Here is a 121,715-nt window from a genome sequence, read left to right as displayed (position 1 = left end):
TTTTTTTTCACTGGTTTACACGCATGTAGATACAATTTATATACACAGAACAAAACAAAAGATGATGAAAACATGTCAACATGAGGAAACAATTCCAACTCAGGTATTTACAATACACAAGTATTTGAATACAAGTCAAAGTTAAAGTCGGGTTTAGGAATAGATTCATATTCTAGAATAATCATATTATATATATATATACATGTACTGTAATCGGCAAGAAGTAATGGATCAATTAAGCTGATGCAAAGAATTGTAATAGAGAGTAAACTAGGAAGTGCAATAGTAATAGAGATAAGTGCAAGAGATGTGAGTCTGATTCTAAGAAAAACTCTAATTAATATCAGTGAAAAGTCAAAGTTATATATCGTGATTAATAACGATCAATCAAAAGAGTAGGGCATTAATTAATTACGGGCGAGACACAGGGACTTGAGCGTTAAAGTGATGAATAGCATTGGGGACAAATGATTGTCTCAAATGGGTTTTTATAGTGTACATGGTGTACATATAGACGAAAGTAAACTATCGTAGAGTGGGTGCACTGGGTGGGGTCCTGCATAATCTGATTTAGTTTAGCGTTCTTTAGGTGGAGGTCATCAAGGGAAGGTAAGTCTAACCCTAATGACAAGCGTTGAACAATTTTTCTGGGTTGATTTAGCTTCTTCAAGTACCCGGGGGCCATTTACATTGACGAGTGGATCATACCATGCGCGACCAAAAAACACGTAAAAAGGATGTCTTTTTCAAGATAGGGCACATACGTATGTAACGGAATAAGGGTGTCAAAAACACTAAAATAATGAAAAAGGGTATCTATTTTCGATAGGAAAGCTACGTGTTTAGGGTCGAATTTGCGAGGGTATAAAAATCAAGACGAAAATGTTTTATAAAGGATGTACTTTTTGCCCCAAGAGTCAACACTACGTGTTTAGAGTACGATTTGCGCGAGTGGGGCTGTACTAAACCCATTGATGTAGGTAAAGGTAAAACCGACGACCGACATCCGTGCCATCCGTGATAGCAATTGAAATATCGCTGTACTTGTTTAGGGGTTCAAATCAGGGAATACTTGCCAATAGTATCGTTTTGTTTCCAATAATTGTTAAGGATAGGTTTTCACACGCCAAAACTTGTTAAGGGGTGCATTTTCAGAATATGGAAAATACGTGTTTAGGGTGCTTTTTGAGATCTCATGGTCGCGCATATGGTATCCACTCGTCAATGGAAGTGCCCCCCCCCCCCCGAGTTCAAGTATCATTTTGATGCATTGGCAAAATAACACACAAACACTCTACTTAATTGTAGAAAAGAACAATGATTCTGTCTTCCACATGAAGCTTTTTCAAGGATCTTACAAAATAAAGCCTTTGATTTGCTTTTTTCTGCAGTGTTACACATTATTTGACCAGTTTAGTGTATAATATTATGGTCGTACCCAAGTATTTGTATTCTTTGGCCTGTTCTACTTCTTCTCCATTACTGTAACTTCCTTACGGACAATAGACTTTCGTCTAAAGTCTACAATCAACTCTTTAATTAGTTTTTTATACATTCAAAATAAGGAAATGATCATCACACCATTTGACAAAATTTTCAATTATTGTAGTATATATAAGCTTCAGTATCATCGTCTGAAATGTAACCTGTGATTACGGTATCATCAGCATATTTGATGATGCTACACTGGTTTGAGGAGCATCGACAGTCACTTGTGTATAAAGAAAAGAGTACTGGGTAGCGGCGTAACAGGGGTCGGTGGCCAGGGGGGGGGGGGGCAAGAGCCAAAATTTCCCATTCATATCATGGTATATGAACAGGCGTAATGGTGTTATGAGGCGACGATTTTGAGAAAGCCAGACATTGCGTATCAGGCAACATTCATCTTTAGAAAAAAAAGTTTCGAGCGAGGAGCAAAAATTTTGACATTTTTAATACAAAAATCAAATTTTGTGAAAGATTTTGAGGGGTCCGACAACTTGACCAAAGGCCCGCGAGGCCAAAGGTCCGCGAGACCGAAGGCCTCGTATTTATTTATACGTATTTATTTGTCTATGGGCGAAACACTTAATACTGAGCGCGCCTCCGCGCGAAAGGCGCTCCCTATAGGGGGAGTTTTCCCCCTCCCCGACGTTTTCTTCGAATTGTTCCTTGTCTGCTCCCGCTCCTCTTACATTCTCTGCCTGTTATCGGGGGGGGGGGGGCATTTCCCGGTAACTAAATTTAGAATCAGTGGCGTTGCAAGGATTTCATTTAGGGGGCGGTGGTGAACACGCGAATCGTGCGAAACACTTACTGCGCGCACGAAACGGCTATAGTAGGCGAGCGGCGAGAGGCCAGAATTTGGGACTTTAATCCCCCCGACTGGATCAAAGCAAAAACATGCATCATTTTGAAGGAAATTTTCTGAATTTTTTAGAACTGGGAATTAAAAGTGTCGCAGAGTGTAGCTTCACCATGGAAACCAGCCTTGAATAGGCCACGCCCATTTTTGTGATAAATGCAAAGCAGTAACTTATTATTTATATTTGTTAATGAATTATTGTACATTCAATTCAATTTATTGACCACCATTATTGACCATTAAAAAGACATCAAAATATTACAAAAATAACATGATACAAACAAACTAATTCAAAATATAACAGGTTACAAATTACTTAATGGTCAGGACCCCTAAGAAGCAAGACTGCTTATAGCCGGGGCCCTACAAATATACAAATAACATAAATGGTAAAAAGGTTATAAATAAACACACACACACACTTCCACACATCATCACACAATGCAAAAACACAGGAGATAGAATAGAAGATAAGACAAGATAAAAGAAGAAGATAAAATACTATTACAGGGTGGGATTTGAGTTTTTTAAATAATTGAACAAAAATGACTTTGATAGTAACTTAAATCGTGAGAGAGTTGTGCTGTTTTTGATATCAGAAGTGAGAGAATTCCATTCTTTCACCCCGATATATCTGATGGAATTACGAATAAAATTAATTTTAGAAAAAGGAATACGTAAGTTGTTTTGATGTCTAGTAGAGTAATTATGAATTTGAGAATTCGTTTGAAACATTTGTGAGAAATTATCTGGAAGGGTGCCTTTGTGAAATTTAAACATAAAAATCCATGTATTTAAACGAATTAACTCAAATAAAGGTAACACTTTGTGTTTAACGAAAAGAGGCGCACTTGGACTCATATAATGAGAATTTGTTAACAAACGAACAGCTTTCTTTTGTAAAATAAATAATTTAGATAAATTTGATTTAAATGTGTTACCCCAAATAATATTACAATAGTTAAGATGGGGAAATAATATAGAATAATAAATATTAAGTAATATGCTGAGGGGCAAAAAATCCTTAAGTCTGTACAAAACTCCAATACATTTTAGAACTTTGTTACAAACATGATCAATGTGTTTTTTCCATTCCAAGTTTTCTTGGATAGTGACACCTAAAAAATCAATACAATCTTTCCTTTCAATAGCAATGCCATCAATTTTAACATATTCAATATTACTTACAATTTTTTCATTTTAGAATGGAAGATAACATACTTTGTTTTTTCAAGATTAAGTTGTAGTTTATTACATTTGAACCAGGCATTTAAGTTACATAACTCAGAATTAACTGTAGAAATCAATTTAGGTAAATTAGAGTGAGAACATAAAACAGCAGTGTCGTCTGCAAACAAGGAGAACTTAAATATTTTCGATGAGAAAAGAATATCATTTACATATAAAATAAACAAAAGCGGCCCTAAGACTGAACCTTGTGGAATACCGACATCAATATTCATGTGATTGGATTCGACACCATCGATCACCACATACTGTTTCCGATCGGATAAATAACTGGCAAACCACTGCAGTGGAATACCACGAACCCCATAATAATTCATTTTTTTCAAAAGAATGTGGTGATCGATGGTGTCAAAAGCCTTGGATAAATCCATAAATACTCCACAACAAATATGACCCCTATTCAATTCCTCTAAGATAAAATCTGTAAAATTTAATATACTGAGCGATGTGCTAAAATCTTTACGGAAACCAAATTGGTCATTAATAAGAATCTTGAATCTATTTAAAAAGTCATACAATCTTTTGTGCATCAGCTTTTCTAAAATTTTACTGAATACTGGTAATAAAGCCACAGGCCTATAATTTTCAATATTATCCACATTATTTTTTTTATATATTGGTATAATCTTTGCAAGTTTTATACTGTCTGGCACGGTTCCTCTAATAAATGATTTATTAAACACATCACACAAAGGATGGACAAAATGATGAATACATTGTTTCACAATTTTTGGAGATATACCATCCGGTCCACATGCTTTATTAATTTTAAGAGATGATGATATTTCTATAATTTCGTTTACAGAGACCGGCTTGACAAAGAAGGAGTTGAATTGTTTATTTGGTAAAAAATCATTAAATGATTGGGTTGATACAATTGAATTTGATATCTTTTTTCCTACATTGACGAAAAATGAATTAAAATATTGAGCAATATCAATCTGAGAATCCAATTTCATGTTTCCATGATACATTGTTTTTGGTATATTTTTTTGTTTTTTGTTACCTAATATTGAATTTATTTGTCTCCAAGTTTTTTTCAAATCACCCTTGACATTGTCAAACAAATCTCTGTAGTGTTTTCTTTTAGAAAATCTGATAATGTTGGTTAGATTGTTTTTATACAATAAATATTTTTTCTTATGTTGATCACTTGGTCTCTTTAAGTATGTTTGAAATAATCTATGTTTACGTTTGACTGATTGCAATATTCCTTTTGTGATCCAAGGCTTTTTATATATCTGTTTCTTAACTACATTGTTTACCCTCATGGGAAAACATTTATCATAGACTTTATAAAACTTTTCAAAAAATATATTATAACATTCATTTGCATCTTCACAATTATATCCATCTAACCAATTCACAGAATCTAGTTTTTCTTTAAACATATTTATATTTGCATCATTAATCAATCTATTCTTTTTAAAGTTATTAACATGATGATTATATACTGATTTATGATGAGAAATACAAAATATAGGGAAATGGTCAGAGCAGTCACTATAAAGAATACCAATTTGCTGCTTCCTTTCCTCATTCACAGTATTAGTATAGATATTGTCAATTAAGGAAATTGTGCTATGTGTGACCCTTGTTGGTTTTGTTATTAATGGATACATATTATATGAAAACATAGTATCTAGGAAAAAGTTTGTTTTGTTGTGAATACCATAATTGATCAGATTTATGTTATAATCACCCAATACATATATATCCTTCTTCTCACATTCTAATGTATCAAACATTGTTTTTATTTTCTCAGTAAAGGGTGTGATATTAGTGTCAGGACGACGATAAATACATCCAATTACAACTGATTTATTATTTTGAACAGTTTCAATAAACAAGGTATCAGCATACTCAGTGGATGAAGAAAGATCAGCAAGAACTGTATATTCTATATTACATTTAACATATAGGGCTACACCTCCACCTGTCTGTGTTGGTCTGCACACTTGCACTAATGAATAACCATCTATATTGAACATATCAAAATGAGTAGAAGGTTTGAACCATGTTTCAGATATTGCTATAAAACTAAATTCATGGTCAATAGATGACAAAAGTATTTGAATCTCATAAAAATTCTTAGGCAAGCTTCTGGCATTCAAATGTAACATAGAAATATCTGTTTTTGTATACTTATATTGACTGTTGAAAACATCACAGAAGGTATATTTACAATTGTTTTCATATAAAGCATTGCAATCTTCATCAGATAAGATATTTTCAACATCAAAGTTTTGAAATGGTAAGTTCATATCAAATGGATTAATTTTTAATTTCAACAGCTTATCAATGTCTATACCTTTGTTAAGATTGAAAAAAGTATACATTGACCAAAGAAATTCACAGTCATCATCATAATGATTGAATGGAAAAATCCCAGATAAACAGTTAGAACACAATGAAGTAATGGAAGAGGAAGAACAGTACACACACACAGCCATACACACAACACTCACTCTTTATTTAAAAAAAAAAGGCAGATTAAATGAAGACTTACTACAAATAAGTAACATGAAACACACCACAGACTCAAGGAGCTTTCAAGTCCAATTTATATATATTCAGTTAATCAGTTTACAGTTTGCCAAGTTCATCTTTGCATTTAATCAATTGCTTCATTGGATTCCTATTACTTGGAGATGGATGCTTCACTATGAACACACGACCATCCATGGTCCATGAAGAGTGGACCTTTTCATGTTGCTTCGCTGCCAGTAGAAGTTCATGATTGCGAGCCGTCAGATCTTCATGAATTGTAATCCCACTTCCTTTCAACTTTCTTCGATTTCCTAGAAGTTTCTGTCTTGCGCGATATGAGGTCATCTTGACTATAATGCCGCGGCTCTTCTTGGGATCTGCGGGTTTCTTGCCGACACGATGGCTACGGTCAATGTCACAGGTACCGATGTCAACACTAATTCTCTTAGCTATGTCACAAACTACAATATCAGTGTCTTCATTAGGGCGGTGAGGAACTCCAAAGATCCGAAGACATGTTCTCCGTGAATATTGTTCAAGATCATTTACTGTAGACTGTAGCTTGTTGATCATGTTGCTTTTTAATTCAAGCGATTCTTGAAGTGACCGAACCTTTCGACTTGTGTTGTCTCCATCAACGGTGTGATCCAAAAGAGTGGAATCAAAATTGTCGCATCTAGAAGTAAGACTCTGTACTGAATCATTTACTTGAGACTGTAAGTCATAAAGAAGCTTGTCAGTCTTCTTCGTTGATGTTTTGAATTGTGATAAATCATTTTCTTGTGTATCCAGTCTATTCATGATTTCACTCAGTTTGTTATCAACTGCTTCTGCTATAGCATCCAAAAATTCTGAACTCTCCAACAGTTCTTTCAATACAGCTGCTACCATTTTTTTCGTAGACATTGTGTGATGTGTAACTATATCAATAATAAACTCTAATAGTGCAGTTAAAGAGCGAAAAAGCAAAAAATGTCTTCAGTTGAGCACACACTCACAGACAATCTCGAAGCAAACTAGCATTGGCGTGCAAGTTCAGCTCAGCCAGGCTTAGCTTAGAGCAGAGTGGCAAGACTAAGCAGCAAACCACAACACATAATTCGGTATATGGGACCGAAGTAGTAAAAAGTGTCAAAAATAATTACCAAGATGTGTACAAAGGTCCATTTTCCATCTTCATCATCAAAAAAATGTGCTCCCGAGTGTGGCAATAGTGAAGTTATAAGGCAGGTTACATTATAAAAATAGTATATATATGAAGATAAAAGTCAGTAATCATAGTAATACGATGGATACAACGATTTCCGGTGCCATGTATTGCCATAATAATTTATTTATAAATATAGATTTTACAAGGATAAAATCACTACAGATTGAATGATATGATAACGCCTAGCAACCAAATACATATTTTATACATATTTGATTTCAAAACTGTTGCCTAGCAACATTATTTTCCCTAGCAACCATATTAACTTTTCAATATTCTCTCTTCCCAGGACCAAAATCCAGTTAAAACCAATTGGGGCAAAACCAATTGAAACCAGTTGGCCAACTGGTTTCAATAGGGAAATTGGAACAACTGGTTCCAATTGAAAACCAGTTGCCAATTGGTTCCAGTTAAAAACCAATTGAAAACCAGTTGCCAATTGGTTCCAGTTAAAACCAATTGGGCAACTGGAACCAGTTGGCAATTGTTGTCAATTGGTTCCAGTTGTTCCAATTTCCCTATTAAAACCAATTGAATCCAATTGGAGGCAACTGGTTTCAATTGGTTCCAGTTGAAACCAATTGGAGGCAACTGGTTTCAACTGGAACCAGTTGAAACCAATTGGTTTCCAACTGGATCCAATTGGAACTTCCAGTTGGAACGAACTTAATTAGTTACAAATTAATTAGCATTTGCAGTAACTATTTCTCATGCCAACACAGAAGCAGTGTTATATGTCTATTAATACCAATGTAAAGGGCATTGATAAAATACAGACTTTCATGTATATATATTTATATGGAAGATCTTCAAATATATGTACTTTTATTTGATGTAATTTGGTAACAGTTAGTGGTGTACTAATTATCCTTTAATCTGTTTTAATTATAATCTATAACATTTATGAACATGGTTTTCACTGCTAAGTATTCTAAATACTAATCTTTAAAAAGTGTGGTACTTGAAATTGTAAAGAATTAAATAGATACATTGTTAATGATGATTAATCTCATAAAACATTAATCTGTGCACACTGGCAAATAATATGCAAATTAACTGGTTTCAATTGGATCCAGTTGGGTAACTGGAAAATTTCCAATTGGAAACCAATTGGAAATAATTTCCAGTTACCCAACTGGTTCCAATTAGAATTCATTTCCAGTTACCCATCTTTCCAGTTAGAAGTCATCTCAGTTACCCAATTGGTACCAGTTAGAATTTCCAGTTACACAACTGAATGGTTCAAGTTAGGATTTCCAGTTACCCAACTGGTTCCAGTTAGAAATCATTTCCAGTTGGAAGTCATTTCCAGTTACCCAACTGGTTCCAGTTAGGATTTCCAGTTGCCCAACTGGTTCCAGTTAGAAATCATTTCCAATTGGAAGTCATTTCCAGTTACCCAACTGGTTCCAGTTAGGATTTCCAGTTGCCCAACTGGTTCCAGTTGGGATTTCCAGTTACTCAACTGGTTTCAGTAAGAAATCATTTCCAATTGGAAGTCATTTCCAGTTACCCAACTGGTTCCAGTTAGGATTTCCAGTTGCCCAACTGGTTCCAGTTGGGATTTCCAGTTACTCAACTGGTTCCAGTTAGAAATCATTTCCAGTTGGAAGTCATTTCCAGTTACCCAACTGGTTCCAGTTAGGATTTCCAGTTGCCCAACTGGTTCCAGTTAGAAATCATTTCCAATTGGAAGTCATTTCCAGTTACCCAACTGGTTCCAGTTAGGATTTCCAGTTGCCCAACTGGTTCCAGTTGGGATTTCCAGTTACTCAACTGGTTCCAGTAAGAAATCATTTCCAATTGGAAGTCATTTCCAGTTACCCAACTGGTTCCAGTTAGGATTTCCAGTTGCCCAACTGGTTCCAGTTGGGATTTCCAGTTACTCAACTGGTTCCAGTTAGAAATCATTCCCAATTGGAAGTCATTTCCAGTTACCCAACTGGTTCCAGTTAGGATTTCCAGTTGCCCAACTGGTTTCAATTGGTTTCAACTGGAAATTGTTAAATTCCAGTTAAAACCAATTGAAACCAGTTGAAACCAATTGAAACCAATTGAAACCAGTTGGAAATCCAACTGGTTTCAATTGGATTTTGGTCCTGGGTTTTTTATCAGATTAATTCATTTTATCATTTTTTTTTAGTTTTTAATTTGTAAAAACTAATGAAGAAGGTGAATTTTGATGAAAAAATGAATAAAAGAGGAAGACTATGATGTATAATGCATTTATGATCATGAAAATTACATTATTGCCATGTTTGATTAACCCTGCATGTGACGGATATCACCATGTTTGTGTGTATTTACGACTATACGCAACAGTATGGTCTATTATGGATTTTATAATATTGCTATAAATCTTCCTTAGATACCCTGCTGTGTCATGTTATCTGTTCTAATCTAAATAATTGAGTATTAATAGATTCTTCTGTTACCTATGGAAACCATTATGTTGCCTAGCAATAGCATTTTCCCTAGCAACCATCACTTTTGGGCGATATTTCAAGCCTGTATATAACCTCCCAAAAATTCCCTATTTTGGTCCTCAAAATGCATCTTATACTATTCTAAGCATTTATCGTGGTGATGACAATTAATTTCAGCCATCTGGCCAGGCAGTCGGCATATTGAGAGAGGGCATGGCTGTATGAAGAAAATTTGTCCTTGGGGTGGCAAGACGACTAAATAATCTCCAAGAAACAAAGCAAGGGAGCGAAGCTACTGAGTTTGGCAAGGGGCGCTTTTTCATAGTAAATTGAAGGATATCATGCACACTTTTGGTGAATTTTGTGAAAATTTTCAGTTTTAAAATGTAACTTTTCGCTGCGTACGGAAATGGTATTATTAACAATATCATTTAGTTTGTTATTTGGAACATTTTATCATATACATGTAACATTTTTGGAAGGGTAATACATATCTAAGACCAACCAATAAGTCTTAAAGTGTCTGAAATGGGAAACGAAAATATTTATCAGTATGGCAAATATAATTCCTAACTGTAGTGATTGTGAACTCAAAAGCTATACTGTATAGGGTACCTACTAAAATATGTAAATCACAATGATCTATCAGAATTTTCTATCTGCAATTCTGGCAATTTTCCTGTGTTGTTGCAAGGTTTTTCCCTGTTTTTTTAAATATACCAATGCAAGGGCAATGGGGCAGATACCACAATAGTCTACTTGCAGACCTTCAATCGGAATTGCTCTTTTATCTGGACAACTTGGTGAAAAAAGGCTTTTCAATGATCACCTGCACAGATTAAGAGATCCTCAGTATGTCGTACATATATCAAGTAGACAACAAAAATTACTCTAATCTGAGCCTGTTGCTCACTAGAACCGGTTAGTCCCTGTACATTCTATATGGGCATTACTGATTCCAGCAGTTAATCAGTAGGTCAAATATATGTTTAAGCAGAATTAATTAAGAGTATAGGCCCTATTATTGTCTCATCAAGCTAGAGGACAAAGTCCTAACCATTGAACTTACGAGTATTTCTTTAAGTTCTTTCTATAAACCTCCTAACCAATCTTTCTCCTTTCCTCGAGAAGCCCCCTCCGATCGAGGAAATGTAAATATTGGGGATTACAACAGTCACAGCATTGTCTGGGGGTATGGAGAAACCAACGAGATGGAGAACTTGTGGAGAACTGGTCAGATGCAAATCAGATTGCATCACCCAACAAAATGTGAGAAGGTTGTGCTTGACCCTCTCCCTCACACTCAACACTGACCTAATGGGCTGAAGGTGAATGCAGCCATCACTCCACGCACAGTTCCCTTTCACAGATGTTTCACCCTGAAGAAACCAATCTGGGAGCAGTTTGTCAAAGATCGGGATACCTATCCACAAGATCTTCCAGCACTCCCTACTCATTACGACACATTTGGAAAGCTGTTGAAGAAATCATCACAGAAGAATATTCCACGAGGATGCCGTACAAACTATTCTCCGGGCTTGACGGATGTCGAAGCTACTGTACAATATCTTTGATAATTACCCATTTGGTGCCGATACACTTGAATGTGGGGAAAATTGACAACTACCATTCTGGATAGTAAAAAAGAAAGTGACAGTGATTTAATAAATCAATGGATATGACTCAAAACAGCAGAAAAGCCGAGGAAAGCAATTGGGATCCTTGAAAACGACTATGCGAGTCTCAAACTATACCCTAGTGACCACCGACCAAGTGGCACACTATCGTATTGTGTACAGTCAAGGTAATCCTATTTATTGCCCGCAAACGGCCAACCACCCTAAAAGTGCAGAGACAGCCTCCCAACTAAGAGTCATTTGAATTCACAAGACTATTCAGGATGAACGTCTTGTCTGCTTGTGCTATTCTATCAAAGAGAATAATAAAGAGCAACAGGCACCTGGGTTAGATATGATGTCCTCTGTGAGCAGATAACACTTCTTGGACCTGTTGCAGCCCAAGGGCTGCTGACATGTTAAACCACTGTTTGCATAAAAAAACCAATGGCATGAGGAAATTAAGGGTAGTTGCCTAACTCGAGCCAGGCAAAGACCCAATCATCCCAAAGAGTAACAGAGCAATCTCTCCACTCTGTCACACATACAAGCCCTTTGAAAGGCTCCTGCTTAACCACATTGCTCCCTTTGTGAATGAGTTCCTCATTCCAGTAGGCAAGATTCAGGCCAGGAAAGTCCTTTACTTATCAAGTACTGAATCTGACTCAGTACATCAGATGGTTGAGGAAGGTCTGAAAACTGGAGCAGCCTGTGTTGACTTCTATGCAGCTTATGAAACAGTTAATCATAGGGTAGGCCTACTTACGAGGAAAGTCATTGCGATGACAAAGGACGTCAAGTTGACAAGGCTTTTTCAGAACATGCCCTCAAACCGGTTGTTTGTGAATCTCAGTGGTCCCAGCGGCAAATGGTGGAGGCAGAAAAATGGTCTCCCACAAAGAAGTGTCCTTGCCCAACCCATCTTTAACATCTACACAAACATCCCATTAATCCACCCAAACACCAAGAGCTACCTATGCTGATGAACTGTGCATTGCCTCACAGAAGCAGTCATTTGAAGAGGTGGAAAAAACATTCAGTGATGCTCTGGCATATCTGGCTGTTTACTTTCCAGATAAAACCCAACTTAGCGTCTTCCACCTTAACAATAGAGATGCAGACCGGAAACTGATGGTCAGATGGTGTTGAAAGTGAATGGTACACATGCAAGCCTGCCAACTTGACGTCACTCTTGCGTACAAAGAACATGTTGCCAAGACAAAGGCAAAAGCTGGAGAAAGGAACAACATCAAGAAGAGGCTTGCTAACACATTATGGGGAGCAGATGCCAAACCATCCGTTCAACAGCTCTGCTGTATGCTACAAGTTTAACCCAGTCCTGAATGCTGCTTGCAGAGCAATTTCCGGCTGTCTGCTACCAAAAAAGTAGATGATCTTTACCTATTGTGTTACACAGTCCCCCACACATAGAGGTATCAGCACGGGTGGAAAAACAAGCAAAACAAGGTGTCCTTCTTCTTCTTCCACTCTTTAACTATGAACCTGCCAGAAAGAGACTCGAATCAAGACAGTTTCCTTCACTTGACTGAATCCCTTGATGGCTATGCACACAGTCAAAGGATCGCCCTATGGTCAAACCACGTCCATTCTGTGACGCAAACGCTTTCCATGTGACCTAGCAAATCACGCCCCCAGGTTCAAGTGACGAATGGCCATCCTGGCCATGTCTTAATCGCCTATGGTCTGGAACAGGAAGGTGTAAAGTCCTATTATGCAGTTCGGGGCTACAGCAGGGATGCAGACACTATCTACGACTGAGGGGAGGATCAGACAATGCATCACCTTTTGGTCTGCCCCCCCCCCCCCTCCGTCCTACCAGAGCCTTGCGCTGCCAAAGATCTGGAGTCGTTCAACCCAAAAGCCAGATCTTGCTTGAACCCTCTACTACACAGTCTCTCCAAAAGGTGGCTTTTTAAGGGGGGGGGGTATGTAGATATGGGGTAAGATTGTTAGCATCGAATATCTTTGCTCTTCCACTGGCAAATTGTAATTTTCACCTTAAAACACTAACAATCAGAATATAGGCACCGTTTTCAGCAAAGTTTTAACCTAACCGACAACCCCACGGCAACCCCATCAGGAACCAATTAAGTCCCTGCCCCCTCCCCCATCCAACAACCCATGAGCAAATAATCATTTTTCCCCCAAATGTCAGATTACCGTAAATAGGTGTCTTCTACCAGTCAGATAATCAATGACACACTTCTTCTTATGTCATTAAAGATGGCATGTCATGTTAATGGTACAAAATCTACATGTAGCTTTCCTGTGAAAAGATTCTAGTGCAGTGGCAGTTCATAGCTCTGGTAGGAGGGGGCAGACACAAAAGTGTTGTATACTATGATCATCCTCGCAGTTGCAGGTAGTTTCTTCATTCCTATTGTAGACCCATAGGCGATTCAAACAAGATCAGGTAGTCCATTTTTAACTTGGACCTGGAGAGTGATGTACTAAGTCCATAGGTGAGATTGTGCATCACAGACTGGAGATTGTTAGACCAGAGGGTGACGCTTTCATGCGTGCAGAGTCGTCAAGGGATTATGTTGAGCGGATGAAACTGTGTCTAGATTTGAGTCTCTTGGCAGGTTCATGGTTGACGAGTGGAACATTATCTTGTTTTTTTTTCCTTTCATCTGTGCTGATGACTTCTCTTCTGACGTATGGTGGGGCAATAAAACAGAGTAGGTAAAGATTACTCACATCTGTTAGTCGCAATCAGCCAGTGATGGCTCTGCATGCTCCATTCAAGACTCGGGGTCAATACTTAGCACCAAGGGCTAGTACTCAGCAGTGGGGAAGCATAGAGCAAGAGCTGTGGTACAGATAGAATTGGTGTATGTCAGTTCCCCATCTGTTTCCCAGCTTCTTCCGAATGACATTCCTAGCTCCAAATTTTGCATTTGTTTTGGCAGCATGTTCTTTCTATGAAAAAGAACGGTCTAGAATGACGCCAAGGTAGGTTGGCTTGTTACCATCTGACCCTCAGTTTTTTATTTGCTCTCTGTTCTTGAGGTAGAATACACTACGTTGGGATCTTTCTGGATCAGCACAGAGATGATTTATAGCACAGTAAGGAGTTAGACTTGCCAGATCATCACTTAGTCCGTTTTGGCGCACTGAGGAGTGATTATTACTTTAGAGATTATTGCACAATTCTATGTTTTTCCACTCCATTTAAGCAGTGATACAGAATTATGCCTTTAGATGTTCCAGCCTTATTATTTGAACAAATCATCATTACAAATACAGAGTAGTATGTTTTACCAATACTGTAGGGGTATCATCCCAATAACATCAGTTTTAGATATTTTCTCAGACATATACGGATGTCTTTAAAGATGTACATTGATCTAAATCTCCATGGAACAAACAGTAGCGTTAGTGTAAGCCCTGCAATAGTGGCATGTGTACCTGTTTTCCGAAGCTTTACCTGTGTCAATGTCCTTTACATATGTATGCATGTTGAGAGAAATCCTTGTCTTTTCTTTCAGACATCTTTTCTTAAACTGAGTATTTAAGGCATCCGTTTTTAACAGCCGGAGTCACTGACACTATCGCTGTAGCCGAAAATACCTGAAGGACAACATCAAAGACTATTTAAGCTGATATGCCTCCTCTCCATATTCAGGGACTTTTATTGTATGCCCCTCCCTTGTTGTCTCTATTCAGCAGAAGAGTGCAAACCTCATGACATATTACATGATGACACTTAGACATAGAAAACATCTCCCAATTTAGTAAGCCTTTCTATCCTTTATGGTTTTCTTGTCCTTTTCTTGGCCTAATCAGGAATGATAGATAGCTCAGTCGGTAGAGAGGGGGTTTCGGATTCCGCTGACCTGGATTTGATTCCCACTTGGTGCATTAGTGCTCTTTTGTAAGGCGCATCCTCATTACCATGTTACCAGGTTTTGGAGAGGACATCAAGCTGTCGGTCCTCTGGTTGTTTGCTTACAAGTATTCATGCTTTCTTAGCAATTGGGTAAACAACAATCATATTAAGGCTTAAGATCCCAAGTTTCCATGCTTTCATCCCTCTGATTTCTTGACAGTTATCAGATTGAAAGTGACATCATAAGTTCCCTGTGATTCAACTTCTGACCCTTATTAATAGTATTAAGGATTCAACAGGAACTTGTCGAACTCACAGCTTTGGCATCTTTGGGCTACAGCCTCCACACAGACACAACCTTGGAAGTTGGACATGCATGGGGGATTAGGTATTATTTGACAAGACAGATCCATTTTTTAACCATTCCATATTCACTCAACGAAAGTGATCTGAATATGCAGTAAAAAGCCTCTGCCAATGACTTAATTGAGTATAAGAAGTCCGTGAAATTGAAAAAAGAAAATTATCTGTACAAGCTTTAGGTGAAGACCCACTTTATGATCAAAGTTTTAATAAGGGACTGTACCTGAAGAGTAGTGTTGTCCATTCTATTTTATTTAAAAATGTTGCGTACTAAGCTATGAATCATCCAAACCATATTATTCTCGTTTTATCTGCAACATTTAAATTTCTCTTTATTGTATGATAAAGTTTAAATACCATGCTCATCGTACTGTTTTAAATTGGTAGGCAATATACAAACAAGGATAAATTATTTTTTTTAGAAATAAGAGAAATGAAGTGGTTACCATTGCCAGTATGCATGTATGTATAATATTGAACAAATGTACACTTAAAAGTGGATTATTTCCTCAAGATTTGTTAAGGGGAAAATATGCTAAGGTAAATAGTGTTGCTAGGCAATGAAATTTTGTCAGTAGATAATGGTACAACTCCGGAATGCTGTTTGCCTATCGATAACAAACTATCATATGTTAATTTTCTCAATATTTTTACTCTAAGGCACAACTTCCTCGCTCACATTTGGCCGAGATGAAGAGTGTTAACATAGCCGTTGCTAGGGAATATTGTTTCTAGGCAACACATTTGTCTCCATGGAAGCTATGAAATAGTCAGCTTGTTGAATGATTATTGAAAACGAGATTGTAGGCATCTATATGATAATTGTGTCAGTATTATTGCTCATAATGGACTATTTTCCACAGATTTGTCCAGGGAAAAAAGTGTTAACATAGTCGTTGCTATGGAAAATAGTTGTTGCTAGGCAACAAATTGGTATCCATGGGTAATATGAAATGGTCATTTGTTGTTTTTCTATTGAAGACAAGATACTGCATGTTAATTGATCAGGTATTATGAACTCAAATCAACTTTTTCACCACAAAATAGTGTAAAGTATGTGACTTGTACGTGCGTGTATCAATGTAGTCAAAATGAACAATACCCGGTAATATGGCAATTTGTACGATGTGGAGGGCTATGTCAGGTATAGCTTAGCAAATTTATTTGAGGTTCGCAATAGTTAAAATGGGGGTTTTCAGTTCTTTTTATTATTTTTCAATAATATTTTATATTATTTCATTGGTGTAACTTATTTAGTTTAATTTAACCTAGTTAAAAAGTTAAAAGTTAGGTTTGAAATGGAAAAATAAGTGGTTTACTTAAGGAGCTAAATGGTTGCTAAGGAAAGTTATGTTGCTAGGCAACAATTTCTGAGAAAATGTTCATAAAATTCATGCTAAGTTGTTTTTCAGTAATTCTTCTTACCGTATATAGTGGATCTAACCTTTGAAAGTAAGAAAAAATACCTGATAATTTAAATTAATGAGTAAAAAATCAGAATTCACGATAAATATTCAATAAGTATTCAAAATGGGCGTGGCTTATTCAAGGCTGGTTTCCATGGTGATGCTACACATTACGGCATTTTTAATGCCCAATTCCGAAAAATTCTGAAAATTTCCTTTAATTTGATGTATGATTTTGCTTTGATCCAGCCGGGGGGATTAAAGTCAAGAAATAAGGCACTTTTTGGCTTCTGGCCGCTCACCTATAGGGGGGAGGGTGCAGGGAGGGTGTTTCCACTACTTACAGTATAAACTTACATTGCCTAATTTCACTGACACTACTTAATCATTAAAAATGATGGGGCTTATCAATAGATGAACAAAAGCAGTGTAAAAGAGAAAACGGGTCGTTGTATTTGTAAGATAGAAAGAAAAGAGCACTGAACGCGTTTGTAAAGGGGCATTTCTCATGGGAAAATGGGAATCTTTTGGAGGTTCTTGATATAGTGGGGGTCCTTCTTCTGGGAGGGGTACCCCTCGGCCAGTGAGAGTATAATGGTTTTCGGTTGCAAAGTTCTTAGCACTGGAACATGTAGATTGTATATGATATAGAGTAAAAGTGAAATAAACCTAATATTTGTTTCTATTGTCGTTATTATACACCATTATTATCATCATACGATTATTGATATTTTATTGACATTATTAATTTAGAGGAAGCGTGAAAGAGGAAGGACATAAGATAGAGAGGAAAGAGGAAAAGAGATATCCAGATGAAGAAAAAAATGGTAGATGTGGTAAATTATAATAAAAATGGCCGTAAAAGGGAAGGGAAATAGAAGCGCCGAGTTCACCTATATAGAGCATAGAGAAAAGAAGTAGACTAAAATCACGAAGAAAAAAAGAAGCGAAATTATTTAGGAATAAGATGTTAACATAATTTAAGAGAACAGAAAAGGAGAGAGAGGGGGGAGGTCAAGAGGAACGATAGGAGAAATTGAAAGTAAAAAGAGCTGTGAGAAAAGTACAGAGGAAAAGAACTTGGAAGAATATCCAATTTATTTGAATGTGCTCTGTGTCTATCAGTGTGTGCGTTTCTATGCAAAATATAGTTAGGATATTTCTGGAAAAAAAATCTTGAAACTTGCAACAGCCCACTTCGAATGCGGCGCCACTGTATTTGGGTTCATCAGTCTAATTGTTGTAACATTTTTTGGTTTCACCTCGGTTGTGTAGATTTCTTCAGAGACTATGGTATGATTTCGTTAGACGATGAAGTGAAAGAGGGGATGGGGTGTCCGATTTCGTAGTATTATGAAAAGCATTTTTGCAAACTATTCCCAGTGTAATAATACTCCGGCAGAAGCTGAAATGTTATCTAAAAAAATTGATTTTAAAAAAAGGAATCTATTAATTAATAGTTGAATGAATAAATGAACAATTATATTTATTAATTGATTACACCCTCGTAGCCAAAAAAAAAACCGCCATCCCCCCCCCCCCCAAAAAAAAGGGGGAAACATGAGCGAGAAAATAAAAAGGTAAAGGAGAACGTAAGACGAGCGAGAGCAGACAAGGAATGGTTCAAGGGATCGTCACAGCTTCTCCCTCCATGCACCCCCTCCCCCGGGAACGCGTTTTGCGCGCTCAGTAAGTGTTTCACACGCTTCGCGTGCTGACTACCGCCCCCTTGATAGCTCCGCCACTAATTTTAGACTTAGTTAACGGGAAATTTTTGGCTGTGCCCCTCCCCATTTCAGGCAGAAAACGTAATTAAGAATTAGAGCGGATGCAGACAAGGAACGATCCAAAGAAAATTCGGAGCTTCCGCAATGCGAAATTTTTCTCCCCCCCCCCCTTTCCGTTAACAGGCAGAGAACGTAGAGCAGGAGCGGGCAAGGAACAATTCGAAGAATACGTCGGAGCTTCCGTGCTTCGCGCGGGAGGGAGAAAACTCCCCTTATAATATGGAGCGCCTTTCGCACGCTCACTACCGCCACCTAAAATGAAGTCCTAGCAAAGCCACTGATTCTTGACTTACAGTTACCAGGATTTTTTTTGCTCTGCCCCGGCCCCCCCCCCCCCTCCGAGAACAGGCAGAGGACGTATTGAGATGAGCGAGAGCAGATAAGAAACAATTCAAAGGAACGTCGGACCTTCCGCGCTTCTCGTGGGGGGGGGGTACACTCCCTCCCTGCACCCCCCCCCCCCCCGGAACGCGCTTCTCGTGCTCACTACTGCCCCCTAAACTGAAATTCTAGTTATGCCACTAATTTTCGCGGGCTGTCACCGATTTTGACATGTTATCCAGAGAATAATGTATTTCACTCTTCTCTCTTTCCATTCCTTTTTTTGGGGTCTGTATCTGTATGCCACTGTGAACATGATTTTTTTGTGGCAGTAGCGTGAAGAGTAAAGCGAGCGAGGAAAAACAAATCACCTTTTCATGAGAATCTAACTTTGAGATATTTTTTGACGTTATATTCAATTGCTTTTCTTTCCTCCTTTTTTCTTGGTTGTAGAACTTTTGGGGACCATGCACGGCCCAACCGTTCCAATACGGCAGTGTTATGCGGTTGGGGTCCGGCTGGAGCCCCCAGAACTTCTTTTCAAAACCATTTAGACCTCGCAGATTGCCGCTATTTTTAATCTAATCGCGGGTATATACAGAATATAGCTTTTACACAGCACATTTATTCAACCCAGTTGAACCAAATATTTTGAGGGGGCAAAACATAGCAATGCTTTTTTCTTGAAGAAAAAAATATGAAAAGGAAAGCGGGAAAAGGAACAAAATAACATTTGAGAAAGAACAAATCATTCCGAAATAGGCCTATGTAATGCAATAGCATGATGGGAAATAAATTAAAAGATGACAAAATGGCAAACAATAGCGGGAAATGAAGGTAAGTTCGTTTTCTTTTCCATTTTCCCTTTCCTTTTCCTCTTTTCCTCTGCCCCTTTCTTTCCGTTTTCCCTTTCTTTCTTTCTCCCTCGCTTTTCTTTCCCCCCCCCCCCCCGTTTCTTAAAATTATTTTCCCGGTGAAATCCGCCAGGGGGGGCAGCTTGCCCCCTGCCTGTTACGCCACTGGTACTGGGGACAGCAGTACAGCACACACCCCTGTGGTGCTCCTGTATTCAGGATTTGCACACTAGACTGCACATTACCCATTATCACTTTCTGAAGGAAGTTTTGAATCCATGATCTGAGGGGGCACATTGAAAGAAATGAATTTCTGCGTTAAGAGGTGAGTAACTATACTGTTAAATGCACTAGAGAATTCAGCGAAGGTGGATCTTATACGATATACGATATATATTATTAATAATAATAATGACGATGTTAGATTTATCAAGCGCATAATAATTAATTCTCTATTATGCGCTTTACAATAAAATATAATGAACTAAACTTATACCATCTACAGGGACCATCTATACAACAATAACTAAAGTAAAGAGTTTACCACGTACAGCATTTATAAATCCCGGTATAGGCCTAAATCTAATAACAAAATAGCATACATTAATAAAATCTTACAAATCTAGACTTATAATATTAGGAATTGAAAAGGTGTGTCTTTAAAGTGCTCTTGAACTGAGAAAGGGAAGATATATTTCTTATTGCTAAAGTGCTGGTGCTGAAGATGCAAATGATCTAGTATTATACCATGGAGCTATTTATTTTATTTTATTTTATTTATTTCACATATTTAAAAAGGGTGGCCCAATCAGTACAAACACTGGTTTTCGTTGGGGCCCTTTAATTACAAAGTAAATGTACATAATATATACAGATATAGCAAATTTATAAATACAAACTTATGTTTACAATAGACTCATTTAAAATGTTATACGTTTACAGAATAAGGTACAAATTCAACATTTAAAGTTAACGTAAAAAGGTGATGGTAAACAAAACGAATAGCAATAGCTCCATGATTGTACCATATATGTTTGTAAATTAACCCGTCCACGTGTCACAATACATGGTCTACCTTCTGTCTTATCAACATTTTCATGGACCTGGGAAGCGGGGGTGCTGCGCGTATTGTTTTCCATAGGCAGCACCCCCACGAAATCAGGTTCCCCCTGTATTTTTAAAAGTATGTTATAATGTACATAATAATCACATCCGACAATCACAAATCATTTACTTCTGTCTTTCACATATCCCAATACTAGTAACCAGTGGCGTACCTGGCATATATTTCGTCAGGGGGGGGGGGGGGGGGTAAGCGACAAGGATGAGCAAGGTGGGGGGGGGGGGTAATATAGGCATGGACATAATTATATAGGCAGAATTTTTTTCAGGGGGGGGGGGCTGATAATAATTGCCCAAATATCAACTTCACAGTTTTTAATTTTCGTGAAAGCGAGGCGAGCGAGCATTTTTTTCAATTATTATTTGTACATGATGTGAAACGTGCAAATATTATACATTCGGTCATAAAATTACCAATACACGAGGATATTTGGGCACCTCGCAGTCCTCGTTACCCTGCATTTTGCAGCCCACCCCCCCCCCCCCCATATACGTTTGGATGTGTAGGTCTGGCAGTGGCACTGAAGGTGGGAAAGGTTACCCAGGGGGTGCCCAATAAAACAGTCTGGATCTTGCTACTACTGGTATTTGCTATAGGGCGATTGCACTTTATTGTCGAAATTAATTATTTTTTGTATATCGTTCCAGAAATGAAATGTATTGGATCGTGATCGATTTATTTCTAATCAAGTGGTAATTGCAATGTTTATATTAAAATACTTCTTTTACTCCTCTTTAAAGGTGTTTACATTATGTCCCCAATTCTGCTCATTTGGAGACGTTATAAAAGAGGTATTTGACATTGAAATCAGTTTAAAATGATAAGAGAAAAATAATAATTGCGAGCGCGAAGCGCGAGCTGAATTTTGTCTAAAAATTTAGACCTAAAACGATACATTTTGTGCACTTAAATATGAATAGGATGGGTATCTTCCTGAATAAATTATGCGAGCGCGAAGCGCGAGCTAAAGATTTTGATATTCCTAACTGGACACAAGACATTCTAAGCAGTTACAGGATGGGTTTCTAAACAGTCGTGTGAGCGCGAAGCGCGAGCGAAATATTTTTGATATTCCGACCTAAGAACTTGATATTCTAAGCAATTTTTGTAACCGTGAACAAATTGGTTTTTATTGATATATTTTTGATATTTTTTATTTTTATATTCCGACCTGAAAACCGGACATTCTTAGCACTTCATTTAACTATGAACAGGATGGATATATCTGAAAAGTTATACATGAGCACGAAGCGCGAGCTGAAATTTTTGATATTCCGGCCTAAGAACTGGATATTATAAGCACTTTTTGTAACCGTGAACAAATTGGTTTCTAACTAATCAATTCGTGCGAGCTGAAAATTTTTGATATTTCAACCTGAAAACTAGACATTTATCTTAGGTAACCAACTAAAAAAATGATGCGAGCGCTACGCGCGAAAATTTTATTGTTATAATCATGTTACCTAAAAGTTGTTCTCTAACTTTTTCCTGTCCCTGGTCAGCCCAGTCCGTCCTCACTATCAGTACAGATAGCTCTTAAAGTCACATTGCGTAAAAATCGCAATTTACCGATAAAAGTGTACAGTTTAATTGACATTTACCGACAAGCGTAAAAATCGCAATTTACCGATAAAAGTGTACAGTTTAATTGACATTTACCGACAAAGATGGTGGAACTAAAAAACCGAATCAGTTGGAACAGCCCCGTGTGCCCGACAGTTTATAATTTTTTCCGACAGTCTGCAGTCCAGTTTTTGTTTTCCTCTTTCTCTTCAACTCTTTCTTCTTTGTCCCCTTCCCCCTTTTTTCTCTCTTTCCTTTTTCCTCTTTTCTTTTTTCTTTCCCTTTTTTCGCTTCCTTTTTTTTGTTGCTTGTGACTCGTCAGGGGGCAGTCTGCCCCCTGCCCCCCCTTAGGTACGCTAGTGCTAGTAACATATATAACTCATAACGCGACTCAATCAGACCAATGAGTTACCAGCACAAATTTCACAGTCTTTTTCGCCCTGCCCCATAGCCCTGGGAAGCGGAGGTGAAGCACCCCTAAAATTTTGAGGTGCTGCGTGTGTTATTTTCCATAGGCAGCACCTAAAAATCTGGTAGGTATGATAAATGACAGAAATGTAATGAAAATGAACGACGTTTTGTAGAAACCTCCCCCCCCCCACTTTATAATTTTCTGACACAGTACTTGAAATAGTGTTTAAATTCCCCCTTTTTCAGATCGGAATATCAAACATTTTCTGCTCGGGTTTCGCGCTCGCATTATTGATTTTTATAATTAAAAAAAATGTATTTAGAATGCCCAGATACAAGGTCTAAATCTAAACACGCGCAGGCATGTTTATTCAGATATGCAGCTTGGTTTTTTTTTTTTTTGGGGGGGGGGGGTACTCCGGGCTGAAAATATTTATATCAAATACATTTTATCAAAATAAACAAATTTTATCAAAATCTGATAACAAATATTTCAGTTATTTCATTTTAAAGTTTAGCAATATTTTGTGAAAATGGGGATATGCATGTCGTCATGAATATTTAATAGGTGGGTTGATGATGTCAAATCCTCACTATCCTTTTTCTTATGTTATTACATGGAATCAAACTTCATTTTTTCATACCAGTATGAAAGATATGTCTCCCTTATGATGAAATAGGTTACAGCAAAGAATATCTAATGGACTAAATCAGTTGTCGATTCAACTGTTTTTGGTTCTTGAAGGGAAAATATTGAATAAACCTAATTTTATATAATAAAATACAAAAGAACAAGTGGGGATATGACATCATTAGTTTGCTCATTGAATATTAATGAAGACATGCCTAAAACTGTTTCACCGGAATAATGCTAATATTTAAAATGCAATAACTTTGATACTCCTTGTCTGATTTTGATCAAATATTTATTCTTTTGTTCGTCTGATTTTTCTTTATCTGTTCAAACCATATTACATTCAGTATGGAGTACCCCTTTAAACGTGCTCAAATTATAAAGTTTCAGATCAGAATATCAAAAATTTTCTGCTCGCGCTTCGCGCTCACATTATTAATGTAGGAAGATATCCAATTACCCATCATTTTCTTGATTTACAAAACATGAATAGAATGTCCCGTTTTTAGGTCTGAAATCTCAATTTTGTTTCCGCTCGCGCTTTGCGCTCGCATTATTGTAGGCATATAATAACCTATTCATGATTAAAAAAGTGCTTAAGATGTCCCGTTTTTAGGTCTGAAATCTCATTTTCATTTTCGCTCGCGCTTGCATCAATTGTATAGTTATATACCTATCCTCTTCGCATAGGCGGATCCAGGGGGGCCGAGGGGCCCAGGCCCCCTATTGGCGGAGCAAAAAAATGGGGGGGGGGGAAGAAAGAAAAAAAAAGAAAAGGGGGAAAGAAAGGAGGAAGCAAGAAGAGCAAAATAAGAGGGAGACGAGTGAATAAAAAAAGGTCAGGGGAAGACTTGGAAAATGACTCAGAAATATATATAGAAATATATATTTCATGTCACTTTATTAAATTTTCGCTCACGGTTCGCGCTCGCATAGCCTGTTCGATGAGATACATATCTTGCTCAATAGGCTGATATGTAGCTTTTAAAATATCAAGTTTTGAAGTCAATAAACAAAACACTTCAGCTCGGACATCGAGCTTTTATTATTTTGATTGATTTACAAATAGTTTTTTTTTAAGTGCGTTGTAAAATGTCCGTTATATGGTACGTGTTTATATCATTTGCAGCTTTTTTTCCGCTGTGCGCTCGCATTATTTGATTTGCCAAGTAGGCCTAGTATTGTCTTTGTTTATTCCATAAGATTCTTTATACATTAATTCTATAATAAACTATTTAAAATCCCCCTTTTATGACAGTTTATCAAAAATTTCGTCTCGCGATTTGCGCTCGCATTAATAGTTAAACATATATCAACTCATAAATCCTATTCATGATTACAAAAGTGCTTAAAATATCCAGTTTTCAGGCCTCAAATGTTAACAAATTTCACTCACTCATTAGGCTTATTACATGAATAAATATGATAATAAAATTTTCATGAATTCCTAATAACTAAATTGTCCCTTTTTCAGAAAGGAATATCGACAAGTTTCATATCGCGCTTAGGAAGAGGAAAAAGGAAGATAGTCATCATCTTCATATAATGACAAAATGTCCTTAAGCCTAGAATATCCAGGTCCTAGGTCAAAATAATGATAAAAATATCAGCTCACGCTTCGCACTCGCATCATTTATTAAGTGCAATCCACATACACTTCACAATTTCCCTACACAGTGCTTTAGATATAAATTCACCCTTTTCATACCGGAATATCAAATATTTTCCGCTCGCGCTTCGCGCTCACATTATTGATTTTATTATAAAAATTGAAATGCCTAGATTCTGTCTATCTCTAAAACACGTGCACACATAGTTTATCGAGATACGCAGCTTGATCTTTATTCAAAACATGTTAAAATCGTCCTGTTTTCGCTCGCATTATTAATGTAGGAACTTCCTTTTTCATGATTTACAAAACATGAATAGAGTGTCCCAATTTTAGGTCTGAAATCTCAAATTTTTTCCGCTCGCGCATCGCGCTCGCATCAATTGTTTAGTTTTATACCTATACCGTTTATTTCTAAAAGTGCTTAGAATTTCAATTTTTTAGGTCGGAATGTCAAAAAAAATTCAGCTCACGCTCGCATTATGTATCGTCTTAATGGCTAACTGCAAATCTTCCTTAACAGGTCCCTTTTCGATCAATCCAGAACCAACATTAAAAATTTTTGCTCGCGCTTCGCGCTCGCAGTAATTATCTAGTTACACACGCATCTTGTTCAGGTTCACAAACATTGCCCAGAATATTCAATTTTCTGGACAAAATACATGAAATTCCAAAACTTTTCAGCTCGCGCTCGTACTATTCAAATAGGGCTTATGAGAATACTACATATTTTAAATGTTGTTTTATAAGAGTAAAGCTAACAAATGACTGTTAGGAAATCGGCGTTTTGCCCCCCCCCCCCCCATTTTTACAACCAAGAAAATAGGGAGAAAAGGAAAAAGATAAGTGTGAAATTTTGATTTTTGTAATTAAAATGTCAATTTTTTTGCTCGCTCGTTTCGCTCGCTCGCATCTTATTAATTTTACACGATATGCCGTATCAAGCCCCTTCAAAAATTTTTGCTCATTACGCCACTGAGACAACCCCTTCAAAGAAACAAACAAAAATCAACTATGAGCAGCCGATCGGGGAAAATATTGGTGAAATTTTTTTTCGGGCCCCCCCTATTTGCGGGAGCTGGATCTGCCCCTGTCTTCGTGATTAAAAAAGTGCTTAGAATGTCTCGCTTTTTGGTCTGAAATCTCAATTTTGTTTCCGCTCGCGCTTCGCGCTCGCATCAATTGTATAGTTATACCTATCCTGTTCATGATTACAAAAAGTGCTTAGAATGTCCAGTATTTAGGTCGGAATGTCAAATTTTCAGCTCGCGCTTCGCGCTCGCATTATTTGATTGTTGATATATGCATCGTCTTCATGGGTAACTGCAAACAGTCCTCATAACACGACGTCGTCCCTTTCGATCAGGCCAGAGCGTATATAAAAATATCTGCTCGCGCTCTCAGTTATTACTGTACTTGTTACATAGTCTTGTTCAGGACCGTAAACATTGCTCAAAATGTTCAATTCAGGACAAAATACATGAAATTTCCCCCACGCGCTCGAATCATCTATCTATGTTCTTTTATGAGAATAAGGTAAGAAGTGACAGTCACATATATATATATATATATATATATGTATAAAAGAGCAATGGAAAAATCAATTGTGTCCCATCCCCCCTCCACCTTTGAGGAGAGATTTCAGCACCCCCACTGAAAAAATCGTTCCCAGGTCCCTGCATAGATAGTGGACGAACTGATATGGTAGAACAAAATGATAGTAGACGAGTTGGTGATTGGACGAAATGACATAAGAACTATTGAAAATAAATGTGCACACAAGTAGCTTAGCCTGGAGCGGGGGATATTTATATCATATGCTCGTCATATGATAATACCTTTTGTATTTGTGGGAAGGTGGAAAGAAAAATATTTCTAATTTCAATCACAATGTTGTATTTCCTTTTACCTTCCTTCTCTATTTCGTTAAGGAGGAGGCAATGGCTTTTAGGCTCCAAACGTTCATATCAGGAAGAAAAAAATTCCATATTATGTCTCCCCTTTCATTTCTTCTTCCTCTAGTATCTTTCCTTTATCTTCCCACACACATCTTTTACTGTCCTTTATTCTCTATCTATGTTTTGTCTGTAGGAGGGGAAAGAGGGAGCCAAAAGTGTGGGGATCAGGCAGTTTCAGTCCTGGCTCCTTTTTAAAATTGCTTAAATGTATATTCATTTTCCTCGGGGGAATTGGCAAATGGGCTCTGCAACCACTCCCCCGTGAATTATTTTTTCACAGGGAAGGGGTTGCCGGGACATTTGGCCACTTCCTATTTTTTTGGTCTCACCTGAGACCATGCAACTGACCACTTTTCCTGTTAGTCTGTTACAAAACTTTTAAAGTTTTATTCAACTTGCTCTCATTTCTTTATTTCTGCATCAATTGAGTTCATACTTGGTTCTAGGGGTCAAAAGATACGAGGTCATGTCCATTTAAAAAAAAAGTTTTTGTTCATCTTGGTCTAATTTACTTATTTCTGCATCTAATTTTATCACACTTAGTTAAAATAATCCTTGGATAATACCACATGTGTTGCTGAAGATCATGGTCATCTGATATAGGGGTCAAGAGGTCATGTTTTTATGCAAATTGCTCTTATTTATCTATTTCTGCATCAAGTTCATACTAATGTGAGCCCATGAGGATGATTGGGTCAAAAAGTTAAGGATATGAGGTCATGTCCATCCTTTTTTCTTTTAAGGTTTTGTTCTCCTTGCTCTCATTTCATTATTACTGCATCAATTTTGATCACACAATAGTTCGAATGATCCTTGGGTAATATCACATGTGTGGTGAGGGTGATGGGGTCAAAGGTCATCTAAGGGCCAAAAGGTCAAGTTCTTGTTTTAAATTGCTCTCATTTCTTTGTTTCTGCATCAATTGTGCTTAAACCTGGTAGAAATAATCCTTGGGTAATATAAGTATGTTGAAGATGATAGGGCCAAATGTCATCTAGGGATCAAAAAGTCAAGTTTTTTTTCTTCAAATTGCTCTCATTCCTAACCATTGGGTAAAACCACATGTGTGTTCATGAAGATGATCAGGTCAAAGGTTACTGAGGGGTCAACAGATCATATTGCATATTTTTTCATCACTCTATCAGGCAAAACACATGGTTCGTAAACCACCTCATTTTCTTTATTCCCTTTTCCCTAAATTTCAAAAAGGAAATCACATGTCTAAAAAGTTCAACATCTGTTCTTCAATTTGATACCTCAATCACAGAAAATCGTCAAGAAATAATGAAGTTCTGTTTATTTAGATTTTATGCTTGACTAATTTTGTAAAAAATGATGTTTTACAGGCTAGCTGGCAGACTTATTCAACATGTTTTGTTAAGATCAGCCATGCACAAAGGAGATCTCCTTGCATGCACTAAATCTTTAGTTTTACCTTAATAGCTCCATGGTTTTACTGTGTCAAGGCTACTGTAGAGAATCTGTGAAAACACATTTCTTTAATGAAATTATGGAAATACAAGCATTATTTCAAAAAGACAGAACTTTGTTAACCTTTTGCTTTGACTGAGGTCAAATTGAAGAGCACATAATTGAACTTTTTAGGAGTGATTTTTCTTTTGAAATTCAGATACCATCTGCCAAGTAACTTTTTGATATCCTTTCTTCAAACTCATAAAAAATCTTCAGAGTTATATCAGGTAAATGAGGACACTGTAAGTTTTACAATGATAGTTTATTTGTCAGATGTATTTATGAATAAGTTATGATACTGTAGAAGCTGTTATTTTCGCGTACAGAATTTTTCGCGAATCGCGGGGGTCCCGACATTTTGGCGGGTTGTTAAATTCGCGATCGGAAGATGTAGAAAACATTTCCACAGCATTTAAAAGAAGCAAAACTAGTGCTAATTACGTGCAAATCTTTACTCCTCACAGTCCCATACTGATGTGTCTTTTGTACATAAATATGTCCCTGTAAAAACAGTTACAAACTGTGGAAAAAGGTGGTTTAAATTTCATTTTTTTTACCTTTAGATCTGAAAATTCATCATGCCACAGTTTGATCTGTAATTTATAAGGTTAAGCAATTTTTAGAATTTGTGTTTTGTTCTATTAATTTTTCAAAAAGTTGGTAAAACTGCAAAAATGTGGAATTTTGTGAACAGAATCTTCAACTGTAAAAGCTCTGGTCATGTGACTTATGAATATTAATGAGTATGCAAATAGCTGCCAATACGTGTGTAATAGAGTCAATCAGATGACAATAATATCAAATTATTTCATGGAAAATACATTTTAATATTACAATGAGTGTATAGATATTGATAAAATAATGTTAGAAAATACTTTAGGCTCTGATTTTGTTTGAGAAATTAAAAAAAGTGAAATTCTAGCTAACTTTTTGAATCACTAACTGTACTTTCTAAGCCTTATTTTTTGTACATATAGAGGTGCATATCTCCATTTTCTCACTACACAGTATGTTTTCAATAGCAAAGCTTTGCTGTTGGGGACATTGGCACTGACTAACAAGTGTGTCAATATTTTCGCGTGTTGTTAAATTCGCGGGCGATCGGCAATTCGCGAAATCCGCGAAAATAAAACCCCCGCGAAAATTACAGCTTGTACAGTAAATCATTGATAATTTTCGGTTGCGTCGTTTCTGGGATGCAACAAAAAACCAGTTCCATTTTTAATATTTGAAGGTATGCATGGTTGTACTGAATTCACGGTAGTGGTTTGCAGTTCAGTTTCATTAATAAACTCAGTTCCTGAAGATGGTTCGAGATGAAATTTTGAAAACTTTAATCTCAACATAATCTTCAAAGACTGATTTTACTGATGCCTTATTAATGGGAAACATGTATGAAGTGCCTCACATAATCATAGTATGCACACTGTAGTTAATGAACAGATCAATGGTTTTATCACATGAAGGAATATTCATCCACAGCGTCTGTAAGCAAAACAATACATACACAAAAAAGTACCACATAGATCTTTTTAAACCAGAATTTGAAAAATTTAATTACATTTACAAAATATGCTTCATTATACTGACAATGACTAGCAAATTACAAACTTTCAAGCAAAAATTTTCAAATTTGAATATTACCACACTTTGTGTACAGAGTTTCTCTGAACCAGAAAGAAAGATATATGGAAGGTACTTTGTTTATCCCCCTCCCAAACAGATTGTTTGGGCAATGATGAGCGAATTGATGACGAGTGTCCAAACTTTTCCAACAAGACAGTACACATCCAGGTAGAGGAGGAATGGGCTGATGGAGGCAGTCCCTATCCCCCTAAAAAGAGCAAATAGAGATCATTCCCCTTTTTGTCTGCTAGCAATTGCTTTTTGAACAGTCAAACCAGTCTTTGTGGTCACCTGTCTATGGCAACCCCCTGCCTATAGTGACCACTAAAACTGATTCCCATGGAGGCAGATTGTGTGTATACGAACCTGTCTATAGCAGCCATCTGTCTATAAAGGCCACATTTCATGTTACCCATGGGTGGTCACTACAGACAGATTTCACTGTACATTTGTAATAATCAACAATGATCTTAAATTCACCTGAAAAAGTAAAGGATAAATTTCCCTTTACTTAAACAGCATTCTCAGGTAAGAAATTGTAGACAACAGGTGAAACATCACACGATGTAGTACTTAGCAAAATAACTGTGGTTACGGTCGTTGATGGTCAATATTACAATCAAATAGAGAATACTGTCCTTGCTGGCGCTCCCAGTCAATCGTAAATCAAAACATCACTGCTTCATATCAATAGTCTTTCTATATAAACGCACAGTTCATCAACTCTTTGTTGTCTTTTCATCTTCATCAGAGCGCCGCTAATGTGCTTCCAGCAGCTCCTCTTCACTGATGTTGCTATCAGGTAGCTTGGAATACTGTCCAATCACATTGCTACCGGTGTACCTGACATCATAGAGGCTTGGATCCTTCAGGAACTGTGTCGACCTGTACTGGTTTGGCATAAAACCTGAAACAAGAAATAGACAGAATCATCAACAAATGATCTATGGAAGGCACCAATGTCAATGAGTATGGACCCTGTTACATTAATATACCACTGATGCAAGTGTAGATGGAGTTGCAATAATTAACAAAATATCTGGTCCCAGATTATTTTGCGCGTTTTTGAATTTTGTTTTGCTTTAAATGCACTTCGCAGGCATGGGGTGGGATGAATATTTCAAAATACAATTTTACAGGAATACAGAATAGAAACCACAAATTTAAATCAATGTTACCCTTGCTACATTATTTGTTTTAAACAAGTTTATGCAGGTAGATATTTTTCAAAATATTCTTCATTTTCATGATTTGTTTCCTACAGGAAAGAGAACACAGGCATTACATGAGAATAAATACAGAACAAAACGAAATAAATATACATGTGTAATTCAGTCACAAAAGTAAGTTTTGCTTACAAAAAATAATTGACATAAATGAAAAATACTTTGAATGTGACATTGTGACAATAATACTTTTGAAATGGTAGCTAGATTCTTTGACTTACCCATTTGTATGGCCCTCTTAATAGCTTTGGTAACCCTGTGATGCTGTGCTTCACACAGTTTAGTGATGTGACGACCAAAGATACGACCCGTATTAGGTGATACAAACTGAGAGAGCAGCTGGACATTCTAGAAGAAAAACAAATTTGAAAGACAGGGGCTCCTTTCATTAGGGCATCAGAAGTCAAACTGTTCACGAGGTGTGTCACAACACTAACTTGGCTAAAAGGCAAGAAAAACTTATAAACCATTTTGAATCGTTATAAATGTCCATTATTGTAAATTGCATAAATGTTAAGTTTTAAAACTCTCCACCACAGTTTTTATTATCATAGGTACCATTTATTATTATTATTACTATTATAATGTTATTGACCTGTTTTGATTTGCATTGTCTTATTGTAATTAATGCTATTGCAAGTCCACCCCAACGAAAAGTTGATTTGAATAAAAAGAGGAAAATCCAACGATTTTAACACTGAAAATTTCATCAAAATCGGATGTAAAATAAGAAAGTTATACCATTTTAAAGTTTCGCTTATTTTTCAAAAAATAGTTATATACACAACTCAGTGATATGCAAATGAGACAATCAATGACGTCCCTCATTCACTATTTTCGTTTTTTATTGTTTGAAAGATACAATATTTCATTTTTTACAGATTTGACAATAAGGGCCAACTTAACTAAACCATAATTAAAATAATGCTAATTCCACATGCTCAGGGAGGAAGCAATCTTTGTTTCACTTGACAATGAGGAGAAAATTAGAATATTTCATATTTCATGTAATAAAATACAAAATAAATAGTGAGTGGATGATGTCATCAGTCTCATTTGCATAACGACCAGGATGTGCATATAACTGTTTTGTGAAATTAAGCGAAACTTTAATTGTTTTAACTTTCTTATTTTATATCCGATATTGATGAAATTTTAAGTGTTATGCTCTTCGGATTTTTCTCTTTTTATTCAAATCAACCTTTTGTTGGGATGGACCTGTCCTTCAATAAACAAATATTTTTTTCAACCAGTACACTATAACTTTGTTATTGAACAAGATAATTACCTTATATGACACTGGGACTTGATACTTGCATAAAATGCATTTTTCTGCTTCTACTTTGTATGGATCCTCTTCACAGTTAATGGCCTGTACAAAAGAAAAAATGTTGTTTGTTTGAAGTTTGAATCAAATAATTAAAAAATAATTTTGCAAAAAAATTTAATTTATCTGCAACCTGTACAAAAAAAAATGTTAAAAACATACTTTTTAAGTGTGAATCAAGTAATCAATATAATTTTGCCAACAAAAATTCCTCACAATTAAAGTCAAAATTACCATATTGATCTAGGCCTACATCCTGTAATTCTCACAAAGTTGAATTGCACTTGAAAAGTTTGTTCCATTATGCAGGCAACACCGTTCTTTTGTCTTTATAACAGAATCATTAACCACAGATCTGTGCTCACCATGAAATTTACTGCATGATGGTTATTTCATAATTTGGATTTTCCAAATGAATATTAATTTTCAAGGTTTTATTCTAAGAATGTGAAGTATATGATACATTTTTGTACACTTTATCTTTTTCATCCAGCATCCCATCAACTCTGGGATAATCTACCTCACTGAATAAAACAAGCATACTCAATCAAAAGAAAAGGAAATCTAGGTTAAAAACATATTCCTTCATCTAAAATTTATAGGCCTTGATAGAATATATGCAACTCTCAAATGTTAACTAATCTTATAGCTCCCTATCAAAGCTGCTCCCTTTTCCTTTCCTTGTATACAAAAGAAACATTATTTTTGTAATAAGCGCTATCATTATTGTTCCACTATACCTCAGTCTGTTGCAGTTTTTGTCTGTCATTTTGTGGATACTTCCAGTCAATCGATCTACACAATGATCTTGCCTGCTGTAAAGGTAATGCAGTCAACATAGCTGTAAAAAAATAATCAAGAGAAATAACAGAATTACCTTAAAACCTATGATGATTTTGCTAAATTTTAGTGTGTATAAAATAGGAATCAAGAGTATACACATGGGATGGGGAAAGACTTCCAATGTCCCCTTCACTAATAAAACAGAAAATCTACAACAAAATTCCCTCTTTTGTTCTATGCAAAACTGCATTAGCGCATACCATGCCCATGTCTACGTCAGATATGACTTCGTCTAGTTATAAACCATTTTTTCTCCAATTTTAGTGGAGGGGACATATGGAACTGGAAGTCTTGCAGACACTAATGCACTTTCGCACCGGCTGACTTATACCAAATTTCCCCATCAGAAATTGTTCACAAATGAAATGTCATGTCAAGTCTCTCAGTCACATTTTGAGGTCAAGAAACAATATGCCCACTGCTTTTCAAATAATACGGTCGGGAACGGCTGTTTTTCAACTCCGACCTTGTTATTGTTCAAATTCTCAATGTGACATCGCTTCGCTTGGCTTTTCGCCATAATTTAGATATGGACTGAAGTTAGCAACCAAAAGATGTAGATCTAGCTACCTGCACTGTGGCAGCTCACCCATTTGTCCGCCGCATTTTGGCATCATTTGGTCGCTTAAGTTCAGTCCATATCAAAATTACAGCGAAGCCAAATTGCAAATGAAGGTCGAAGCAATGCCAATGTCTGACTGAGATTGAGAATTCAAACGATGTCGTCATGGTCATTGAGATTGAAGCCGAAAACCGAAATACATTTACAGCCGTTCCCAATATTCAGAAAGCAATAATATGGGCATATTGACCTTTAAATGTGATTCATGAATAATTACTGCATGCTTGGAAATTTGCCCAAAGGTCAACCGGTGCAAAAACTGCCACTCGCTTGCCGACACTAAATAAAGCAGCCAGGATTGCACTTTGCAGTGATCATGGAGCTTGGCGGCGCAGCGAGACTTACCATACCGTAGTCTTACCCTAGGCTGACTGCGCTGACTGCTGATAACAGCTGAGCTGAGCGCGGCCTGAGGCCAAGCAGCCTGCACCGTAGACCAAAAACTTCGGTCTCTGTTCTATTGGTCGTTCCGCTGAACTCCGTTGGCTCCACTCACCAATTACAGAGACCAAAGTTCTAACTCAATCTGTACAGGAAATCAATGGCCATATATGTTTAATTATGTATTAAAAACTATTAAGTTCAGAACTTCAGATAAATCAGGGAAGTGGGAGTTGCGCAACAGGCGAAGTAAGTCACTGTTTTTTTCCCCTTTTAAGTTTATTTTTTCAGGTTTTGGTGTATTTCAGGCCAAACTGGAATAAAAATCGGTCTCTTTATTTGGTCCAGTTCCATAGTTTTTTATGAAATAAAGAAAATCAATGAGCCCCATCGGGGGATTTTGCACTGCTAACCCCCTAATGGCGGCTGCACAATCGCGAGCCGTCTGTGTACGAGGAGAAATAAAGAAAAAATTTAAAATGCTAAAAAAAACACCTCGAAACAGATGGCTGCAGTGCCAGCTGTCTACCTGCACTGTCACAGAAGCTCTGCCTCTGATCTTACTTCAAGACAAAGTTAGACAAGTTCTGGTCTGTGTGGCATTATGTTCACGCATGGGAATAGTGCCTTTTTCAATTTCATTTCAATACAGATTACAGTCATTGGCACAGCACATTCATTGCACAAATAGCACAGACTCAGTTTTCGAACTTATCCAAGCTAGGAAGACAACAAACAAGATAGACCTGGAAACTTGACCATGTTGACTGCAGGAACAACTGTATTTTTCCAGTAGATGCGGTATAAAGATGAGAGAACCTGAGGCACAAACAAGCAACTCAACTCCCATCATTATTTCACCAGTTTTACTCACTGCTTATCGCGCCCGCGCTAGCGCTGACCGCTGTCGCAGAGCCTGCGGCCGGGGGCTGCCTGAGCTGAGCTGCGCCTGCAGCACTGCTGCAGCATGAGCCATGACATCACTTTAATTTCCACAAACACTTAGATCAGATAACACTAATATAAGCAAGCACAGATAAATATAATAATATAATAGTTCAATCAATCTCACGAATTTTATGACGAAGTCGCAATGAAGCTTGTAAAAAACATGTTTTCGTTGCCGATCTAACCAAATTCGATGAGCGAATGTAAGTCGCCATTTTGATTTTAGCCGAGAGATTTTTATTCAAGTGACTTAAAAATTCACATATTTTTTCTTAGATTTCCAAACTGATTTTTTATTTTATTTTTTAAAAATCAATATATTTTTTCAAATATGAAAATACCTTTATTTATACATTATAACCTAGTATTGAACAAAAACAAAACCCACCCATGGAAGGAACCAGTGTCAATAAATAAATAATGGCGACTTCCAATTCCATTGCGAGGCCGAGGTAATGTTAATTATTACAAATTTAGTTCAATATATTCTTGGTGATTCGAACTTAGATTTTAAACAGTTAATTTTAGAGACTTTCCACAGCTGAAGGGCATTTATTATCTGCCATCTTGAAATACGAAATCATCGTTCAATTTTAAGAGCGACACTAATCAATGGGTATGGCGCTAATGCACTTTCGTATACCGCTCGACGAATAAATCAGTTTCAGGTAGTCCAGCCGAGCTGCGGGCACGCTTGTGCTTAGTAACTTAGACCAAAAGCTTCGGTCTCTGTTATGTTGGTTGTTCAGCTGAACTCCGTTGGCTTCACTCACCAAATACAGAGACCGAAGTTCTAGCGCGATCTGTACAGGGGACTCAATGGCCATATGTTTATGTATGGCAGTGTGTCCAAACTTCGCGCGTGTCCATACTTCGCGGACGGTCCTTATCTCAAAAACTAGCCAATATCCTTAAAATCTGACATCATCAACGTGAAAAGCGACCTAAAATTACCGTTTAATGAAAATTTCTTTAGGATGAGTTCAGTATTCATGAAAATATTGGCAAAAGATCGGCAAATTTGTCACCGCTAGCGCCCGTTTTGAAGAAATCACAAGCATCACGATATCACCATTTTGCAAGCAGAAATCATCAAAAATGTGAGTTAAATGTGGTACTAACCGATTCCATAGCATTTTGCCATCAATCTGATTTAATTTTTCACTTTTTGAACTTGAGTTTTTGTTTAAATCTCCACAAAAGCTTTAGTGCGCGAAGTTAGGTCACACTTTTCTGAACGGTTTTCCAGCACAGCCCGCATTCGCCGATCGGAATAGAATTTTGAGATCGCGATACCGGCGAAACCCCTTGACCTACTTTACATTTTCGTCCATGATTTTATAGTTTACGATCTTGCCGTCAATGTGGTAACTATTTCTTGAATTGGTTTTGTATAAATTATGAATATTTTGTGAACAAAATTAAGCCTGATGAATATTTTTGAAAAGTGCGCGAAGTTTGGACACCCCATCATACTTAAGATCGGATAAAACGGGGAAGTGAATTTGCGCGACAGCCGAGGTAAGTCACTGTTTTTGTTCCTTTTAACTTGATTTTTCTCCGTTTTTTGGCAATTGATGCCAAGAGGGAATATTAATTTGCATTTTGGTCGCGTGAATTTTCAAAATTTTTACTCATTAAAGACAAAAATTGAAGAGCCCCGACGGGGGGATTTTGCATTGCAAGTCCCCTAATGGTGGCTGCACGCTAGCTAACCCAGAGAGCTCCCGCCCGCGCAGCGGGCGGGAGCCCAGAAGCTTACCGTGTATTTTACCATTGTCACCAGACTAGGGTGATTTATGGTCTAAATATTTCTCCAAATGAATTGTGAAAACGGAAAGTATACAATTACCACGATTATATAGATGAAGGTCTAACGAGTGGCAGATTCCTGACATCTGGGCACAGTCTGGAACCTCAAAAAAACGAAAAGTTCTCTCCTTCAACCCCGTCTCGATCGGCCATTTTTGTTAAAAATCGTAACAAAATGGCCGATCGAGACTGGGTAGAAGGAGAGAACTTTTCGTTTTTTTGAGGTTCCAGACTGTGCCCAGATGTCAGGAATCTGCCACTCGTTAGACCTTCATCCATATAATCGTGGTAATTGTATACTTTCCGTTTTCACAATTCATTTGGAGAAATATTTAGACCATAAATCACCCTAGTCCGGTGACAATGGTAAAATACACGGTAAGCTTCTGGGCTCCCGCCCGCTACGCGGGCGGGAGCTCTCTGGGTTACACGCTAGCGAGCCGTCTGTGTATGAGGAGAAATTAAAAATAAAAAAAAATGTTAAAAAACTCCTCGAAACAGACGGCTGCCAGCTATCTAGCTTGTGCTTTATTTCGTTGAACACAATACCGGTGCGAAAGTGCACTAGAGCCCTTTTAGTTTCAGTCACGCACACATGAGACAAAGACCTAGCTAAACTAACGTAGTCTTGAGGACTCCATTATGATGTCTTTTTTAAATACTTTGACATATATAGTATTGGTAGTGATCGTATTACCGAACACTTCATGAATTCAATCATATCAAATACATTTAATTCTCATGAAATTCACCAAACTTTCACCATAAATACACAATTAGGCCTAGACAGCTGGCAGCCGTCTGTTTCGAGGAGTTTTTTAACATTTTTTTTTTTTTTAAATTTCTCCTCATACACAGACGGCTCGCTAGCGTGCAGCCACCATTAGGGGACTTGCAATGCAAAATCCCCCCGTCGGGGCTCTTCAATTTTTGTCTTTAATGAGTAAAAATTTTGAAAATTCACGCGACCAAAATGCAAATTAATATTCCCTCTTGGCATAAATGCCAAAAAACAGAGAAAAATCAAGTTAAAAGGAACAAAAACAGTGACTTACCTCGGCTGTCGCGCAAATTCACTTCCCCGTTTTATCCGATCTTAAGTACATAAACATATGGCCATTGAGTCCCCTGTACAGATCGCGCTAGAACTTCGGTCTCTGTATTTGGTGAGTGAAGCCAACGGAGTTCAGCTGAACAACCAACATAACAGAGACCGAAGCTTTTGGTCTAAATTAGGCCCTACCTACAAAATATAAATAGGGTATGTAAAAATTTTGCCAAAATCGTTTTTCCTTTTTACGATATAAGCTTCCAATCAGACCCCTCTTCGCATGTGAAATATTTTGGTCACTTGAAAAAGGTATCGTATAAAACTACAAAATCACTGATGAGCTATTTTGACCATATTATTTTTGGAATATTAAGATTTTGAAAATGTGTTTTTGACCATTTTTCATCTTTCTATTCAAATTCTCTTTGGAAGGATGTCGCAAAACTGAGCGTATTAAATTATTTTCTGATGCGTATGATATATGCACGCATTCGGTAATACAATCACTCACTATACCGTATGGGCACTAGTATTCAACCCTTTTGCTTTTGGAGAGTTTCCTCGAATATATAGAAATATGGAATTTACCTTAATTTCAGACCTGTCTTATTTCCAAGAGCAAATGCGGGTTATTCTTTTTGCTTTTATTTTTTCTTCAACCCTTCGACTGTGTGCACGGGCGATCGAATTATACGGCGATGGTTTTCGGCACTAGTATTCAATCCGTCGGCACTAGTATTCAACCTAGCGATGAAAGATGGCCCTGTCTCTCAATCTGCCCTTGTCCCATCCGACTATTGACTAGACCATTTGAGATGAGACCAAACAGGGAATTAGTCAAAGCCAGAGACTGACATAAGTCACATAGATCTAGTTCTAATTTAGCAATCTAAACCATTTTGAGATTCGCTATCTACAGCAAGACTATAGCTAACGTTACTTAGGCTAGACAGCTGGCAGCCATCTGTTTCGAGAATTTTTTTTTACATTTTTAATTTTTTTATTTTTTTATTTCTATTTTCTCCTTGCAGTCGTACACAGGTCATAGTCACAGATGACTCGTGATTGTGCAGCCTCTATTTGATTAGGGGGTTAACAATATCTCCCAACGGGGCTCATATCGATTTTTGTCTTTATTTCACAAAAATATATAAAAAGAACTGGACCAAAGAAAAGTGAAGATTATTCAGTTTTGGCCTGAAATGTACCAAAACGGGAAAAAATAAACTCAAAAGGAAAGAGTGACTTACTTCGGCTGTTGCGCAACTCCCACTTCCCTGGTTTATACGAACTTAATTCATAAACATTATGGCCACTGAGTCCCTGTACAGATCGAGTTAAAACTTATGTCTCTGTAATTGGTGAGTGGAGTGGAGCCAACGGAGTTCAGCGGAACAACAGTATAACAGTGACCGAAGCTTTTGTTTTGGTCTAACGTTAGGCCTAGTATACCCAGTAATGTTCCGGACAGGTTGTGTGTCGGGATGATCAATTTTAGAAAGTCATTTGGAAAAATTACAAGCGAAGTTTCATCAATTTTTAGTACAAAATGTTAGGAAATATTATAGAGAACAAAATAGAAAGTGATTACAACTATTGAATTCATATTTTTAGTGTAATCCAAAGACAAAAAAGAAGGCTTCAAAAATAAGAAGTGTCTGGACACCTGACCCCCCATCCTACTTGCCAACTTACTACTTATAATATCCCAGGGAGCTCCGGGCCGAAGCTCCCTTGGTTAGGATACTTAGGGAATATACTGAAAAAAGTCATTATGACTGTATTTAATCCAAATTCCTTCTCCTAACTTAGGTTGGCCGGATCATGTCCTGGTGGGTCAGCATACAACTTCACTGGTTCACATCTCCAATACTTGTCCAGTCCATTCTCGAAGCTGTAGACACTGGGTGCATTAACTTATTCATTACCAAACACTTTTCATGAATTCAATCATATCAAACACAATATTCTCATAAAATTCATCAAACTTTCATCATAAATACACAACCTAACGTTACCATTCTACCCACTAACAACTGTTTTCTATGTAAAAATTTTGCCGAAATCCTTTTTCTTTATTACGATATCAGTTTCCAAAATCGCATGTGAAATATTTTGGTCACTTGAAAATTGTATTGTATTTCTGTGTGTTTTCTGTGAGAAAAGTTGAGAAACAAAACAGTGGACTCATGAATAAAATAGCTTAACCATGTCCATGGCAACAGTCAATATGGCGTACTGTGACAAAAGCACGCATCAGTATTGGAAACTTTTCATTATACATAGTAAATTAAGCGTAGTTTATTTAGGAAATCTGCATATGCCTTTGGTTAAACTGATTGTTTTCAAAACCACCTTTGTGAATTCGGGCCATAATGTTTAAAGTTTAGGCTTTTAGTTTTAGCTTAATTTCACAAAACAGTTATATGCACATCCTGTTAATGGGGGACTGATGACATCACCAACTCACTTTTTCTTTTGTATTCCATTATATGAAATATTTTAATTTTCTCCTCATTGCCATATGAAACAATTGTTTGTTCCTTTCCTGAACATGTATAATTACCAGTTGGTCATTATTGTCAAGTCAATGAAAATTTAAAAATTGTATAATGCAAGCAATAAAAAAAAGAAGAAGTAGTGAGTGAGGGACATCATCGACTCTCATTTGCATATCACTAAGTTGTGCATATGACTGTTTTGTGAAAATTAACTGAAACTTAAAAGTGTCATTTATAACTTTTTAATTTTACATCTGATTTTGATGAAAATTTCACTGTTATGCTTGGTTGGTTCTTCTCTTTTGATTCAAATCAACATTTTTCTGTGATGGAATTGATCTATAATTTGTCAACAATATTCATGTACGTACATTATGTGAATTAAATTTGTATATCTACTTTTTTAGCATGGATGTTAGCGGTAACTTTGCACCTCCTGAAATCCACATCTCCGAGCCACCCGAAGAGAAGGATTATGATGATGATTTTAATGACATCATAGCTGAAGATGACACGCCAGAGGCAAAAGGAGATAACTCTGCTTGTGAGGCAGTCAACTACAAGGTTTCTATGGATGAGTTTCAGAAGGTACTAAATAATTCTCACATTCAAGCTATATTACTACATATATATGAAAATATGGAAATGTTCTTCTGAAATAAGTGACATTATCCTGTGTAGAATATCTGACAACTTTTAAAGCTTTATTGACTTGTTTGCCCAATTTTGCTAAACTTTAGAATATTCACAATTCACATGACCAGAGATGCTGGATTTGCGAGATGACAACAAAATCAATCAACGTCACTTATCTTTAAGATTCTTCCCAGTTTTTGTGTGGCACTATTTATAACTCAATCGCACAGGATATAGAATAGAAGCACATTTTTTTTTTATAGTGGCAACCTGTCTCATAAGCTGGTAATATAAAACTTGTCTTTGATAGGGGCATGAATTTAAAAAAAAAATCTGAAAATTGGTGATATCGTTTGGTGATATGATCCTTCCTATCTTTACCTAGGTTGATGTCTTTAAGTCACCTTCTACCCTCACCAAGATGCCTGAACCTCAACCATCTTCTACTTGTGGTATAGAGGATGATGTAGATGGATCCATGCAGAATGAGACTGCTGAGGTTAGTGTTGTCTTTGAACTCTCCTTGTATAATACGGAAAGTCCCTATTCATTGCTGTTTTTGTTGTTCATGTGGTTTTTTTTTTTTTTTGGGGGGGGGGTAGGCTCTCTCCATTCATAGCCCTCTGTCTATTTATTAGTACAAACTTTCAAAATAGGAATTACAAGAATAACCAAGGCCTTGAGTTTCAATGATTTTAAGGCAAGGTCATTTTTCTATAGGTTACATTTTTATATTGCTACACAAGTAGGAGGGAAAACATGCACAATAAAATACCCAAAAGCCTGTAAAAAGACATCAAGGCCAATTGGATTGATTTTCAGCCTGCTGACCCTATTTTGAAATTTCTGAATCTTCAGTCCCTATTTTCTGACTTGCAGTTTTGGCAAGGATATCAGGTGATAGTGGTAGAAAATCTTTGATTTGATTGACTACTAAAGAGATATTTGTATATTGTACCTTAATGGCAGAGATACAATAATAAATTTAATTTACATTCAGGAGAAGGAGAAAAGAGACTTTTTCAACTTGAAGCTTGACTCTCGAAGGCTGTAATTTGTAAATGAGATTCTATACTAAATTAAGTTGCATGCTTGAATTTATTGAATGTGAGGCATCTACCGGTAAATTAACTATTTTTTTTGTTCAGCTTGAGCTTGACATTAAAATTAAGCTGATCTTTCAGTTGCTTTTAAATTTCTTTTACAGAATACTTTCATAAAATTCCAGTTGGCAATATCAGCGTTGCTATTCTTTTGTATGTGAAAGACTTTGTTCATAGATCAAGTCTTCAAGTGTCACTCCCTGTTGTATACCATAATTTCTCAAATGTGCACTTTTATGTATGTATTCCTATATCCATCTCCAGTGCCCTGCTCACTCCTTAAGCTTACCATTTTAATTTCTGACAATTTTACTCTTTTTTTTTTCATTATTATTAGGTTGTGTAATTTCTTCAATATTTTGTTATTCTTGTTAGTTGTCAACAAATAAAGCATTTCATATTCATTATTCTTGCCTTTCATTAGGCGGAAGAACCTGTCCCTGAGGAACCTAGAGAGACTGACCAATCTCAGCCATCCAATCAAAGTTCATTGACCCACAACCAGTCTGTTGAAGGGGATGTCAAGTCTGGTGATCCTCTCTTAGTGAATGGAACCAGTCAAGCCAACAGAGATGAAGGACATAATGGGGTTACCACTCCATCATCAGAGGACATTCTCAAGGTAAATATTGAAATGTATGTTCACAGTATGCAATCAACTAGGTACCCATTCCCCAATGTTATTTGAAGTTTAGTTTTATTATTTTTTTATAATTATTTACATCCTGAAATATGTATCTAAATATAAAGATAGATTTAATATTCAATAATTCATTGTGTTTGGACTCATGTAATCTCATACAAGCTTGTCCAATGATCTTAAGTCCCACTTGTTTGTATGTGTGCAGGCAGAGATGATAAGGACTGCAGCCCCTGAGCCCTCAGAACAGCTTCAGAGAGCCCAAGCCGAGTGGGATGCTGTGGAGACCATTCAACCTGGTACGTAAATATGCAACCATTTTTACAATTCACTGAGTTTACATTTTTGTGTTAGATGCTCAAGCATCAGCTTTTACGAGGGAATTAGAGACCATTATAGTGTTTAAACTGTAACAGGCTTTGTTCCTGACATCACCCAGATTGGAATCGATTTCTACGAAGAATAGATCAGGCAAAATATTAATTTTTCATGTTCGGGGGCAACCGATTCCCTAAATCTACACTGTTAGATAAGCCTTAACGTTGCAAAGAATGGGGAATTTTAGAGGCTCTTGTTATTTTCCAGGGCTATTTTGGGGGTGGGGGGTGAAATTGCCCTGAGCCCTCATGTAAATTTTTTTCCCCCCTGGAATAAAAGATATCCATATGTGGATGGATACAGCTCAACGCTTCCGAGGAATAAAACAAATAATGCCCTGTATATTTGGAGAGAATTGGAATGTAATTCCATTCATGGGACAGTGCTATTAGCTGAGCTGCAAAGAAGCAACCCTTATTACAGGTACATTACATAAACGGGGGGGGGGGGGGGGGGGGCTTCCCAATAATTTTAGCACAGAGTTAGACCATGGTTTATGTTAAACTGGACTTCAGAATTTGTGCAAGAGTGTTGTCCAAAACATGATTCTGTAAAAAAAAAATTCCTATCATGATTGAAGTCTAAATTCATTATTTGGTTCTCATAGGCTATTGCAATTTAAAATATTGGTATGCACACTGATGTTACTATTTTGTTATTGAGCAAAATCTATTTTGTTCTTGCTATTTTGTTGTTAAATGTTAATATTTTGTTATTATTTTGTTGTTTTGGAAAGAGTATTCTTAATCATTTCACTTCACAGAGAACCTTCTTTTCTTTGCATGGCTTTTATGACTTTATTTGTATTTTCTTTTGAAATACTTCAATCATTATAACTGATTTTAAAGATAAAATGGATTAACGTACATAACACTTGATTACTTCATGGTTACTTCTATATTGTTTTTATTAACTACCAATAGGAGCTGTTTCACCAGGTATTGTTTCTTTAGTTTATTTTGCACTTACATGTAGTTTTGCTGACTTATTGTGCTTGCTCTTGGATTAGTTCTTAGCTTTGTGATGCGTGTGTATTATTGCACTTATTTCTTTGTACATGTGTCATATTGTAGCAGAGTGTGTGACTTCCCTCTCTACGCCCCCCCCCAGTCTCTGATTACTGTGAATCAGGGCCCCGTCTTACTAAGAGTTGCAATTGATCTGATCAATCTCAACTATATGGAAATCCATCAATGTAATAATTTTTTCTACAGAAATTTTGCACCATGTCTTTGTAAATCAAGAGGAGCATATCAAATTGTCAAGACAACAATGAATGTATTAGTATACATCATATCTTGAAAAAATTTTGAAACAAACATGCATTTTAGATGTTGACATGGCTGGCTTTCCATAGTTGTGGTTGATTGGATCAATCGCGACTCTTAGTAAGACGAGGCCCTGGTTAAATTCTATAGGAATTTCTTGTCTCTTACCACGAGATGAAATACTTGTCCTATCAATATTGATAGTGATCGCTGTTTTGATTGTATTGAATATTGTATTTGGACATTGTTTTTTAGGTGATATGTATTTTCTATGTACCTGTATGAAAATAAAATTTTTACCATTAGCCATTGTATACAAGCTTCTGTTGTAAGTCCATATTTTGCACAATACACACATTTCAATATTAATAGCTGCATCAAGGGAATGAGTGTAAATACAAATACAGTGATCAAAACTAGACTTTTTATCTAGAGATTCAGAATTGAGATGACTTTGTTATTTTCACAGTGTAATTCATTCAGGGAAATAAATTAATAATATTTTTTTCTGGGGCTACTTACGAGCTCACCAGTCCAATTTTGCTACATTGTATTACAGTTTATATTGGACCCTATGGCAATTTCAGGGACCCTTCTTTATTTTCTAGGGCTCTTTGGTACTTTTCGGGGGCGAATTCGCCCCAAACCCTTGTGTATTTATTTCTTTTTCAGGAAAACGTTTCATCAACAATTTTTGTCCGACAAGTTGTCATCTCTGAAAGTTCCTTTTTTTATAGGCTGAGAAGTGCGGTTTCTATGGTAACTGTCGGATACAACCTACTTTGTTTGATAAATTATCTGACAAGTCCTTTCATAAAATGCTCTCTTGGTAATTCAGATTCAGATTTATTTCCAACAGAAATGACATAAATATTGATACAAATCATTTTCATACATTATAACAAATATTTACAATACAAATCAGTGTCATTACAATTATATTAAAAAACATCAATGATAATTAACATATAAAGATATATACAAAATATGGTGCATTTTGTAGACAAATTATAATATATAATTTAAATAGAAAAATGGTATCTGTGGAAATGGGAGATTCACTCAAAATCATAGCTTGTATAATGTGAACCTGCCTCAAGGAAGAGAAAAGAGGAGAGAAAGAGAGAGAGACGCAATGGTTGCTACTTGCCTACGAAGACTTACTGAATAGATTAAAAAGAACAAGATAAACAACAGAACAAGACAAAACGAAAAAAAGAGTAAAATGAAAAAAAAAAAAAAAAAAAAACAGGACGACAAAAGGAGAATTAAACATAAATAGATAGTACCCATAACCCTGGTACCCATAGCACAAAGCTTAGCAATGATCGTAGAACATTTTTTACGATTGATTACATAGACTACACATAAACGTAGAATCAATCGTGAAAATCAAGCATACGATTAATCACTAACTGCTGTGTTACGGAACCCAGGTGGTACAAAAGCCTTTTCAGTTTTTATAAAATGTTCTGGGCCCAATAACAAAGAGCTTGGTGAGTTACCATGGGACTGATTTTCTCAATTGATCTTTCTTGCATAATTATCAGTGAAATTAATCGTAGAATTCAGCCCTATGATCAATTACTAAGCTTTATATTACAGGGCCCTGTACTTGTCATTGAAACCATGGTACATGTCAAGACCAGCTATAGCTTTTTCCTGTTAGATTTTGAAGTAAAATATAATAGTAGTAATAATATCGTCCCCAGTATTGTTACATACTTACATATATTGTGTCTATCAGTGCATGCCTAATATACACATTCATTGGCGATCGGCAAATGATTAATTTTGTAATATTTGGTTTTCGTTATTTTTCACAGGTAAACACAGCGGAGTAAGGAAGCAACCTCTAGTATCGTTCAATGAAGCGCTGGGATTCTTTCAAACCTGCAATATGGAGAAATATATCGTAAGTAATAGGGTTGAGTCAGAATGTTTTGAGTTCCATTCAAACTACCATTAAAATCATAAATGTTTTCTTATTTCAACAAGTGTTTGTCCATATGAAAAAATGAAGAAAAAAAACTTTCCCCAAAAGTTGCTAAAATTTCACATTTCATCTCTTTACATCTATGAAATGTCGTCCATTTGCAATATTTTCTCGAAATTGTTTTGATTTAGTTGGAAACTATCAAGAAAATGGAGAATATTCCCTTCTTTCTTAACTCTGAAAGATCGTTTTCAGTTGATGTCACACTCAGCTACCAACATGACAATCTACATGTGGGACATCAAGATTGTACATATTGTGATATGTAAAAGGAATATTAGCCTTGCCCTGAGAATATATAAATGAGATGATAATGAATTTAGTCATTCCCTTTGATGTGTCATTTCTAGAGTGGGATAAAACCTTGTATTCAGAGATCAGGGTTTGCCGCCCTCAAACATCTCGTCTTGGGACCACCGAAGATGAACAAAGGTCTGCTCGATGAGAGGAACCTAGTCTTTGCTATTGCACAGTGTGAGTATGGACTAGTATATCGGTTGTAACAGAGGTTAACAGGAACCTCGGAACCTGTGCAGGAATCATGGTTCTTGTATCCATAATCATAGCGAATGATCATACAACTGATTGTCATGATTTTATTTTACATTGTGGCCAATGCAATCAGTTTTTATGAACGATTGCTCTTAAAGACTTGTGTTATGGGCCCGTATTCTGAAGTCGGGTTTAATTTAAACTCTGGTTTAAAGTTGTGGTTTAACTATGGGAAGCCAGTTGTCGTATAATTCTGTAACAGTAGAGGTTGAATGTATCAGCTCATTTTAGTCTCAAATAATTCTTAATTGTCTGGGAAGGATGAATAAGATAGTTGTCTTCACCATAACAAAATTAGGAAAGAGCACAGTGAACATTAGAAGCATTCAATAAAAACATAATTTTGACATATTTGGCTTCCCATAATTTTAGCACAGAGTTAGACCATGGTCTAAGTTAAACCTGACTTCAGAATACGGGCCATGGAGTCCACATTTTGGGACTTCTTGGTTCTATCCTACTGGATTTATGAAAATTATGTTGTTGCCTGGTTTGAGGACTTGCATGTGTTAAAGAATCTGCTCCTTGCATCCAAATGTTGCTCTGTTACAATTCACTATTAGGTATCTTTTCATGAAGATGAAGTCAAATAATGGCCAAAATCAGTTGCCAAACTATTGGTAGACAATAGTGGTAAAATTCATTTTTATATTTGATGCTTTTGTCAATAATAACTACTATCTGAGAGTTCCTGAACCACAAAAGCACAATATAAGTATTCCTGTAAGAAATAAAGAACATGCCAGCCTCGGGAAAGTTGTTTATAATACTATTGGCATAGTTCATGTATAAACAGTATATTTTCTTTTGCACCTATGTGAATATGGGCTAGTGATAGTTTGACAAAATATAATGAATTTGATGTTCATTTGTTGATTAGATCCATTTGACGATGAAGAAGACATTCATAAGCGTGTTCTTCAGACCATCTACAAGCAGCTTACAGGAAGTGCGATAGACTGTCCTAGGTTTGGATCTCATTGGGAACAAATAGGTTTCCAAGGTAACGCTTCATCTCAGATGAAAACAATTCATAATTCTTATTTTTTTGTGCCATCCAGGGCCTTGTTTCTTCACCTGAGCTATGTCAATGACAGGGTTCCATTTCATATACACTTGTCATGATAACAAATGCACAATTTTTGTTTAACAGATTTACTATCAGCCAGTCAGATTGGGGAATTTCAGTAACTTTTAACTGTTATTGAAAATTTGTTATTACAAGTTTTATGAAATGGGCCCCTGGTTGCAAGCTAATAATATGAGCTACTACAATCAAAGTTTAATATTGACCTTTTAGGTGTTGGTGTTTGGACGATTTTTAAACCAGTACAGCACCAAACTTAAAATGAAGCTGGTCTTTGGACAAATCGCACTAGGTGTTGAGTTACTAGTTATATGATTTAGATCATTTTTTTGAAGTTACATTAGATATTGGAGCAAGGGAAGGTTATCAGGGGGCGGTTTCATAAAGCTGTTCGTAAGTTAAGAGTGACTTTAAGAATGACTGGTGAACCTTATTCGCTAAATAATCACCAACGAACATTTAATGGTGAATATCATTTACCACAAGAAAGAATCACCAATCATTCTTAACGTCTCTCTTACCTTACGGACAGCTTTATGAAACACCCCCCTGAAGTGAGCTTGCACCCACATTGAATTTGAAATCCCTCAACAATGTGAGAGCAATTTGTCTTAGAAATTTATTATTTGTCATTGATATCAAGGTTTGTAATAAATTTATTGGCCTGAATTCACCAAAGTGGTTTTGTATGCATTGTCTGATATCAGTGTGTGCAGATTTCATTCATTAAAGAAAAGTTTCATTGCATATATCAAGAAAAACTAACAGGGTGCAAAAATCATGTTTCTTATTCATGTTACAATATTAAAATCAACTGTTTCAAACTAATAAGCCCTCTGATTATGTTAATTAATTACCATAAACAGTGGGTTGTTTGAAACCTAGCTTGACAAAGAAGTGCTTGCTAAAGAAATTTAAAGTCTTAAATAGGATACAGGTTAACCCTCTGATACTATCACCCGCGGTATTTTAAATGTTCATAAAATCAGCTGATTTCTTCTTGATGAACCACAGGAACGGATCCATCAACCGATCTAAGGGCGTGTGGTTTCCTTGGTCTACTCACCTTACTTGATTTTCTCATGGACTCTCAGAAGTTAGCCCTAGCCAAAGATATCTACAGACTATCACAGCATGAAACACAGGTACTTATACTGCATCCCGTATTGGAACAGAGCTTGCACTAGGGGATGCAATTGCACTTGGGGATGATTTCATTAAGATGCTATGTTAACGGTGACTAGTGAGAACTGGTTTAACTTTATGGGAGTGAACATTCTGTGATTCTCATCAAATCTTTCCAGTATCAATCTTTGCATTCAAATGCATGTCAAGAAGTAGAATTTCATTCTTGGAAAAGGGTAACTCTTGCTGCTTGTGAAATTATTTTGGGAATCCAAATGAACTTTGGAATGCCTCACCGTGTGAGATTGTATAGATGATGTGAGGTTAATAATTTATCTCTTATTGTTGTTAATCCAACTTACCACCTTTATTTCAATTTCATTTCCATAAATGATAAACACATGTGCAATACAAAAGAATGACATGTATATAAGCATGTGTAGAGATAAAAAGCAACAAATTATTGGGATTGAGGGTCAACCAAGCCCAGCAAATAGCATTTATCAAACTGTAATATATTATGCAATTATTGATTAACAGTCATTTCTATTTTCTGAATGATGAAATCATTTCTCATAAACTGCTATTTAGCAAATTTATCTTTTCACTTTCATTGATGTAGAATTTTCCTTTCTGTGTGATGTCCATAAATATGACAAGGATAGCATTGCAGACGTTACGAGAAGAATGTTTATCAAGGTACAGTTTTCATCCATTACATCATCAAACTTTAGCCCAAATTCACAATGATGGTCTTAATACATGCCAATTGATTACATTTGAGAAATAACCCAATGGTGAATGCTTGTTTGGGGGGGGGGGGGGCATTCCATAAAGTGTGTTTAATTGATTTTCACTGTTTTCTAGTTCATATGAAGGGTTGTAATGCTCTCAAATGATAATGTTTGCTGCAGTAAAGTAAGAGTAGAAAAAATTTGGTCTTTTTTTCCACTGGGTGCTAAATTCATGCTTGTTACGTTGAAGTGAGAATTTTGTCATAAATTTGGGCATTTTGGGAGCTTACATATGTAAGCCATGATATGGAAAGCATGATGAATGCAAGTACAAATTTACAGTGTCAATAAAAAATAGGCAATGGAATAAGAAGTTTAAGATATCTGATTAGTTATTTTGGTCTTAGAGAATCTACATTTCATTTTTGTCTCACCTGCATAGCAGAGTGAGACTATAGGCGCCGCTTTTCCGACGGCGGCGGCGGCGGCGTCAACACCAAATCTTAACCTGAGGTTAAGTTTTTGAAATGACAGCATAACTTAGAAAGTATATGGACCTAGTTCATGAAACTTGGCCATAAGGTTAATCAAGTATTACTGAACATCCTGCCTGAGTTTCATGTCACATGACCAAGGTCAAAGGTCATTTAGGGTCAATGAACTTAGACCATGTTGGGGGAATCAACATCAAAATCTTAACCTAAGGTTAAGTTTTTGAAATGTCATCATAACTTAGAAAATATATGGACCTAGTTCATGAAACTTATACATAAGGTTAATCAAGTATCACTGAACATCCTGCATGAGTTTCACATCACATGACCAAGGTCAAAGGTCATTTAGGGTCAATGAACTTTGGCCGAATTGGGGGTATCTGTTGAATTACCATCATAACTTTGAAAGTTTATGGATCTGATTCATGAAACTTGGACATAATAGTAATCAAGTATTACTGAACATCCTGTGCAAGTTTCAGGTCACATGATCAAGGTCAAAGGTCATTTAGGGTCAATGAACTTTGGCCAAATTGGGGTATTTGTTGAATTACAGCCATAAATTTGAAAGTGTGTTGGTCTAGTTCATAAAACTTGGACATAATAGTAATCAAGTATCACTGAACATCCTGTGTGAGTTTCAGGTCACATGATCAAGGTCAAAGGTCATGTAAGGTCAAAGAACTTTGGCCACGTTGGGGGTATTTGTTGAATTGCCATCATATCTCTATAAGTGTATTGGTCTAGTTCATAAAACGTGGAAATAAGAGTAACCAAGTATCACTGAACATCTTGTGCGAGTTATAGTAGTTTTCAAAATCAGCACTGCTGCTATATTGAATCGCGTGATGCAGGTGAGATGGCCAGAGGCATTCCACTTGTTACGAATATGCAGAAGCTTTTAAGTTTGAAATCTGTTTTAACTATAGATTGACATAAATTGATATTTCCTTTTCCTAAACCATTCTGTAAAGCATGGATTAGGGTTTATAGAGTAAATGTAATCAATTAGTAAAGCTTTGTGGCATAGGGCTTTGGTGATATAAATAAAAACACATATGTTAGTCCATCCAAACAGAAACATAAGAACTAGTAGAAAAGGAGGGAGAAACCAACTTTGATGAAATGGTGAATTGTGACTTTACACCTATTTTGTCTTTTTTCTGTTTGGTCATTTACTATCTTGACAGATCTTGGATTTAGACCATGTAATGGTTGGACCACATTAATAGTAGACCGTATGGGTTTAGCCCAGGTTTTATTTGACGATTTGAGCTTTGGGCCATCTGCTAGTAGACGAAGTGGATTAAACTGTTGAATGTGGTTGTTATGATAAAAATCATAACCAGTGTGTTGGCTCAGTTGTTAGAGCTTCTGCCTCACAACCGGGAGGTCGAGAGTTCTAGCCCCATCCACGTCGGACCTAAAGACGTTAAAAGCTGGGAGTTGCTGCTACCCTGTTTGGCATTTGGTGATCTAAAGCAACGTCGATCCAGCGCTGCTCAGTGGCTGCCAGGCCCACAATCAATTGGACAAAATGAATTTTCAGATGATTTCCATTTCTGATTTCTATTTCGAACAATAAAATATGGATTTTTTTTTTTTTTTTTTCATTATCATCATGCATTTGTTTTTTTATCTCATCAGAGAATGCAACAGACGGAAGCAAGTCTTTGGTGTTATTAATGATTTTTATGCGAGCTTATTCTTACAACTCTATCAGACGTGGAAACAGCAGAGAAAAACCATCCATGATTCAGGTTTTGTCATCAAAGGTAAATTGATTCGTACTTATTTAATTGTTTCATAATAATGAAGTGAAATTTAAACTGATGGCTGGAGATATGAACTTAAAATAATAATAATAATGTATTTACCCAGGGTAGCCACTTCAGTTTCGAAAACTGTTCTCCCAGCGGGCCCTGCTATTATTATTACCCCTGCTTAGCTAGGCTACCTATTCAGGTGCACACAGCTTTTTGAGGAATTACTTCCAGCCGGGACCCACAACCCTCTGTTTCAAAGTCTGGAGACAATTTCACTGGGCCACGACGCTCCACTTATCTGAATGTTCCTTTCTGTGATAATCAGTAGAACCTCTTTTACATTTGTACTTGGATTTAGGCAAATAAGTCAATTAATATAGAATTTATAGATGTCAGGGATCATTGTGACACATATTTATTGTTCTGATAGATAAATTAGCAAAATTCTTGGTTCAAGGGTGTTTATGCGAGTGATATTCTAATTAGATTATGACAGTTTTTCAAACATGTACGTGTGCAGTACATTATATATCAGATCTTCCATAAGTGAAGGCATGAATTTTGACTGGATGCAGTCAAGAACCAATCTTATTTCATTTTCTTTTTCTTCACTGAATTATCAAAATCTCATTGATTTTTAAGTTTGTTTTACTTTTGTTGTATAATTTTCAGTTGTCCCTCATCTAGATATTATAGAAATATATAGTTGAACTCAGATGATAAACAGTTCATCACTAATATCTTATTCTCGTCTCTATTTAGAATTGGAGGCAAGCTGTAAGAAGAATCCTCGGAATTTGATGCGTAACCTTGAAATCTACCTCGCGGAGAGGTCATCACGAGGGGGTGACATGTCTCCGAGGTCAGGGGTCGCCTCATCACCTGGGAAAGATAAAACAATCATGGACTTTGCTGGTGTGCATGAGCTGGAAGACAAAGATGGCTGAAAGCAGGAACAGGACAATTGAAAGACAATTTTGATGGATTCTTGCAATCATGAGAGCTTTTTATTTGTATGTCCAGCTGCCAAAGTATTCTATTTGTGATGATCATGCTGTGAATGAAGCCTTGGAAGGAAATGTATGTGAGTTGGTACCAGCCAAAGTGAGGTGTCTGATGAGTGGCCTTCTTCAGGATTAGCTGAAGTCTTTGCTGTCTGTCTACATGGAATGAGAGTGGTAAGAGGAGCTCATGACCTTGACAACATGACCTGGTGATGATTGATTGATTGATTTTTACTCTTAATTTCAAAGCCAAAGAAACAATAGCTCAGTCAAGCCTGTATAAAGCATACAATCCCAGAGATCATGAAAAGTTGTCTTTATTTAGAGAGCCTTTTTATTGAGGAGATATACTGTTTGCAGCAGTCATTTGGTAGTATAATAGATCTGTGCTTGGTTATACTGTGAAGAACTTCGCCTGTAAAAAAATCTACGTCAGCATGAGAGTACACAATTACTCATGTGAAAAGCTCTTGAATTTTAAAATGCATGTATCTCCGAACACATGATGGCTTGGGACAGTATTAACAACACACCACTGATTGACTGACTTAAAAGGGAATCCAAACATGATGGCTTTGTAAGAAGGTCACATTTGTATTCAAACATGCATCTCTTGTTCAATTTGTCAAATCTTCATGAATTGCTAGATCATGGGAATCTACCAGGTGAAGAGTATTCACAGGGTTCCCACAGTCATGGAAAATCCTGGAAAAATTTGTGGTCATGGAAAGTCAGGGAATTTGGAAAATTTGTGAAAAGTCATGAAAAAGTCATGGAATTGCATTTATCTCTTGGCTATGGCAGCTTTCCAGTTTGTCGTGTCTCGCAACTCTTATACTCTGTGATCATACTCTGCTATTATAATTGGTGTTCATGATTTCCATTTTTCCCAGTTTTTTGACATCCCAAATTCTACATAACTCCCGGGACATCACGGAAAGTCATGGAAAGCAGCAATTTAGTCATGGAAAATCTTTGAAAAGTCATGGAATTCTGTTTTCAGATTTCTGTGGGAACCCTGATTCATGTTATCCCAGTGGAGACTGATCCTGCTCATATGCTGGCTGGAGTCTATGGAAAACGTGTGTTATACTGAAATCATTCAGTCTCTAATAGGTTAAGATCTGTATTTAAATACACTCAACCATGTCTATAAAGTTGAATCTGTTGAGATTGAAAAAATGTTTTGGCTAATATAGAAAAATCAATGTACAAGGGATAAAAATTGATTGAAAATAACGGAAGAGGACTTTAAAAGAACTTTGACTTAACCGATTATTTGACTTGTGTGAGTTTGAGGAAGGAAAGGGTGAATATATACTGCTAGGAGTTATAAAGAATCATCCATGGGTGCTTGTTTTATTGGAAGATTATGATTGCTTCTTACAATTCATCATTGATTCATGATCATCTATAAAACAGTTAACAGAGTATCCCAGTCGTTCAATGTAATAGAGAGGTATACCAAACAGAATTCATGTGCATCTCCACTCCCTAGGAGGTAATATGGTGATTAGTTTATGTCTATACAATATAGCATTCTCTGTTTGAAAATTGTGAACAAGTGCTTTTTTCTGATACCTCTACTAAATAAGATCAAAATGATTGCATGTTTGGTCTCTGGAGGGTGTTGCATCAATATGTGTTGTGGGACAAATAATTAGCTCAGACAGTTTACCTTGATTCTGATTGGCTAAGAAGCATACTAATGTCTGTTTGTATTTGTGGGTAGGTCTTTATATAAAATGCTCTAGAGATGCCCAAGAATCATGGAAGATAATTATATTATATTGGATGGCTCAGAATGGAATACAAGAAATATTCTAAGAGTTCGGGAAAATATTTCACGAATCGCAGATGAGTGGAATATTGGCTGTAACGAGTGGAATATTTATGGTATTTCATGAAATAACGCCATCCAATATATAATTATTATCATCTATCCCACCCCCCCAAAAAAAGAGGGAGAAATTTGATTTAACAAGTCACTTAATGCCATTATCACTTCATAGGATCAATTTTGGTCGTTGACATGCGACTTGCATGTAGTTCATTATGACGTCATGGAGCGTAGTTGTGCTCTATGCTGCGCATCGCATTGTTGTACGCGTTGTATATTTCACGCATTCGCACACGCGCCCTAAACTGTTGAATAAGCTCTCATATTCAATAGAAAATTTTAAAATTTTAATTTGAAAAATAGAAAAAGGAGTCTATGGGATACTAGTCGGATTTTGGTCCTTTTTAGGGATACGCTCTGATACTGCACGAGCAATTGATGCAGACCAAAATACGCGTTTTTGATACATCGCTAGAACACTCTATATAGATGATAATTGTAAAGATTAAATGACAAAATCAAGACCCTGGGCCCCATTGCATAAAAGTTGCTATTATGGTAACTTTGCCATCCAATGGTAACTACTATGGTAATGATGATCAACAGCCAATCAAAATCAATTATTCCATGAACGATATTATACCATTGGATGGCAAAGTTACCATATTTGTAACTTTTATTCTACGGGGACCAAGGATGGGGATTTTTTTTAGAAGATATGACAGGATATTACACTTTTGTCTCATGATGGATTTTTCTATGGGGGCAATAGCTAGTCAATTTTGGATTCAATGTTAATAATCATTTTTACAATTTACTGTGAATTAGCAATATCAGTGCTGGTTTTCTTCTAGCAATTATTACAATTGATCATTCACTTGCAAATATTTGCAATTGATCTCTGATAATTTTATTGTGTCACCTTGGTAGATATGATATACTCAGTGTGAGGTCACATTTGGATTTGATGCAAAAAACATGCATCAGAACTTTTAAGAGGGTTGTCACCATCTCAATATTAGAGTTAATTTGTAAATTATTGTGATTTTTAAAAATTCTGTGCTTGTGATGCCAACATTGTAGTAACACAAATTCCTCTGTCACATTTGCTCTACGGCAGCCGTACGGCGAGTCGGAAACAGCCGTTTTATTAATTTTTATTCAAACCACCTATATGTAGCTATTACAAAATATGTTAAAACGGCGGTTTTGGACTTGCCGTACGGCCGCCGTAGAGCAAATGTGACTGAGGTATTATGACATTAAGGCCTGGTCCCACTGGCCGGTGGACACAAAGCGTATGCATTAGGGACACAGCAGGCAAGCAAAAGTTTGGGGTTGGCTCCATCCGTTTTCATCCGCTCCAGAAATGGACAAAATATGCTTGATGGATAGAGCGTATGGAACACGTATGCAATGAGTACACAACAGATGCATAGCGTTTTCCAATGGATGGCAAGATTTTTCTACGTTTCACATCCTCTGCATCTGTAATTGCACTGGGACCGGGCCTTTTACCTCTGATGAAAATTGCTAATTTGAATATCTAAACATTTTCAAACATAACTTGACCCTGTTCCTCATCCTTGAATCATTCTAAGACCAGTAACCTAGAGCTTAGTTCTTGATCATGGGACGGATGTCTACAATTGATAACATTCATCATTATGTGCAATCAATCAATCAATCGTACAATCAATTATACAATCGGTTGCTAGTCTTTGTGTGACAGGCCCCAGAACTTATTCTTACCCTACCCCAGTACATCAGAGAATTAAAATAGGAGTAAGTTTCACCAGTACATATGTAGTTGTTTCACTAGTGAAATTACATTTTGCCATGGTATCTCATGCAAGTGGACAATCTTTGACCTTAAGAGAATAAAAATGGTTCATTATCCGTCCTTTTTCTTAAAAGACATTCCTCAGATGTATTGTTTTCAAATTAATCACCTTGATATTATTTCATGCAATGTATTTTAAGTTTTTGATGAAAAGGTTATTCAGAAAAGGCATTTATTCTCCCTGAACCAAGGTTTCTGAAAGGGATCAAATATATTTGACTGAAAGTCATCATTATCCATTCATGAATTCATTATTGAATCAGTAAATTTTAAATAAACTTGTATCCTTTCGTTATTGATGATTAATCTCTTAATTTGTATTCATAAGAAGTCCTTTGGACTTAACCGCAATCATATTGCGTACAATATGATGTTGATCTCTGTACTTCATTTAAAAAAAATTTCATTCATGAATCATGATTCACTGAATTTTTTTTGTATTCAGACAATGAAATATTTCAAATTTGAGGGCATTTGATACTGCAAAAGTGTCCCAAATAATGAATGTTTGAATGTATGATAAGCTGAGATGTATGCTGTATTGTGTAGAAGTAAAAGTTGATTTACAGTACTAGTAACTTTGGGTAGATTGTTTTCTTACAAAACGTAATACTAATGAACAAAGGAATACGTCTGATACCTCAAGATTGAAAACACCCCTTCTTCCCCACCCCCCCCCCAAAAAAAAACATGTCGATGAAATGGTCTTCAGAACAAAAGGATGATTGGAATGAAAATTGATTACAATTCAATCTGAATTCCTTTTCAGGCCTTTTTTTCAGCAATACACTAAAAAAACAACCTGCCATTTGCGAAATTTTCAAAACATTTTAAATACAAATTTATCCCCCCCCCATCAGGAAGTATTGTACAGTGTATTCAAGACTTCCAAGCTCAGTGCAAACAGCCTTTTCTTGGTGAACAAAGGACCAACAAAACTCAATGGGCCATATTCTGCTGAAATCAACCGTGATTGGAAGTTTTGAACATTTGACATTTTTTTTTTAATACAAGGTTTGTTCAGCCCTCTGATAATATAATATTTTCCCCATTTTTTCAACACTTGTCATATCATTGATATTTGAAATATAATTTCATTTTAGGGATGGTGTCCTCTGAAATGATTTTGCAATATAGTAGCATAATTGCATGGCCAATTATTTTGTGAACATGATATTTAAATATTCTGTTAATTTCATTCTTCTTTAGTCTGTCCTAAAGTGTTTTCTGTCAGATATCTACCTGTGTTGTTTACATGTTGCATTTAATATTAAATAAATATGTATTTATTACAAAAGTATCTTGTACTGCTTTTTCATTTCAGTCACAATGGCATTTTTAAATAAGATGAGGAATAAAATTAATTAATGCAAACCAAATCCTTGGTATATACCATTAAAATGGAACAGGAAAATGAGCAATTTTACAGATTTTTTCAAATAAGTTGGAAAATTAAATTTATTTTCAATGCAATCCTCAAATTGACGATGGCAGGCCTTTATATACTCTCCATATTTTGTATAAATATATTTTTTCTTCATTATTGTATAAGATGCAACCTCTCTTAGACTCGAATCTTGCCAATTGTATCATTGCTCTTGGAACTAAGTTGATACTTTCCTACTTTTGTAATTGATATTGATAGAACTTTTTTTATTACTTATTTCAATTACCTTGACACAGACTTTGCACCCCCCTCCCAGATTTGATCTTTTATCTAATGAAGTCCCAAATTATTTTCTAAAAATGACAAAGGATTTTAAATGGCATAATCAATTTCAAAAACCTACAACGAGTTATTTCCAGCTGTGCTTCTTGCTTATACTCCATTTACACCAACGCTACGTAGTTCTCGCTACGTCAAAGAAAAATGGCCATGACGAAGTCGGAACTGCTGCAGCGTACTGAGAGCGTAGCGAGAACTGTTATTGACGTGGCATAGTCTGCATGATCTCCGGAGACAAATTTTCCACTACAAGGACTTTGAACATGTCCAAAGTCCACGTAGCGGGAGCGCCGTCTGAGCAGTGCGTAGTACTGACGCACCAAGGACCTTCTTATCGCGTACTAAAAGCTCCATAGACGTAGCGGACACGGAAAGAACACCATCAACGCACAATGAACGTATCAAGGACGTAGCACAGACGTAGCATGCACGGGACGATTTCATATTTTTCGAAAACAAGGAAGTTATCGCTACGTCCCTGCCATTTTTTTCGGAATTTCAAGGACGAAGCGGGAACTTCCTCCGGTGTAATGGGGGCATAAACGAAGCTGGTGCCACGTTGGTTTGCTTCTGAACTTCAAGAACGTAGCGGAAACTTCATCCGGTGTAAAGGGGGTATCAACAAACGCCCCCAAAAATACTTAACATGCAGGTTTGACTTTTTAAATTGTCTAATAATGAACTGCTTTCATTTTTGTCTCACCTGCATAGCAGAGTGAGACTATAGGCGCCGCTTTTCCGACGGCGACGGCGGCGGCGACGGCGGCGTCAACACCAAATCTTAACCTGAGGTTAAGTTTTTGAAATGACAGCATAACTTAGAAAGTATATGGACCTAGTTCATGAAACTTGGCCATAAGGTTAATCAAGTATTACTGAACATCCTGCCTGAGTTTCATGTCACATGACCAAGGTCAAAGGTCATTTAGGGTCAATGAACTTAGACCATGTTGGGGGAATCAACATCAAAATCTTAACCTAAGGTTAAGTTTTTGAAATGTCATCATAACTTAGAAAATATATGGACCTAGTTCATGAAACTTATACATAAGGTTAATCAAGTATCACTGAACATCCTGCATGAGTTTCACATCACATGACCAAGGTCAAAGGTCATTTAGGGTCAATGAACTTTGGCCGAATTGGGGGTATCTGTTGAATTACCATCATAACTTTGAAAGTTTATGGATCTGATTCATGAAACTTGGACATAATAGTAATCAAGTATTACTGAACATCCTGTGCAAGTTTCAGGTCACATGATCAAGGTCAAAGGTCATTTAGGGTCAATGAACTTTGGCCAAATTGGGGTATTTGTTGAATTACAGCCATAAATTTGAAAGTGTGTTGGTCTAGTTCATAAAACTTGGACATAATAGTAATCAAGTATCACTGAACATCCTGTGCAAGTTTCAGGTCACATGATCAAGGTCAAAGGTCATGTAAGGTCAAAGAACTTTGGCCACGTTGGGGGTATTTGTTGAATTGCCATCATATCTCTATAAGTGTATTGGTCTAGTTCATAAAACGTGGAAATAAGAGTAACCAAGTATCACTGAACATCTTGTGCGAGTTATAGTAGTTTTCAAAATCAGCACTGCTGCTATATTGAATCGCGTGATGCAGGTGAGACGGCCAGAGGCATTCCACTTGTTATTAAAGATTGCTTTATAAGTCTTTTAAGCCACCAAAATCATATTCTGTCCAGAATATATTTTTTTCTTCTAAATTTCATGAAGCTTGTTTTGGCAAGGTACAATCACATAGGTAATGGTACAATATACTGATATATGCTTGTAAAGTGGTATCATTCACCATTCTTTGGCTAAGAACAATTGTAATTAGTAATATGTTTGATATAATTCATTTATATTTGCAAAGTTCTACATAAAAATAATAAAATTTTAAAAATGGGAGGGGGAGGAAGTATAACTATAAAATGCAAAGTATTAATAATCACACCAAAGTAAAGAAAAAATTCAATGAGACATTTCAGGAACGAAATTGGTTTTTTATTATTTTTTTTTATTTTCCATCATCACACGAAGACACAATATTGCAACTATATAAGCAGGGGGGATTCCCCCCTTTTTCACAGACTACTACTTATAACTCACTATATGGCAAATTCCAGAGGGAAAAATAGTGTGTGTGAAATGTATAAAGAGAGGACAAGCACTCGCTAAAAGTAGAGGCTAGGAAAAATTAAATCAAATAAAAACATATTTCATAACCATCAAGATCAATAGAGCAATTAATTCTTTAACATAGGCATCAAATTTGGATTAGTACTTATTAAATGTCAGAAAAAACCCCACTGGTAATTATATTGGAATGCAATACCTTTAAATGACAAGCACTGGCGCAATTTATTTTCTTCTCTCTTTGCTGAAACGTCAACCATGGTTTTGTAACAGAAAAAGACTAATGACTATTCGTGTAGTGGTGTGATTTCCCTTTGATGGTGTGTTTCAGGAATTTTTGTACCGGAAACAGAATATATCTTAAAATATACAATGGGAGGTATCTGTAACCCCTAATGGCATGATATTGGTTTGGAATCTCGCAAAGATAATGACTGGTTGACCTCATTCATAACTGTGTAGGACCAGATACGCAGCAGGGAATACAAAAAAAAACCAAGCAGAATGTCAAAATAAAAACCAAGACAATCTAATAATCACTGCCCTGTCTTAAAAATGTTCATTTTTACATCTGGATTTTGAATTGAAGAAACTTTCAGTCATAATGTACATATACATATCCGCTTCTTCATACCATTAGACACATGTTTTGGTACAAGGTCTCACGTTTTCAAAACATGGATTGAACATGTACACTCTTGTGATAGACAGTAACATACATGTACATATTACAGAATACAGAAGAAAAAAGGTGAGTTCATTTCTATTTAAAAGGCTAAACTACCTTAAATTAAAAAGTAATACAATGAAATCCCTCATAACCATTCCAACTTACTGCATGTGCATCTTTCATTTGGTTTGTGAATAAAAGTTTTATCAGACAAAATACATCTATCAGATGATAGAAATTTGTTATTCATCCTCTAAAAATAAGATTCCATAACCAGCTAACCTAAAAGTCTTCTTGCTGTGGAGAACTAGTCTACTTTTCCTTTGCATAAATAAAATTATGACGTTTGGTAATATTTCTTCCAATCAGGCTTAGTCCAAGACTAAGGCAATACAATATGATTGGTGTTGAATTTAAAATTAAAAAAAAGCTGAGCAAAGAGAAATATGGATTCCTAAGGCTTTAACAATGAAAAGACGCAACGATACAAAAACAAAAATAAAACACAGTGACATTGTACCTAGTACTGTCCTTGTGATGAACATATTGGGCATTTTAATGCCGTAAATGAATACATTCTACAAAATAGTTTACAAAATTCCACTATAGAGGAAGCAAAGTAAAATTAACAAAAAAATTGGCCTCATTCCAAGAAACAAAAGAATGATATTTGAAATATACAGCATTTTAATATCTATCTTGTATCCTATCAAATTGCCAACAATGAAGACAACACGAATACATGACTGTCCAATATCTTAATCTTATTTGTTACCATGACTACATCGATGAATGAAAAATTATCAAATCAATGTTTATACAAGGTAAAAGAGAAAATCGTGACATGACCACAAAAAGTGCTTTGAAGATTATAAAAAATTGAAGCTGATTTCGAGAAATGACTTGAACATGTCCTCTCCAAATGATCACTTTAAAACATGTATAAAAAAATGCAGATTTATCACCCCCATACCCCCCCCCTCTTCATACCTACTGAAATCTATCTAAATTAGGAAACTAAAATAAGTGCAATGATGCATTGTGTTTCATTGTGTGATAAAGTCAAATGTGCTTCTACATAGATAAATGCAGCTACGTATAGTTTGATTGCATATTGCCTAAAGACAGATTTCGGAACATGTATAAGCATACTAATCTATATTAAATGTGTATACAAATACGAAAAGAGCCTCTACTTTTAAATCAGACGGGAGAGGATGGACTACTTTATCATTAAAAAAGATAATAGGAATACAATAGTCATCGCACCATAGGAGAAAAGAAAAATATACAAGTACTATAAGGTACATTTAAATTTGATACGATCCTTTACGTAGATTCTTAGAACACGGTATTTCTTTAAATATGAATAGTAATTGTTTAAAATTCAAATCCACTGAATACGTAATAATTACAGTACACTTAATTATCTTAGCAACATCAACAATGCATATGATTTCCTATTTAAATACAAATCACAGTCACAGACAAAAAGGAACCACACGGTCATTTCCCAGTTTGCCCATTTCTCTTTGTTAATTGAATCAAATACAAGAATATCATAAGCGTTTCACCTCTACAATCTCTTCATCTCTTAAAATGGCTGGCAGTTTATGCATGCTACTTTCTATCTTTGTTTTCTAGTCTATGCCTAACACTACAAATCGTCAGAATTAGATCCTTAACAAAATTAGCATTTCAATAAAACAAGGCTTTTTTTCATGTCTTTCACATCTATAGTCAGAGAAATAAAAAATATAATTTTCTTTTCTTTTTCCTTTTTTTTTTAAATCTTCAAATTCTCCAAAACTGTTTCAATCATCCGTCCAAGATAAGATTGAAAAGTGGACCAACTTTATTTCTTCTTTTTGGTACATGTACCTAGTATCTGGTTTGCATGGACACCACATGACGACAACATGCTGTGCATGTGATATAGGCACGTAGACCATGTGATGATCACATGATCGTCGCTCATTCACTCTAACCTTCATTCCATACCTCTATTTTTACTGTGCTTGCTCTTAAAAGTTGCACTAAACCAACTGAACTTGAAAGAAGAAGCACTTCCACAATCTTAATCATTACCTCTCACAAACACCAGAATCCAGACCAGACACAAAACAAACAGTCAAGATTCAGTTGCCTTAGAGTCTGTATGATAGCATTGCTGAGGTATGATCACATGAAAATTAAAAAAAGTACCACACAGTGCTATACTGATAGTCAATTTTTTATATGCAATGTTCCAAAATACTTAACAAGTTCACTAGCAGATACATCTCCATGTACATTTTAGTATCAAGTGAGGTTGGTTAAGTGCAACTTTATTCAGATGTACATCTAGTACTACCAAGGCACACATGCATCGCAGCCTACACACTTGCCCTAACTCAGCCTGACATATCACCATGTATTCATCAGTTACACACGATCACATGACTTAGGTGTCAACCTAGGTCTAGTTTCATAAACCTAACATCCACTATAATCATTTAGAAATGCTTACAGCTAATGCTCGTTGTTGATGAAATTCATGTCAAGAATCTTTTTTTAAGAAATCTTTTACCTGAATTTCAATTGCCGCCAGATCTACAAAACAGAGTAGATGACGTCATTTCAATTGTCTGTAACTGTATACATGTCGAAAATCTGGGAGGCGTTTCATCCAAAGTTGTGTTCTGACAAGTTGTCGGATCTGATAGCTTTCCTTGGGTTTTGATTGGCTGAGAAGCAAAAGTATCTTGACTGGTAACCGTTTGATAATGACAAATTGTCAGTGCTGAAAACTTTCATGAAACAGTCCCCAGATCTCTTTCCATATCTTGCTCAACAGTTGTCTGAACTGCCCATGCTCGATCTATTCAATCTGCTCTTCTAATGTGAGTATGGAATAGGAAGATTGACAACATAACAAAAAATGACCAATGGGTAAATGAAAAGACAGGAAAAAACCCCAGAGATGACAAAAACATGCGTTTGACAAACTTTCAAAAGATTATTTTCCTTATTGTTCTTGACGCAGCTCATATTTACAGAAAACTGTTGCACAGTAACTCATGTACAGATACGATCAACAAAAAAAAGGGTCATTTTATGCGGTATCCATCACCAATGCCCACAGCAACCTATACCCCCAAAAAAGAAATCTTACGACTTGATTTACTTTGTACAATCGTTTCTAAGCTCTTTGACTGGGCCTATTGCACGCCACACACAAACCTATCCAGTTTTGGAAATGCTAGTCCCATGCCTTTATATTCAAGTCTTGTTTTTACAATTTACAAACCAACTTCCAAGGGTCTCTTGAACCAGTTGAAGGTTTTTCCCAATCATGACTTTAACAAATTTAAGACATCAAATGTTGAAACACCATGTAAGTCCCATAATGAAAAGGGAATGATTCTTTTCATACCTAATTTTTTAACTTAACATTCACTGTGAAAATCACAGATTTTTGTCCACTCTCTCTATACACTACATATAACTACACTTCAACATTTCAGCAAATATAAAAAAATGAATTTTCAGTTAACCACGCAGTTAAGAACATATCTGTTCACCCACATGTTTGAATATGAATACACATGAATACACTCTTTACTTGAATCATAGAAATCAATAGAACGACAGAAGAAGAATTTTTTACACAATGAACTCGCTTGTCCCCACGACACTGCCGTTCTCATGAAACTACTTACAAAAAGACTTCATTTTCGCTTTAAATAACAATTCGCAATGGCATTGATTCTACAATTTTATACACAGTGCTTTTTTAAAATCAATTATAAGTTCACTGTCAGTGCACAGTGCTGTAATTTACACAACGTTTCATCTAGCATGCTACGATCTTTCCTCTTGAAACAATGTGTGTTTTGATGGAAAATTGATGATTACAAATAGCTCTAAACCACTAAAATTCTATCACGCATGCTTTCTTTAATTTTACTTTTATACACAATACACATATTTCATATACTACATAAGAATAAGTCATTTAGCATTATAATCAGTATATATAGCAAGAAAAAAAAACTACTTACAAGTACTTTTGGCAATAAACATGATTATTATACCATTGAAACGTGCTCACCTAATGAAATATTGTGTACCTTCGGGCAATTTCAAGCAAGAGAAAATCCATGGAAAATAAGAAATTTTTATTTCAGAACATCTGATCGTACATTGTTTTTAAGAGTCATTCCCATCTGAAACAATCAATGCATTTTTTTTACATCACTGATGCTTTGATTCAATGCAGCATAAACAGAAAATAAATGCCAATTTCAAATATTTTCCATGGATTACAAACAAAATTTTCAAGAGGTGTCTCACATGTAGGAAAAGAAGAGTCAAGGCAATAAGAATTCTTCCTCTACAGATATAAGAACATGAAATATTTCCAAACAAGAACCAGGCTTTACATCCTATCTACATGAGAACTTGATCATCACACAATCATGACAACAAGATCAGTACTTTTTCATTGAGAAAAAAAGATAATTGAGTATTCCCTACATTATAACCTCATTTTATATTCATCAACTCTAGAATGGCTAAGAAAATGCAAAGGATTGAATTTCTATCAACTATTTTTTTTAAAATTAGGTACACAGCGTAGATCATCGTTCTTAGGAAAACCTCAAGAGACAAGAGACCGTTGTCATTTTGAGTCGTTGCATACACTATATAGATATCATACACATGACAAGCCTTGATTTCTTTTCATCACCGACTCATCAATTTACATATATTCCATGGTATGTCAAAGTTCAACGCCATCACATGGTTTTACTCACAAATTACCCAGACAGATATCTTTGTATTTGATGATTATTTGTTTTCCCTTCAAACAACACATAACCAATCTCATCTGCATTGCATGACTCGACGATAGAGGGCACTATTCTCCTTTCTTCTCCTTCTTCTCTTTCTTTTTCAAGAACGATGGAGTACGGAATTTCTTTGATTTTGATTTCTTGGAGGGCGACATAGGGTCCTTTGTCGGTGATGATCCTGTGCTGTCTATACCAGGCGAGGGCTCCCTATCATCGTCCTCATTCTCGTCCCTACCGTTGATGGTCGTTTTCTCCGATACTCTTGTCTTGACTACCGTGGCAGTGTCGCCCTCTGTGAAATTTAACACAAGAAAAAGTTTTAAAATCCCATTTTACAAGCATTGTTTTACATAAGGGTACGATAGTTTCAGGAATGGCAAGCCGTACCTTTGAAACAGTCCCCTACCTACATTCTCAGATTTCACCACATGTATATATATATATATATATAGAACTGTTCCAAAAGTAACCTGTGTGGGTAATTTATTTGTACGCTTCATCCTGACACAACGGCCCAAATTCACAAAGGTGGTTTTTAATAAAACCATCGGTCAAACCCATGGTGTATGCAGATCTCCTGTATACATTGCAACTAATTTACCGCGTATATTAAAAACTGTCCAATGCTGATGCGCGTTTTTGTCAGATTGACGACCTGTTACCATTTTATTCATGAGACCACCGTTTTGAAGAGTGGACTCATTAATCCAACACAATAGACTCATGAATAAAATAGTTTACTTAACCATGGCAACAGGCATCAATTTGGCGCACTCTGACAAAAGCTCGCATCAGCATTTTAAATTTTTTAATATACATGTCAAATCAAGCATAATCTATACAGGAAATCTGCATAAACAATGGGATCGACTGATGGTTTTCTAAACCACCTTTGTGAATTCGGGCAAAAGTGATCAAACAAGGAATAGGTTTGAGTTATATAACAGGATCCAACTAGCACATCAATGATGTGGAGCTCATCCGGCATCTCGCAACGAAATTTAACACAATTTTAATGTCAGCCCAGTTGACACTGTAGTGAATTATAGTGGTGACATTAATTGAGGATATAGAATTGAAATTGATGAAGAAATGACATAGAAGCATTTTCTGTGATCTATGAATAAATTTCATATAAATTAAGCATAAATAATTTTCTAGTCAAAATTTCTAAACTCTGTGTAGAACCTTGGTGAACCTCATGTAGCTCTCAGATGGAACAAAAATAATCAAAATCAATCAAAAAATAAATAAGTATTTTTTGTGAGTTTGAAAATATATGAATAAATTAGCATATTTAATGAGTTTCAAAATTCTGTGTTGAAATTTTGTATCACCACCTAGAGCTCATATAAAGCAAACAAAATTGAAATTGATTAACAAATGAAGGAGAAAAAACATTTATTTGTGATTTATGAATAAATTTTGCATAAATTAGCATAAATAATTTTCTAGACAAAAATTTCAAAATTTTGTGTACAAGTTTGGTTAACCTCATGCAGCTCTACCAGATGGAAGAAAAAAAATCAAAATCGTTCAACAAATAAAGAAGAAGAGGCATCTTCTGTGATTTATGAATAAATTTTGCATAAATTAGCATAAATAATTTTCTACTGAAAATTTCAAAATTCTGTGTCGAAGTTTGGTGAACCTCATGAAGTTCTACCAGATGGAAGAAAAAAAAATCAAAATCGGTCAACAATTAAAGAAGAAGCATTTTATTAAAAATACACATAAATTAGCATAATTAATGAGTTTCAAAATTCTGTGGAGAAGTTTTGAATCCCCCACCTACTGCTATCATATAAAGCAAACAAAATTGAAATCAGACTTGAAATGGTGAAGAAGAAACATTTTAAAATTGTGGATGGACGACAGACGACGGACGCCACGCCACGGCATAAGCTCATCTGGCCCTTCGGGCCGGATGAGCTAAAAACCAAGAAATATGTATTTGCTGGGTATTTCAAGAGAAAAGGGCTAATAACGGCCCCATTACATTTAACTGGTATAAAAGAATGTCTTTTTGCTACTTACCTCCTGCTACTGTAACTGTTGTAGAGATCTTGGTAGTTGTGACTGTCTTGGTGTCACCCTGAGCATCTACAAGCTTATTATCCTCTTCTTCAGGAGCTTGGAAGATTAATTCAATCTCTTGTACATCTGTAAACAAAACAGCGAAGTAGTGTAAGTGTCAGATAAATTGACACTATGAAACCAAATCACAGAAACCCTCTCATATGTCTCTGAAGGGATCAAATCAGAAATCTTCTAAATTCCAAAGATTTTGTATGTTGAGTATGAATAATTCACATTTCCTGTAATATTTGATATTTTTCACAAAGTCATTCCTGTATTTCATACCCCAAATATGATTGTAAATATTTCATTTGCTCTAAAATCATGATAACTCAAATACTCAATGGTATGTTTAAGGGGATCTGTGACCTGGGAGATAAAATCAATACTTATAATTATTTATAACTTGGCACTAATCACAGTGTTTTTCTTTCTAAGTGATTAAAAACCCATTTAAAGTTAAACACTGCAATTTACCTAGGATCTCACTTCCAGTTCAGTTAAATATTGCTTTAATTTTTTCAATTCTTACTCACAGCCTATGCTATCTTGTATGTCTTAAGAAATAACCTTGGTCGACCCACAAGCCTATCAGGATGATAAAAGTTGGTGTCGCATGCATGCAAGAATTGTACAGTTGATTGTTATGTTAATGTTCTAAGGACAATGAGTTGATCACAAATACCAAGGTAATAAAGAGGATATGCCAATATACAGTTTGCTCATGATAGACTTTGCTTGAATGTACTTTCCCATTTTTCATTAGTATGAGCACTAACACTTTCAATTTAAGATGTTGTGTAAGCTTTCCCGATATAGCATCATGCGTTTTATATTCAAGTTCTAAGAATGAAAAACATGGCATAGACCAGGGATCTTTATCATAAAACTTGTTATAATAACAAATTTGAAATTAAAAGTTAAAAGCTACTGAAATCCTTCAATCTGATTGGCTGATATTAAATTTGTTATATAAATTTTGAATTTGTTATTATAACAAGTCTTTATGAAACGGGATCCATGTGACTAGAAAAGAAAAGTATGTCGGTGATCAAATTCAGAAATCGTTTGTTGTAATGTCCACTTTCCCACACTAATATTTGACCTACTGCCAAATACCAATGAGTATAAACACTTTGTTGGTCTGGATATGATACAAATAATATTTTAAAAGCAATATATGAATAATCATCAAATCACTATTGCTCATAACAGTAAATTTGAAAGATGGTTTATGAACATTTTGCTGGTCTGGATATGATAAAAATAATATTTCAAAAGCAATATATGAATAATCATCAAATCACTAATGCTCATGTCAGTGAATTTGAAAGATGGTTTATCTCCAATGTCTTTTTACTGGTCATGTGCAGAATGCAATTGCGAACTGGGTCCTGTAACACAAAGGTTAGCGAATAATCGTATGCTTGATTTCTATGATTGATTGTACATTGTAGCCAATGCAAACAATCGTAGAAAAATGTTCTAAGATCATTGTTAAGTTTTGTGTTACGGGCTCCTGGTCTATTCATTTCAGTCTTACCTTGGCCTGTTTTCTCAGCGATCTCTCTCTTGTACTCCAGGATATCTTTCTCTGTCATGCTACAGAATGGATTGGGTGAGTAGACGGTATAGACCAAGGCATCGTTCTGATGATCACGCTGGACGATGCCCTTTGACCCCACAGAGAACTGACCAGGCTGTATATTCTGGCCCTGGGGAGGGTTTAAAGAGAAGCAAGATTAACTGATGTAGTCCTTGAATGCCAACCAAGGAAAAGACCGACTGACTATCCATCACTGCAAAAGTTCAGTCCTATGAATCCCAAATGTATATGTGACCGTGTCTTTAATGTCAAATGTCAAAGCTGTTATACAGAAATCAATACTACTCTCTTCATCCTGATCAGCTTAGGTATTTCATGACTGATTTGCCAAACAATATTTAATAATTGGTGATTTAAGAAATCAAAACCTACAGGTTAATAAATAATAGCAAATCATATCATTTGTGTCAAGAAACACTTATTATCCAAAAAGTATTAAACATCCTCTTAACATGATTTGGGAAATTTGGGAAAGCGGTAAGCAAAGAAGATGCCAAAGAAAACTGGCAGTAGCCCCTCCCCCCTACATTTGAAGCTTTGAAATTTTAATTCCAAGATATTTCAAAAACTAAGATAAATTTGACATTTGAAATTTATAGAATTCCTACTGACTGAGATACCTCCTCTGATACACCCATTAGAAAGTCAAACTTGTTAGTGATAAAATTCATGAACGATTAACACGTTAGGAAATAGTTGAATTGAAATGTAATAGCATGCAACAAGCAAACAGGCAAACAAGCTGGATGTTGTCAAACACACGCAGAGGAATGTTAGGCAGCACTGGTGCAAAACTCTCCAAGAAATCATTACATCTGGAAATCAATAATTAGTTTTTTTTCGTATTGGCAGTGTGTAAATACAGCAGATGGTATCAACAAATTGCCTGCAGTCAAGCATATACTTTCAATCAAATATAATTACTGTTTGAATGCAAATGGGGATAAGGTTAGAATTTAATATATCTTTAATTGACTTATACTTCTTCATTATCATACTTGCAATTTTTGAAGCATACCGTTTCATTATTGAAGTAAAATGCTTTCATAATATGGTTTCAAGAGCCATAAAATATATATAATTTTTGTTATAATGAAATTCAATCTTGTGAACACATATTTAATAACTCCTAATATCTTTAGACGATGTATTCAATTTTCATTGACCTTGCAATCCACATTCCATGCTCCCTCTAAATATATCTTTTTATTATCATGATTACAGTTGAAGCATGATCAGTGAACTGATTGCATGGGTTAATATATTAATCGTAAGCTTAGTATGAAGGGTTAATACATAAAAATTGATTAGCAATATGAGGAATTATAATTTTTACGAGGAATGCTTTTACTATAAGACTAAGATATTATTAATGACAAATAGCCTTCCACCAATAATATTAAGAAAACTAGTAAACAATATGAAAATGTGAAATTGCATGAATTAGATAATTTATATGATATTAATTGAATATTTTGAAATATGTGGTATCATGAGGCAAAATCAAAATAAGGTAAACCCATTGCAAAATGGAGAGGGGAGGGGGACATTTTCAATGTAAAAATTAAACGATGTATCAATCAAAAGATGTTAGAATACAACTTATTTTCTAAATAAATTTTTTTTAAATGTATATATGATGAATTGGAAGTGACTTAAAAAAACAAGTGAAATGATTTTGCCCACAGTAATAAGGGAAGTATTTCTGACAGTTACGGGTATTTGATTTTTTCTTCTGCCAGTAGGGATGCAGTACCTATATCATGCAATTTACAATGGGATGATCTAGGTGAAATCTGTAACACATGCTCATTCATTTGTTCATCATGCATTAATGCACAAATCATTCATTCTAGGCCTATCAATCTACTATGGTTCATTCTTAAACCATTGATGACATCCGCAGCAAATCCGCATGATCTGCACATGAACGTTGGTTGACCAAAAGATTGTCTGTAAGTTGAGTCGTCTTCTTCGATACAAAAAAACCAACTCTCATGGGAACCAAAATGATGGTCTCTCTTTATAAACAGGTGTTTGTTAAATCTGGTTTGGTTACTCTATAAAGATATGGTAAACTGATGCATATCACTGTGTTTTCACGATCCAGAAAGTATACTCCATTCGCAATGGCACAGCACATTACCAAAATATACTGGTGTGTGCTGACAGGGCAAATGCGTACAGTAGCATCTGAAAACACAAAGGATAATGCCATGAAATTTGCACATCAGACCCCCTTCCTGAAACGATCTGTATCTGTTTTAGATGAAAAAGTTTGTATGTAATGCCCTTAAAAAATTTTCATAGCTTGGGCAGTTCATGAGGTGAAGTGAAAAGGGGAGAAAAATAGAGGTCGCACGTAACAAAGGCTTATCTTATGGAATTGCCCCAAAGAGTGAAGGGGTACGTCATCCTAGAGCCAATGGGTGTTTGAGGTGATGATACAGAAAGGAAGATACATCAAATACTTCATTCCAATGCACCACAAGCAGGAATCTATCTAAACATAGCACATAACATTCTATTAGCATCGCAACTGTGGGAGTCATCATCATACTGTGCAAGCCTCTTGAAATATCAGATGCATTTTACTCGTCCACGGTCCAATCACATCTTCTATTGTCAGCAGTAACTAACAATCATTCCAGATTTTGTTGGGGAAACACATTTTATTTGAAATAAATAAATCAAACTGCAGCTTACAGACACACAATCATTAAAACTAGCATTCGTCTACATGGATGATGTCATGGCAGAAGCACTCTGGGTAAAAAGCTGTGTGCCCAAGGAAGATCCAAACACACAAGACACACACACATACCTACAAACATGTGTACAAACTAACAACCTTGTAAAACATTCATTAAATCACTACAGAAAACACATGTCCAACCCTTTAATGAATGAAGGTCACTTTCCCCACTCTGTTAATGACCTTGGATATTCAAATTGTAATTTTTTAATTTCAGACAGACTCAATGCACAGTGGAAAAGAGGGATGATAATAAAATGAAATGCAAGCATGCTTTCCTCTGATTTTTTTGTTCTGGTATTTTATATATAACGGGTACTTTTAAAAAATCAATTGTTATTTGATGATAAATGAGCCCTTCACCAAGCTGTCAATGATCTACACCTGACAAGTAAAATATCTTCATTTCTTTATGATTTCATAAATGTTTCAATAAGTCAGAGCACATCCCCCCGTTATGACACATAGCTATTTACTTCTTCTCCAAACAATTGGTGTGAATCTACCTTAGAACCAATATCTAAACATGCTTTCAATTCTGCTCATATCTGGGGGTGTTTCAAATAAAGTTACGTGTGACATAGATTAATGTTTAATTTGAATTCTGATTGATGGATAAGGGTGTTTTGTTTTTAATGAAATAAATCAAACAGTTGATACTGCACTTTTGCCTGAAAAAAAATATTCAGAAATCTAACTAAACCCTCAACAATTCTAGAATGGTTTTCATCATTGAATTACATCAACCACTGGGTGTTTGATACCACTGATATGTTTAGTGCATATCCGATGAATGTGATGAAATTGTGGATCACTCGAACACTACATGAAAGGTTAATGCAAAAAGGTTATTACAAAAACGGATGACCTGAATGCAAAGAACAAATGACAAAATGTTATTGGGTAAATATATGATGGAACAAGCACAATTAATGCAGATGGGGGTTAATACAAAATTCTAATAACATCATCAAATAAATGAGAACTATGATGATGAAGATGATGGTGGAGTGGTGGTTGTGGTGGTAGTAGTAGTTGGTCGAAGGTGATGTACCTGTTTTTCGTTGAGCAACTTCTCTTGGGAATTAGTCAACTGGGCGTCGTTTGCCACGATCTAATAGACGGTGATGATGGTCAAACCGTTGTCATGACGATGTATAGACAAAGGAGGGATAGGAGAGTGATGAAGTGAATGAATGAGGAGGGAGGAAGTGGAGGAGGAGAACAAACAAGTTATGATGCCATGCATGAATGTGAGAACAAGACTCACTTCACTACTGGCTCCGATATAATACTACCAATTTACCAAATTGATTAAAAAACTAAAGGTCTATATTTCATTCCACCATATTATTAGATAAGTGATGATGAGAGTTAAAATGGTATGGAGTTACATTCTGCAGCAGAATGCTACTACATTTAGGTACATGTAGTTTATTTTATATCGAGGAAAATGCATCTGTTAAGGTATGATTTTTGTATTAGAAGCATATAGTCTATGGAAGTTCCTTGTTTAATTGGCATGAATGTCAAGTTTTAGCCAATTTGAAATTATAGATATGCATTATTTAGTAAAACCAATGCCAAACTTCTTATGAAATGTTATTGTATCTTTAACAGTTTGATAAAGTGATATATATTTGTTTAAGTGCCTTACACACAACAACAATTTTTGGGGGTATATCTCAGACTTTTCTCAAATCAACTTTAATATATCTAAGCAATTTCCATTTTCAAAAGAAAATATTTAACATATTTCAAGTGAAAGTTGAACTGCATTCACTGGAGAAGGCTGAAAGATTCAGCCAAATATTTGGATTAAAATATTTTCCCCTTAAATTCTTTGTATTTGGCTAACAAAATAACTAATTGTGATATTCCATGTTTCCTTGTATTTACTGTGCAGCAGGATCATATTTGGTTCACTCATTCTTGTGCATCTACAACAATCAGTGCTTGATGAATCCTTTCTAGCTCTACAAGTCTATCTATTTTTGCCTCTTTTACAATACATCAATCAGGTGTTGTTCAAACTATCTTTGATTGCTTGTTATATTTCACAAGGTTCAGACCTTCATAAATTGTATTATAATTCATATATAATTTTTTTTTAATCAAAATAAGGAACACCATATTTTATTCATTCATTATTAAACAAAGAAAGAAGTGTTGATATTCATTTTTTTATCATGGCTACAATCAATAATTTGAAGAAAAAAATATATAGAAAATGTTTTATAGGGTTAATGGTTTGGGTTTTCATTTGTGATAAATAAGGTATCCTCATAATTCAGTTTTTTCTCTTTGTTGGATACTGCCAGTTAGTTGCATTCTTCACATTGTATTACATTAGAACCACAAGCACTCTTAAATCAAGAAAATAAAAATAAGATGATAGTGAATAAACAAAATTAATACTTTAATCATTCACAAATCAAGTGGGAAATGTATTGCAAAATCATTATTGTTGTCAATAGCAAATATTTTAAATCATTTTTATAGAATGAAAATATCACATGCTTGTAAAAAAAATTATGGTAAATGTATTCACTGTATTAATTTATATAAATTAACTTCAAAATCATGCAGTGCACACTAATAATTCCTGAAATTTGAGTGAAATTTACATTCTCTGGGTATTAACTTTTTTGCACATTAGTACATTAAAATACTCACCATATTAATTTTATAAAAAAAAATCCTTTGTTCTCAATAATAGTATACCTCAAGGGCCCGATCTTACAAAGAGTCAAAATTGGTATGATCAATCTCACCTATGGTAAGCCATTGATGTCATAATTCTTTGTCAAAGAGGAATGCATTGTCTTTTTGTTACCAATAAGGAGCATATCAATTGGTCAAACAATGCACTCGATGGTGGTGAAACTTGTTTTCCATAGCTGACACTGATCGGCTCATTGCAACTCTTTATAAGATGGGTCTGTGCCTCTGTGGGATTCCACATTTTTTATGGAACGGCCTAAGTGAATTGCTCAATTGAGGAACTGTTGTATTACAAATGTAGTTCTTTATCAGGATGATATTTCTATTAAGAAGTAAACCATTGCTACACCCCTGGGTGGATATGAATGTTCCTTTGTTAGATGCTATGTAGTAGGATGTCTATTTACCTGTACTTTACGGCCGTCATCAATGCCAGCTAGGACCTGTGATGTGGGACCTGGGTTCTTGTTGTCTTTGAAGTGTTCAGCTGTCACCTGAGACAGAGAGAAACAAGTATGGATTTTTTACCGTAGTTCGAAGAGAGCAAATTGTCAATAGGATATGACTGAAGCTATGACAAACAACTGCTCTTCTTCTGATTTTCCTTCTTACAAAAACTTTTAGGGGGTTTACAGCTTCTCACAAAGAAGAAAGTAAATTTCGCACATGTTATGGAGAGTAAGGGTTGCTTTCAAGGTGGCTTTCCACCAGTATTTTGAAAACTTCAAGCAAAACTGCATTGATGACTGAGTTTCAAAGATTGTTCCTTGGCCAATGAAAATGCAAGATTTCAGTAGCTTATATCAGGTTTTAACTTGTCATTGATTACAACTTTCATGAAACGGGGCAAATAATCTCTTCTTGAGGTGCAGAGAATTGCAATGGTATAGTACAGTGTCTGGTTGACTTCCACACTTAAAAGCACCTGTTCAAGTCAACACATGAAGATCCTTGCACTTTTGTCCTTCAGCTATAAAGCAACTTTGTTGCTACCCTTGTCCTTGGTATATATTGGGTACTCAGCAGGATGCACACAAAATTGTCTACAAATTTCCCAGTGTTGTAACTGAACACAGCAGCTGGGAGCAGCAAACTTCCAACAGAGTAGAAGTTGCGCACTGCAAAAGTAATTGCATCAACTAACCAGCCACTATGGAGCACCAACGTGATGATATTACAGACATTGGTTAGATAGCATAGTGTTGATTCCAAATAAGAAATCCTTATGCAAGGCATTAATCAGTAGATTGGAGCTTGAATTCTTAATTATCAATCTGAGATCCCATTCTCACTATCAGGGTCCCGTAACACAAAGGTTAGCGATTAGTTGCACGCTTGACTTTCACAATTAATTGTACATTGTATTCAATGCAACCAATTATGGAAAATGTTCTACAATGATTTCTAAGCTTTGTGTTGCGGGCCCAGATTGGCTGGGTAAAGCATAGACATAGTCATGACCATGTTTGCCTAATATTTACCTTCTTTGCCTTTGTCTTGAATTCCCTAGGGTTATCACTCTGTTTAGCAAACTGCTGTGGATCTTGGATCTTTGTAGGTTGTCCTGATGTCTTGTCTTGTTCACTCACCCACTGGGAAATACACAAGAGAATCAAAGAAGCGTGAATCAAAACATCTTCATAGCACTTGATAAAGAATATTATCTATAAAGCAATCATGGTTTTTATTATTGGCAGCTCAAGCTGGAGTAATGATGATAGTGCACCCAATAATACATACTATTGAGACAGAAACCACAGCATTAATATTCTCTAAATGGGGATGTAAACAAATTTCCTAATGCTATCAACATTTATTTTCACTCTTGGTTGAGGCAAAACTGGTTTTCTCAAAAACTTCACTCGGTATGAACCACTAACATCTACCATCCAGGTGAGATGTCAACTCACTTTTGTCTTGGTCTTTGGGCTCTCCTCTCCGTTCTGTTCAACAGGTACTTCTACCTTAGAGTAAACGTTGGGTGTATTCATCCATTTGGTCTTCTCATTTGCCTTTTTCCTGTTCAGCATCTTCAAGGGTGACTCGTACTTGCTGCCTTCCACGTCGTCATCGTAGATATACGTGACGCCGGTGGAGACGGCTGGGTAGGCGACATCGCTGCGTGGTTTGGGGTCGGACCGCACCAGAGGGGCATGGTAGATGTAACCGGTTCTGTGACCCTAGGGAAAGAAAGGAAGGTACATGGTTAGGGAATTTAAACAAAACTGTATAACAATGATTGTGTCACAAGATTATGCCTCGAGTTGATTGAGCTTAGTGTAAGAATGGGAACGTCGTCAGACTTGAAACTAGTTCAGGAATAACATATGACTTCAAATTTTGCTAATTGCAGTGACAGTTCCTGCAAATTACAGTCTTCAATGAGTAGCAGAAAATTTAAGCATGTTTCATTTTTCACAGTCTTTTTCCAGTCCCTAAAAAGTGTTAAAGATGTCACAAAAAACCTTCTGGAGGCAAGAGACATCTCTATGACTCTACTTGATGCTGTTTGGCTCACATTAGAAACCACATGACTGCGTTCATCGAGACACCCCTCCCAGCCCTGACTTCTGTCAGTTTCCATGAGGTATTCCAGGCTTTGAACTTGGACAGTCGGACAGTCACGTTGATTTAGTTAAATATCTGTCAAGGGTCCTGTAACAGAGCTTAGCTTTGGTCATAGGGCTGATTTTGACAACTGCTTCTATTGCTCATTGCATACTATCAATCGAGCATATTAATGACACGATCAATCGCTAAGACTTATGTTGCAGGGCCCATTGCGCCTAAATATATGCCTTCATCCTACCATGTTATCCAATTGCCTCATCATGGCTTCAAACTCCAGCTCTCCCCAGCGCCACTTCTTGATCTGATCATCGCCTTGTACACCTCCACCTCCCTGGGAAGCGACCTCTCTGGTCTTCTCTGCAATCTCTGCGGACACCTTGATCAGTTGGTCTATACCTGCAGACATCGCTTGAACCTGAGGGGAAAAAGTGAAGAAAAGTTCACATGAGCTTTATCAATTCCTATAAAAAATGTTCCCTCAAACTGTTCATATCATTTTCGAAAGCTAAAAATACATTTAGAAGTCAAGATGTTGGAGCCATTATTTTTGCAATCAATCTCTGAAACATTTTTTTGTTTACCTCAGTCCAATTGATATCAAAAGATAAAGAGGTGTATTACTTTTACTTGTGTGTAGAGAATTCTCAGATGATGTCCTAGTGGAGGCTTTGACAATAACAATAAAAACAAGATTGATGCACAAGTTTTAATTGATTGTCCTCCAACATGTCTTCTTTTGGGAACGTTCTATACCTAATTCATTACAAAAACTGAAACACTGAACCTCACATTGTCACGAATGGTGGTGATCAAATGCTCAATTCAATAATCTGGGGAGCACTTCATGAAATGAATAGTCAGTAATTTTCACCATCTATTGTTATAAGCTACTGTAAATTATTGCATCTGATTGGCTGAGGGCAAAGAAGACAGTGAAAAACACTGAATAAAACTTTTCACGAAACACACCCCAGGTATTGGATGAATTTGAGCAGGATACTTAATAACAGACCTTAGAATAGAGGGAAATCTTCTTAAAGAAAGAACAAATAACCAATGACGCTTTGTACTAACCTGTGTATTACATGCTGCCATGACATTGACTGTAAGATAGTACGCCTCCTCAATGGTCTGTCCGCAGCATACAACACCATGATTACGTAAGAACAACACCCTCTTCTTGGGACCTAGCGCCCTGATGATGCTGTCCTTCTGTTCATCATCAATGACGATGCCCTTGTAGTCATAGTACGAAACCTCACCAAGGATGAGTGCTTCCTGGCAGATCGGCAGGAGGCCACACTCCATGGCAGATACCTAAGGATGAGACATGGAAGAACATGGTTACTTTGACGTATTAATCAGAGTAAGATAGTTGGGTTGAGGTTGAAGGATGTACTGAATTGTGCAAAGTGGACTACTGTATCTGATCCACAAGCCTCTTCACAAGGGGAAAATTAAACAAAGCAATGTAAAAGGTATGTATTCTCTCATACACTCTCCTTTAATAAGTGGAGAGGGTAGGTATTTTTGATCGAAAATGTCACGTCTCGACTTCTTTGTGTGACTTGGAGATGACGGCTACTATACTTACAGCAGCAACAACTGGTGTATGGGCATGAAGGATGCATTTGACGTCTGGTCTGGCATTGTGGATAGCAGAGTGAAGTGTGAAGCCGGCCAGGTTGGGGCCATAGGTCGTCGTGCCATGGTCGATGATGTTGCCCACGGAGTCGATCTTGATGAGGGATGATGCAGTGACCTCATGGTAAAGGAGGCCGAAGGGGTTGATCAGGAAATGGTCTTGCTCCTTGCTCACACGAGCCTACAGAAGTAGAGATTAAGAAATACAGTAATACTATGAGACATTTTATATAGTGTTAAATACAATGTTGCTCAGTGCTGCATATTACTATCCCAACATGGCTACTGTGAACAGGCACTCAATAATTCAATGAGCTCTTTATTACATCCATTTACTACACCTGGGTGGAGAGTGGCAAAATAAATGCCTAGCCGAGGGACACAGATGATGCAAATAGATTTAAAACCCAGATCTTGTGTTTCGAAATCCAGAGACTTATTTATCCACTGACCCACAACAATTCCAAAGATGACAAATAAAACAAAACGAAAAGAAGCGAGACGAATGGGAAACAGAAAGGCCAATGTTACAGTGAAGGCAGCAAGAGGAACTAGGAGAGGGAATTAGATCATAGAGACAATTATTATTTTTTTAATGAGGTCAAAAGAGAATGAGGGGGGGGAGATGAAATAGAAGATACAAGGAGAATTTTGAAGAAGAGAAGACGTAGTGATAACGTTAAGGGTCTATTATACACAAGAGTAGAAGGCACTCAAGGGAGAGAATGACGGAGTAGAATAAAGAAAAGATATAATTAATAACAGATTAATATCATTAGTGAGCAAGCGCTTTATAACATTAACACCTGTCAAAGCTAAATAACACAGAAGGTAATGTTTCATGAAGATGCAACTGGGTCACATAACACAAAGCTAAGCGATTGATTGTACGCTTGATTGTACATTGTAGTCTATCAATTTACCGTCAAAATTTATTTTGTGATCATTTCTAAGCTTTGTGTTACAGGTTCCTCTAGTTTCAGGCAAACATCAATAGCCATACACAGCAAGTAGTTATCCACTTTAAATACCGAAAGAGGGATTGCTTATTTCAAAAGCATAATCAAAATTAATTTTATTTCAAAGAAAACAATGTATAGAAGTTTTCACAATGTTTCCATCTTGCTTTTATATTGCTTAATCATTTCAATAGAATCACTAATTATTCTTGATAATAATACACAAAGAAAAAAAGATCAAGATTCATAAAGAGATCAAGAAAAGAGAGACTATCAATAGATGTACAAGAAGACAACAATTTTTCTTGTCTTGAAATTATTACTCAGTACTCAGAAGATGACATTCACGATCATATCAATCCACAGTCATTAATCTAGCCACAGTGTTTGTCTCAATCTGAAATAATGCGACAGTCTTTCTCCCCATGTATGAAGATAATAAAACAACTTTATTAGGTAGGCCTATAATATTATTTTCTATGCAATGAATGTTTTCTTCAGTTTTATTTTCTAAAGAGCAACAACCTAAAAGCATAAGGATCTTAACCTTAAAGCAAGATATCTGATGACGGACTACCAATACATTCTCCTGCTCATCACGATCACAACACTACATGTTCCCTTGCAGTAATCCATCCCTCCGTCTATCCAAGACTTCCGCTAAACTTCTTCCGTGCAGGCATAGCGTTTCATCATCACACCATGCTCCTCCCAGACAGTATCTTCTGCCTTGGGTATCACTGCAACCTACCCAGTCATTCACTTGGCGAGGGTATCAATGTCTCTGTAATTCATTTAGTCTTATTCTTACCATATGACTCAGTTAGGTAGACATCTAGTCATTATTTCACGACATGAATCATCCTCACGAAGGTGACATCATTTACATTCTTACTAGAGTACAACTTTTGAAAAAGTTACCCAACGACAAAATCAAAGGCTGACCGCATAAACAAGTGCCCTGAAAAAAAAAGCGTTTCCATGAATGGACATGCTGGACGTTTTTATTTATTCACAAGTCCCGTTTTATCCACCAGTTTCCATAGTAACAGTGCTTCTAGGCCAATCAAAATCAAGGAAAGCTATAAAACTTGCTGCACAAATGCCCCCCCCCCCCCGATTCAAGGATCCTTTTCTTCCAGGGGGGGGGGGTCCATAATTCTAAATTCATACCATCAAAACCGACTCCAAACCCACTAGTGGTATGTCAATGGGAATAGATTGACTAGTCTGATATTGTTGCTTGCGCGACTGTACCATTAAACTGATTCTGCAGTCATACTACAGTCTGGAGCCAGTTTCTTTGATGTGACAGGCTTCAGAATTACAACAGCAGCTCATGGATGAAGTCTCTTCCAAACATTCTTTTTTTTAAATGAAGTTTAAAATAAGCTAGAGTACTAATATAAAGATCTGATTTCTCTGAGACACTGAAGTAGTATGCTCTACACTGCCCTTAACTCCAACTCCCACACTGCTTGTTATCAATAACATTTTAACATTTTCATTCCATATTTTAAGCAAATATAGCATCAAAGGTCTTGAGAAATATCTCAAGTCACATAAACAGAAAGGGATCAGCTGTATATATCCGCATCATCCTTCCACTCGGTAATCTCTACTTCAATATATCCTTGTCTTTGCTCAGAGACATCCCAACTATCTTCCATCATCATGTCTCCTCTATCCCTACCAAACATCTGAGCAAGAAGAGGTCCAATCCAGCTCAGACCTCTTCAGACAAAAGATAAAATGTTGAATATTGATGGAAGGAGTTTAAGCATCATTTTAAATGAAAACTCCTTGTGTGAATGAGCTGTTATACAGTAAAAATGTAGCATTGCAAGGTTTAATCTTTTCAAATGATAACTCTTGGTGTTAATGAGCTAGTGCTACTGTATATCAATGTAAAGACTTAAGGCTAGCATCATTTCAAATGAAAACTCCAGTGTGAATGAGCTCTGAGACTGCGAGTCTGACTCATTCATTTAGTATGCCCATGTGAACCCTGATACATGCATAATGCACACTAAGCGAGGAAGGACGAAGAACATAGTCAATATTTGCCCAATGCCATTTCCATCAAGGTCCAGTGAGAGATGTATAATGTATAAAGAGATATAGCAGGTCTAAATATATATCATCATTGAGCTCATCAGACATCAGTACACAAAATTCATGTAGGCCTACATAAACAAAATATTGCAGTGTTCAAATGAATTGCTGCATCTCACAGCAGAGTTTATGTGTGAATTAACGATCCACAATGGATTGCAATATGAAATAACACTCCTGGGCCCCATCTTACAAAGAGTTACGATTGATCCAATCAATCTCAAGTATATGGAAATCCATTCATGTCATATATTTTTTTTTTGAAATTTGATCAATGTCCTTTGAAAACAAAGAGAAGCATACTGATTTTTCAAGAAAACTGTGAATGTATAAATATAAGTCATTTCTAGAAAGTATTTTGAACAAACATGTATTTCAGATGATGATGTTGCTGGCCTTCCATAGTCGCGATTGATCAGATCATGGACCTATGAAAGCTGGACATTCATCGGTTAGTTAATGAATTCACTAACATCTGACTGTCATTGTCATGTGAATAACATTCTCTTCATATTTATCTCCTGTGATACCATCATGGTCGCCGTCAATTAAACCATGAGTTACAGAAGCTTTCGGTGATTAGACATTTAACATTAGACAAATTGTATGCGCAGAAGGTAATAAATTGCCTGAATTCTCGGAAATTAATGTGCAGTTCTGGTTTACAAATGGTTATCTTAGTTCCATGGTTTTTATTTGGAAAAATGTATGAATATTTCAAGATAGAGGCTGAAATGAAATTGATTGATTGTAATTTATAATCACATTTTAAAGATTTCCTCATAATATTCCAAAGAAACATGGTGGGTTTCTTGTAGGGGTCGTCCCCCTCTCGTTGTTAGAAAAGTCACTATGAGTGTGCAGAAGCGTGCAAATCGATAATAATAAATTTGATATCACAAAAATCGTCTGCTTCTCAATTTGCTGTTCCAAATCTGAAACATCTTAATTGAAAGGTATAATCTGCTACAAGACATCAGCCAACAAACGGCAAAAAGAGCAAAACATTCCTTTGTGAAGATCAGATTCGCCTTGGTAGTCGCCATTGTCAAAGCACCTGTATGGTATCATTAATATGCACATAGTCAGGAGACGGCGACTATGATTGCATCAAAAGAATGCTCGCGTTAATCGTCTATTTCTTATAGGTCCATGATCAGATTAATCCCAACTCTTTGTAAGATAGGCCCCTGGTGGGTGTTTCATAAAGCTGTTAATTAAATTACATATGACTGGAACACGTTCCTAGGAGCCAAGTCAGTAAAATAGGCCTATGTCATTAAGAACAAAAAAGAGTCACCAATTGTATGTAATATCATTTGTAACTTACAGACATTTTTATGAAACACCCAACTGATTGGTTCCTAGTCAGTGTTATCAACAAAATGTGCAAGCAACAATGATCGTGATTGGCCATTACCACAAAGCAATTGATTGCGAATCTTTGTGTTAATGGGGCTTCCAGATTCCAATCTACATTTTCCCCATTGATTGATCTCAGTTGAGCCATCTTTTCCAAAATTGCTCGGTACATACACGCACATGCATGCAGACAACCCAATATGTTGGATTAATGCGGGCGACTTCCAAGGACTCATGTTATGCTGTTGACTGCGAAAGTGTAATATCTGCAAATGGCAAGGTAACAAGCCTATATTGGCTTACAGGTTGGATCATGAAAGTTTATGTATCACAAGCGGCACTTAGAAACATTTGTATTAAATAAAGCGAAGTATGCCTAACTTATCTGCTGATATTATAATTATTATTCTTATCATGTCTTTTATAGCGCTGCGTGTGTGGGGTCTAAACTCTTGAGTAATTAATAGACAGTCTATTACACTATATTTCTTTACATTTCATTCTATATTCACAAAAGTATTATAAACAGATTCTCTGAAGAAAAGAAACTGAATATGTGTGAGTTTTTTTAATAACTGATTGCAAAAGTAATCCCTATTTTGAGTAAAAAAATAAAGCATACATGATGATGAGCGCAATCAAGGTTCATGCAATAGCTCTATGGTTCATGTATAGGAAATACTAGTAACATGGCCAGGTTAAGAGAAATGATGAATTCATGGATGTTGCACATCTTTGTCTCTTATTTCTTCATCTTTCAAAGTACTTTGCCATGACAGTGTCCATAGAGCAGTGAAACATATTCATATCTTATTTTCAATTCCTGCAAAGGCTTTCTCTTAATGCTAGCACTGATCAAAATGATGGCTTGGGACACATCATTTCCGATTCCGGTAATCCTAGCCAGTTCATGTTGGTTAGCCGACCATGGAGTATTGAGGAGGCCTTGTGCAGCGAATGAATGCAAAGTAACGACTATTTGTGGGAAAAATGTGCCATTTTGCAGGCAATCAGAAGCACGTAACGATCATGTTGCTAATAAAGAATGATCAACCAAGAGTCTTCAAATGTGATGAAAATGTGTGATTGACAGACCTAGACGACATAGGCCGGCTGGTAATATTGAGTAATGAGTCATAAGTACACAGGTGAAATTAAAAGTGAAATGGGTCTTTAACACCAAGAGGAATTATCTAATCAATTCCTCCATATCTATACAGGATGTTAGGTTTGCACATTAGTACAATTGCATTTATTACTAAAAAGGCTGATTATTGACTGCTCCAAATCATTTTATCAAAGGATTGTAATGTAAAAGGGTGTGCAGGACTCATTGTGATTGAAGTACATGTCAAGCATTTAGAATGATAATTGATAAAGGTTCACTGAACATCTAAGGTACATGTAGCACTCTTGTTTGAGATAGTCTCTGTTTCTCAAGCATACTATTACTAGCTAGCAAGACAGTTTGGTGTGATCTAGCTGATTGGGTTTGGCAAGCTAAGGCTAGACCTGGAGCCACCATGCTCATTCTTCAGAAGTTCAGGTAGACTCATCCCTTATCCCTGGGGAATTCCTCTCACCATAGCAACCAAACATAAATAACAGGGATAGCTGGAACAAACATTGAGCAGGAGAGGGAAAGAGACAGAAAGAAAGAGTGAGAAATGGAGAGAAAAGAATGAGAGTGAGCGAGAGACAATACACAAGAAAGAGAATGAAAGCCCGGAGGGAGAGAATGTCACATGAACATGATACAGAGAGATGGAAGAGTCAAGCACATTGGCCTGAATTCACAAAGGTGGTTTTGAAAACCATCAGTTGAACCCATGGTTAATGCAGATTCCCTGTAAAATTACGCTTAATTTACCGCGCATATTGAAAAATGTCCAGTGGTGATGCACGCTTTTGCCAATGTGCCAAATTTACACCTGTTGCCATGGTAAGCACGCTATTTTATTCATTGAGTCCACTGTTCAAAACAGTGGACTCATTAATTCAAAACAAGGGACTCATGAATACAATGGCATGGATAATCATGGTAACAGGCATCAATTATGGGGCACTGTGACAAAAGCGCGCATCAGTATTGGACCATTTTCAGTATACACGGTAAATAAGGCATAATTTATACAGGAAATCTGCATAAACCATGGGTTCAACCGATGGTTTTCAAAACTACCTTTGTGAGTTTGGGCCATTAGGTCTACATGATTTGAAGAGAAAGATAGAGAGAGAGAGTTAAACGAAGAACATGAAACGAAGAAAGAGATGGCATAGATCCAAAGGATCAAGTGGAATACCGCATCGGTGATTGAAAAATACCAATGATGCAGTCATGTTACCATAGACTGTTTTCACTGTTCCTATTTGCTTTACCCCCATCCTACTACACTCTCCTTGATTCAGACTCTCCCCTCCTCCCCTACCCCCCCCCCCCTTTTATCAGTCCTTACAACTTTGCCTCCAAGACTAATCTGAAAAATAATGTTCATTGTTTCCATCTTTGATAGTGCCCAACATCCTTCCTCTCTGATATTACTTTTTTTTCTGTTCCATCACTTTCTAACCTACTATAAGAGATTAAATCACAATGAACATGAATGAATGTATATGATTTATGTAATTTAGGGGGTATATCAACCTGAAATTGATGTAAATTGAATAAATGGAGTAACGTTAAACAAAGAAACCACTTAATTTTCATACAAATTCTTTAATCTGTCATGCCAGGATAGTTCAAAGGGGGAATCAACGATCTTTAAAAAGCTTGAATTAAATTTTCATAAAAATTTGATTAGTGTTTTGCTTAATTCCAATATTCAGAATAAAATCTAATGGAAGATCTTTTTATCATTCTCCATGATGGGATAGATATAGCTACACTGTATTCATAGGCATAAGGCCCTGTATAATGTATACAGTGGAGCGAGAGTGGCCTACATTTTTTGCCCTATAATCTGTCATGCCAGGATAGTTCAAATCAAGTAAATCTTATACTGAGATGAAGGAGGGCATGCAGGCTAGGCAGGTCCAGATACACACGTTATAATGTGCCGAAAGACATAGAGCAATGCTTTCAAGGAGTATGAAAGTGGTATACAAGTAAAGAAATACTCCCTTGGATAAATCAACAATCTTTAAAGCTCAGAATATTCTGCTTGCATCTCCACCAATAGGCGTCATTCACACAGCAAGCAAAAAACTGAAACTCATTCCGAAGTTATTAGAATCTACCTATTAAAATCACCCTAATACTAAAAGGACACCCTCCCCTTCCCCCCCCCCCCAAAAAAAAAAATAATAAAAAAATTTAAAAAAATCCCTTGGTCTATTAAATTCATTTATATTTTAGACTTTGACATTGTAAACATTTCCTCTTTTTTTAAACATTACTTTTGTACTAATTACTGTTCAGAGAACACCAAAGTTATTTTTGGATTTGGATTTTGTTTTCTTTTCGATCCCCTCAATTCTGTATTATAACACGTCAAAAGAATCAACTTCAAAAATCAACATCAATATTATGTTATCCAAGGGGATTTACAGTTTAGCAATATTTTTTTTAAACAATGTAAACGGGTCTTTATACATGTGACCAGCCCTACATCTTCAGTAAATCCTGTCGAGTTAGCCTCATCTTGGCTGAAGTAGGAATGTATCTAGTCGACGTCTGCATGAAATTTGTTCTTTCTATTCTCGTATCCTCTGAAGATGGCTAGGCTGGGTGGGTTGGATGGATAGGGAGCTCTGTATGAGGCACAGCTGACTAAATCATGTTTGTCGTTTCATGTTCTATGTGAGGGTAAAGCCAATTGAAATGAAGTCTCGTCAAGTGACTGCCAAATCTCCTTCCTACATGTCCTACTGCTCTACAAGGACATGCTATTATCTCAGCCTACCATTCTATTTCTGTGTTTTCATCTTCATGCACATTTTCAACTTGAACCACAATAATGTTTGTATTATAATTCCCACTTTTGTGGGGTTTTTTTGTCAGCATTGAATTTTGCTATGTTCTTAAAGGAGAATGAAACCCTTGAAACCAGCTGAATCCATATCAAAGAGAAATATCAAAGAAATATATTGTTGAAAGTTTGAGGAAGATTGAATGAATAATAAGAAAGTTATGAGCATTTGAATATTGAGATCACTAATGCCATGTAGATCCTCCCATTGGCAATGCGACCAAGATCTGTGATGTCACACACGTACAACTCCCTCATTACTTTAGTACTTATTTCACTTATATTCTCACTTTTATAGAGTCTATCACAAGGTGAGGTGTTCTCTTTATGAGAGGACAAGCACAGAGGTTTCACAACATTACTGTATATCATTGATGAATCGTTTGTCATATGATTAGAATGAGCAAAAAGAGATGTTTTGGGGTATATTTTCAGTGTCCAAAAGGGGAGAGTTGTTCATCTGTGACATCATAGATCTTGGTCGCATTGCCAACGGGAGGATCTCCATAGCATTAGTGATCTCGACATTCAAATGCTCATAACTCTTCTATTGCTAGTCCTATTTTACTCAAACTTTTGTTGATCTTATTCTTTGATTTTTCTGCTTTCACAAAAGCTAACTTGCTCCAAGAGTTTCATTCTCCTTTAATCTCAGTGAATTTTGCTATGTTCTAAATCTCAGTGAATTTTGCTATGTTCTTAATCTCAGTGAATTTTGTTATGTTCTTCTATTTTTGTACATTGGTTAAGTTTGGCTCATACATTTCAATTTGGCTTTGTGGAAGAAGGCCATCATTACCATCTTGTGTTATGTGATGAACTCAACTGAGAATTGAGATTAATGCTAATTTTACAAAAAATGTTTTAAATTTTTTTTTCAGCATTTGAAAAAAAGCATTCTCTATTACAATAATTTTGATAATCATATGACCTTCAAATAAAGTATAAAGGTAATTGAATGAGAATGACATAGCATTGAATACCTTTATAAAATAAACTTCAATTTGGCAAGCCTAAATTTCAAACAAATATTTTGATGGAGTTCTGCTGTAAATTTATTCAATACGTTAAAAAAGGGATATAACCATATGTAAAAAATAAGTTTATAAATTTTGATTGAAGCACACAGTATAGGCCTGCATTACAATCTCCATGAGCTCCTAAAACTATGTATATCTACCTGCATGTGGTTAACCAAACTACTATGGCTCATTTACATACAGAGGTAAATAATATTTTCTTCACAGGATAGAGGAGCCGACAGAGCATATGTTCTATTGATGAGGAAGTAGAGTGGCTTTTAGTTTTAGTGGCAAGGAGCAACGAAGCTCCGTTGTACCATCCCCCCCTTTCCTTCAAGCATCCATCTAATTCATGCTGCAAGCTAGATGGTGGTCTCCTATATTTTTATTGATGATATATATACATGTAGGTATACATTTTTTCAGTTCAAATACATGTTTTAACCATAACTAAAAATAATTTTTTTAAAGTATAATTCATATTTGAATCAGAATAATACTATGTATGTTTATCATTATGATGGAAAATATTTACTTATTGTTATAGTAAAACAAAATATTTATACTTGTAGGCCTACATTTTTGTTATTGAAATGTGAAAAAAAAATTAAATCAATACTTCAGGAAATATACTCATCTAATAACATAAAGGGAACATCAAAGTAGGATTGGGAGAAGAGTATAGTATGAAAATGACAAAGACAGAAAATGTATGTATTTATGAAGCATTGTTGGAAGTGACAGAGCAAAGCTAAAGTGACAAAGTGCTCTTTGAAAGTAAAGGGATTGAAGAAGCAAATTGGTAATGCAATTTTAAAGTGATATACAGAGGGCAGATGACATTCAGGCAGATAGCGAGAAAAATTGACTAGCAAAAGAACTGGGAAATATACTTATAATATCGATAAAGAAATATAAAATGAAAAGAAGATATCAACACAAAACACAGAAAGTAAAAAGGAAAAATCACATAGAAATTGACGTTTTGTTTGAGAGGAAAACAAGACAAACAAGAGGGGTCTAAAATGAGCCAACGAAACTGGAAAATGAAGAGAAGAAACCTATGGAAAGGGTATACGTAACTACAAAAAGGAAGGCTCTTAAACAAGACTAATTCTTATGGAATTTACATTCTTGAAAAGTGCATTGTATAAATAGTGAACTTCATCCATCCACCCACCCATCCAGGTCCCTCACAAAACATTGATGCATCACTGTGACATTGTCTGGTGTGTCTAGATAAATAATGGTCCGTTCACACCAAGGCAACCCAATTTACCTTGTCGAAGAAAATTCGAAAATATTTTAAAAATCATATTGCCCAAGAATTTTACCACCTTGATATTACATACACAAGCCGTCTGTTAAGTACACACCCTTTAATAATGCATTCTTAGTATCTTACGCAGTGGAGAAAAAAGTATGGTTTAGGGGAAGGGGATGTCATTTACTCTCATCAAACATAGCTATGCCACTTTTTCATACAATTATAGGATACAACACATTTATTTCAAATTGATGTCTTCTGGTATTGATATGTAATTGGAAACTTCTATAGAAGGGTTTTATTTATGCGAAATTTGCAAATTGCCAAACAGTGGCGAATTCAACGACATGCAAAAACTTATAATTATGCTTGGTCTTTGTTGACCTGTATATAAAATGAAATAAGAAAAAAAATGTGCAAAACACTCTGTATGCAAAAATAACAGCTTATTAATAAAGGGTTACAAAAACAAGACTGAAGAGAGCTTGATTGCAACTGGAAAGGTATGTGGATCATTTGCTATTGGAGTGTGTTTGCATGCTAATTTGGTTCAGGTTGGTATGAATGCAGAAAATGATTGTCTGGTAGGCCTGAACAATTTTCACAGAATTTACAGGTATTTTTTTTTACCATATGGGTGTGAAATATCTACTGATGTATATGTAGGTCCATGGGGAGAGAAACTAGTAGGGGGTTAAAATGATACCCACTTGGTTGCTGAGAATAATACTGCTATATGAGCAAGAATAACACATCTCTGATATCAAAAATTATTACTGTATCAAGACCATTATACTAGTCATAGCCTGCAAAAGCACATAGAATCAAACAATTTTTTTTTTAATTTGGAATAATTATCAACTTCTAAAGAGATCAGTATTGCTCCTGTGCATTAAAGGGAATATACAGGACCCCAGATAATAAATAGTTTCCCAATTCACTTTCTTTTGCAATTTTGTAATACCCATTTTTTGTGGGGGGGGGGGTGGAGCTCAAGCTTATTTTTTGTTTCATTTGTATATCTATCATAATTTTAAATTACTGGTATATGTTTAAAGTGAAATATACATATACACATAATCAGTTGTGAAGTATAGTAGTCCGAGAGTGAGACTAACCAATAAATAAATAGGTTCTTTGATGTAACAAGATAATGCAGGGTTAGCGGGATCAACAATATCCATTTCAGGGCGACTTTCCTTCATATCATTTCTCCTCTTCTCTCCCATCAATATCTCCCTTTCCTTATGATTACATTCAGGAGCTGACATTTAGGAATGCTATTTTAATAGCACAATAAATTAAGAGCTATGAATTATGATGATCAAATAATAGGCTTGGTGGATTCATTAATATGTCATTAAGATGGGTTGGGTATTTCATGTTGTAAAGAAAGGAGGCCAACTGTAGGTACACTCTGTTAAGCCATCCTGTGGAATTGGTGCTTTCAGTGCATTTGGTAGTAAATACGCATGATAACAAGTTGGCTTATGTCTTTCTTTTATATATATATATATATAGAATTGAAGCAAACCAATAGGTATTTCTTTCACAACAGCAGACAATGAATTAGGTATTCCAGTCAGTAAAACACACTACAGAGAATACACAAAAAAGAATTACATGTAAAAACTTAAAAGAAAATACTGCTTACATAGCAGTAAGCAGTATTTCAGAATGTCAATAACATTTAAACCATTTTCAGTTTATTCTATCGCTTCCGAAGAGGAATGCTAACACTGCCTGGGGAAATTCTGAAAATATACACAATACCATAGTTAACATCATAACATTTATGACCAGGATATGTTGCATCAACAATTGATTCTTCAAAAAGCAGTCTCTAAAGCACCCTTTTTTCCCCCTTCATGACTTAATGACTGCATGAAATTTTCAATGACTCTATTCAATCACCAGTCTCATTTTAAAATTTCCATTCCTTGACATTCATCAATAATGTGAGGATATCTGAACAAAATCATTTTTTAGCGTGTGATTTGATGAGCAGAGTGCACTGTGAGGGTTCATAAATAAAGAGAGAAAGGGAGGAAATGAGCATTAAATGACATTTTATTATTGGGGAAGTTTTGATGATTTACTGACTTTGGGTCACCAATACTTGACTCCCACCCAAAATCTAAAATACTCATTACCCTGCCCTTCCCCCTCCTGCCACACGATCCCCAAGCCCATAAGATTTACAGGGGTTAAATACTCCAGGGGAAGGTTTCAAGAAGCATTTTCGTGAGTGATTTTCACCGAAATTTCACTGACAAAATTGCTCTGAGCCAATCAGATTTCCAGTAGATTATGGCATCTGGAGGTAGAGATCAGTGATAAAAATCTTCATGAAATGCTCCACTGATCCCCTTCTAGTTCAAACTGTAAGCTAGCAATGTATTCTTGTGATCCTGTTTATGCATGGTTCAGATGGCCTTGGGCCGGCTTCTTGTCTACTATTAAAGGTCATTCCAGGACATGCCATCTGGTAGGGGTCATTTGAGGACAAGGGATCAGTTGGTGATTGAGGTCTTAATCAGAATTCCCAGTATCTGTACTAGAGATCATTGACACTATCCTGAATGAGATTTGGATACACATGGAGGCTCTGGCATGTGATTAGTTTGATTGAAATTGCCAGCATTTTTTCATAAACTTAAAATAGAATCCTTTATTACTGGCAAAATGATTTGACATCATGAAAATATATGATAAAAAATACCAATATGGCAGATTTAATTGTGTGAGATATGCAAAGAAATACTTAATGCTTGAATTTAAATTGGGATTGCTCTTTACTTCTACATTTATTCCTAATACTGTGATAGCGTAAAGTAGACAACTGTGTGCATTGCTGCATTTAGGCCTTGTTGCAACCTGTTTTCTTTTACCACATGTAAGACAACATCAATATCAAGTATGAAACATAATGGCTTCTCTGTAAAGACAAGCGTTTGTCATCAGTACTTCATGCTTCATTAAATGCTACTGCTTCTTTCCTGTTCCTCTCATATGACCGCAACAATACCAGGTAGACAACTGCTCAGAGACCACTCACTTCTTCTACCACATGTAGGACCGCATCGACACCAGGTTGACATGCTGCTGTTCCGTGGCCTTGGCATTCATTATCTGCGTGATTCATCCGTCTATCTATCTCCCTCTAGTGATCATATCCATGACAGGTTTCCCTCACCTTTATCACCCCTTAAACAGGTGTGGCTAAGACCATCTTCATGATCTAGTCTGCCAATGTAAACTACTTTCAACATGGATGTGATCTTCTTCTTTGGTTGGCTTGTTTCTTCTCATGGAGTGTATATAATCTTGATCAATGAAGCAAGCATGCAATGTTCACATGAAGCAGGAAGTGTTTATGCTTGGTGATTCTGAATGGAAGTGTTCTGTGATGTAGGGTGGGGGATCTTTTCATACAGGTGAAGGTAGAAGTGGGTGTTGGGAGTGGTAGATAAAATATTCATATTTTAAAAATGGTAACGATGACTATAATGGTGATGGTGGTGATGATGGTGGTAGTGGTGGTAATGGTGATGGTAATGGCAGTGAAGGTGATGGTGGTTATTATGGTAGTAGTGGTGGTAAGAATGGTTATGTAGTGGTGGTGGTGGTGGTGGTGAGAATGGTTATGTAAGTGGTGGTGGTAAGAATGGTTATGGTAGTGGTGGTGGTGATATATGGGGTTGGGATTGGTGGTGGTGTCAACGGTGGAGGCAGAACTGATGTTGCTGTTTGCAATGTGGATGTTGGCAAGGAAAGAACAGTCTAAATAGATCAAAGAGGCTACGATGAAAGTGGTTAAGATGAGTTGGTAGTACTTATATAAGAACAAGTCTGATTGAAAACAAGTGTTTCCCCTGGAACAAACTGGTACGTTCACTTCAATGTAAGAATCATTTTAATGCATTTGTGACAACAACACATAGGGCCTATTGAATGACCAAAAAATGTTGATACTAATGACTCCCATAAATGTTTAAAAGCAAAAATTGAAGTCAACCATTATGACCTATCCAAATTCCTTGGACCAATTCCAGGGCTACCAATTTAAGCAATGACCCATTGGAAATTAGATACCAATGGTCTGATTCCGGCCAGACTACAAATGACCGACTGACAGCGGGAGGTTGTGTTACCTCGCCATGGCTTCTAATGTGGTTCATCATGTCACGCTGCAGTGCAATTATCACTCTGTGACAGAAGGCTTATGACTCGGATTACCAATCTATGATATTACCTAATAAGATTTGCAAGGAACCATAACAAATGCAGTAGGATGCCATACGCTTTAAGGTAATTAACTTTGTTTAAGATCAATTAAAACAGTTTAAGGAAATGCACAGAAAGGGGACAAATGTCAATTTTTCAGTCAATCTGGAATATTTCTACAAGTCGTAACATCTAAAAGTATGAACGCATCTAGCATGAACGGAAGCCTGAAGTTCATCATGACAAGACATGCATGTCATCATGTATATCGTTCTCTATCTAATGGGAGTGATGTTTACCCGACATCCCTTCAAGGTGAATACCATTTTGAGTAAATGCACCTGCTGGCTTTTCATATAGACTTCACATATACAATACACTACGCCAACAATTGTCAAACGTTTTAGAAACGTGTAATCAGCCGTTACACCCTTTATACCTCCTCACCCTGTATTATCCTATTATCATGTATGGTTTCAAAAGAAAGAAATACATAAAGCATGTATGACCTCCAGAATTTACCTGCAGAGGGTGAATAGTTATCTCGTTTTCAAAGGATCCGTTTTACAAGGATTGCACAGGATCGGCCACTTTGACATTCACAGTCCAGTAAGCAATACAGGAGAACCAATTTCTTTCTCCACTGACTTGTCTACTACCATTGTGCCTGGCTTAGATTCAAACGATGGAATTTAACACCTAAATACATGTATTTTCAATCAGGACAGAAGATGGACATCACTTTGGTGGTGAGGGAGAATTGGACCAATGCTATCGGGCAATGAAGAGCAGATTTGGGTTAATTAGTGTCACTGAAGCCATACAAACGTTTGACAAATTGCAAAGCATCAATTGATGATAAAGGCCTGTAAAGAGGATATATTTCACAAACTAGTCATGCTTGGATGTATTTCCTCTCATTTTGAACCTCTTCATGACATAGTATCAAGAAGGGAATATCATCCCTTTTAATAACATGGGGATGTATAGGATTACAGGTCTATATAATAGACTCCTGGTGTTTTTGGAGAAATGTCACATTAGATGGACAATGCAACAGACTGGTGATGAGTGAAGAAACCTACTTGAAAGGAAGATATGTATTTCCAAGTCCATTATACACAGATACCAAAGAGTAATAGTCTATCAGATAAAGGGTGAAAGCCAAGTTAAGTTCTGATATCAAGTCAATTTGAAAGATTTCTGATAACCTATAATGACACAACACACAGCAGTCTGCAGTAGCACGATCATGTATTCCCTGAGCGTATCCCTGGCACGAGATCCTTCTCTGTAGTGTTGCCGTTCAACCATGGCATGCCAGCCATGTCAATGACTACTTGAAATTCAGTTGACCTCAGCAACAAGACTCTGATAATATCACATAAATTTACATCTAGCTTTATTACCCAACTGACTAACGAACAAGATCCATAAACAGATATTGCATGTGGGAGATTCTGAAAAGGGCTCACATCATCCCTGATGTCAAAACAAATGAAATTCTGATGAACTTGGCCCTTGAGAAAGTCACTAGAATAGAAATATCACCCACCATTATGTAAAGGTGATTTTGAAATATATTTGCTACAACATAAGCCTACATATAAATGGTGGACATCATCAAACCAGGCACCACTTTGCAAAATCAACGTTAACAAGGATCAATGTGGCTGAATGTGTAATCTTTACGTAAGCGTTCACATCATGACAAAAGCTTTTAGATATAAAAAGGTTTTAATTACATCGGGTCTTTTAAATCAATAATCACTTACTCCGTAATGGATATTTGCATGGGCATGAGGTCTACTTACAATGCAGCATGCTTTAGTGTGTCGATAACGACAGGTCAGCACTTCTTGAAGCATTAATTTTAAAGCAACGTCAAGTGCAGGCCATATAATTATGTTGCTTGCTGTAAACATTTTTCTGTAACACTCTGTGATTCTTTTTAAATATCTCTGAAAAGACTTGAATATTTGCCCCTTTTTATAATAAAGTGTATATGGGGAGGTTTGTGTGTTTGTTTTTTTACTTATTTCTTAATAGGTAAATTTTTAGTTAGAGTTCAAAGTTGCCAAGAGAGGAAATATTACAGATGTCTTGTTGAAGTTTATTCATAGGACTAACCCAGCATATTGAAAAGAGCGATTCCCCAAGAATTATGAGATTCTAGCAAAGGACTAGCCCAGCATATTGAAATGATCGATTCCCCAAGAATTATGAGATTGTGGTATAGCAATCATTATTCATAGGACTAACCCAGCATATTGAAAAGAGCGATTCCCCAAGAATTATGAGATTCTAGCAAAGGACTAGCCCAGCATATTGAAATGATCGATTCCCCAAGAATTATGAGATTGTGGTATAGCAAGTAGGGATGTGCTAACTGCACTAAGGTTTCAAGAAGACTTGTTTGTAAGCCGATTGCATTTTTTCCATTTCACTCCAGCTTCTGCCATTCTGGTACACTCATACACTTTTTGATCACTCCAAGTTGATTGTGGGACCACGTTTTGGTCTAGGTCCTTTTCTATTCCCTCCTAAAACCTGTTGAATTCACTGCAAAGAATATATAAATCAAAGCAGACTTACTGAGATGTGATTGTATATGAGATGAGTCCAGCCGTGTAGATCTACTAGACGATAGAGGGAGGCAAGCTTGCAGCGAAGAGCCTTCTCTCCCTTTGTGTAGTTGACTGAGTCGGACCCTCGAATATCTGCTACTGGTATAACACAACTTGTACCTACAATGGAAAGTAAAACAATGTAGTGATTAGCAGAACATTTGAAATTATAATGGACTACCACTTGACAAGAATTTGTCAAGAGTTGCAACATGACCTTCATTTCATTGTTTTATCAGAAGGTGATAATGCCTATACTTGTACGATAAAGCTCAACCTCTTTCTTATAGCCTGCCCAAGTTTATCTTGATCAAAAGGGTCTTCCATCTAGAGCCTCTTGGAAGACCAACCAAATTTAGATGTAAAGCATCTTGGCCGTTAAATGTTTTATGACAGTGAGGAGCTTTTGCTTGGCCCAAATCTTGCGAATTTGAAATACTTGTGTCAAGTGCTTTTCTTTCTGGCAAAAAAATGATCATCTGGCTAGCTAAAATCTTAAGCTAGATGGATGGCAGGGGGGGGGGTTGGACCTTCACTGGTTACAGTAAGTAATAACAAAACCAATGACAGTGTTGACTGACACTTATTTAATGAGTTTTTAGCAAATTGTGGTTAGATAAGTTTGCTATTGGTCTAGAATTGGTCTTGTAATTGTATCAAAGGTACTTTTGTCAGAGCTAAAATATTTGCTCAAATAGTATTGGAATGAAAACTTCTCAACTTATCAGCTGTCTTGTCATACTGCTAGCATCTCTGACAATCATATAAATCAAATTCAATGACTACATCATTGCAAGTAATATTTAACATACAATTCCACCATCACACTATATTTTTTTAAATCTTGAAAGAAAAATAATTAAGAGAAATTAAAATTTACAAGAGATATAACCATTCATGAGAACATTACATAATGAAATCAATAATTATACTATAGCAAATGAGAACATATTAAGCTAATACATATATAAATTGAACATAATAAAATCAATAACCAAATTTAAGACATATGAATCACAACACCTGAGATTTACCACAGGTTCACAATGCAGATCTGATGTACTTTTGATATAAATACAATCAATGTAAAATCATCCGGTGGGTGTTTCATAAAGCTGTTTGTAAGATATGAACGACTTTATGGACAACTGGTGATCCTTTCTTATGCTACATGATATCCCTGTATAATTAATTTATGACCTAAGAACATGTTCCAGTCGTTCGTAAAGTTGAGCATAACTTTACGAACAGCTTTATGAAACACCCTGTACACCAATAACACCTGTACCAATAATTTTTCAAGGAAATCAAAATTAAAGAAAATGGGTAGATTATTTTGGCCAAACACTAAATGAAAATAGGCAATTACAAATAAATTTTGTCAATTGCAAAAGTAAATACGACTATAGAAATCGGGCAGAGCATGATTTATGTCCATAATATGAAGAAACTGCATGAAGACATATCGTCTTGTTGGTGCAGGAACGCCCTTAGCACCACACTTCCGCGCACCTCATTGGTGCAAAAACGCCCTTATGCGCGCAACTAAGGGCATTTCTGTGCACATGCAATGCGCGAAAATATGGTGCTAAGGGCGTTCCTACAATGAAACAGCGATTTGATACTTCTTTAAGTTGAAAAATACTGTAATTGATCTTGTATAGATATGAACCAAAAAATAGGGATATATTCAAAGAAAGCATGCAAGCTTTTTAAACCTAAGATTCCTTTTAACAAATATCTATTTACAAATTTGTCATCATTTCATAATTCAAATCATCCTGTTATGGAAAAATGAAACTTAACCAATCTATTCAACTGTCTATCTAGATGTATACCATCATTTTGATGGCTACAGTACATGTTGTTACCATGGCAATGATCATTGATTACTACTTCAAATTGAGACAAGGCAAACTAAATTGAATTGAATTGAAAAGGGTTTATTAAAAAGCATTCACAGCAGCCAAAGGCTGGTTTCTTTCATAAAAACATTAAATTGAGGGTATATTTAGAAGCATATTTGAAACTGATAGAACTGTATGTATTTTTTACATCCACTATCACTGTAGTATTAAGTTAACAGAAAATTTATGGATCAAATTCTACACTAACATCTCAAATCATATTATTTTAATTCTTTAAATAGCTAAATCTGCTCAAGTTTTGGGTAATTCTAAAGATTAAATTTCAGAATAAGATATCAATTTCAGATAAAAAGACAGAGTATATCATAATGCTACAGGAAAAATTGAGTATCCAAATGAAGAAATTGATAAAGCTGCATTGATGACAAAGCATTAAAAATAAATATCCTTTTTTGGTACATAACCTCTTTTCAAGCATGGAATGCAGTGTAAATTTCATGATAAATGGCTTTCTGATTTGCAATCAACCAATTTGTTAAGATTTCATGTTCAAGGGAGTCATTTGTAAAGAAAAATTAAACATGAACAAGACAGGGCACTACACACCTCTACATTCAAAATTTCAATTTTCACAATGAATCAACGGCTGAAAAAAAATTCAAATGCCACTACACTTTTGTAAATTTGAAATGTTAGATGACACATTGGTTTAATTAGCATTATGTCCCTTTACCAAAGCCTTAGATGGGATTTAAGAATTTGCATAATCAAATTTAGAAAATGGGAAAATATTTCTAAGGGCTAAGCTCTTGATTATGTGTGATTACTGAAGAGCAGTGTGGATAGGAGTGATAGGGGGGTCAATGTCAGATGCTTGTTGCGAAGCCTTTAAATTACCAGTACATGAGATTATGATAGAGAGAGAGAGGAGAGGCGAGAGAGGAGGGAAAGAGGGGGGGGGGGGAGGAGAGAAGCAAGGGAAGAGGAATGAATGGAAGGAAAGAGGGAGAAAGAAACAGGGACAGGTAGAGAGAGAGGGAGTGAGAGGGGGAATAGTGGAGAAGAAAAGGAAAGAGAAGAAGTGAGAAGAGGGAAGAAACAGAGGGAACGAACTACTTGGATATATGGCTATCTTAAAAAAAATACATTTTAACATCTTAATGCAGGCTTAATCCGAAAGGTGTATTTACTTAGTCTCTATATCGGATTAGAACTACATAAAGATAAGAAGCATGACATCATCTCCTGTTTAGAGGCAGAAAGGTATTACTCATACTTAAGTGTACAAATATTATGCCATTATTGCTCTGAACAGGCATGCTCAAGGACATGCTGCTATATAGGTGAGAAGATACAAGTGAATGTATGAAGATGGCTGATTGATAAACTGCATGAATTAGACTGTTAGTTCATGTACATTAGTTTATGTGATATAAAACATTCTACAGCATGTACAGATATTATGTGCACTGATGATTTTGATCATTAATTAATATGTTAAGATAAAGGAAAATCAGGACCACAAAACTTTGGTGAAACTCTACAAAATGCTGCAATTGTTAAAATTTTTATTCCTGAATCATAATATTGATTCACTCTTCTTGCACTCAGTTTCTAATATTAGAATTCAATAAAAATTTTCAACTAAGCAAAATTGATATTGAGCAATTTCTAGTTTCACTCCATTGCTCGATTCTGTATGGAATGCCATGTCAAGGCCCACTTGGACAAATTATCTAAAGCCTGGTTACAGCATAAATATAAGAATGGGCACATGTGAAGTGGTAAATAATAAAGAATTTAGCATTCTTAGAATTGCAATTGTTCTGCTTTAATATGAATGTTAAAGTAACAATATCAACATATGTTAGAAAAATATATTAAACTGCAAAGCAAACATATTTTGGGAAATGAGATGTTATCAATGTTATCTAGATACATACGTGACCAACCACCCCAAAACCACCAGTAAGTCGCCAGGGAAGGTTCTCTGTTAATAGCCAAAATAGTAAATTGGTCTTCAAAAAGCCAAAATTAAAAACTTTGCTTGTCTGAAGGAGTATTTCTTCATCTTTACACTGTAAAAATTTTGAGATGTAAAAATTTTGAGATGTAAAAGTTGAATAGAAACAAGATACAAGAGTTTCTTTGACACAAGTTTTTGCAGACTGCTTGGAAGTTTCACTGAAATTGCAGTGTGCACATCTCATGATTGAGTTAACACAAACTTCAAATACTGTTTTCTCCTTAGCTTAGGATGTGATTGTTCAAACTCAATATAAATCTCAAAAGTCGTTTTGGGCGACTTATTATTGATTTTAGGGTGGCTGGTCACAAATATGAGGCAAAATAACACAATTAATTGAATAAAAAATGTATGATTTTTAATCATATAATTGCAACTGAATGGAATAACTTGCTTTAAACTGAAACAAATTATGATACAATGAAAACCAACACCAAGAAAAAGTGATAAATAAACTGCTCTAAAACCTGAGATAAAATTGCTTAAAATTAATACTTGACAAATATCTTAATTCTGTTGGGGTGGGGATGAAGGGCTTCTTGGGTGAGTAGTAGGGTGATTTGGTAGCTTAGAAATGAATTAGCAATGATTTGTATTAAATATGCAAAATTTCTTTGTGACAAAATATATAATAGTGTACTCCACCTGAATTGATTCTTCCTGATGTTGTGGATGGGGTAAATGGGAATCATGCAAGAGAACAAAGCAAACGATTATTCTTACAGTATACAACATGAAATATTTTAACTTACTACAAGGGATTATTGAATAACAACAATACATGCAGTACTCAGCACGATGCAATAGAAACCTATTTTATTCCTATTTTATGGTTACTGGTTAATGATATCAATAAGAAAAACCTCACTTGTTTTTTGGGGTAACAAATTTATCAATTCATTATTCATAATGATCCCTTTTGAAAAAAAAAGATTTTTATTTAAGTCATGAAAGTCATAACGCAAGAATTAATGCAGGACAAATTGCTTTAAAAATGATTGAACATATAAGATAAGAATGGCGTACACAAATTCAGATAGTTAGATAAACAATTAAGATTTATTGAAATTTCATTATTTTGTTTACATACTTTTGGGCAAGCAATTTCAGTATGGAATATTATGTTATATTTAACAATTCATTTCAAGATATATCGCTCCCTTTCTTGGGTAAATGCAGAACCCAAAACAAACTCTTCTTCATGTGCAAAATTTATGGAAATGTCAGAGGCCCTATAGCTGCCATTATTCAGCTAAATGTCAGTTATCTGTTGGCAAAGTTGACCTAAGTTTTAAATAAGCATGTTTGTCAACATGAGATTCTGGCCTGCACCTATTAGCACTCAAGCATTACAATGAATTCACTATCATGAATGTTTCAAGTATCATGCAAGGCTACATTATCTCATACAGGTGTCAAAATATCCTTCAATTTTGTAAGTAAATTGTGAGATCGAAGAGCAAAGTTCAGCTTCAGTTCAGACATAATAATAGAACATGAAAAAGCAGACAAAGGACTGAATCAATGCACAAGATTAGGCTAATGTGCTTTGGCCATTCCTAGTGGCAGGGTTTGACTGGCATGCCATTATTAAATATCTAACATCAATGTGGGTTACTGGGCCAATGCATTCTCTCTCAAAATACCTGTCTACCTCCCTCAAGTTCTTAAATAATCATGTTACCCTATTTTCATAAATAAACCCAGTTCAACCACCAAAAATAGTGACCACTTTTGATTCCGGTCTCTGGTTAAAAAACATGCCACTGCAATATCAATGATTGACAAACCCTCAATGTTTAAACACTCAAAGCATTTTGTATACCTTTTCAGTCAATTCCTTGCTCTAATAAGTTTCATTCTGCATACCCATTGATCTAGATTATTTCTACAGCTTGGTAAAGCTTGAGATAAATAGGACCTAAACTGCCAGAAGGTACACAATAGGCGGTGCTGCACCATCCCGAGTTTGCTCAATCTCGAGATTTTAGCCCGATCAGCCCTCTTCGCGATTAATCTCGAGATTCATGAAACCCCGTCTGCACCATCCCACGAGGAGCTATATCTGCTCGAGCGAGGCAACAAGCCCGATATTCCGGGCATGCGCACTTTCGGATCTTGGAGTTTCAACGGCCCGCGCTTTTGAATAACTTCCCGCGATATGCAAGCAATGAACTCCTTTCATTAGTACTTTCGCCGAATTCAACCGGTGTTATGCAACAATCCTTTCAGCTCAGCGAGTGAAGAAGTGATGTATTCTCCCGGTGTATTCTTCGTGAAATATGATGGCGGAGTAGGAGGCAACGAGGGAGAGAGAGAGAGAGAGAGAGGGAGAAGGAGGAAAGAAATGCTATTTGCTCACATATTGCGAAGGAATAAGACAACACTGCTGTCAGTGTTGTTATTGAATATGACCATCGTCGATGCGATGTCCCCCTTCGGTCTGGTCTCTCCCGGGGTCTCTCCCAAAATCCATTCACTGGTGGGGACACCATCGTTGCTTATGAACGCTATTCGCATGTATAAAGTTGACTTTCGCACGTGTTTATGTTTTGACCAAGGCGGAAGTGGAACGCGAATTGCATTATGGACTGACGTCATGAATAAATTACCCCGAGTCCAATCTCGAGTGCGTCTGCACCGACGAATTAGCGGGATAATTCGTAAAATAGCGCGCTATTTTGCAAATAAACCCGAGTTGACTTGGGATTGCAATCTCGAGATTAATCCTACGAACTAGCGCGATAATTGCGTCTGCACCGCCAACTATCTCGAGATTTTTCAGATCGGGATAATTTGCCGGATCAGAAATAGCGCGCTAATTTGAAACTTCGGGATGGTGCAGACGGCCCTATAGTTCATTGATATCCTACAGGAATTTGATCATGAGCAAATAGCATCTATATTAAGCCCATTCCTTACATCACTGTGTGTCTATAAATGCATAGCTTTCTTTGAGAATGATTAAATTGGGCTAATAGTTTTTCTCTTGTAATAATTCATGGGTCAAGGTTTATAATGTACTTTTAAGTTCTGGTAAATCTCTACCAAGAATATGATCTGTATATACGATTGCTTATTTTAGTACTATAAGCATAACAGGAAGATAATCTGAACTACACGTACCATACCCCGTAACCTATCTCAACACCATATCCCACCCTGAATACCACACTGCATCCTAATACAATATCAATCCTAGCAATATATTCAAGTAAAACAGGAAACCACACCCCTTCTTATACAAAATGACTCTTATACCAAACCTCGTGCCCAAACCACATCCTTTCTCATACCACTCCCCATCCCCATACCACACAATTTTATACCACTCCCATCCCCCATATCACATCTCTTCTAATACCACTCCCCATCCCCATACCATACCCATTCTTATACCACTCCCCATCCCTATATCACATCCCTTCTTATACCACTCACATTCCCCATATCACATCTCTTCTAATACTAATTCCTATCCCCATAACATACCCATTCTTGGACCACTCCCATCCCTATATCACATCCCTTCTTATACCACTCCCCATCCCCATACCATACCCATTTTTATACCACTCCCTATCCCTATATCACATCCCTTCTTATACCACTCCCCATCCCCATACCATACCCATTCTTATAGCACTCCCCATCCCTATATCACATCCCTTCTTATACAAAATGACTCTTATACCAAACCTCGTGCCCAAACCACATCCTTTCTCATACCACTCCCCATCCCCATACCACACAATTTTATACCACTCCCCATCCCCCATATCACATCTCTTCCAATACTAATTCCTATCCCCATACCATACCCATTCTTATACCACTCCCCATCCCCATATCACATCTCTTCTTATACCACTCCCCATCCCCATACCATACCCATTCTTATACCACTCCCCATCCCTATATCACATCCCTTCTTATACCACTCACATTCCCCATATCACATCTCTTCTAATACTAATTCCTATCCCCATAACATACCCATTCTTGGACCACTCCCATCCCTATATCACATTCCTTCTTATACCACTCCCCATCCCCATACCATACCCATTTTTATACCACTCCCTATCCCTATATCACATCCCTTCTTATACCACTCCCCATCCCCATACCATACCCATTCTTATACCACTCCCCATCCCTATATCACATCCCTTCTTATACCACTCCCCATCCCCATACCATACCCATTCTTATACCACTCCCCATCTCTATATCACATCCCTTCTTATACCACTCCCCATCCCCATACCATACCCAATTTTATACCACTCCCCATCCCTATATCACATCCCTTCTTATACCACTCCCCATCCCCATACCATACCCATTCTTATACCACTCCCATCCCCATATCACATCCTTTAAATACCACTCCCCATCCCCATACCATACCCATTTTGATACCACTCCCCAGAGTCCCCATCGCATCCCCCACTAGTATATCAAATCCATTCTTGCACCACTCCCCATCCCCATACCACACCCCTTCCTAATACCACACCCCTTCTTATACCAGACCCCACCCCACCATACCCCTTCTTAAACCACACCACACCCAGTCCCCATTACACACCCTTCTTATACCACTCCCCCATTGTGCCCTTTCTTACCTCCTCCAAGACTTCTCCCTGTACTCTGGTTGAAGCGGGACTGAGGCAGCACCAGTTCTGAGATTTGTTGTAGCGCTAAAAGGCTGGCAGGGTGTGGACCACTCTATAAGATGAAAGAAAAAGAGAAGAGAAAAACAGATGATTAAATTTCTTTCCTGTGTCAAATAACCATATTCATCAGTAATCATATTCATAAGTAATCAACTACCACATACATCACAAGATATAAAAGATAATCATTTGCGAATTCATGTTAAAAATTTACGAGGTCACTCTGACATAATGCGATTTCATCTGATATCTCATGAAAAATGCAAGATTTTGTGTGTGAATTATTCAGAATAATTTTGTGACTCATCCAAAAGCACAGTGAGTATTACAACTGGATCCTGGAGCATTTTATCAAGAATACTGGTACTATACATTATGTGGTACATGTTTTTGAAGCTAATTAACCAGGCTTGTATCATTAATGATTTAATTGCCTATATTTACAGATGCCAAAATCACATTGCAAAACATGAATAAGGATGCCAGAAACTGAAATGTTTTAACAACCCTTATTGATATGGTATTCCAAATAAAGAAAATGCACACAATAGTAACGCAAGGAAATTTAAAAATAAGCTTAGTTTTGAGCCATCTTTTTTTTTTTTCTTTTCTTTTTTTTTTACTTTAGGAACAAACCCTCATCAAAGGGATAGGGGAAGATTTTTTTTTTTAAATAAAAAAACTGACATTTAACTCTAAGATATTTGAATCACGATAATGATAAACAGGCTCAATTTCTGCAGCGATAACATGCAATGCTCACATAAATGTATGGACAGGGAGACACACAAATTTTTGAAGAAAAAAAAAATTTTGGCTAAGGTTTTTTTTTTTTTTTGGGGGGGGGGGGAGTGAGGGTCATTGCGTGTCATTACTAACACAAAGGCATTTGACGAGCAATCCAATGCACAGGACATGCCTAGTATTTCTTCATAATTATTGTGAAAGAATTTAGAAAGCTTAATAAATATTTTCATCTATTCCTTAATTATACTTTCCCTTTAAACTTAATTCTTGCATTATCTGTGACTAAAGCCTTGGTAACCACCTATGCAAATGAAGATTTTGATATCACCATCATTTATTAAGATCATGCCTTCAATTATGTACGTCACTGAACAATTCCAGTGCTTTCACACAAAACCAATCCAGGGTCTCCTCTCAATAGGATTTCTCAGTATAAAAAACCCACAAACACACACCGGTAAAGTGGAGCGATTATATTCGCCAGTTAACCGTCTCGCATACACGCCATATACATGAGCACTCGCATACACACGCCCTTACCAGTTGCCCTCTGCTTAAGCCTCCTGTATATATATCTACATAAATACCATTGAACGGGTCACGAGAAAGAGAGGGAGAGTAATTAACATAGACCCATAATTCAGTTTCCAATTAAAGTGCTGTAGCCAAATTTTATTGATTTTAAATGCTTGGGGTGGCTGCCAAGCTGCAAAATATATTTTTTTCTTCCTTTTCCCCGCTCTCTACTCCTCATTCACGCTGCTATACACGGCTGGTTGATTTAGGCACACGAATCACGGGAGAAAACAATAGAGGTTTTCAACCACGTCTAGGGCATATGCAGGTCAGCTATCTATGCATCTTATCTATATGGGACGAAATGAGAGGACACAATGATTGTCTGTGATGATTCACAGTGCAAGGTGCACTGATTAATGAAAGGGGAAAAAATCAGCTTTTGTCTGAGATTGGAATAAGCATGAAGATAAATTCATTTTCATACCAAAGAATATTAGATAGGACTTCTTCATGGAGATGCATGGATGCATATAATCAGACTTTTTTGTAATCTGCATAATATAGCTTATAATACAAGTTAGGTTTTAAAAAAATGCTACATGTACTGTAATACAGTTGTGTATAATTTGTATGATGTCACTCGCAAAGGAAACAAGGAGAGCTTAACTTCGAAATTGACTAGAAATATGATACCATTTCTGCCATCATGTCGAAGATTCTAACTTCTGCTTTCACAAAAACATTTACATTTAGTAGAACTTTAGCAAAATTTACTTTGGCAAACAAGTGAAGAATATGATTTCATGCAGAATGCCTTCAGGTTATTTTTTTTTCAAATTGAGGTTCAATGCCGTTCCCTCCTCTTATACCTCATTAAACTTAGATTGGTAAATAAAATTATATTTGCTTAGCTCTCCTTAACAAGGAGAGTGATTCTGGCAAATAACATTAAGATGTATTTGTATAAATTAAAGTGCTATTGACTTGACAACAATGAGAGTCTATTATACTCATACAAGTAGTCATGAAGTAATATGTAATGTAAAAGTTATAGAGTCATCTCTGCTGTTGCTTTGTGGTTTCCTAATTTGCAATATTTTCTTTGGATGACTGAATTCAAATCATAAAAAAATATTTTCTTTGCAAAGGTATCTTACCCCCTCCCCTAGCAAAAGCACAAGTCTTCATTTTAGTAATACACAATATGCATTTGCTGCTCATCTCATCACATACTGGAATTCAACTGCTACTACCAAAGTTTCCAGCTCAAGAACTCATTAACACTAATAAATGAAAACAGATGTATATTAAAGACTATATTAATGGGATGTCATAGCATCGTCTGCTTAGTATGAGATTGGCAGACATGGAATATTTGTAATTGTTTTGTGTTGTGTATCCTAACAGGTTGTTATGGCCAGCACCATGTACGTGTAAGCATGGTTGTAAGGAGGTGTGATGCTGGTTGATTTGATTTCAGGGGTCTCATCTGCCCTGGTGAACTCAGCCACACCTATCACTGCTCAGTGGCGGCGCTAAGGGCAGTCTAGGATGGGATGCAATTAAAAAGAACCGCATCCTCCTGCAGAGATAGAGGGATGGTGGGAGGCAGTGGAAGGGGGTGGGGGAGAGATACCAGGGCAGCCTAGTGTTTAATATTAATTTTATATAGAGGCAGTAATGACAGCTAGAGAGAAAAGAAAGGGCTATGGGGTATCCTTTATTTCGATGAATCAGAAGTAATTTCTATGGGATATGAGAGTTAAATTAGAGTGTGGAATGAAGACAATGATGATTTGAGCCGAGTAAACTCATTTATTGTTGAAAATAGTTGAAAGTGTCAGATTTACTTTTTAAAAATTCAAATAAAAAGTGGGGTGGATTCCACTGGGCCTACAATGGAGTATGATTTTCACCCCATGTAAATAACTGGAGCTCTCTTGACCCTGTGCCTGCCCCCTCTTCCATTTACAACATGGAGAGAAATAAAACTGAAGGATTCTATTGTTCCTACATTTTATGTCAAAAATTATTAAAGGGGTGAAAACAGAATGAGGTAATTGGTAGCCTACTGTATATCCTAAAATTCATTCTGCTGAAATGAAAAAAGGCATTACCTCAAATCAGACAAGACTGATACGCCCTTCTCACCCTTCAACAACATTTGAGTGGTCTCTGATTAATGGGTATGATATTCAGAAGGTGAACAAGGGTAGAATGGATGGTTATGGAGGTGTGAGTTTCTTGTCATTTATCTGGGCTAAGGTGAATGGCTGGGATGTTGAAAGAATGGAACCAAACATGAAGTTGAGGAGGGTGTAGGAGTGAAGTTTGAAAATGAAGGATGACGATGAGGACAAGGTGACAGGAAGATGTCTTGTTCCTAGCAGTGTTGGTGATGATGGAATGGGATGCGACATTATTTCCAACAAGATAGGAATAGCAGTTTAGCACATGTATTCCACTACCTAAGATATCCATTTTCTTTTTCTGATTGTATCTCATTTTGGGGCATGTTTATTTGATTTATATTTATTTCATGTATTTATTAGCGCTGTAAGTGTCCCCAGCCAGTGTGTGCACTAGACAAGTTCATAATCATTTTTTTTCCAAGAAAATCCATCTTTAACTTCCAGCCTTTATTTTGTACCTCATAATCCTTGCTATGCTATTGATGCAAATATACTGCAAAAAGGGTGGATCATCAAGGAGCCTATAGTATGAATAAATAAAGTTTAAAAAATGTTTTTTTATTAATATTAAAGTGCATCACATTGGGTGGCTCTTACATAAAAAATGCAAACCAAAGCAAAATAAAACCTCCATCTTCTTTTTTTTACCATTTCATCATCCTCAAGCCCAATGGTGGATCTGATAACTGCAATCAAAAGGTGAGGGAGTGTGAGCATCATTTTCTAGCCCAAGGTTCCAATATCAGATTGATTTGAAAAATGCCAGAGTATTATACTTCATTGAGGAAATACGAATTTCACAGTTAATCAACGTCGTGACGGAAACCCTGGGAAGGACAACGGTATTGACAGTGACGGGTAGAGGACAAGTAATGAGTATATGGAAAGAGAGGAGAATATATAGAACAGTAATGTTGAGGGTGAACTAATGAGATGGAGCAGCTATACAGAGCAAGAGGAGCGAGGGGGAAGAGTTGAAAGAGTGACAAAATATGACCTACAAAACAGTCTTCCAAGGAATGATTAATACCCCTTTCATAAACCCATCTTCAATTAGCCGCCTAAGAGTAATGCGGATAATTCAATAAAAATTGCGTTCACAAACTCCGAAAATAATCCGCACTATTTTTACGCCGTCCTGAAAAAGGCGGATAATCGTCATGGCAACCGCACACACCCCCTCCGATGCGGTTGTGTTGGAAAAGGGTGACCTTGTGACCGCACCATGGCAATTATCCGCATTATTTTGGAAATGCGTTCATAAAGTCAAAATCTGGTCCCGATGCCGCTATTATGCGGATAATTGCAGCATCAAAATAATGCGGATAAATCTGGTCCTCCTCCGATTTTACGACCAAATCATGCTGCTATTAGCCGCATAATTGGGTTTATGAAAGGGGTATTAGAGTTTTGCCTTAAAATGTCTTGCCATGGATCTGCAGCACAGATACATCTTCTAAAAAATCCTCTTTTTTTCCACAGGAAGTTCTCTACTCATGAAAAAATGTAAATCCATATTGCATTCACATTAGACTTTACACTACATGACATTTCAGTGTCAGTACCCAGATTGATGGGAATGTGAATTTGTGCATGATCAATAAATTTGAATCTGAAACAGCCGCAAGTTTCTAAATGATAACAGAGCAGCATCTTCACTACTTTTTTTCTGCCTGCAAATAATCTATAACATAAGGCATTCTTTCTCACTATTGCCTTTTGAATTTAATACAGATATGAGATCGTAAATAACTGCAAGAGCATTACTGTCTTGAATGGGACTCTAGAAATGATAAATATCATCCTCGTTAACATCTAGACTTGATTGCTTTCACGACCTCTTTTCTAGCCAGGCTGCTTTAGAAATCCTTCTGACTATAATATTACCCATGAGGTACCCCACATTTATTATTCAGTATGCGCAGGTGTAATGTGTCCAGAATGACTGCCAGAGATATTCATTGTCTTACTTCAGCATAATCCTGAATTCCAAATAAATCTTGATTCCCTACTCTGTTGTAGGTTTTTCTTTTCCTGAATAATTTTGCATTAAAGGGAAGTACATGTAGCATAGTCCTAATCTACTTTAGATTCGTTTTTTTTTTTTTTATTCAAAAACATGTTTTATTAATACTAAATTCCATTATTTTCATCTGGAAAATTCTTCAAATTTCAATACACATAGTAAAACACACTGACAGGTTTCTTCAGGTGGGCTTTTTGGTTGGTAACACGTAGCCCATTCAACTTCGTGTTGCACAGCATGTCTAAAATGAAAGTTGTTTTGACAGTTGCAATGAACAATATGAGATGAAACATTCAATTTAGACCTTCACGCTAGTGGTATTTGGATTCAAATGTATGGGTTCGACTCATCTCTATAAAGAATAAGAACCAGTCCCTTTATAGGAATTCATAATATTCATTAATATCATTATGCATAATGACAAGGTCCAAGTGAAAGGAGAATTATAATATAATCAAGATTTCGAAGGCATCTGGATGTGTTCTATCTAAGGGTTCTGTAGTCAGCCTTCAAGTAGTCTGGAGGCTGTAGTACTTGAAATGCAAGATGGCATGCTGGGATAGCCGAAGAGGACCGACCGCGGTGCAGAGAGAATAGGGGAATAGTAGAGTGGTAATGCCCTCCAGTGATATTTTAAAGCACGATGCGTTTTAGCGGTAGGGAGTCTGCATGCATTAGTAACTCCAGGGGACAGAGGGCTTACGGTTACTGTCATAATTGGCTTTCTTTATCAATTGGAAGGGTGGAGGATGTTCATCCAAGGGTTTCTGAGAGGTTTTATCCGAGGAATCCCACAGTAAATGTATGTAAATGTACACTGGTATTCATGTGGAACATAAGTCATTCCATGTTCAGAAGTGTAAAATTACTGACAATCAATACTTCGTATTCCCATTTGTTTTCTCGACCCATACCAATTAAGTACATTAAATCACAATCGACACCCACTTGTATACCATCAATCTAGTTTCATTCATTAACTTTCCTTGTTCTGATTTATAACTTGTGATATCTTCTGTGTAGCTTTCTTAGTATCACTATAACTTACATTAAAAATATCATAAGTATTAATTTCCTCAGTAGTAATTAAATATGAATTTTAATTATCATCAAAAAGAAGTTAAGACTTCTAAATTCTTAAATAGGACACTCTTGGCTCTCAATGACTTTCTCTACACCAAAAGGATTTTTTTTTTTCTTGTTCATTACAAAGCTGAAAATGCACATCATACCAAAGAAATATCAAAGGACTAACATGAGGTTTCCACCAAAAATGCTGGCAAAACAGTTTGCAGTCATTCTGGAAATTGGTGCTATTACTGGAGTATCATTTTCATAATTTTAATATGACTTTACAGACTCTGACTGAAATCATAAAAAAGTGCCAGGAAAACATTGCAAGGATTTTCAAAAGTAAAGGTATACATCTCTTTTGCTCTCAGAAAACAAGTCAATATTACAGTTGGTTGCACTTGCCCACAAAAATAAATTAATGAATGGAAGAAAATGATTTTCATTTAGACATTCATGCATCTGAATGAAAAAACATTTTAATTGCTTTGATCACCACTACGGAGGACATAATCTTATTTCCTCTGTTATTATCATTTGGTATTGTTGAGATTGAATTCTAATTTTTAGTTGTGTTTACATATATGTACAGTAGTTATTGTTATCTGGTTTGAACAGTGTAAATATCATTAATGAAAATGATTTTATGCCTTGATTAATACAAACAAAAACATGATCTGCGGGGGGTATCAATCTGTTGCACAAATCAAATAATGTCAAATTTGCAGCTTTTATTTCCTGTCCAAAAATATCCATATCCCTTGTTTGTTTTTCGTTTTTCCCAAGTATGCAGGCTTATACAGGCCAGCTGCAACTGCCATGGATTTGAATATCCAATTCCACATATTTGATTTTAAAAAAGAAAACATGCAAGAAGAAAAGAGCATTCTGCCATCATGCTATAAAAAATGATCCGTATAACCCCCCTGTCATCGTCCCTACATAGGAAAAAGTAAAAGAAATCATTAGAAAGAAACCAATTAATGAACAAACCATTTTATTAGTTTTGGGGTGCAAATTCTTAAGGTGAAATAACCATTCAGTGCAACAAACCTGAATACCCCGACAGAAATCGACATCAGCCCGACAGGTTGGAAATACACCCTGTCATAATAAAACAAGGGTAATATCGATAAAAGCCCTCTCCTTCATGAAAGAAGTCAAGAAGATACAGTATATATAAAGACAATGTTTATAATACTAATAATAGTACCCTAAAATTCTGTAAATGTTATATGACTGTAAAAATCTAAGTCAGTCTGCATAATATGAAAATAATAGTCAAAATAATGAGCAATTTTTATATAGCACTTAAATACAATGTTTCAAGTGGTGTATACTACCATGGCTTTCGTGCAGCTACTCTGATTGAGTGCTGGAGCATTCAGAGAATTTCTTCCTACTGGGTACCCATTTACTACACCTGGGTGGAGAGTAACAAATGTATGTTAATAGATACACCTGGGAAATTGATATGTTGATAAGAACAGAACTTCTTCATGGGCTCCATTATATAAAAAAAAAGTTAAGTGATGTGATTGAAATTATACTCCAACCCATGCAATGTGATTGCGTTGTAAACAAGCACAAAATAAAATTTACAAATTTTCATGTCAGTAATCTATGATCTTATCAATATCAAATTTATCATATTACTACATGATTACTAAAGTATAATAATAAACTAATTAATTTTTTTTTTTTAATTCCAAATTTCTATCCTCTCCTCCTAAATTTCAATTTCTAACGTTGGGCTTTTGAAGTTTCACTCAGAAAAGTACAGATAAAATCAGCATTGTACGTCCCACTCTCATCATCACCCCTCCACCACCTGTTGTATGAAACCCTAGATAAATAGGTGGTTTCAAACCGCCTCGATCATAAGAATCCTCGTTAAATTACGAGAACTTTTTTAGGCTAAAAAAAATACCCATTTATTATTCCTGCATTCACACCGCCCCGAAACATACCCTTCGGGATAAGTTCCTGAAGTTACGAGCATGCGCAGTATGGTCTGATAAGATTCAAAACCACCAGCTCAGCAGCCACCCACGGCGCCCGCACCCAACTACACGCTGGGCTAAAAGATCCCATAAATTGCTTTCACATTGCCAAAATACCTGCGACCTTGGAAAAATCCCTGCGAAAGTTCTCGTAATTTTGCCAAGTACCTACTATTTAGTGGGTATTTTCTTTCAGGGATATTACGCGTAATTTGCTTTCACATTGCCAATATTACCTGGTATTTTCTGATCGGGTAAATTTCCCGATCAGAAAATACCTGGAACTGACGAACTTCGAGGCGGTCTGAAACCACCTAAGGAGTACCAAGCAAAAGTTCCAATTTTGGTTTTGGCAACCAAAAAAAAAAATTAAAATATAGAGATGAAAATGTAATGGCATGTACCATATGGAATTATGAGATGAATAATACATTTTCCAAAGAAGTATAATGCTCATGATTTTAACATGTACAGTTCAGTTAAAAATATTTTTCATTCTCAATGATCTAGGAATCTTGGGTTCCTTCATCAAAACAGTGACAATATTAAACTTAAGGTACTTCTTTAGAATGTTTGATATAAATATAATACTATTCTTAAATATAAATCAATGTTTTTCCCAACTTCCAAGAATAAATCTTGATTTAGGCCTTTTAAAGAATCATCTAATTCATCTAGCTTAACAAGGAACCATCCATTAAAATATCTTTTAATTAAAATTTGGAGTTCTATGATTTTTTGCATTTTTAGTAAAGCATATTTACGGAAATCATGTTTAATACTGAGCAAATTAATTAAAAAATACAAACCTCATCAAACAATAAAATAGAATGGCTAAAGAATGATGAAAAAATTAACTGTTTACATGCATTATTGCATCTCGGCTAATGTAGATAAACTAGATTTATTTCAACTTTAATGACAGTTTTACTCTAATTCTAAATTACTCATGATCACTAAAAATAAAATTTGAAGTTGCAACACTAATTGTCCATTCACTATTACAATCAACTTTGCTCTAAATGGGAGTGAAATTGACAGGGTCCAAAAATTACCTTGGCGATAAAATAAAAGAATAGGGTGATCAATAAAACATAGCCTCTGTGCTAAACTACATATCCAAATGATGAAATGTGATATAAAAATGGCTTGTCTGTGGTTTAATGAATGTCTAAAACTTTCTCCCACTAAGCTACTGTAACGAACAATGTTTCACAAAATTCACTAAGCAACACAGAGTCATATTTTCACCAAAGAAGATATGAACACCTTTGAGAAAAGGAAAAGTATTGGGCCTCGTCATGTAACTGGTCTACTGATTAAAGATGGCACAGGTATGGATGAGAATGTGATGAAAGATGAATGTAACAAAACACTTCAACAATGGATGAAAAATTATTTCATACGGTGGGCGAAAATGAAGTAATGATTTGAAGTGAGCATAATGATGATAACTATCACGCATTTGATACATGTCATATGTCAGTTTTAAAAATGTTGTGATGATTCTACCGAGCAGAGAAAATGACTGCCACTCCTCTAAAATAACAAGCTATAACAATCTTACAGGCAAATTATTAATTCACCTCATATCACTTCCTCTAAAATAAAACTTCATTCATCCATGTGATAACAAAAATATTTGAACAAACAAGTCTCTCGAATTTCATCTGTCAAAAGCAACAACAAAATCTTTACCCAATGTTTTGTACCATATTATCATGTCAGAATAATACTTTCATTCAGTATCTTATACTTAGACCAGACATTAATGAATAAACTTACAATATATACGCAACACCTAAACAGTCATACATTTCACATACTGATATTGCATTCACTTGTGCAGTATTATACATTTTATTTCATGGCATAAAATCACAATAGCACTAATCATTTCATCAACCAAGATGCATGATGACACACAATGCATTCAAATTTAAAATTCAAATCCTCAATGATGTCATTTTAGACAACCTGCAACAACAATTTCCATCAATACATTCATGCATACATGTTCAATCTAGGGTAAGACCATTTCTGACAAAACTGTAAATGTACACTGGAGCAAACATTTCTGTATTTTACAGAATTGGAATAGGATTTATTTTTGTTTTTGCACCAGAGGAAATAAATAAAAATCAGGCAAATTATTTGCTTAAAAGTTTGAAAATAAATTCAGATAAGTGTGATAGATAAGTTTCAAATAGCAAAGTAATGTTTATAGCTTCAAACAAAAATAGGAGCAGAATAGAAAAAATAAACAAGAGGGACCAAGGGATAGGCAATAAGAAAAAATGTACCAAATGACTTTCTTTCCAAATAACAAACTATGTCTTGCATTTGAATATTACTTTAATAGCAATACATGTTTGCTCAAAGGTATTCTTTTTAGATATCTTAAGATCTTATAGGGAAATGAAGGCAGAACGATAAGCAACATAACATTCTATATTCATTTCTAAAAAAGCATTAGACAATAGCATGACAACCATTGTGCAAAAAAAAAAAAAAAAAATCATTTTTCTAAAGAGGTAAAATTATAATCACTTTGTAACAGGGCGTATGTTCTTGCTGCTTCAAGCATTGGATCATATCAATAAGGGTGGGGCACCATCGTTGGGCACCATATCTATGTAAATGTCTGCATGATGTTTGATTTTATGCACATTGCAGATATAGCAATGAAAGGTTTGCAAATTACAGTTGCCAAGAAGTAGTCTCACCTAGATAACTTGACCTAAATTGGTCGCTCTCGCAAATAATCTAATATCAGATGAAAGTAACCTTCAGGAGTTGCATGCTACACACATGGAACCAGCGAGGAAAATATTTACATCCACAGCTAAATAGCCTCATTTCAAGCTATGGGAGTATGGTTTATCTGATTAATATTCCTTCAAACTCTTTAAAAAAAAAGCTTTTGAATGATAATAATCAAAGGAATTTTAATATTTTTTACCATCAAAGAGAAACAAGTAGTTGGCTACCATCAAATTGCTGGACATACAAGTTTAATCATCTTTTCTTTTTCCCCTGGGGGGGGCACTGTTTGTGGTGTAATCTAAACCACTTTATACATACCTTGATAGAAATATGTATCATCCTTTATAATGACAACATATTGTTATAACATAAAATTGGAATCTGTATTATCTCCTAAACAGCATGCATGCCTCTTCTTAGATATTGATGAAAAATTTAGTTTGTCGTTGGTTTGGCACATAAGAGCACAGAGTCAAGTACTCTACTTTATGTACAGAACGAAATGCAAAACCAGTGACGTAAAATGAATGTAATGTGGATGATAAACAAAACTATGGCAATGACTGAAAAAAAAAGATGCAATGATGATGATGGTTGTCATGAGGATGCAAATGTAAGGGGGTAATAAAAAGAAAAGCAAGCAAGTTAGGTTGTCAGGGCACATACACTGTCAGGGTTCTGCAACCACACCTTAAAATGCTCCTTGTTTAGTTAGCAAAATGGGGCAAAGAAAAGGAGTAAATAATAATAATACATTAGTATGGGAAAATGCATATTAAAGGTGAGAACACATCAATAATGTGCAGGAGAATAATATATAGGTAAGTATCTAAAATATACCTATAACTATTTATAAATACATAATAAATTATATCATGTGGTACAAATACCATATTGGCAAATAAACATGTATATTGAATACACAAAGAATATTAAAGTGATCAAGAATATGTAAGCACATTTGCCCAATGGGCTTTTATAAACATAAGCACTATTGGATATTAAGGCAATGACTTGAATAGGGCCTTATGATATGATTCGAGTGGCAAATTATCTCCATAATACTTGGGGTACAGTATGTAGGCCTATATATTTAGAATACATCTCAAGTCCATGGACCCTTTGTATCACCAAGGCCGTATGCTAATACAACAATTCACAATAAATTCTCCTACAGTCATTTTAATTTTTCTTTCCTTGAAAGAATATTCTCAAAATAGTACTTAATTACCCTTTTTACACACGCTAAAATTTCCTTAACCCCGTACTATAGGTGGGGCTAAATTGCCATTTAGCCCCACCTATAGTACGGGGTTAAGCTTAGCCCACTTTCTTTTTACACAGCATTTTTGCAAAGTGGGCTAACCCCACCTTTAGTACGGGATTATTTGGCCCTGCAAAAAAGCAGGGTTATCCCAGCAATTGCGGTGCTAAGAGCGATAGTACGGGGTTAAGATCGCTAGTGTAAAACGAAAGTGGGCTAAGCTTAACCCCGTACTATAGGTGGGGCTAAATGGCAATTTAGCCCCACCTATAGTACGGGGTTAAGGACATTTTAGCGTGTGTAAAAAGGTACGAGTGAAGTACTTGTACTACGAATGATCGACAAAAACCACTAGTCCGGGGTTAGCGAGTTTCGTGTGTGAAAAGCAAGCATTCCTTATCCGGGGTTAGCGATAACAATTTGGCATGTGTGAAAAGGAAAAAAAATAGTACGGGGTTAAGGATAGTACGGGGTTAGCGATAGTCCGGGGTTACGAAAATCCTGTGTAAAAAGGGTAAATGAGTTATTTATCCTCAGGCCTACGTATATCTATGTCTCGTGATCATCCTGACCTTTTTTTCAATATGTGCTAGAAACAATGTTCCCTTCTGACTATAAAGCAGAGTTACACCCTGGCACCAAACCAATATGTCTGTGTAGATGCACGTCATGCAATAATATCCTTCTAGCACTGAGAAGACACTATACTAATCTTCCCACGGTCCAATATCCATTTGAAACATTGCACCAATCAAAATGATGCTTTTCCATCATTTTTCACTAATATACCTTATAAATATTACTCTTTGAGATTGTATTATAACCTTGCAAGCAGACACATAAGAATCACAGGAGGGCCTCCTTCACTACTACCGCCCAATGAGGCAGAACAAGCCTTTGCAATCCTACCCACCAACAAACTCACATGTTCAATCAACCAAGCAGATAGTTCAGAGGATGAGAAAAGGGAAACTACTGACGTCTATCTTTTTAATGAGATCTGTCACATCGAGTGTAGGAGACAACTGTGTCTGACTGATCGGTGCTTCCAATTGCCATTTCTATTTTCCTATTCTGGGCTTAATTGATTACTATGAGGTGCATAATGAATCCATTGATCGATATATAAATAGCGACAGATAGACAACCTATGCGATATGTGCAAACTCAAATTTATGAAGTGATTAAAAAGATAGTTGGGGTTCATATCATCTTGGTAAAGTAAACTGGAGTCCACACATTAAATTCATCCAGTTTTTATCTTTTTGAATTCCCAGTACATTTTCAAAAATGGAATGTTTCACCAACTTAGGATAGGTTTATATCTGGATTAAACCAACCCTCGTCTGAATCCCGGAAGTAGTTCTTTTTAAAGAAACCTATAATCCCATGAAGGTTTATGAGGATTTTGTAAGACATACGTGTAGTAGGTCCATGATAGAACTAGATAATCTACAATTTAATGAAGACAACTAATCCTGAGTAATGCAAAATCTCATGCTAACCCCAATTGTATGCAACAGCTTTAAATAATCTTCTCATCTTGAAGTCACAGGTGATTAAAGGGGAATCCAACCCAAATAAAAACGTTTTTATAAGGAAAAGAAAAATCAGACAAGTTGATAGGTGAAAGTTTGAACAATATTGGACAAACAACAAGAAAGTTATGAATTTTCAAATGTTGTAAATATTGGTAATCACTATACCCATGGAGACTTCAAATTGACCGCATATGGGATGTCATAGTGATGTAAGGCAAGGACTGCTCTTCCATGTACTCCAATACATATTATGGCTAAAATGTCATTTTTCCCAAAAGTTTTATTTCAAATTATATTTTTCTTTCATGAGGACATAAAACAAAATACTACCTGGGTTATATTTAGATTACTGCCCCAGGGGAATGGGTACTTAGGAGAAAACCACAAATCCCTGATAATAAAGTACATGGCCTATTGGAAAGTTGTCCTTGCCCCTTGTCATAATTTACTTACCCAGTTGCCAATTTGAAATCTACATAGTATTAGTGATCTCAATTTTAAAGCAGCTATAACTTTCTTATTGCTTGTCGGATTTCTTTCAAACTTTCACCATTCTGTTTAATTTATTTTTCTTCTTCCCAACACAACATTTTATGGCCAAGGCTGGATTCCCCTTTAATTGTATCAATCAGAACAAAATATCTTCTTGGAACCTAATAATGTTAACCTACACTGCAAAAAGAAGTAAGAGACAAGAAAAAATATCTTTTGCAGTATTGTGAAGATGTTGAAAGCTTCTTTTCCTGATTGAGGACAACTTATAAAAAGAGTTTTGTTGTATACCCGCAACAAGATAATCCCAGAATTCCAAGGGCAAACAAGCCTAATCCCTTCTAATCCCATTTATATACTTATCATCCAAGTCTAGACCATATTAAGACTAAAATTGAGCTGCATAATGGCTTCCACTCAAACCCAAACAATCCTTAATCCAGGTCTACATGGAGCAAACAATGTAAACAGTATATGGACAATTTGCATGTAACTGTACTACACTAGGCTATCAAGTTAATCTTCTCAAAGGGATTATGGATCTTCAGAGGGTTACATGAAGAGCCTTAATCCAAAGTAACAAATCTCTGTCAATAGTCCCTTCTGGCTTCAAGAGACCTAAGCTAACAATTTGCAAAGAAGAGCGATGATCTGAAGGGCATTTGGGAACACTTCTATAACTTTTATGGCTTAGCATGGCCTGATCTACAAAGGCTCGTGGG

General features: G+C 36.1%; 3 protein-coding genes and 1 long non-coding RNA gene across 8 annotated transcripts; 1 reads left to right on the top strand and 3 right to left on the bottom strand.

The window, feature by feature from the left end:
- Positions 1–28,932: 28,932 nt before the first annotated feature.
- On the bottom strand, positions 28,933–36,073 carry LOC129272934 (small ribosomal subunit protein bS18m-like). Of its 5 annotated transcripts, none has more exons than XR_010295238.1 (6): positions 35,787–35,902; positions 33,609–33,709; positions 32,830–32,913; positions 31,763–31,889; positions 29,847–31,222; positions 28,933–28,987 (listed from the first exon to the last, which is right to left on the bottom strand). XR_010295238.1 is itself a non-coding variant. In XM_064107397.1 (5 exons), exons 1-5 carry the CDS (start codon positions 36,052–36,054, stop codon positions 31,074–31,076), a joined length of 465 nt encoding a protein of 154 aa, XP_063963467.1. In that variant the 5' UTR covers positions 36,055–36,073; the 3' UTR covers positions 28,933–31,073. The 5 variants fall into 5 exon arrangements, 3 of the variants coding, with proteins under 3 accessions (XP_063963467.1, XP_054765988.2, XP_063963468.1); XR_010295239.1 differs by lacking the exon at positions 35,787–35,902 and adding an exon at positions 34,695–34,859; XM_064107397.1 differs by lacking the exon at positions 35,787–35,902 and adding an exon at positions 36,051–36,073 and having other exon boundaries at positions 28,933–31,222.
- Positions 36,048–53,768, top strand: LOC129273525 (ELMO domain-containing protein 3-like). Its single transcript, XM_064107396.1, has 12 exons — positions 36,048–36,114; positions 41,434–41,614; positions 42,048–42,161; positions 43,190–43,387; positions 43,614–43,704; positions 46,878–46,966; positions 47,398–47,521; positions 48,480–48,602; positions 49,701–49,831; positions 50,434–50,510; positions 52,687–52,814; positions 53,568–53,768. Exons 1-12 carry the CDS (start codon positions 36,083–36,085, stop codon positions 53,750–53,752), a joined length of 1,473 nt encoding a protein of 490 aa, XP_063963466.1. The 5' UTR covers positions 36,048–36,082; the 3' UTR covers positions 53,753–53,768.
- A 7,454-nt stretch (positions 53,769–61,222) lies between these two features.
- On the bottom strand, positions 61,223–81,250 carry LOC129272394 (gamma-adducin-like). Its single transcript, XM_054909549.2, has 11 exons — positions 81,215–81,250; positions 80,200–80,430; positions 79,680–79,922; positions 78,844–79,020; positions 77,945–78,214; positions 77,516–77,626; positions 76,442–76,528; positions 74,365–74,424; positions 70,493–70,664; positions 68,908–69,033; positions 61,223–67,162 (listed from the first exon to the last, which is right to left on the bottom strand). The coding sequence occupies exons 1-11, from the start codon at positions 81,248–81,250 to the stop codon at positions 66,936–66,938; spliced, it is 1,740 nt and encodes a 579-aa protein (XP_054765524.1). The 3' UTR covers positions 61,223–66,935.
- A 16,518-nt stretch (positions 81,251–97,768) lies between these two features.
- Positions 97,769–106,424, bottom strand: LOC129273524 (uncharacterized). Its single transcript, XR_008585836.2, has 3 exons — positions 106,322–106,424; positions 102,336–102,350; positions 97,769–97,916 (listed from the first exon to the last, which is right to left on the bottom strand). It is a non-coding gene; the product is annotated as an uncharacterized LOC129273524 (long non-coding RNA).
- Between the last annotated feature and the right edge of the window lie 15,291 nt (positions 106,425–121,715).

The sequence above is a fragment of the Lytechinus pictus genome, chromosome 12 (assembly GCF_037042905.1).
Source record: "Lytechinus pictus isolate F3 Inbred chromosome 12, Lp3.0, whole genome shotgun sequence".
In the NCBI taxonomy this organism is placed as follows: Eukaryota; Metazoa; Echinodermata; class Echinoidea; order Temnopleuroida; family Toxopneustidae; genus Lytechinus; species Lytechinus pictus.
The sequence above is the reverse complement of the archived record's forward strand: the minus strand, read 5'-3'. Positions and strand labels throughout refer to the sequence as shown.

Coding starts and splice junctions, on each gene's coding strand:
- LOC129272934 (XM_054910013.2), bottom strand. CDS start 35,877: ATGGCGACTTACATTCGCTCATCGAATTTGGTTAGATCGGCAACGAAA. Junction 33,710..35,786: donor GCGACTTCGTCATAAAATTC/GTGAGATTGATT, acceptor ATTTTTTTACAG/CTATGTTGACTGCATTACCT. Junction 31,890..32,829: donor AAGTCCCAGTGTCATATAAG/GTAATTATCTTG, acceptor TTTTTCTTCTAG/AATGTCCAGCTGCTCTCTCA.
- LOC129273525 (XM_064107396.1), top strand. CDS start 36,083: ATGGCGACTTCCAATTCCATTGCGAGGCCGAG. Junction 43,388..43,613: donor CATCAGAGGACATTCTCAAG/GTAAATATTGAA, acceptor GTATGTGTGCAG/GCAGAGATGATAAGGACTGC. Junction 50,511..52,686: donor CGAGAAGAATGTTTATCAAG/GTACAGTTTTCA, acceptor TTATCTCATCAG/AGAATGCAACAGACGGAAGC.
- LOC129272394 (XM_054909549.2), bottom strand. CDS start 81,250: ATGGCTATTGATGTTTGCCTGAAACTAGAGGAACCT. Junction 78,215..78,843: donor TGAGGCAATTGGATAACATG/GTAGGATGAAGG, acceptor TTCTTTCCCTAG/GGTCACAGAACCGGTTACAT. Junction 76,529..77,515: donor TCAAGACAAAGGCAAAGAAG/GTAAATATTAGG, acceptor TCTCTGTCTCAG/GTGACAGCTGAACACTTCAA.